A 137,555-nucleotide genomic window follows, 5' to 3' on the forward strand; every position below is an offset into this window, starting at 1 on the left:
TCAAAGCATTATATTAGTTCTGACAAAGCATGCTGTAAATGTTTGAACGTCTCTTTTACTACTCCCATATCCATTGTTGGAGAAAACACGTGGCGAAGCAGCCTTTAAAACTGACACCATGAAGAGAAAACACAGCAAAATGACAACTAATTAGAATAGTAGGTGGACTTCTCTAACCTTTTGCAAATTTATGAAATTGGCTAACGACAAGGTTGCGACATAGGCACCAGGACACTTTGAAGGAAGACAGTGGAGGAGATGTGCAGTTGACACAGAGCACATCAGTCAGGGTCTGGCTATGTTGTTTACATGATTCACAGGACTCGCTGCTCATCACGGCCTGTGGCACTCTGTCAGGAAAAGAGAGAAAGGATTGTAACTTTGGCCCTTTTGTTTAACAGCTCCCGAAGACAGAGGACACAGAAATTATTCTGAAGAGCAGGAGGCACACGGTGGAAAATGACCTTTAACTGCACTTCCTTAGCTGAATCTCATCCAATTAGAGCACTGTATATTTTCCCTAATAGCAGCTGATGAGGCAGGGCGTATGAGCGAGCACGCCCGACCGGCGTTGCTATGCAGCGAGATGGCTGCTTAGCACCAGAGGAGCGCTAGGGAATAAGTGAGCAGAGAGCTTTAATTTGATAGGGTTAGAATCCTGCAGGCTCCAGGGTCGTGGGTCACCAGGAGCTTGTCTCACACTGAATATGAAGAAATCAGAAGTAAATTGCTTACATCTGCTGCCAGTGGCTGTGAAGGCTGTGATTGGCTCCCAGAGGTGTGCACTATCTAACGCAGGCAGCGGAAGGGGGCCTTGGTGCAAAGAAGGCTTGTAATTGGAGTAATTCCGCATTAATAGATGTTAAAAATCCTCCAAGCAGCTGGTTTGAAAAGCAGTGCCTTCATGAAATGCAGCAGGATCAGGGGGGCGTTTTTCCTTTTTTTTTTTCTTTCTTTCTTTTTCTATCGTTCTTCCTCTTTAAATGTCTGCAATACATGGCAATCACAGCAGCCGGCTGTAAATGCTTTGTCTCCCTGATGAAGGCAATGATGGTTATGTCAGACACCGGGGCAGATAAATAAGGTAAACAAAAGTGCCATGTGAGAATTACTATCCATCAACATTGTCCACAGACTGGAATGGGAGGAAATAGCTTGTAATATTACTGCCAATGAATAATGTTATATCAGGTCAAAGTTTGAGGAGCTCCATATTGCTTCCTCCATGTTTCCATCTATAGATTCCATACTGGCTATCTAGTTGTTTGTCCTGTATTCATTGTGGTGACTGCTGAGCTTTTTCACCATGCTACAAATACTGTACATTTTCTCTTGTCAGTGTGACACTGTCTAGTGGATCATGTTTCTCATCACAGCCCCTACTTTGGGACTGTGTCCAACAGAAAATGGGACAGGCTGTGAATTATCACAAATGCTCTGGCAAATGACACTTCATTGGAAGGTCTTTGTCACCAATTATGTGTCTATTAAGAAACAGTCAATCAGTCAATGTGCAAATAGCTAACCCTCCAAGGGCTCAGCTATTGACAGGATGTTGTCAATAGTCCATCTGATATGATTTAGCTGTGGAAGAACTATGAGCTCACCACAGTAGCTTGACAATCCCGCCGACCGTTTGGAGGCTAACTTCCACTCCTGCTAGTTTATTGACCAACAATTATTTTAATGAGCCTTTTTAATGGAAATGTATTATTCACATTGGATTTGCTGAGCAGCTCACTGTGTGAGAACCTTTTGATTACAAGGTCCTCAGTACATCAAGTGTAGGTCATCTCTTCGCTTTGCAAAAATAAAAGTTTCCATCTCACATCCACAACATCACATTTTTGTGTTATGTAACACAAATGAGCCACTTTCTTCTTGTCTTGTGGCCTGCAGCATATTATGCAGCAGCCACATTTGACTAAACCAAAACACAAATTGGATGTCTGGCAGACTAATTTGATTTCCCCAAAACCCTGAAACTGAAACCCTGTTTGTTACCTCAAATGATGGACACTAATATTGTGTTTTCTGCTTGTAACTGCAGCTCGGCAGACTATCCCATCCCAATCAAAACAGTTACTTCCCAAATGTTATTACATTATGTTGCCATTTTCAGATAAATGACTGCAAAACAGATCTGCCTCACCATTGATGTCCATGCACAAACACATTACATTTACTGGCTTACTCTGGTTTCATAGAGTCCCAATGTCTCATTTAAGTAACTTATATACTTGAGATAATGTGCTACAGTATCATCACTGTGGATTAAAAAAACATCTCTTAACCACGTACAGCATTGGCACGGAAGCAGACAATGCAGAATCCATCAATCCGTCTCCTTACTGAAGGAAAAAGTTAATGTTGGCTGCTGCTTTCAGACACTCTTCCTGTCACAGACTGGCTGGATTGTCAGTAAGGAAATTATAAAATGAACGACAATTCTGTGACATTGCATTTGCGTTAACCAGCCGGCTGGTTACAGCAGCATTCACTCAAAGTCTGACACAGCCTGATGGATAATCAAACATAGCAGCTGAATATGGCCACAGGGCACACGCTGATACTATACCTCAAATACAGTTATTCCTTGCCATAAAATGCATGTGATTTGCCTCAGCTATTGCCATTAGGTAGATAAGTGCATCTTTTCAATTTCCCCTAAGCTCACAGGAGACTCTTTATGCTCAGGATAGATCAGACTGGCAGTGAGCGAGCTGAGGACCTGATAGTCCTCAACTATCCACCATAATTACCATGACAGACTCACTTAAGCTTCTCCTCCATCTAGCAGTATTACTGACATGGATAGATCTCCGGATTCTTGTTGTGCATAATGGTCATACACCGCCAGAAAAAGCAGCCAGGTTACGGCGTCCACAGTTTAGACCTTGTTCTTTTAATGAAAGGTGTCAGAGGAACGTAGGTGGACTGAATATATTCCACCGGGATGCTGTTTAAAAACTGACAGGGATTAGATTAATTAGTCATAGAGCGTATAGACAGACAAGTATATTGACATCTCTTTTTACTCACATTTTGCACACTCATTCAAAATAGATATTTACCCAAATGAGGAATTATCTTCAAAATAAACCTTTTTTTTTTTTTTTTTTTTTTAATATCCCCCTCCCTGAGGCGATTTCAAAATAAATTCTCTTTCCTTACATCTTATTTTTACACATCAGATTTTTCTCAACAAGCAGAAGACTCCAATACTGTGATTCCTTTGATTCCTTTTTTGGCACATTTGAATAATACTTCCATGTTTCTGATATGATTTGTGGGAGAAAAATAAACAGATAATCATTAAAAGCAGAGTAGTCTCCAGCTCATAAATCAGTGGTGGGTGTTCCAGCTGAGGTAGCTCAATAAGCTTTCCCTTAAACATTGGCCCATGGTAATGGGAATATCTGAGGGTCAATCGGGGTTAGGCAGTCTTCCTCAACAGGAAATGAGCTTTTGGTGGGCTGTGTTCCCAAGGTAATGAGCAATGTGTGTGTGTTTAATCTTAGCTAATATTGTTATAATAACTGGATAAATTATTAAAAACAAGCAAATGGTTACATTCTAAATACCACCAGTGCAACTTGAATTTGTTGCATTATTTTACTTTTAAAAGTACAGAAGAGGTTCCTTTACTGCGTAAATGTGAGCCTTGTGTGTGGGGCTAGATAGATATAAGATATCTTGGGTTAAAGGTCAATGCTACATTACTTACACAAACTCCTGCTCCTCTCGTAAACTTCCTCGTCACATTCCTGTATCTATCCCTCCTTTAATTCTCCGCACATACTGCATTAAATTTTACCCCCACAAGTGAGCCGTCAAATCTTTGTTCTTTTCTGCTGTAAGGTCATTATTGCCTCAAATCTGCCGTAGAGCAGCAGTAGTAAGGGGGGTACAAAATTCATGTCCTAATATGCAAATTAATTCATGAACGCTCCATATTGTATAACCACATGCATCTGGCATGATTGGGCAGTGTGGGACAAATTGTCCTCAGCCAAGGCATTTTGCTACTCAGCAAAAGCTAATGTTGAGGAGTGGAACCGTGTTCACAATTCCCATGATAAAGGTGAGCAGAGATAGAATAAATTGTGAAATTAGGAACTTCTGTGTGCACGACAGAAAAAAAAAAAATGAGAGAAAAAAAAGTCCACTATATAAATACAATACAGACTTACAAATGCACCAAATAAATACTTTATTCATGTGGAGCTAATTTCACCCCGCCATTTTGATCACGTCATTCCCTCTGGAAAATTGCAATTAAGTTTGGAGAGATAAAACATGCCAACTACTCTGCATTTCAAGGCTTGATTGGCCTATCAGCTAGTCAGTATGCCGCCATGGTTTTCATCACTGTTAATTGATCCTTTCTTTAATTAATCTGGAAAGGAAAGCCCATATCTCTATCCTGTCTGATCGTCCCCTCTGTCTGTCATAACACAATAAAGGCCCTATCCTACTGCTGCTAACTCTGCCTTAGCCTCTCCCTCTGGCTCTCGGCCAAATGGACTATTTATGGTGCACCTATCTAACGACAAGCCTGCTGTATGGAGTTCAATGGCCGGGTTCATTAACAGTGCTTTACCCGGCTACGTCTAATTTGCATGCAGTGACACCTTGCTTTTAATATGGATGTGAAGGTTAGTGGTAGGCCAAGCCACTTTCTCAACTACCATTGCTCTAAATATTGTTCTTCCAGCTCCCTGTACCCCCACTGTCACTAACACCGCCTCTGATTCAATTATACCCCCTCTTTTTTTCATGCTTAGTTCCTCTATGTATGTTAGCAAACCCCACTGCTGCATGGAATAAAACTCTTGGTAACAATTGCTATGTCTACAATACATAATAAACAAACTTATAACATTTTATAAACTTCTTGTAGCACTGTAAAATTATAGATAAGCTTTCATGAATATTCATAATGCTTTATAGTTATAATCATAGCATATGATAAGATATTTTATAATGACTTATAAGATCAAGTATCAATAATATTTCACCATTGCTTGTCACTTACAGATATTGTTTTGCAAGGACCATAGTGTTTTATAATTCTCATGGTTGTTATACATCACAATATTTTTTAATATGCATTATAATCACTATTGTAATGCATTATAATGTGATAATAGGGTTGGGGGTGAGGGTTCTAATCCTATATAAAATGCTTTATGATGTGCTATGATTATTGTATCAGTATGTATGAGTGCTTATAATCATATTTATACAGTTCTGTAAGAATATTATAATGTAATATAAATATGTTTATAATGCATTATAGAAATGTGCTTCACAGAAAAAAAACTTTGATTAATATAAAAGACTTTATTGATTTGTTTTGAGAAATATGTTGACAACCACAACCCTATATTGTAGCAAACAGCTCATAGAATAATATTAATACATATAACCCAATAGTTGAAATTTATGTTTTTTTAAAAAGTCATATTTAGAAGAAAAAGGAATTCTGTGTCTTGCTATCATTATAACTTTAAGAATTATTCTTTGCAAATACAAAAGGTTTCTATAGGTCATCGTTTGATGGGTGTGGTCTTCAGCCAGGAGGATACCTCAAGACTTTATTTTAAAAATATTTTCTTTATCCATAGAAAGAAGTCTCTGGCCTCTCTTTTGTGTATTTTAACAGTTGGCCTGTGATTGTGACAGCTCTACCTGCTGTAATGGTTGCCTCTAGGAGGTGTGAAACAAGGTCTTAACACTTGGCTTTTCACTATGAATGTGTGGTTCTTTCTGTACTCACAGTTAAAGTTACAATTGGACCATAAAGCGTTTTTCCCCAACAGACTGTAAAGAAATGGATGGGAGGCAGCTGAGAAATGAACATGTGAGTATCTGTTTCTGTCTAATTAAATCCGCAGAACAGCCTCAAGCCTTCCTCTGCCAAGACTGGATTCAGAGAACTTGCAGATACTGTAGCCGCCTTGTGTGGTAGCACACTGCCACCTATTGTTCAAAGCCCTCATGTCTTGCTCTGAAACCTTTGTCTGCCTTCTCTCTTGATTGCTGAAAAGACAAGTTAGCTGGTAACAGATAACTGATGATGGTGACATCAGTCGTCTTCTGGGATAAAACACTCTTTTAAGATCACATATCTCTTTTGAAGGCTTCTTTATTACTATTTGTACAACACATAGGCTACCTCTAATGGCACAAATCATCTGAGCAGGAGAGTAATGTAACCCTAGCTCTTATGTGTTATCATTGTGAAATGTGTTTTCTTAGTGTGGGATTCTGCAAAGGCCCATTTGTTGTTGTTGCTCTTGAGAACAAAGCAAAAGAAGAAGTGGCAGCTGGAGGAGCAATTTTTGTCCATCAAGGGCTATTGAGGGTTCAATTATTTATCTTGTGAAGTGTTCCAAGGATGTGGTCAGCTCATCAGGGTTATAATGCATGGAGTGAGAGGACATGTGCATGGAGTAAAGGGAGGAGGATGTTGTTGTAGTCTGAAAAAAGTCAGCTAAAGCTTGTTTCCAGATACCAGTACTCCCACGCTCTGTGCAGCTGATGAGGAAGTCTTTAGAAACGGACATTGTTCATATCTCCACTAGTGAGGAGGACAGAACCGTGAATGTTCAGCACTCGACAAAGTTAAACTGACAATAACAAGCAGAGACAGCAAAGAACGAGTTCATTCCTCTTTTAATAATATTTATTTATTGTAAGTGTACAAAGTGAAACTCAAGGTCAAGCCTGCTGGCCACTTGAGCGCTGCAAGCAGACAGTGTGTCCTTCGGAGAAAAAAAAATTCTGTGGGAGTTTTAATGATATTATTTGTGTACAGTATAAAAAGTGTAAAGAGTTTATGTTTGTAAGTTTGCTTTATCTTTTAAAGACATGTATTTGAATGAAAGAAAAGTTCAATTATATATATAATTCAACTTTCTATATATAAAATAACAACACTAAGAAATGAACAAATAAAACAATGTTTTATTTTATTTTACATATATTTCAAATAACGACAATTATATTTATTTGATTTGGGGGGAAAATACTCTCACATAATCAGTGAATTAAAAGAAAATTGTTTTATGGCAAAATGTGATTTTAAATATTTTGATTAATAATATGTTTCAGTTGTTGCATTTAATTTAATAAAATATAGTTTACTCACTCAAATCATTCCACCAGAAAAAGTCTAATATATTGATCTGAATTAAGGGTCTAAGGAAAGAGTATGTCTTATGCTTTCCTCTGAGGCAACTGTGTTATTTGTGATTTTAGGCTATATAAATAAAACCGACTTGACCGTGTAAACAGTAATGGCCATAGACCTAATGCTAACTCATAGAGCATCCTACATCGACAGCCCTGCAGCCCTGCAGTGTTTTAGCAAGTAGTCACAAAATAAACTGAAAATTGTTTGGCACTGTTATTTATATTACACACTGTATAGTCTATGGCTGAACAGTGAATGAATGAACAACTCTGGACACAGCACAAAAGGAAAACCCCTGCTAGCAGCCCCTAGAGGCCATCTTCCTTACACACTACATGACCAAAGTGTTTAAAACCAACCAACAAAGTTGTTGTTGAGAGAGTTGATTTGGCCAGCAAGACCACAGCGAATATATTTCTAGCCTTGGGTTACAACTACTGTATGCCAAATATTTATTCAAACACAGTTTGAGTGGCAGAAGAAATGCTGCACTCATCACGGGAGAATTTATCATCCACGATTAAAGCCAAGGAACCTTCGGCCATATTTCCTCAAGCAAAGATACATAACAACAGTTAATGGAGAAAGGTTGGCAGGGGAAGACGGAAAATGCATTATGTCCATAAAGAACGTCAAAGTCCTCTATGACATCATTGACTGTTTTTGGTCTATCTTGCTCTGTAGGAGGTACCAAGCATACCATAATAAACAGTACAGTATATATCATTAGTATCATGATTTGCATTATTTTTATGTTTTTATGTAGTGGGCTCATGTCCATTTGTGCTGAAAATGCTGGCACTATACTGTACCTCCATCTTTACCAGAGAGACTATTTCTGTGAGTTCTGATTTTGAAAAATTGCCTCTCAAAAAGACTTGAATTTAACTAGTGTTTCAAATGAGAAAAAGTTCTGATGTTCATTGGCCAGACTCACCAATGCACAAGACCTTCTGGCCCATTACATGAAGAGAAGACAAAAGCAGCTCCAACCCATCGAGCCCAAACCCCTACTATATTATTTTTCAACATTACAGCACTTGCATGATAACTTGAAAAAAAAAAAAGTCAAAATTTAGCCAAATGCATTTGAAAAAAGACAAAGTAGAAGCAGGCTGCAGACTGTTAAAGCAGCGTCTGAGGCGAAATCCATCACTAGTTTATCCTCCCAAAAAATGGATCACTTTCAGAATTCCTGCTAATGTCCATCCATTTCTCCCAGTCAAATGGACTCTGGAGAAGTGACTGATTTTACACTGAACTCAATAATCCAAAGCCTGCGCAGCTTAAGTCATGGAGCTCCACTGTGCGTATGTTAACACCATTAAATCACCTCAAATGTCTACATGATTCAATCTTTTTCACAGTGGACGACAACTGAATTGAATTTCCCCAAAGTGGCTGTCCATTTCCTGTCTGTGTGTGACGAGTGGCTATGGTTGCTGGGGAATTCAGACCTACTCTCCCATTCACTTAACTCCCATATCACATTTAGCACAAAGCGAGTGGCTGCCCATTTTAAAAAAATAAAAAATGTTACATGAGAATCAAAGGAAAATGTATGAGAGTTAAACTATACAATTCCTGGATTTCTTTCCTTTATGTAACAGTTATCCATTTTCAAGTGTGTACAAATACTCAAATACTGGATGGATATAGATATTCTTTTTCATTTGTACAAGGATATCTTTTATATGTCTCAACAGTAGACCATATTCACTGCCTAAATTTTGGCATTGCAGCCAGATGAGGCCCTGGCCTTGTACAAGCCTGTCAGTGGCACTCTATAGCACAGCGGCTCTTAGTGGCCGTGACTCCATGACCTGCTTTCCCGCTTCGTTGTGAATAGCTGCTGGCACCTCTCTCCAGCCTGTCTACTAGATGAGGAGCAAGTTTCAAGAGATACAAGGTTTTTTTTTAATAAACATTATATTTTGCCTTGATTATTCTATTATACTTTATGCTATGTCCACACGGTTCTGCACAGTTTGACAATGCCCTCCAGGTCAGGTATAAGAATAACAAAAAGAGTCTCCTTCAGTGTTCCTCAAATAATCTTTGTGTAGTTGTACTAGTCTCCATGCAAATGCTCAGCAGGAATTAAGATACACAGAGAAAAATTTAAAACAGTGTTTGGCATTGGAACTAAGGAGTTTATTTGGCGCTTTCTGCCTAACTACCTTTGTGGGGGGCAGACGCACTGAAAAATAAAAGAAATAAGACATTGTTGTGCTATATAACATCCATATTCCCAGTAGCTTTCATCAAAATAGAAAGACAATGTAGCACAGTTTTTATTTTAATGTAACAATTCCACTTCTAAAGTATGAGCTCTCTAATCAATTGTAAGATAAAACCTTCCACCAAGGGTGCAGCTGTAGATGGGCTGAGACAGACGATGTACTCGTAGGCTGGGGAACACTGATTCCCTCCGACAGACTGGCCATGTTTGCTACCTGCTTAATCCCCAGCATTTTAAAACTGTGTTTGGAATAAACGGACTAAAGGGAATAGAGCACCTAAGAGCTCAAGAAATGGAGAGCTCTGCAGGCTTGATTGGCAGGCCTTGTCAGTAAGTCTCTTCCAGTAAGAGGCACCTGCCTCAGTCCTAGTGGGATCCCTGCTCCAAAGTGAAGCGCAAAGGCATTGTCTTAATTATCCCCCTCCCCAACCCACCCACACCCCACACCCCACACCACATCTCAACTAGAAGAAGAAGAAGAAAAAAAAAACACAATTAACGGTAAGCGTTTAGGGGAGAGAGATTATTTACTGGGGCCCATCCAGTGGAGACAGACGCTCAGTGGTCCTGAGAGACAAGCATGTCCATCAGCTTGGGGAAGCCAAGCAATCCAATTAAAGTAGAGATCTTTCAGGCGGTCAGTGCTAACCAGTGGTGTTCATCATCCAATAATGACATTGCTTTAATATTTTTTTATTCATATCCTTTTATGGTGTGTTCACACCAAATGTGAAGCAATTTTCAATGCGCTGCAATTACATGCAAGACACGGACTTGCGTAATTCACACTGGGCGACGAAAGTTCACGTGTTTCACATATCTGCACTGGTAGGAATTTTTTTTAACCCAAATGAGAAATTCATGTCATGGTATGTCATGAAAACCTATCAGCTTTGAACATCTTCTGCATAGCATAGCCCTGGTCAATCCAAACTTGATTCAGAAAATAAGCATTTTAAACATTTTTTGCTTGACTGTCTTGTGGGCGGATCTAACAGTATATCAGCACACTTGTGATGTGTTTATTGCAATTAAATCACAGCAAAATCTTTTAATTTTGGGGTCATACCGCTGCACTGTAGTAGCGATGTAATCGAAGTAACTGGATTCCTGTTCCTGGAGAAAGTGGAGGAACTCCCCATCCCCAAAACTATCCCCATCATCCTCTGGATGATGGGGATAGTTTTCCAATGTATCTGGAACTTAGACAACAGGTACAAAGCAGAAATAGAGATTATTTTACCCATACTTGTTAATGGAAAGAAATAACAACATTTTGAGTAAATTGAAATATTTGAGTAAATAAACTCACATGATTAATGTGAGGTGAAAATATGCTTAGCATTTGGTGTAAACGCACAATAAGGGCTTATCCTTAGATGTAAATTATGCAAGATCATCAGCTGTGTGCATCAGGAACACCTTTAAATGGTCCAAAAACATTGATCACACCTATTACTACTTATTACTGTCACTAGCTCATGACATTAGGCGGTATAGAAGAACAGCTGTAGCAATGTCACGGTATGCATGTAGAAGAGAATGTAGCCTCTGCTGTGGGTATGTAGTGTACTGTTGGTATCACCAGTCGTTCACTATCTGCATGGAAGGTTCACCACTCTGCAATGAACAAGGAGATTCTTATTAAGACAACAGAAGATGTGACAGTAGGGAGATTCCAGTACTCTCTATAGTATGCAGACTTCACTTCAGACCCTCCAGGCTGAAGCAAAAAAAGATTGCTGCAATTCAAAGAACAGGACTTTACTTTGAGAGAGGCAAACCAAATGAGAGTCTGGGCCTTGGGTCCCCAGGTCAGCTAGCAGGTGGGAATGAGATGAAGCAGAGCGTGGGGGGAAAAAAACAGGATGGCAGAGTGGGGACGTCACATCTGGGCTGAATTAGGAAAGTAATACGGCGGGCCCAGAAAAGTGTTTGAGGATCTGGGAGGCAGATCTCCTTTCCTTAGGAACAGCAGGTTAGTATGTCAGCAGGGAGTCCAGATGAGAATGATTAGAGCTGGCCTTTGAGGAGCAGGTGCCTCCTCTACCTCTGCTGCTTATAGCACTGAATGGGCCGTCATTAATCTTACATTGTCATAAGGCATTTAAGCAGATGATACTTTATGAGCTTGTCAAATTCCACCTTGTATGTGGTTTGTTTCAAATGTTGAATTTTCTGCATATGGGCCATTATGGAGCAGCGCTTCATTACAGTCAACAAGCCTTGAAGTTGAAACTGGAATCTGCTGGTGATGGAAGAAAAAAGAAAACGGGGCCTCTTAATCATTCTAAGTGGATTACCTCACCTTTTACATGACATCATGGTTGAATTTTTTAACACATTATTTGACAATATCGCAAAAATAAAATCATGTGGCCAGCAGATTTAACATCCCCTGACCAGTTGCTGCCAACTATTAAAGTGGAGATACATCCTCTGACAAAACCCCGTAAGAAGCCAAGAGTAACAACAGTGTCTCCTTAATAGTCTCATAATTTCCCCTATGGCTCTATCATACTCACTGTCTCTCTATGCTCGCCCAGCCCGCCTGCTCTGTATAGCAGGGACAGACACATTTGAGAATTGATTCAGCGCTACATTAAGTAATCTAGTAATCATTTACACCAACTGTTTTTTGGAGAAACAGAAGCATATTAAACAGGCATTAATGTCACTATGAGGAGAATGGAGAGGTTTGGGTGCGATGTGAGAGCTATCTGACATGGACGGGCCCACGTTAGGGGTTTCGCTCTCAGTTACCTCCTCGAGCTGTACAATGAAGTGGAAGATCTTCTTTTTCACGCCACCGTTTCCACCCCATTTCTCTGCATTTCATTGTTATCCCTGTCTCCAAAACTATTCAGTCAGTCATGAGACCCAAAAGAGCGAAGCATGCATCTGCTCGCAGGCGAGTGGGAAGAGCAGCTGTGGACACAGACCACTGCATGAGAACTACAGTGTAGGTGTTTGTCAACATAAAAGGCTCTAGACAGACAGAGATGCTCTTTCACAATTTTAGATCTGCCGTGGAGCACTCTTTTGTTACTCATTCCAAATCATGATTGCATGCATTTTCACTACATTCAGCTCCACTCAAACATTGTGATACTGATACAAGTAGTGATGTAGGGGGACAGATTATAGGGCTGTTTAAGTTTGACAAGTTCTCCATAAAATATTTGTTGTCCATTTTCCATAAAAACACACCTTCCTGTATTGTGCATGAAACCTGAAGTGCTTTAATAAGAAGTGTATGGTCTGTAGCTGTGAGCTATCTTAAACCTTAAACCTTGGACAAAGACAAGGAGATGGAAAAGAAATCTGAGCCAAAGGCAGTCTAGTTTGAACAGCTTTATAGACTTGCCTCAAGTGCAACGTGCAGATTTTGGGGTGCAAAAGAATGGAAATGGTTATTCTCACCTGACAATGGTGTTCACTCAAAACAAAAAGGGTTGTGTTCTCGCAGAATGCTTCAAGTAAAAGTGATTTGAGGTGGTTGTTTTCATTCAGTGAAGCCTGCCGAGACAGAAAATCAACATTTAAATCTTAAGGGGTTAGAGCAATGTTTTCATGATTTACAAACATGAATAAAGAGAACATAAAAAGCAAAAATTAATATTAAAATAAAACAAAAATATATATCTGCGAAAACAATAGAATACTGCATTTAAAGTAAATATTTTTTAATGTTTCTTTGGGTCATTTTGGTGAGAAGAAGAAATAAACTTTGTAAAATTTCATCTTCTTCTGCAAGTCAAAACTTTGGTCTGTGTGAAGTGCATTCTCATCCTCTTGCGTAGGTTTAGAAAGGAGGTGTGGGTGGCTGCGGATCAGTAATGATTTACAAATAATAAGTAGAGGAATGAACAAATCAATAAATCAGTAGATCTCTGGATATTTGTGAGGCAACCTTATTTCTTTATTTATCTGGGTGTTTTATTTGTTTTCAGCTCTCCAAGGCAGGAGCAGGAATCCCAAATTATCCAGGGGGTTAGGGGGCGCAGTGCCCCTGAGCCCCGAGCCCCATAGCGGAGGTAACGTATTCAATGGCCTGGGGCGAGTGGAGGAGAAGAGCGGCCCTGCTGCATACTGATGGCAGGGAGAGAAGCCAGTAATTGGAGCTGCAGAGGAGAGGGGAGAGGAGGGCAAGCACTGGGAGATGATGGCTTTGTTTTCTCTCTTCCTGTCTGTGCCGCTCAAACTCCTCCCCCCAGACCTCTCTCTCCCTCACACTCACTAAGTAGAGATATGGAGAAATTGAATAGAGATACTTGCTAATTGGTCTCTTGCTGCTTGCTTAAAGGACCATAGACATTCTTTTTCATTTGCCTATTGAAACTAATAAACTATGTCTGTCTGTGTCTGCGTGTGTGCCTGTGAGTGTGTGTGTGTGTGTGTGTGTGTGTGTGTGTGTGTAGTGATTCAAGGAGCACTGTGTACTTCTAATGGAGAAAAGAGGAAGGTGTGAAGGACTGCTGTGACAGGGGTTTTAAGTACAGTTGTTATTGTTATCAAAAATGAAAAAGAAGCTGCTCGCTAAAATGAGCATGTCCTTAGAAAAATCTAAGTATTTATAATACCATATCAAAGCTTGACTAGATCATTTACTGCTTTATTTCTCTCTCTTGTCGTAAAACATATGCATTACGCCCATGAAAGCCAATTTAAACCCAGTGCTGCCTGATATGATGTAAATTGGTAAATACTATTTTAATCAGAGCACATCGCAGTTAATTAAGAAAATTACTTTGACAAACGGTTTGAAGCCAGTGTAAGAGCTCAAGCCAACATTGCAATCAGGCTCATTCCTTATGGTGGTGCTCCCTCATGTGGGTAAGGAATGCTGAGAAGGGTGTTACATACATTACAGAGCATCACTATCAAATCAGCCACCAGGAAGTGGTGTGGAAGTGAATCTGTAGCCTAAATACTTCCACAACTGGCATATTATCCCTGCGCTGTCCTCTGTTGACACAGTTAAATCCTATGAAATATACTGGCAAATGGCCTAAAAGAAGGAAGGTTGTGGTGGCATGTACGAGTCATCTCTGTTGGCCACTCTGCCCCTAACAGGTTGAAGCCCACGGGTCACTAGAAGGACATAAGCAAGTGCAGCTTTCATTTCCTGTCAAAGAGGAGCAGCGAGATGCTTTCCAAGGCATCAGTCGCAGGCTAATTGGGCCCCGGTGGGTGACACTGCAGCATCATAAATAAAACAAACACAGTTGTGGTGTTTCTGCCACTGGACTCTTTAAACCTTCATCACAGAGCAAGCGGTTCCGATGAAACACCCGGCCTAATTACTCTGGTACGGGGCTGTTATCTATTCTGCCTCGCTGTAATTGATCCTCTTTTTTCTGCATGCATTTATGTTTTTAATCAGAAATGAGAGCATGCATTGCCTGAGAGCTTGAAGACCTTGTAGGAGCCGATAATTAGCCGCTCTGGTTAATGGGCCTAACTGTGCTCGTGTGCTACATGACTCTCTGGTGTCATAATGTGGCAGAGCTTGGAGGAGACGGTGCTCAGGGGTGAAACACATGTGATTAGTCTCCTCACTTCACCACAGCCCTCTTCACACCTTAGCTTTGCAGTCAGCACCACAAACCTCTGGTGTAGAAAATTACATATCCTAAACCACACTCACTAATCAGATCAGCTCTTTGTGAACCTCTGACTGATCCATGACCAGTGTTAAGGTTTAATCGTTTTTTTTATTCTCTCGGAAGGAACAAAGATACTGAAGTAGTGTCAGTGTGTTTTCCAAGTATAAGGAGTAACACTTCAAGTGTACCAGATAAAAGAAATGTGGCCTCTTTAATATGTGTGCTAGATTTGTGTGTTTGTATAGCGGTATGTATGCTAATTCGGATAAATATACAACTTGCCCTTGGCCGTGAATTATAAATCGGGCTAATAATAATACACTTAGAGTCTCCTGCTTCTTTTAAATTCACATTGGATCAAAATACATCATCTCCCCAATTGTCATGTTGTGCATTCTTCATTCTGCTGGGTTTGCTGGAGATTTCACTTTGTTATTCAGCCAGTGGCTCCCTCGTTGGGAGCATATATCCATATTCATTCAGAACCTATAGAATGTGTCAAATAGAGGTGTCCTAATTGTGTCCTTGATGAAAGGCTATTAATATTGAACACTTTCACATTCACCCATGTGCCAGCGAGGAGGAAATGTGTTTTCCCCTTCTTTCAGCGAGACAAAAAGCAGATCTGTTCATATCTCTAATGATACCTGATTCCCCAGGGGTTAGTGGCGAGACTAGCTGTGGCTTTAGCAGATTCATCAAACAAAATATGGTGCTCTTTCCTCAGGAGGCTGAGAGTCACATTGCGTTATATCACTGTTAATTAGAATGAAATATGCAGTTCAATTATTCTTTGTATTGTTTCCTGATGCATGTGCTCGTACTAACTATAGAGCACTGATGTAACAGCAAATGTTAGAAAGCTTAACACTTTATTTCCTCTATTTTTTTTCAAAGCCATTTTTTTCCTACCCATTTTTCAACATAATAAAGTGAGCCCATAACTACTGCTTACAGCGACTATAAAAGCAAAGTATTTAATAGTTTGAAGGTTCTTGTAGTTCTCATAAGCAGTACTGTCATGACTGCAGCAGTAGCTGGCCTGATTGGCTGTGTGGCCGGGTGTCTGCTCCCATGTGACATTGTTTTTTGAGGCAGGCAGTAGCTGTCCTGTGGCCAGTGTCAGTACCCGACAACCTCTGATCCGGGAACAGCAACTGTCAGGCCTGCACCTGTAACACCAAGACCTTGTGCTCCCCCCACCCCATCCACAACGCAGGGTTGCGCTCAGACATGCTTTGCATCTCGCCGGCACTCATTGGCCCAAGCAATACTCCTGAGACTGGGCATGATCCCAGCTGTTGTCTTCATTTTAATGCACTCTGAATAATATTAAAGCAGAATCAGTTGAATTTATTAATGCAGCTTGCCCCTTAGAGAGATGCTTTTAAAGGCCAATGATTTAATTTCAGCTCTTAAAGGCCATCTTCTATTCTTGATGCTATAAAGAATTATGGCTTTTGCCATGTCTTAACACCAGTGTGTACTGTGGGCCACAAAATGAATTATTAGTAAACTGGAGCTACTGAAAACAGCTGCTATTAGCGACCATTTTTCTCTCTGTTGTTATCTCAGTCATATTTTCACCCCTATTCCCTGAGACAACATCAATCCTGGTTACCATGATTTATATATTCTATCATCGGGAGAGACTACAGCAATCTGTCGACTGGTTAAGTTACAACCAGGAACAAACAGCAAAAGCAGGTATTATTTTAAAAGCTCCCAATGCAGCGTCCTCGAGTAGATGTGCGCACATAGGCAAAACAATCTATCAGTAGCAAGCTCAGTCTGTTCTGTCATTTAGATTGTGTTTCCCTGGAGTGAAACCATGGCAAATTCTGCTCTTTATTGGTGTCAGAGTTCTGTCTGGAGGCAGAGCGTAACCTCTGCACCTTTAATTTAGGCCAGTTGGGACTTGGAGTGCAGCCACTGATCTCCATGACCTGCTTCTCAGGTGGTACAAGCAGACTAAATAACACATGCATAAGAGCTTTAACACATGTAAGTCAACTATGAGTCGTGCTTCTCTTACTTTGTCCTACTGTGCACATTATGTCTCTCAGATAGGAGGTCAGAGAACCTTAACAGCATTGCACATGTAACAATTACTAAGGAGGTGCTGGGAATAGTGGCTTATTCAAATGAGAAGGGTTTTTTGCTACGCATCTCCTTGTAAAGCAGCGCAGAACTGCGACAGAGAGAAAGGGCGCAGTGTTCTCTCTCTCTGCACTTGGTAGTTTGACGCCCGCTCCGGGGCTGAACATCAGAGGAGCGGCTGCTGAAAAAACAGGTTGTATGGGTCCTTGCACACAGCCTGCCTGTGGTGCTGCCTGAAGGACTGCCATGGAAACAAGGAGTGTGACAGGCTCTGGGGGGATCCGCCACAGCTGCAGGCACTTCCTTTTTGACAGCCTGATGAAGACATCACTGCCACACCATGCACAACAACAACAACTACTGGAGAAAAAATGTGATCAGACAATGTTAACTGCTGTGTGGCTCAAATGTTCATTAGCAAGCTTGTAAAACATCCAGGGATTTTCCCCACTGCATTCGGGGACCATATTGCACGGTGACTTCCTCTGCTGAGATTCGTCAGCATCCCAGGAGGAAATACATTGATGAATAATTCCTTAAATATGATTACATCTCTTTGAAGAGCAGCTTATGTGTGTTTGTGTGTGCGCAGGTAGCATGAGTGTGCACTGGTGCGTGCCGAGCCGAATCAACAATTGTTGTAACCCTGTCAGACTCTTCTGTATGATCCATTGACTATGAATGATACAGGGAACATCCAAGTCCATAACCTCAGTGCCACAGATCCAAAGATTTGACAGCTTGGAGGCAGGCAACCGTATTCCCATATGACCTCTCGTAATGTCATAGCAGCATTTGCCTCAATGATATATAAGCCCATGACACAAAATTATTTCAACTTAAAAATTGCTTTTCCCAAAAGTGAGGTTTTTTCTTCTAATTGTCAGCTTCTTCTTTTTTTTTACGTGTTCTGTCAGAGATTTAAAAGTCCTCGTGCTGCAATTTGGATGTTTGCTGGAAAGTCGATTAAAAGTACCCTGGGAGTATTGCTTAATTGGTTTCACCTCTTGGGGACACTTCATCGGGTCTTGCCAGTGATCTTGTTGTACCCTCCACCCCTCCCTCTCCAGCTCTGCCCTCCTCCCAGCACAGCCAAAACCAGCCCCCCAGCCCCAATGGAGCCAAGAATGTAGGAGGGTTTCAGCCAGTGTGTGGGATTTAGCTCGTCAGAAGCTCAGGGTCACCTCCACACCCTCTCACTTTGAAATGGACCCCTGGTGGCAGCTCCTGGGAGAGCCCAGTGATGTCTCTATCAGCCTGTCAAAAGAGATAGCCCGGGGCTCCACCAGGTCCCCCTGAGCCAATCAAACTCTTCACAAAGCACAGATGGATGCTCTTTCACCAGCGTGCTACTGCTGAGGAGGGGGGCACCCGGCCGCGATGCTCAGTCCCTCAGTTAGAACAAACTCCCAATGGTTGGGTCCAAACCTCAGTTCAGCCCAACTTCAGTTCTAACTGTGTATATTTTAAAAGAGAGTGCTTGCCATTTGTCTTCTATCAGAGAGACAGAAGGCAGGTAGAGGAGGAAACTCATTTTTTCATGCAGCCATGTATAAGCTGGTGAACTACCTCTTATGTAGATACTGAATCAGTGCAGTATGAATTATAAATATTTTGAAGGAACTTGCTTTTTCTCAGTAAGGCAGAAAAATGAGAATAATCAAAAAAAGCCTGAAATGTTTTGCAAAAATCAAAATGGCCAAAGGTTTCTATTATTTATTTTTTGTATGTAAACTAAATATGGATGAGAAAATTGATAGAGGATATACTACATCCCTCTTCTTGGAAAAAACTATTGTGGGGAGACAGATGGGAAAAATCACAGTATGTGTGTGTGTAACCATTAGATAGGCCAGGTGATTTTAGTGGAAATGTAAAGCACTAAGTGCTGAGGATGGAGAGAGTACTCTCTGTGAGATGAGCTCTTTCTCTCTCATCTGGACCCTGTTATTGTGAGAAGGCAACAAAGCAATGCATTAGGAAGCACACTGGAGCCACACAGCTTTGATGTGAGCTCGGTAACCAAGGCGCAGCGGTGGCCGGTGTGTGAGCTCTGTTCCAATGGCTGTGTTGTGTAATCAGATGTGTTTACTGTGTATTCAAGTAAAGAAGTGGTGTAATCCATCCTCACTAGAGTGCAGTTATTGAAAAAACACGGGCAAAAAACAAGAGCTCAAACTGATCAAGATTCTTTATTCAGGATTCTTGCAAATTTTCCATTTGATGATGCAGACAAGATACAGAGTAAAAATAAAAGTCTAAAATTAATCAGTCTAATATACAGTAATGTAAAAAGAATGTAGTTTATAAATATATATTTGTAGCTGAATTAATATTTAGAAAGCTGACAGCATTACATTATATACAGTTAATCCTTACCACAAAAAGAATAGTTACATTCACTCTGTGCTAAAATTTTAAATGCGCAACAACACATATTATTTTGATTAAAAAAATGTTTTACCATATACATGACCTTTTGACCTTCAATTATATTAACACATGGATGAAGAAAAAATATTGCCATTGTTTGTTTTCCATAAACTGTTAAGCTTGTATTTAACCTGAAGGCAAATTTCTTAGTTTCAGCAAAGTAAAGAAAAAGCAAAACAGAGGAGCTCTAAGGTAAGCCAAACCCGACGCTTTTCAATCCTTTTCTAAATTATATCCGAAGATGAAGGCTGAGCCTTACAGCGCTCTCTTTTCTTTACCTCCAGGCTTGTGATTGACAGCGCCATGTGCTGCCCTCCTAGCTGCTGCAGTTCACAGCCTCTGTCAGGGGGGTGGCAAACACACAAGCCAGAGAGCGGCTGGCTGCCCCTCAGCAGCAGGGGGCAGAGTTAGGGTGGTATGGTGGGGTGCATGGGGTCACAGGCTCTGCTGGCACTGGAGCATTGTTGTCAGGTGGACTGCGTCGTACCGTACTCAAAAGAAGACCAGCCTTTCATCTAGCGTGTCCGTGGAGCCTACCTTTTCTTCCGCGGCTGGTTCTGGCTGGTGGGCGCTCTCAGCGCGCTGTGCTGCACCTGTAAAAACAAACAGGAGTTTGGTCAGAGGCAGGTAATCCGAGCTCAGTGGAGCGCACGGTAATGGCTCCCCTGAGGAGAGCTGGTGCAGGGGAAAGCGAGGCGGGCTCGCCTGTAATGAATCATTTTTTAAACACAGGAGCAGAGGGGATTAATCACAGGGAGGAAGGATTTGAAGAGTCAAGGGTTCCGTACCAGTGTACGCCCCCCTCATTCTGCACCACAATCACAATATTAGAAACAGACATCAACTGTTGAGATGACCTGCCAGGCCAGTGAGGGAGTTGCAAACTGCATAATCACTCACTGTAAGTTATGTCCCCTAAAGAAAACTTTGCTAAAGCCTTAGAATAGTATAAAGTGAGTGTTGTTTAAGCTACAACATCAGTTGATGTGTAACTTTCTTTGCGGCTTTACAGACCCTTGGGGTGACTTTTATTTCTTCAGGGAAAAACAAGACCTGAGGTGTGACATCTGAACTGACAACGTGGTTGTTTTGTGCTGGTTACATGCGTAGAATTAAGCTCAAGATAGATCCACTCGTTTCAGTATTCCCAGAAATTGCTTGATGTTCAAATGGATTTACAAAATAAATGTATGTTGTAGAATCATGTTCTCTTTGACATACAAAAAATTAGATTCAACTGTCCGTATTTTTTCTTTGCCACCATAATCCAAAGAGTACTGATCATAGGGTAAACTGAAAAGGAGAAGAGCTGGAATTTGAAAAACTTGCTTTTGAAGCATGCTTGCTGAGCTCAAACAATACGGTGAATCTGTTGAATAAAGGTAAGAACTCTATGCTAATTAGCTGGTCTCCATTATTAGAATGGGAGATGGAATGTGGGAACAAAGTGACTGCCTCCTGCATCAGAACATGAAACTGTCCTCAGAACTGACAGATGCTTCTTATTTCGGGACAGACACAGTGTTGTCAGAAGTCCCCGTTTGAGGCACACTTTGTAGATGTGCACAGGCACTAATTGCCAAGTCACATTTGCAAGAAAGACAGGAGTCAATTTTCAGCCTTTGTGGTGTTTTTGTGTCCACACCTATCTGAGGATTGAAGTTCTAAGTCAACAAAAACAAAATATGTGGTCTATTGTTTTGGGTCTCCTGTGTATATGATGTTAAGGTTATTTTTCGCAGTACATAATGAAACGTACTTATGATGAATCTTAAGGGTGTTTTGTTTTTTTATGATTGGAGCTATTTTCAAGATGTAGTTTCTTTTTAAACCAGGCTAAAAAGTATTGTTTCCATGAGATTTGAAAGTGAGTCATTTTCAAAGCTCAAACATTGTATCCCAATGGGGAAGAAGACATACAAAGGATTCTGAATCAAAATGTATTCACCACCTTGTTTTGCCAACTCAGTCAGCCAAATCTCAAACAACACAGGCTCCCTCCAACATCACAGAGAAGTCAGCAATGGCTTGCTGCAGGAGGACATCAAGGGTGCAGCAGAGAAACAGACTGGGGTGAGAGTGTCTTTCCAGATCCAGACTGTCAGGATTTCTCGCTGAATTCAGTCTGGCGAGTTACCTGGGAGATGAAGGCACTGTGTGGCACTTCATTTCCTGGCCGAGCAAAATTCTCAGCGAGAGAACGGCGAGCACCCAGCACCACTTACAACACCCTGACAGCTCTCCTCAGCTCTGTGATGTAAATGCAAATGACATATCAGCCATGGCTAATATGTAATCACATATGGCACCCAGCAAGACGACTGGGGCTCACGACTACATTAATTGACTCTCCCACCCTGAAGTGACTGAGGCCACATCAGAGTTTCTGTGCTGACACAACAGCCAAAGACGTCAGGGGCCCTTTGCCGGCCCTCGGCCAATCACGAACTTTAATGTCACAGCGCTTCAATCAGACAGACAAAATTGCTAATAACGGACGAGGCTGCGGCAATATGGCTGAGGACGGATCTGAGCATCTCCTCACTCAGGCAATACGGTGACTACATGGAGCTGCACTGAGGAATAATTGGGCCAGAGCTGCTTTAAAGGCGAGAGTCCATTAATAATCAAACAAAGCCAGAGGATATATTTCTGCAACACTTGGGAATTCTGGTACAGCAAATAATGCAGACATCTTCAGGGAATTCCTCCCCTATCTGTATGTAAAATTGGACCCTTACCTTTTGAACATCAGAAGGCACCCTCTTGAGGAAATCCAGTATTTCATTATTGTCAATAGTATATGGGTTGCGCAGCTTCTTGGTAAATTTGTTAACGCCTGTGAAAACAAGAACACATTAATAAATAAAGGTGTCACACCAACAAGCATATTTTACAGTGTAAAAAATAAAAATAAGAGTTGTGTAACCCTACCCCTGTACTGTACAGTATATAGTCCCACTGGTGCATCAGCAACTGCATAACATGACGCTGTTTGAATTGATTCCTTTCAACCAAACTGAATTCAAGCAGTGGAGACATGGATTTAGGCTGTCACAATATCAGATTTTCCCTGTATGATTTTTATGGCTTAAAGAATTTGTGACCTTATTATTGTGATATATGATATATATATAGATAGGCCTGTTACAATAATAACAATAGTGACTCATCAAGCTCAGCAAAAATTATCATAGTCATGTCCATTTTTTGTACGATATTGACCGCAGAATGTTACCAACACTCACCAACATACAGCAAATCTTTCCCTACTTTCCCTAACTATAAGACTTTGGTGCAGTACATAAGTATTTTTTTCATAGTAATTGAGCCAAAATAAAAAATTAAAATGCATAACTAAAAAAAAATATTCAGAGCTTATGCTAACTACTGATTTGCTTGATTGTCAGTAAACTGCCCGTAAAGGAAAATTGTATTCATTTTTGTTTTGGTTGTGTGGTTTATTTTAATTAAAAAAAATTTTTTCTCCACATTCCAATTCCAATGCCTGAATATTCTCAAGAAATAAAAGTTTATCGCTTTTTGAAAGGGTGTGCATTTTTATGGTATTATAAATCATATAATGAATCAGACTTTTTATATATAGCACTTTTCATACAGTAAAATGAAACACAAAGTGCTTCACACTACACCTGCCCAGGCGGCCACCCTTAAAAAGTAGAAAATAACAACAGCATTACAAAAAAATAAACAAGGACTGAGGAAACAACATCATAAATCACATTCATTTACAGGTGAGGATTATTATATTATCATTATATCAGCTGCATAAAGTGGTACTACAATAACAATAATATTGTTTTTTTGTAACCATTTCATGTGAACTATGAACATGAAATCAATATTTCATTTTTCAAATATCACTGTTGTCAATACAGGTGTATCACAGCATTCCTATTATGAATAAAGCAATATGAAATCAATTAAAGCTGATGAATAATGATAACTCTAATTTGACAAAGAGACACATATTCATGACAACTTTTCCTCACTTTTGTTTGCTTCAGTGTGATCATTCTAGCATATCTATATTTACTTTGCACATGGCTGCATACCACAGAGAAAAATATATATCTCTGGGGTCTGGTAATGGGACCATTATATTCACAGCTTGGTACTGCCTGTACCTCAACATGCAGACAAAGAACCTAAGGACTTAAATATGTGCAAGCAACTTGAAAGGCTTGCCTTGCAACCACAGAGATGGGGGTTAACTGGGGAGGCAGAGGAGTGTCTCAGACTCTGTGTTTTTTGTTTGATATGATGGTTTTTTGGTATTGATTGTGTTGAAGGCAGTGTGGAAGTACAGTGGTTGTGGGCTTACAGCTGGAGGAGGAGAGCCTGTTAAGGGCAGCATATCTCCCTGACCACTGAGATGACTGTCTATTCTGTATGACTACAGCAGATAATGAGAGGCTAGACCAGGAGCCTACAGACTGCCCAAGGACATCATGTATTATATACAGCTTGCTACTCTACCTCTGCTTTGTTTTCACACAAACCTTAGGCCTCGCCTCTGCTGGGCTCTGCTACATCAGCCCACACTGAGCAGAGCAAACCTCTGCAGCTGTCTGATCTCTGTTCATCTGCAGAGGTGTAGGCATGGCAGAGTTCTTAAATTACTGCACTTCATTAAATCATAGATTTGCAGTTAGGAGTATTGAATAAGAGTTGTGGTTTGCAACAATGGTATGGGTGCAGAGTTTTAAACGATTTTGGCTGGATGTTTTGGTCACTATAATGAAACATATAGCAAGAAACGGATAATGGGAGTTTGTCAGCTTTAGTGAAGGTATTTGCCTAATGCAATTTTAGTTATGCAAACACTTTTTATTTTAATTTTTTACAATTTTATGAATTAAATATTGTTTTTAAATGCAGAACTTACCCCATATCAGCACAATATATCGCAGTGGCATAAAATATAATAGCGCTGTTGCCACAAACAGCACCAAGCAGGCCAGGCACGACAGGAAAGGAACAGACCAGTTGAAAATGCTGTGAAAGAATAATAAGATTAATGTGTAGTTCTGTAAAAAAAAAAATCTATTAATTAATCAAACAATTAAGATACATTGTAGGATAATAATAAAACGGTCAAATTACTTCTTGATTCGCTCTCCGATGTTTGCAATTTCCTCCAAAACGTTCTGGACAACCAGCACTACTTCCTGCACCATATGTATCTTATCCATCAAACCCTTTTTCCCGGATTCCTGAAAACGAAACAAAAAAAAATGCACAGACACTGATGAGGTACACTGTATGTCAATTGTTGGGCAGAGTAGACAAAGAGCAGTTTATCTCTGCTGTGCTATTATGTGTGATTTATCTATTGAATGGCCCATAATGAGCAAACACTGTACATCTTCAGACTATGCTTTTGAAGATGAGACAGACTCAGTGCTCAGAGGCTGTTATGTGGATGGCTGAGAGATTTCAGCTTTTGTCCGCCACACACAATAGAGCTGTTGCACAAGTGCAGCACAATCAAGACTCTCTGGTAGATGAAAAGTACACAAAATGGCCATCCGCAATCAGGCAGACTAGACGACCTAGACAAGAAGTGCAGGGGCCTCACAACTCAGGAAAGATTCCTTTCCAGCAGCCTGCACAGGACAAGCTTGAACATGTTTTTACAAATCTGTCAGGCCAGGCTTTCTAACCTACCTTAACACTTTCTCTGCATGAGAAAAATACTTCACCCCACTTGGATGTGTTCTCTCATTCACTCGCATGATTCTTGTCAACACTGCACATGAAGTATTATTTGCTTTTAATGCACCGATATAATAATGACTGAGTCTGGTGAAGCAGTAAGTCAACATGTGAGGGGGTTTGGAGGGTCTCAAAATGAAATAAATTTGATCCCATCAAGGCTGGAAATAACAACGAGTGTGAAGCCTTCCAGAGGCAGAGGAGTGACTTGAGATAACACAAGTAACACAAGCTAAAGAGGGCTGAGAAGCCTCACATCAAAAGGAGGAAATAATGACAGGAATGATGACAGAGGGCGGGAGAGGAAGAGTGAGAGGGAGAAGGGGAATAAGAGTGTTGGGGGAGGGCGCTCTGATGGACCCTAGCAGGAGGCTTGGGGATGTCTATATGTTTATGTTACAAGTCAGCCGAAGCCGCAGCCTGTGTGCATTGACAGGGTCCAGACAGAATGCCTTTATCAGAGCTTCATGAGGCAGCCCCTGGGAACACAGTGTCTGCCAGCACATAGAGACTCCCCACTGTCAGGCCCACTCTTCTCCACGAAAGGCGCAGGAAGAGAGCAATTCCCACACTAGCAGAGCCTCCCCCACTGGGCTCGGATCTGGACAGACACTGGAGGCTCAACGCAGTCCAAAAAAGGAAAAACTATCACAAATATGCTGCTTTCTTTGAGATTAACATCTCCTGGGCTCATCATGGGGAGAGAGGGCCTATCTGTGTTTATGCATCATGTTACTTCACTCCACTGCATTTGGGGGGGGGGGGGGGGGGCAAGCAAACCTTCATGCGTGTCCATTACTCCACATCAGGTGTTAATTGAGCTCTTTATCCTAAGTTTATTTTGAAAGCGGGGAACACTGTTAGAGTCTGCTAAAAGCCATTACAATCTGTGTCGGCGAGCTCCTGATGGACACAGAGAGCCACGCATTGAGAAATGATACCTCACTCGATATGGAGCCTCATCAGTTAGGCTCACATTCCTTTTCATATTTCCATTTAAACTTAAAAGCGACCCAATTACATGATTTAGAATTCAAATCTAATAAGAGACATGAAGCATTATTTAACAGCACTGGATACACATGCAAGGTACATTTAGCCAGAAATACAGCACCGGCATGGAAAAAAGAGAAACCATATTGGCTTTCATTTCTAAAAGGAAAAACAGACAAATAGATGTACTCTGAAGTATGCATCGAGAGGCAGGGCTCTCATGATTATCATTATTCATGTGCTTTAAGATTCTTGAAATCCTCCATCTCCTTAGCGACCAAAACTGAAGTCCTTCCTACATTAATCATTTGATGATATTCTTTATCTTTGTTCATCTCTCTTTTCAGCATGTACATGAGTGCAGAGAAAACAAAAATAAATAAAAGATCTCCTTCTGAAATGGAAAAGGATGGGTAAACTGGGGATGGACTAAATGAATCCTAAATGTCTACTGATTAGAAAACCTGTGTGAAATCATATTCTCATTTCAGATAAAATTGTAAAAGCTTCCTTTTAAGGTGCGGTAATGGAGAACCAATTTGATCTCCTGCACAAAGGTAAACATACTCTCACAGACATGTGGGGTGTTATCAAAGGCTGGAAAAAGCTAATTTAGCATCATTCTAATTAGAATAAACGGTGCCAAATTTGAATTCTCAGACTGAATATTTTTGCAGTGACTTTTTTGACAAAGATAAGAAGTGCATCTAAATGAAACACACCTGTGTTCCAGGCAAATTATCTCACATGCAGTTAAAATAAGCTAACAAACAACTTGCTGGGACAAAAGCTCTCAGAGGCTTTAATGTATTGCTGGGTCCGTGTGTGCTAGCTCTCGTGATGCACGCCACAGATGATGACATGGGCAGTCTGTCTGACTGGTGTGCTCAAGGAGACCCAGCGGTGACTGTGGACTATCGGGTGAGAAATGGAGTAACCCCCCAGCCCAGTCTAGCACCCCCACAACCACCTCCTCCCACTCCCCCACAACTCCCCTGGGCGAGACTCTGGGAGCAAGTCAACCCCAGACCAGCACTGCCAGCCGGGGGGCAGAGAAAGGGCTGTTTCATCTTCCCTTTTCATTTCTATTGGAGATCTATGGAGTTGTTTTGCCTCTCTGTTTCTTTATGTTATGATTAAATATTGTCTATCTGCACAATTGATACCTAAGGCCAAAGGGAAGTCACTTTGCCCACACATAATTTGTAAGCTGTCTCTTTCCCTGAGGACAGATTTGTTCACAGGCAGAGAATCTGTTCTGTATTATCCTGCTGTAACACTGCCTTGCCTTTCGTCTCTTTTTAACGTCATGCCTTCACATTCTTGCTACTCTGACTGAGGTTTAAATATTTCCTTCCTCAAGGGGGAAAAAGGGGGGATAAAAACATATTTGAGTGGTAATCATAACTTCTCAGAGGGAAAAGCCTTTATTCACATGTTAGAGGAAAGACTAGGGAAAAAAAGGAAAGGCTTTGAAGTCATCAAATTTAACACTGATCACTCTTTAACCCCAAATATTTCTAAAGACGACTTTGATAGGAGGTGTAAAGCTACACTGCTTGATCTAACTGCATGATATCACATTCAAGTGACAGCAAGACCATAACAAGACTTTCAAAAAAGCCACTTTAAATTAAAGCTGACAGCTTAAAACAAACATGGGTGACTGCTTAATTAGTAAATGAAAGGAGATATTTCATTTCCTCAGAGTGTGAAAGGGCTTAGGGAGGCTCATGGAAAACCTTTCAAAAAGCTTTAAGAGTTCAGACACACATGCAGCATATTGAGAGAATCTTAAACCTTTCTAAAGACACTGCCATTTCTTAAACTAAAAAAAGTCCACATTCGACTATTAAATGTTGAGGTTTCAAGGTAAAAGCAAATGTTATAATCATTCTGTAGAGCAATTATATTTAATTCAGAGCATAAAGGTAATCCTGTCCAATTTAACACGCATAAAAACACTGAGTTTTCGGTGTCACTGTTGTTTGTTTAAGCACCAGTTTGTCTGTTCCTAGCAGTGATAGCAAGTGCAGCTTCCCACTTGTGTGTGCAGACATATCATGCGAGTTTCATCTGTGAATTAGCCCATCCTTTCAGACAGGATTTGGTGGATGTGCCTGTGTTTTTTAAAAGAAGCTGGCTTTTTTCGTAGCCCCAGGTCATCACAACAGAATATATTGAGCGCATTATGGATATGAATCCTGGGCCTAGACACGCAGCGCAAGGGTCATTGCTTGGAGGCTTTGCGTTAGCTCCACACTTCATTGCCATAAAGCAATAATACACATCCCTGTTAACTCTTCCTTCTTTACAGAAAACAGTGGGATGAGCGTAATTGAATATTATGTGCTGTGGGGAAGTATAATTTTCAGGCTACTAAAAGATTTCCTGTTGTTTTGTTTTTCAAGAGACACTGGAGAGATGCATTAATAAACATTATCATTTATGATTTCTCACAAACGAACCCGTGAAAATGACTGATAACCTTTTGGGGCAAAGTATAAGTTTACTGCCGTGTTATTCTACTTTGTTCATTTGTTCTGGCAGTAAAAGGTCATTTGAAACACAACTATCCCATTTAGAAAATGATGATACAAGAAAAAAAAATCGTCTGATTTTTATCCCCAACAGCTGTGCTAAATCTAATTGACGGTGCTGTTTAAATTTGATTTATAGATTTTCAAAGGGCTGCAGAATCTCAGCGGAGTGCATTTGTAGAGTGACACTGAATACCCAGAGGAACAGAATAAAGATCTACATGCTACAACTGTTTCATAGATGTTGCCCTCATTTGGAATGCATGAAAATATTTCTATTCTTAGTTAAAAAAGAGCTTCTGACGAGGAACTGTCATTGTGACTATGCTAAAATACAGGCTAGAGCCTGAATAGCTCTTTGGTAAAATACTTTATATTTTCTAAGAAGCAAGCATTGATTTACAGAAGAATAATAGCTATTTCCTGGACCAGGAATTCGTATCCACCAGAGGTAATGCAGTTTGATTTAACCTTGGTTATTCAGAGAGGAATATTAGCAGGGTTCACACACATTATGCCCGTTAAAATGATTTTCAGACAAGCTTTTGAAGAATGTCAGTATATAATGAAGTGCGTTAAATAAGTGCATTTTCATGGTAAACCTTTAGATACATTTATTTGTGTTTATAGTGAAAACTGAGAAGCCATAATATTCCACCAAAGCATATTATCCCTTAAAATGTTAGAAAGAGACAAGATAAAATACCTTCTCGTCTTCCTCTTCGTCTTCACCCATGCTCATGTTCACCTAAGAGAAAATAAAGGGTAGAGGGTGATTTCAAACGAACGGGACATGTGGGCACTGGAGCATTTTTAACAAACACCTAGTAATGAAATTTTCTTTGAGTACATTCACCCCTATTGGGAGAGGCTTGTTTCCATAGAGACTGCATCACAGGGGTGACCTCACACAAAAGGAGAGGTGAAAGAGGGCCTTCCTCACAAGAGCACTGTCACACCAAAGCAATCTCATTTCTCCACAACGTAAGCACACAGAAAAACAGAAAGAGGAAAGAAAAAACACATTTAATTTGGATGCTGTTGCCTAGATCACTTTATATCAAGTCATCCCTGACCCCAATGTGGTGCACACTGTGACATTGCCTGGGAACAGAGCTGTGTCATTGCCGGCCAGAGGGTCACAGAGGGGTGGCAGTGTCTCAACACTGGATATGGGGGTGAGCCTGGGCTTTAACATTGCCCAGGGACGGCATCTCTGCCAGCAGCCATAAACACAATCACCGGACCGGGGATGTTGCTTTGGGGAGGGTGTGTGAGCAGGCCAGGCCCCTGGCTGGCCGGTGAGAAGGCTTACAACACAGTGAAATTGGGGGGCAGTCAGAAGTGTGAACAGCATTAACCTTCACAGACATGTGTAGGGCAAGCATTATTTCCATAACAGTAGATGGAGAGGACAGAGTGGTATGTTGTGGCTAGAACTATAGTCCTGCTTTTACAGATGTGATGAGACTAAACCAACAGACTATAGGCCATACATACATTTACACTGATTTGATTTTAGTGGCTTGGTGTTTTATTGGGCCTCAGTAGATAATGTGGAAACTAGTTTAACCAGCTATAAAACACAAGAAAGCTGCTACAACTGGCTGTGCTGCAAGGTTTATTTTATAGACCAGATCATGTAATATAGAGTCTACATGCAAGTTGTTAATTTACATTACTGTAAAACCCTAATTTGCCCAATATGTTCCAATAGGTTTTATTACACCAGGGTTGGGTTAACATATAGATTGAATTTGCACTGTCACAGCACGCATCTACAGATGTGCATGGATGAATACTGAAGAGTCCTGAATTCTCGTCACTCACCAGGTCCTGGTTAGAGCTGGCCTTGCCTGCAGAGAGCTGGAAGTAATGCCAGCCAATGAGCAGAAGCAGGAAGAGGGGCAGCATGAAGAGTTCCCAGTGCCACACCGTCACAAGGAAGATCTGAGGAGACAGGACATGACAGTATAACGCAAAGCCCATCACAGTATAGCAGGGTCCCAGCTTTCAAATCTCAGCAAGCCTTTTCCCAAAACAAAATATATAATGGATTTAACCACGTCCTAAATCTCATGAAAAGCACTACAGACTGTAAAGCCTCTGAGATTTACAGCCGATGGCAACAGATTTTACTCTTAGTGGTTTGAAAGTAACAGACATTCAGGGACAACTTTTAATATCTTGAAATCCTATTTATATACACCAATAACACTGTGCTGGCAGAGTGCCTTACTGCAGAACAGAAAGTATGACATGGATAGGCATGGTACGCTGTCTTTTAACTAGCACATCAAATCCTCTTAGATTCGGAGGCAGCGAAGCTCTCTGACGAGGCGCATATGGCAACTGGAGAAGCATTTGCAACATTTACCCCCTCCGTGGCGATGATACTGAGAAAAGCCAAGACCCCTGGTAGAAATAAGATGGATCACACTGAATGAGTAATCCCTCATAATTCTGTAAAGGAGTGGTGCTAAGCACGTTGCACAACACCCACTGCATTTCACAGCAGAGCACTAATTGGACGGCTGCATTTAAACCCATTTAGTGACAGCCTAATGAGTCTGTCTCCAACTGAAATTATCAGGAATGTGTGAGGAGGATCACACCAGCCGGTTGACAGGGATGAAATAAAAATGTCCCCCACAGCAAGTTGAATCTTAAAATCTATTATAGTGTGATTATGTGCCAATACATGCAGCATATGGCCCACTTTTATTTACCACAGACATCTTTCACAATGTGACTCTTTTTCCTCAATCTTTATATTCATCGTTTTCTATAATTAAGGCATAATTTCCAACAGTTACATTCATCCTACTTTCTTGACAAGTTTTATGTTTTTCTTTTACAAAGTTTAATGCAAAACATTGAGTATAACTGCTGAACTGAGCCCACACGATAGTTGCACTGTGCGGTCTAGGCTCAAAGAGCTGGAGGCTGCTTAGACTATGAACAATATGTTCGAGTTAAGCCCGAGACAGGATGTGAACCACTGGGGCCTTCAGGCCTCAGTAGCAGGCCTGTAAACAGCAGACTGCTCCTGTCATAGCAACCATACAGAGTCAGCGTACGTAGCTCTGGGGGCCAGTCTACCTACTGCCACACCAGGCCTAGGTTCAAATGGCCACCAGGGAAACGTGAACCATGAGTAATGCAGACAACACTGTGGCCCAAATGCCCTAGGCTTCACCACTGTACTGCTTATTATCCCTCAATACAACCTGGGAGATAGAGGGTGAGCCGAAGCGTCACGCAGAAACACAGCGGGATGACCAGGGTATAAAGAAATGAACAATATGTTTTTGTTATCATAAAAGCTCATTTAAATTACGGAAACAAACTAGAGCTAGTGGGGGATAAAAAAAAAAAAAGGTAAACAATGAATATGCATGATGTGCCGCGTTAGCTGCAGTACATCTCCTCTCTGTTATGAATAACCTACGTCATGTGTTGTCACCTCAGTTCCCATGAGGGGATTCTAAAGCGACGCTCCCCTCACCCCAGAGGAATTCAGCTGGCTGGTGGACAGGTAGCTTGTCATATTCCCAGTATTCTCATAAAAAAGGAAAAAGAAAAGGGGGGAAAATGTGCCTGGAAACTGACATGAGCCCAGCAGGAATGTTGAACCTCCTTGCCCTCCCTGCAAAAGCTGCTACATTAACCACTAAAGTCTAATTGCTTGGTCTCTGTCTTCCTGTGCAAGTCAACAGAGGGAGCCAATTCATTTCCGCCCAGGGAGCCGGCAGAGAGAATCTGTCACAGGTATTCATAATCGCCCACTAATGCAAATTTCTGCTCACCGCGTTCTGGCTCAGTGGACAAGATAAAAGCCTACAGAAATACAATGCCTTGTGTCTAAACTGAGTGCTTAAATGAGGGTATAAACCAAAACTGTCAGAAATATCTTCTCAATTCCTCCCTCATGGTATGTCAGCCCATGTGTTCAGGATTTACATGCTTTTCTAACACTAATAAAAACGGTGGAGAGAAACATCTGGGAAAACCTCTCAGATTCCTTCACTCAGGTGCACAGACTGAGACTTTGCCGTCAGACATCCTGCAGTAATGAGCAGAGGCAGGACTAAACCGTCCCCTTGTCTCCCCGCATTCTCCAGAGTTTCTGTGAAATGGAGACAGAACTAATTCCCCACTAAGTGGTTTATGTTTTATTAGCAAGCAGCTGAGTGATTAAAGGACATGTTGGACAAAGAGCAACCTTTCAGGCGTAAGTGTAAACTTGTATTTAAAATAATCCACATTTTAATTGCCACCAAAGAGGCTCCATTTCAGTCTTAAGGTCTTGGCTGCGTTTTTATTTTACTATCCGTCAACAAATTACGTCTGACAAGTAAAACCTTGAACTTTTTAAACACGACAATGCTAATATGTTGCGCAAGCCGTAAAACAGTCATTTATTTAACCAAAAGGGCCATAAAGCAACAAACAAAAGCAAGCGAAGTAATAATTAATGATATACCTGAGCGTTTAGGTTTACACACTGCAGAATTGGATAACGAACGACTTGTAATTGAACAAGTGTTAGTATGTATGTCTGGGAGGAGTGTCTCTAATGTAGGAAACCTCCCTTGACAAACACCATTTAGCTGAAAAATGTCTGTATGATTATGCACAGGGTGCCTGGGGAGAAAAAAAAGAATGAATTAATAAAACTATTAGCACACGGTGGAGTAGATGATGGAGATGCACTCTCCTTAGCCACCTGTAAGCGCTTGGAGAAGGGGGCAACCCTGGGCAGAGCAATTCTGCCAGCAGGGTTAAGAACGGCCTGACAGATTTGTTTTATAGTGCCATTAATATGATTCCACTAAATGCATTCTGCGCCTTCTCATGCAGATCCCCTGGCCAGCAGAATCCAGTACCTAATAATAAAGCACTCAGCGATTAAAAGTGTGAATAAAATAACTTAAAGCTGAGCAAGCATGGCAGCTCCCACCACCCACACTCTCCCAGGAGAGGGAGAAGGGATCGTAGCAGGAACAAAGGGACAAAGACACCCTCTATAAGAGTTTCTACCATCCTGTAAATTGATTAACAGAGGAGGGGGCTGCCCAGTCTACCAACCTAAACTGAATGGCAGACGCACCACCAGACTGCAAGGCTGCCAAATGCTCTTCTTATACACTACAGGCTATAAATATAGGCGTCACATCAGTATAACACACATAATACTGTTGATAAGCTAAATTAGTGTAATGTCACAGCACATGAGGCCATACAGTATCATTACTGTTGCTGTAAAAACACCTAACTAAGATGAAATGTTTCTTTTACGTTTTACATGTTAAAAATACCCTTATTTTTCAGACTATACCATCCAAAAACACAGAAGATTTAATCTTGGCTGCGTCTTCACTACTCTCTTCAGTTGCACTCCACTTGGAAAGCTAAACAAAGCGAGGAGAGCGCCAGCCAGCATTATGAGGGTCAGTCATGGGGGCTGTGGACGGATGCCAGATTACGTGAACATATACTGAAAGAGTTTAACAAGACTGACTACAGGCTGCAGGGTTTGTGTATGTGTGTTTCTGTGTGTGTAATGGACAGAAAAAGGCCTGAATCTGTGTGCGTGACTATGTGCAAATATGGGATATACAAAGATCAAGAAAATAAATTAAAATTATTATTTTAAAAACAAACAGGAACCTCTACAAAACCTTGAATTGTCTTTATAGATAGATAGAGATGGTCTTTTTTTCTGGGTGAAATCAAGGGCAGAAAAAATTAATCTGCATTTCTTTCTCAATTAAAATACAAAAAAAAGAGATTAATAATGAATCAAAGGCACAAGTAGCAGCACAGCTCACGCAGGTCTTTTTTTTTTCAGCCCGGCTGAAACAGAGTCTGGCTGAGGGCTTATGTTGGGGACAGGAGCGGCAGGCTTTAAAGTAGCTGTAAACGCAGAGCAATGAGACATGTAATTTGTGTTGAGCTTGGGCTAGTGTGGGGACAGGCTTTCAGGGGGTGTCGGAGGCAGAGGAAGCACAGATAAGATTTCTCTTCGGGGCAGGTAGAGTGTGTGGGCAGCAATGGTGCTCTGAGCTAACGCTGAATAAATATTTCACATACGCTCAGCTCAAGTCTTATCGACTGGGGAGAGAGACAGAGAAAGAGAGAGAGAGAGAGAGAGAGAGAGAGAGAGAGAGAGAAAGAGAGGGAGAGGAAGAGGGGAGAAAGAGAAAGAGATCGGCTACGTATGAGTGAGAGCAATGAAATGGGGAATCTCGTGTCCCTCTTCAGCGGGCTGGAATCAGTTCTGGAGTGTGATGCAATTCACAATTAAATTTTTATATCATATGCAGAATAGTGTATAGTAACATGGATATTTACTGTATTTAAGTTATTCAACTTAAGTGGTTCGTTTTCAACTTTCTATACAATTGATGCTATTATTATTAGGCATTTTTGTGTAATGTACAATAAACATTATAAACATACTTTAATGCTTTATTATCTGCTTATAGCACTGTATAATTATAGTTATGTGCACTAAAGAATCATCATGCTGTATAACAATCACCAGAGCAGATTATAAAATATTTCAAAATTACTTATAAAGTCAAGTATCATTATACTTTTTAAAAGCTGGTGACGGTTTGCAAGCCCATGTACAGTAATGCGTTATAGGGTCAGGATTATTTTAACCCCCTAATTATCTCATTATAATTCTTTATAACAGTGATTATAATGCATTAAAAATATTATGTATTATATTAACTATAACAATTGTAATACAAAATCTTATTTATAATACAAAACCTTGTTGGTAAGTGAACAGCAATCATAAAGCAGTATGATACTATGAAGTATTAAGATATTATAATAACTGAGCAGCACTGATGTAGTATAATACTTGATCTTATAATTTATTATAAAATGTTTAATGTTTTAAGATTTCTGCTGTAAAAAAAAAGTTATGAAAACTATATTATAAAGTGCGAGAAGGAGATTATAATGCATTAGAATGATGTTTAGAGAACGTATTTGTGTATTTTAATGTATTTATAAAAATGTATTATAGACATAAGCGTCATACAACCCTGAATTTAAAAATACCTGGACGCTTTTTGAAATGTGAATAAAAACAGAATTGCGGTTTTGGAATTGGGGTTGTAGAATGTGCAACCAAAAATCCAACAAAAGTAAACATTTTAGCAATGAAGCCATAACTCCATGTAAGCATAAATGAAAATTAAATGAAAAAGAAATTGTGTTATATGGTCCAATTTAACTTAATTCAGTGTTCATACATTTTTGAAACTTGTAAACAAAAAGGTAAACAGTGACAAACAAATGCCTCAGCGTGTGAGGCTGCATGCACAGCACAGCGCTGTAGTGATAGCAGCTCTTTATCAAAGCACTGAGGAAGAGCAGCAGTGCAAAGCAAAGCATTAGCATTTGCTCACAGGGCCAGCTCTGGCCGTTGTCTCCCCGCCTGTCTGACACATGCCAGGGCCAGAGTAGCGGCAGTGCGAGGCTGGAGCGGGGCAGTCAGCAGGGGCCCCGTGGTGCCTGTCAGTGGTGGCTACACTGACCCTGCACTCCGGCACTGGCCACTAGTGTTTAATCCGTGTCGGGAGCGTTAACACTGAGCGACCTCCTGGGTGACAGATCTGCCATGCGAGCCTTTTCCCCTGAGGAGGTGGGGAGGGAGTGGCACGGACTCTCTCTTCCTGTCAGCTCAGCTCACACGCACGTTAATGCGCCGGGGCCAAGACCAGCCCCAGAACAGCCACACACAGGGGCGGACAGGTCGCCGCCTCAGCTGCCTGGGGAGAAGTGTCCTCTGTGACTAGGAAGGTGGCAAGTATGTTAAAGGCAGTCATTATGATATGGCACACGCAACACAAAGCATACATGAAAACACGCATAATATAAAACTAAGTACAACAGATGCAAAGATAAAGCCTCTACACGTTTATTCAGTGCAATCAGCGATTATGAATCTGAGGACACTGTACCTGTTTGTACTTAAAGTTATTTCATGCTGTTTAAAAATGCTAAATAATAATAATGTCAGTTTAAATTAAATCAAATGTGTTCTCATAAGTGAAATCCATGTCCTAAAACATTTAAAAATAGGAACAATTTCACAGCTCTAGTGAAGTGAATATTAGCAGAGAGAGCTTATTAATCCCACTAATAAGGGGACATGTTTCAAGGTTACATACTGCATTCAGCCAACCTCCAGAGCTGTCAACTGACACATAGCCACTCAGGGCAGCTAAATAATAACACTGTGTTATATCAGGAAGCACTGCTGAGCAGTTTACAAGTTGTCATAGCCTATCATTTAATAATTAATAGATCTCAAACTACAAAACCATGAATACACACATTGCCATCACTGTCATCATTTTTTCTCTCCTACCAGACACATTCCCGCTACATAGTCTGTGAGAACTCCCACAGCCATGGAGATGGAGAGTGTAACCCCCATGAGACTGAAGAAACCCACTCCTTTAAGGCCTCCAACTTTTTCAAACAGAGAGAAAACAGATGCAGAGCAGAAACAAGGAGACAATTCACAGGCGTGCACAGTCCTCTCGCTGTTCTCACAAAAGCTTGGCCACACTGCAATGCAGTAAACCACAAACAGGCAGATCCAAGACTCACAAAGCATCTCATTTTCAGGGACAGTGTTAACAAGAACAATTATGACAACTCTGATTATAGCTTTGATCTCGGTCGGGCTGGTGTTCTGGTTAATGGCCCCGACTGCTGTGGGTCTACACAGGTGGTCCCCCGAGACCTCTGGAGCCAAATCTGACCCTGTCCTGCCCTCATCTGGGGAGACGATGATTCTATCAGCCCCCCCAAAAAAGTGCCTGGTGCAGCTGCCAAGTGTGTTTACAGCTGCATCGCATCAAACATTCATCAAATGCCATCTTTACAGTGTGTGATGTGAGGCAATCAGCATTTCACAGGCTGTCAAATGATGTCTAAAGCGGTTGCTACCTGGCAGTGACAAAAAGAAAACGGTTCAAATACTCACATAAGGTATACAGGTTTCTTTCTAGTCTAACTCCTGACAGATGAGGTACCTCATATATTAAAATATTAATTCGACTTAAATACTTAAAGCGGTCTAATGACAGCAAAGCTCAAAATCAGCTTTCAAGTGTAAATGATCCTTTTTCTTTTTTTTGACTTTCATCCATTTCATCTAAATCAAAATTGTTCTCAACTTTAAACTTCAGAAACAGATTAATTTGGCTGGCTAATACATGCTCATTTAGTTTTTTTTATTTAGTTTTTTTTTTTTTATTCTTTTTTTATGGAAGAAACTTGTGTCTCTCTGTGTAACGCACAGAATGGAGGATTTCACTCCAAGTTGTTCCCACGAATGGCTCCTGTTGGGAAAAGTAACTGATCTCCTTAGTGCCTCCATTCATGTTTCCAGCAGTGCTGTAGCTCCATCTACAGGTCCTATTTGTGTGTGCAGCAAAGAACTCTGGGTGACCCCTCTGCAGTCAGTGCTGATGTATAGCACATTCATCTCGCTCAGTCTTAGTGAAAAGCACATCTAAAGGCCGTTATTTTATGAAGATTTTAGCTGTCACATTTCCTCTCTCTCAGAGAAAAGAACATGCTGTTGTCAAACTCTTGAAAAGCGCAGATCCTAGGCTCATTACTGTAGCATAAACAAGAAGAGGAGAAAAAAATCCAAATTTCTTGTTTGTATTTCCGTTCACTGATGAAAATGTTTATGAGGATTTGCCAGAACTTTGTTTAAATGCGTGAGAAAGATTTTTTTCATTTTTTCTTACATTACCTAATTAGAGAGATTCTATTTTAAAACTGCTACACATTGGTGGAAAAACGAAGGCGACTTCAAACAGTATGGACTCTGCTGATGAGATTGCACAATCAAAACAAGTAACCTCCTGCACTCGCAAACAGTGACAATACTGCAAGTATTTCCGTCCCTCGCACAATAACAGCAGCACAAAACCAAGTAAACCATCAATCTGTAAATGCTAAATGTATATGTTCCTGGATGTGCAGCTTTCTGATTGCCACTCATAGGAAAAAGTTATCTTGATATGAACAAAGAAGAGTTCGCCAAAGAAAAACAAAAACTCAATCATTTTTCCCCCATTCCTATTCACTTAGTTAACGTGAACCAGAGCAGTGATCCCTCATGCAAAATTTGAATACCTTACACACCACACACCAACAACCACTTCATAATGCATACATGAATCTACATAAACAGGATACAAATGTAGACTACATGCTGTGTGGAGGTCAGAAAATTGGCCTGTGGGACTGAGTGATATAATGGCTAAGTATTCCTGGTAAAGCACTACGCGAGCATCCCGCAGTCCCAGTAGAAACCACAGCAGCGGTAATGCATTACAGGATGTATATGGTGTAAAAGGGTAGGACCGGTCTGCCTGCTTGATAAATAATGTATTGTAATGTATATTAAAGCTAGACCCACCACTGCAGCGTTTCCTACCGGCATACCCTGAGAAGTCCTGTGCTGCCTGCCACTGTGGAAAAGAGCAGACACTAGTGGTATAATTACGCACATCTGAGAGGCAAGCAGAGGCCATCTGTCAATGTCTGAATCAGTTACCTTATTACCACTGCCTAAAGATATAAAGATAGGAGTGGGAGCTGCTTTCATTAAGGCACATGGTGGCATGCTGGTTTAGACAGCTCCAAACACTAACTTAATTGCAAATGATGACTTGGAGGAGAAGGAGGAGTGGCTGTACAGTGGTTACCCTTGGAGTGGGCAGGGGCACTAGTGTGGATAGCAGCATGGCACGAGGCTTGTAATGACAGTCAGTCAAGACCTTGTTGTTGCCCTCGCTGACTGAGTTTTTCGGGTTACTATCAATTACATGCAATATTTACATGTGATTTGCATGTTCCACTGTACTTGTTACTTGTTGAGAATATAATAACTCATTGAAAAAAAAAAAAAAAGAACTTTTCACTCGTTGAACTCTCGGTCTGCTGACGAGTGGGTGATGAATACACTGTGGCAGACTCACTCTGTTTGGGCAATTCTCACCATGCACCTTTCGACACTCAGACTATTTGAAGCACACCTTGTCGCGTACTTTGACTACTCCGTGACTGTCTGCTTTTAAAAACATCAGCCGGTGTGCCGGTGTTAGTGTCTGAAAACAGAGCAATTGTTTCAAATAAAAAAGGACAAAGCAGCTACAGTCAATGTCACGAGAATTACCCTCCTCACTGGCAGGGAGCAGATAGAAGACACACAGCTGACAAAAATAAGATTGGGAAGCACTATACTGCAGCGACAATGACGATCCGGATGAAAATAGTGAGTGTGTGAGTCTTTTTCCTTCATTCTAAGATCTCTATTTTTGTGCTGCACTCCTAAACAGCAGGTGGAGTAGAAGTGGAAATGAAAGATTAGAGTGTGCCACCACACACTCCCATCGCCTGCGGAGGATCTAATTATAGGTGGAAGAAGATGGCCCCATCCCGCTGACCTGTCACCTGTCAGCCTGCCTATCCTCCTGCTCTCCTGCCCATATCCCTGCCTCTAAGTCTCTCGCTGTCTGCCTTCGTAGACCACACTCTTACCCAACTGTCTTCCTCTTTCTGTGCTCCAACTTTCTTTCCCAGATAGTAGCCTGCCTGCCTCCCACTCTATCCTTATAAAATCGCCCGCATTGTTCTCCGTCTTCCTGTCTGTGTGTCCGCCTGCCTGTCTGTGTGCCTTGCTGTTCTAAAGGCTGTGATACATTGAGCCTGGCCATTGCCTGGGGGGATTTGCACCTCAGGATCAGTGAGAAGGGCTTACAGAATACACCAGGTATGAATTGCATGTCATTCTGAGACAGAGCAGACAGAAGAAAGGCGGTGAAAGGAGAGTTCTTCACACACCCTGTCTGTGACCGCTTCCTCACCCTGACACGGCGCTGGCAGGGCTTTCATGGCAAGTGTACACTCTTAATCATGACATTACATGTGCTGTACTGAGGGGGATTCACAGGGTGATTTAAGATTATTTAAGCTTAGGACCTGAGATCACATACCCCTCATTAAAAACAGCTAAACAGAGACATTTAAACAAGGTTCAAATCTCGGAGGCAGACTGTCACTCCTCCACCCTAGGAAGCTGAGACTGTGATCCTCCTTACACCGTCCCTCGGGCTAGGAGTCTTTGCTAAGAAGTCAGATGTACAAACGCCCAAACCCCACCCCTTCAAATACACTCTAATGTCATCAGAACTGAAGGAAAGCCAAGTGGGGTTTGATTTAAAGGATAAAGAACATCCATCACATACGCAAGGGATAAAAACAGAAGGCAGCTATTGTTTTTCATGGGAAAAAGACTAGCAGAGAGAGAAAATGACTAAACCAAAGATTTTCCCCAACATCTAATTCACATAAAATGAAAGAGTTAAAACTGGGCTGCAGTGAAATGGGACAAAACTTGTTCGCCTCAAGGCTTAAAGAGAGTTCATTAACGTGAGGCAATGACTTACCAGAAAGGCTATTAGACTCCGTTGCGTGCTCTCCCATTGAAAACAGCTTTTAATGTACTGTAACGTGTACAGAACTGCTGTGCTGATTTTTCGAACCCGATATATATTCCGGGCAAGAACCTAATGGGGAATAATTGGAACAAATCACCGGTTAGTATCATTTGATACTGGACATAATGTTTATGACTTTGCAATGAGGTTCAATCAGCTTTATAATTCCTTATTTGCAACTTGTGAGGTAAGATGTTTAAAGCCAATTAAACAAATTACTTTGACTATGTCCGATCCAAACTGTGACCGCGTGTAGCTTTGTTGTGGCTACTTTATTATTAAGATGTGAGTGGAAAATACTGGCAAGCCTTTTTGTTCCATCTGCTAAATGCTGCTAAAAACACCAATAGAGATAACCTTTTTGGAGAACTTCACGTTTTCCTCCATTAATTTTGTCTCCTGCGGTTGGAAGGTTTTGATACCAGCTCTGACCTGGGACAAAAAACAAAACAAAATAAACACTAGTAGGTTATAATATGGTACATTATCACATGTCTTTCAAGCTTGAAGATATTTAGTTTGATCCTTACTTTGTTATAGATCACTTCCAGCACCAGTGTGATTGTTCCTTTAGATGTACTTCCCAAGTCGTCTTTCTTCAACAACAGACATATCTGCTGCCCATTCTGAACCTTTTAGAATGACAAAAAAAAAGTGAATTTTGATACAAATATGAAAAACCTGTCACAATAGTAATGTGGATGATCATGAACAAACTTACAGTCAGTAATGGAATGGCCACTTTGCCCAAAAAGTTTGGGGCTTTGTCTCCATTTTCATCAAGGAGAGTCAACTCTATTACATCGTGGATGTCCCTTATTGGGCTGTAACATAAGAATTAATGGTGTTCACATTAAAATATACAACACAGAATAAAACAAGTTTTTTTCCCAGACGTCTTACTTACAATGTAACTGCTTTGTTCCACTCCGGATTGAGGGTCTTGTAGATTGTGTGAGTTTGAAGTTTGCTGTTACCAAGCTCAACAACGCAAAAAGGATTGCTTTTTCCTGAAAATTACAAAAAAAAGAGTTAGGATTTAATGTGGTAAAAAAAAAAGCCCACGACCCTGAGGATAGAAAGCAGTGAATTACTGGAATAAATTACCATTGAGGTCTGTGGCAGGAAGATCATTTGCTTTTACAACTTTCACCTGAAGAAAGCCAACCTCCCCCACACACTTGTGCGAGTTCTTTAAGCTCTGAAAAAAAAAATTATTAAAAACATGGAATTCAAAACACATTTTGAGCATTGTTAATATTGGATATTGCAACCAAGTCTATTATTCATGCACACTAAGAAGATTGAATGAAATATATTTTCAAATTTTTATTGACAGCATTATAAAAGGCAGATGTTAAGACCAAAAAATATATCATATATCATAGATTGTGGTAAAATCAAACATTCAGCAGCTCCATGTAGCCCGAATGGGATGTTTCTTTGTGTCATAACCACATTTTCTCCCACTGCTACGATTCAACTTAGAGATTGGCAATCGAATCAGGCTCCTCAGATCGAATCGTTGAATATTTGGGTTCATCTCTAAAACCAACTATAACAAAATAGAACTTACAAATTTCTCCACCACTGCATCTCTCTCATCAGGCTTCTCCAAGGTAGCTGTTTCCATGTCAGAGATGGACACACCCCAGCAAGGTCTCAGGGTGACCAATAACACAAGCCTGCCCTTTCCTTGGTCCAGCACCTGAGTGTAGAGCTGCTTCTCATTAAGTGAAAGTCTCGATAGGTCAATCTCAAACCTGAGACACAAAAGGAAAATAGTTCCATTGAAACACATAAGGCCAACTTTTTCTGTGGAGCCAATGTGAGCAAAATTAACACTAGCCAGCAGGAAAATACTCACATCCCCCATGATTCCTCACCCTTCCTCCCTCTCTTGGAGTACACCTCTACCTGCAGAGGTTCCTGGTTATCTTCAAACTGATTGAAGTCAAACTGCTCTCTCCACTGGGGATTGGCCTGAATGCAAAGGTTCTGAGGGCAGTTAAGACAGATTCAGCACATGCAGTAACGTGGAATAACACACACAAACACACACTTTGATGCAATGTCAGGTTTAATGCATTATCAGACAGAGCAGCTCCTGCATGACAGGTGGATTAAGTCTTCATTCAGTCCAACCAGAACGAGGCAGAAAGAGGAGAGGAGAAAGAGAGGTGTGTTGTGTGTATGTGTTTCTATTTGTGTGTGCTTGTATGTGTACACCTCAGTAGCCACTCTGGGATTGTAAACACTGACAGCTTCCAATTAGAATCAGCTTTGTCCAACAAACAAACAAGCAGAGAGGAAAGCAGAGAGGTTTACAAAGAAATGACACGACAACACAAGACAAGTGCACCATAGAATCATCAGGGGGGAGGCCAACAAGTACAGGTAGATGAACAGGGCATGCTGGGTATGCAAATGAAGGCAATGAAGCCCAGCACCCGAAGCACAGGGAGAAGTGAGTGGCAGCCTTGCCCAGTCTAATGAGCTGCCTCTGCCATGGCCCAGTGAGCCAAGGTGGAGGTGAGTCACTGACAGGCACCTGCTGAGAGAAAGAAGCAGGGAAGTAAGAGATAGGGGCTGGGAAGAAAGACTTGAAGTATAAAGAGCAGACATTAAAAAGGCAGAAGAGCAAGAGAAAAGAGAAGTGGAAAAAGAGAAAGACTTTTAAAAAATAAGTCCAACCTTGCTCTTGTACTTCTGATCACCAAGGCGAAAGCGGACATAAATGTCCCCGTGGCCATGTTGCGGCAGGTCCTGTCCCTCCACCAAGGTGATACCGAGCATCCCAGTCCACATCTGGCTCTTCTGCTGATTCTTCTGCATCTCAGCTGGCCGAGGGGATGGTGAGGCCTGGTTCGGCTGCAGGGCAAAGACACAGACAGCTTCTTTTTTTTTTTTTAAAGCTTCATTCGTGTGGAAGCACTGTGCTCTCCCCTCTGTTTACCTGCTCCTGCCTCAGCCTGGCACCTCATCATGTTCACAGAGAGCATGAAAGTAGGACAAAGGTCCACACTATACAGCACATCTCTGTTGGAGCACATTAGCACATCTCTACTGACAGGTAAGCCACACCATGGAGGCTCCTGGAGAGCGAGGAAGAGAGGGACGTCAGCGAGCAGCCAGATGTCCCTGGCTGTGACAGTCCCACTCATCACTGGCTCCCAGACTGAGTGTGGGGAGGCAGGACACTTGGCATACTGCACAAGAGACAGCAGGCAGCAGTGAGTAATGATGCAAACCGCACAGCTCTCTCATCAGCAAATTATGCATACATGCAGCATGTATGGCCAGCATCAGAGTTTACTGCATGTTGGCAAATTCATCCAATATTTATTTAACCAGCAAAATAACAAATCATTTCTACTAAAGTGAATCTAGGAAACTAATATAGATGTTATGCATCTGAGGACTCTTTAGAAATCAAGGACAAACCCTGCAAATAATCCACTTCTCCTGCCGTGTGTCACAGAGGGAGTGAGAGAGAGAGGCCTTGATATGTTTCCATGTTAGAGTTCCCGTGAGGCCATGCGGTGATAGGCCAGGGCTGTAAAAACAAACAGCGGAGAGGTTGTGTAGGGCTGACTGTAATTAAAGAGCAGGACCGTAATCTGCTCTAGCCTCTTTGATTGCCCAGCTCCTTCGACTGCCCCGGCGACGCTGCTTCAAACAGCCCCACTACAACTCCCCTGCCACTCCGGCCCCTCCTCTTCACTACGGGGTCACAACCCACATTGCCACCCAATCCGGAGGGGATCAAAGCACATCTCAGGGACCTGAATTAACATGGAATACCACAGGCACAGCCCTATAAATATCAGCCCCTTCAAAAGAAGAGGAACAGAGGGAGTGGAGGAGCGATATAAAACAGGCCTCAGCCAAGTCATCCCAAGTGTTTATCTTGGACACATTTCTATCTCAGCGGCCAATAAAACAATTCCACTTAACTGTAAGTGGCCCCTAAAGAGAATCTATTCCTGGTCCTAAAAGGGCTGTGCGATTGCTTCCATATGGTGGGACAGCATGGGGACAAGCACGATGAGCTCAGACCCAGGTCCATTTGGCTGGTACCTCAGCACTGTCCATCCACAGCTGTGATATTACATCCTAACATCTGGGTTATTGCCCGCTATGCCTGGGAATTATCAGCATTGCCGATCTTAGGCATCCCACACTGGCAACATGCCTCGAACAGCAGAGCCCCCTCCCGCTTCTCCCATACGCCCCCCTCCTGTTTGAAACACTATCACACAGCAGAGTTTTACTTAGGCACTTGCCATTCCCTGTCTCTGTGGTGGTAACACAGAGGGAGAAAACGATGTTCTGAAAGAGGGGGAGTGGAGCTGTAAGAGCTGGGTATTCAGCACTTCCAGGATAGGTGTTAAATGCAATAAGATATTGTACGTTTGTCAAAAATGAAATGGGAAAAAAATGGCATTGTTACATTGTTAAATTAGCACTGTGATTTAGGCAGCAGAACATTGTGAAGAGTCCCATCACACATTTTTGTCTCCCTTTGAGTATCTTTAACCATCTGTAGTGGATAACCTACAATGTGTATGAAAATGGCTTCATTCCTTTGTCATCTAATTTCAAATTGAGATTGTCTACTGGACCATCAAGAGACTGAACAGTGGCAGATGTAGTGACTACATAGGTGTGAATATAAACCCACTCGCTGCAGTGTGAGTCCCAAACAGCAACCCTCCTATTTCACTCTGAATCTAATTACAGCTGCAATATATTGAAAACCACTTGAGAGGAGATGGAACTTTGTTTACTACAAAACCAAATACTGCTCTATAATATTCATCTAAGGGTTCTTTCATGACAACATATTCTGTCAATATTATTATTTTGGTCTTGATCAGAATGTAATATTGTACCATACTTTTTTTTCCACAGCAAAATGATACCACTGAAAATAATATGCATTGCAAAAAAGGTTCACTATAAAACCACAAAAGAAATAGGCTGTGCTGAAACCAAGGTTACACACAAAAGCCTGAGCCCTGAGCATACACCTCATTCTTTGTTGCACCATAGTACAGTGAGCTACTGCCCCCTAGTGCTTTAGATCAGGGTAACCGTGAGCACTACCATGTATATGACAAAGTTGAACTCTGGATATCATTCTGCACACAATTTGAAAATGACTAAATCCAGTTAAAAGGTAAATGTAAAGACATATTAGTCCATACCTTATTCTTCCTTGGTGGCCATCTCTATAGAAATAAAAAGCATCAATCAGTACAAACATTTTCAGCAAATTCAGCGAAGACTGGGAACAGAAGTGCTTCAAAAAAAACTTCTTGTCTCAGAAATACTCTTACAGGGCTTCTTTTGAGAGTAGCGTCTCTAAACATTAAGCAGATGTCAACAACAATAACTCCCATGTCATCTTCTTTACTTTTTGGATCATCCAGGCGCAGCTCCAATTCATAGGTTCTGTACAGAGACAGAAGGGGCATGAAGATTAAAACTGATGGCAACTTATGGGTATCCTTATGGTAATCTATTCTCTAAAATATAATATTAAAATATATCACCCACTTGTACAATTCAAGGTTATTCAGGGTAATGCTGCTGGAACCCATGAAGTCATCAGTGGTCCTATTTTTATCGTAGACCTGCAACAATAGAACAAAATTATTAACAGAAATCACATCCTCCGGTCCACAACCACTTTTGTATCTACTATTCAAACAAAAAATGCCTACCCGAACTTCCACGGGATGCTCTCTGTCTTGAAGAGGATGGGAGAAGGACTCGTTCCACCGTGGATTCAGGCTTTTATAAACTACTTTGCTTTTATAGAACTGTTTTCCTTCGAGTTTGAATTTTACATAAGGATCACTGGTCCCTAAAATGAAACAAAAAAGAGCAAATCAGCAAGATAATGTATGACAGGAGTTTTATAAAGTGTGCCCAGTGTATAAACAATTTAGTGAATAATTTTAATGCAAACTATATTTACTTTGTGTGGGACATTTTGCTACTTTAAAAAATGTACACTATGTATGAAAACACACACATGACCACACACACATACACACCCTTCCCCCATGCTGGTCGTGTGAGAGACTGAAATATGTGAGGAGGAGGTGCACCCCACACATGGCAAAAACAGAGGGATGTAGCTGTTTAATTGTGAAAGAGTAGAAACACTCGCCAGCATGAGGCAACCAAAAACCAAAATCTAGAAGCAACCAGTGTTAATCTCCCAAGCCTGTTAAGAAAGTCTGTCTGTGAGTGGGGTGGGGGTATGGGACTTCTTTGTTTCTGCAATTGCATGCAGATTGGCCAAAAAATGAAAGCCAGTCCCATGCCTTCATTTGTATAGGGGAATAAAGGGGTGCTTGAGAGAGCCTGCAGGGAGGCTTGAATCACATGACAAAGGCCCTGTGGGGATGGGCTGTCAGGCCTGTCAGCTCCCCACTCCAAATGAACATCTCGCAAAGGCAGGCAGGACCCACAGCAGCTCCACCCTGCCAGCCTGTGACAGGGAAACCTCCAGGCAACTTGACAGGAGGAGAATGTGGCAGCTAGCAAGGAGAAAAGCTCTGGCATGACTGAGAACGGTGACGATGGAAATTAATGGGAAAAAAGGGGAGAACAAAAACCAAGGAGTGGGGGCTGGTGGCGTGGGTCCTTTCAGAATATGTAATGACAATGTATGCCATTGGTGAGCCTTTGGCACGGTGTTGATTGTTGGGCAAACAGTGGAGAGACAGGGGGCATGTGGGGATTGCATCATCATGGTGCCATCTTGTCAGAGAAAGTAAGGTCTCAACTAGCAGGGAGTAGGGCACTGGGCTTGGAGGGTCTCCTGCCACCAGGCAGGGAAAAAAACTGTTAAGCATCAGTCCAAGAAGGAAGTCCTTTCACCATTCCCCCTGGAAGGGGATTTCCCCAACGCCAAAGGAGCTAAAGCTACACATGATGTTGGTTAAATCCTCAGGGGGTAAAAATGTTCAAATACATAAAATGAAGGTAACTTTAAAATACTGACACGTAACAATTTCCTGTTACAAAATTGTGAAATCAATCACAAATGACCAGTTTTCACTAATGTTTTTACTCTAAGTAAAACTAATTATAGAAGTCCCAAAAATTGCACACAAAAAAAGTAAATAGCCACCCTTATTAAGACCACACATGAATTTTCTCATGTTGTAGTTCCACTTCTGGACACCTGAGGTCACTACTTTCCCAAAGCACACTCTACTGGGCCACAGGGAGGGTGCAAGATGAGTGGAAATATGTATCACACAAGTCTCTCTATTTTTCACTCTCAGAGATCTATATCATTGTCAGCAAGGAATCTATTCACAAAAGTCCATGCAGGTATATAAGCCAAGTCATCCAAGTTTTTTAAAAGCAATAGTTCATGCTTGATTCTATACCTGGGTGTGATATTTATTAACTGCAGCTACAGGTAAATATACACTACTTTATGATAAGTACATTTATTAAATATCAAACTTTGACAATCCTATGGAAAATCAAAAGATTTCCAACATCAAACCTAAAGATATCATCAAAAATAATTAAAAGAAAAACTGTAAACTGTGTCATGTAACATTATCATTTGTGATTTACAATCTATATGTTCATGTTCAACTATGACTGAAAAATTATTAAAATTTCATTGTCAATTAAATTCAGCAAAGAATCCAACATCTACTGTTTAAATAAGATGTAATACCAGTGGTTTCATGTTCAGATCATGTGTTAATCATTGCTTTTTCCTTGTCCGTTTTGTCATACCGGTCTGACTGCATACTTAGCTAGAGTTTTTTTCCCTTTGTACATGCACTACTTGTAAAACTGCATCATCAACACAAGTAAACACATGCATTAACTGAACACGGCCCATCCTGCCTTCATACGCAATAACACATTTCCCATTCACAACCTTCCCCCGTCTGATTGGCTCATAAACACAGCAAGATTAAGAGATGTATAGACACTGTATGCTTGTGCAGTGTTTTATAGAGAGCTCACCCTTTAGCTGGAGCCAAAAGCCAACACACAAAGAACAGAATTCTTTTAAGACGTACAAGAAATCTGATCGGGCATTTCTTGATCTGCACTGATCTACCGGAGTGTTTCAAAAGAAAATCCCACCCTTAAAAGAACGGTTTGATGTCAGCTTATAAAGATGTAGCAATTATCCTCTGAAGATATAAGCGTGACAGCATCTTAGTCTAACAGGCTGTGAAAGGCCAAGACTTATGGATCACCTGCAGGTGTTTGACCTACCGGAGCGTTTGTCTCGGATGACCAGGTTCCTCCCCTGCTTAAGGTTGATGTTTAGGAGGTACTTCTGGCACACGAGAGGAACTTGGACGTCAGGCCCTGCTGTTGTAACCTGCTGTGAAGAACCATTCACATTAATACATTTCTCATACCAGATGATTGTCTTACTTCAATGTGCAGTCCAGGGAGTACTCACAGAGTTTTCCAGAGGATCTTGAATGTTTTCGTCAAAGAAATCAAATGCTTCACTGGACATCTACATGAAAAAAGGGTTGTAATGACATTTTATGAAACAACTAAATGGAAAACCGTACCCAACTGAGCTGAGATGTCTAGGTGTGTGTTCCGCGTTGTGTTTATCCATTTCAAGACATAATCCAAGTATGTGTGACAGCTATAGATAATGTAATTTAAGGGCGCAACAAGTCTCACTACGGTATGTAAATACTGCTAACAGCAATAAACAGTGTTTGAGAAAGTGAGATATTATCAGACACTTTGTGTCCTTTTTTTTAGAGCTCCCAAGGTACATTGTGTCTCCAACTGGTAACACAGGTTTTTGACTGTTATCTAAGAGGCATGTAGACAAAAGAGGCCACAATAGTTTTCATGTCAGCTGTACCCAAGGGCTATATAAAATCAAATCCCATGTGGTCACTTTACATTTAACACCAACGATCTGAGGATGCTTTTGATATGTAGCACCAGCAGACTGAATAGTTACTGTCACAATGGGTATATATAGAATACTATGTCTGTATGTCAGTGCTACAGGGATAAAGTGTAATAAAACCACAGGCCTAAGCTCAGGTTTAGAAAAGGAATGTCGGTTTCATGCCATTGACCATACTTGAAGCTGAGGACAACTCATAGAATAACAGCTGAAGCGTGTGAAAAACCAAACCACACTATTTGAAAGTGAAACACAAGCATGCAAATATGACCAATGCGAGAATATATTACATGTTATTGACTACAGAGCTAGAGCTTGCATACTTTTATGTAACTCCTATGGGATTAACACCTTCATTTAAATTTCTACAACAATAGGGGCTTTAAAAGTGACTGTATACGTACAGGATTGGATTAGTTTGGATTTTCATTGATGATTTATCACCGTAAAAGGAAATGACTTATTTGACACCTGAATACAAATTTAAAGTAGCAGGATTTTCTGTTTAATTATTAAAACGATTAAACAAGTAGTTAAATACATGAAACAGTTATGAAACTGACCTCTGCTGCTTCTTCCTCAGGGTGGGCTTCTTCTAGCAGAGCCTCTGTCAGGGAGTAGTCTCTCATCAAAAAGGGAGAGAAGGGTTCCCGGTCCAGTTCTTCCGAATCTGTTATGCACGGCATGTTGACATGCTCCTCATTTGGTGTACCACAGAGAGAGTCCAGAGAGACTCTATCTGCACTCTCCAAAGGAATACCCAGAGTATCTAATGTCAGAGACATCGTATCTGCAGAAGCATTTGCTCTGCTTGATGGCGGAGTTCCTTTTTCAGATGATGACTTTCTATACTCATATGATGGGGGCCTCTTTTCTGTGTAAGGGTTAATTTGGTCACCCATTGAGCTTGCTCTGGCCAGTATTGCAGCAACATCAGCTGAAGGTGCTCTTTCTGCCTGGATGTCTTCACCAGAGAGACTATCCTTCTCTCCGAGGTCTGGTCTTGGTGAACGTGCGTCGTTGTAAAAAACAGATCTTGGTGCAGGAATGGGCTCATATGTAAATTTAGGTACATTCCCCTTGGCTCTTTTATTTACTTGAGCATACAAGCATTCTTGACTCAAGTTCACTTTGTTCCGTATCATATCATCAGTTTCTTCGTAAAGGGTCCCCGGTGGTGCACTTGCTCTATACAGAGCAGCAGTTGTGCGATCTGTGGGAACTTTGAACCTAATTTCTGAGACTGAATCGGTCGCCTCAATTGAGCCACTTGCAATAGAGCCACTTGCAATAGAATCAGTATCGCTTTGACCAGGGGAGTGACCGAAAAAGATGGCATCGGAGGCAGAAGTCTCTAAGGCCCTCTCTGTAGGAAATTCTTCACCTGGCACAAACCTTAGATCTGGTACAGAAATACTGCGCCGATGGGCCAGGTTCCTTCCCTGCTTGGCAAGGGGCTTCTTCGGTAGCTTCTTCGGGTTGCCAATCTTTGCTTTTTTAAGGAAGTTATCAAAGAAGTTCTTTTTCTTGACTTCCATCTTGAATGATCCCTTTTCTGAAAAAAGGTGATATCAGTGTCCTTTGTGTCACATGTGTATGGGCCAACACAATACAACAAGGTGTCCTACCATACAGCAGAGTCAGCACAAGGAAATATATTATAAATACATAATAAACAAAAAAAATGTTGAAAATAATCAAACTATCATTTAAAGACATTTTCTGACTGTGTCCCACACTACATGTCCTGTCTTACACTTCGGCTAAAAATAATATTTTATAAAGTCACAACTGAATCTATTGAAACCATTATTGTGTCCTTACATAAGGTGAAGGTCAAGATGTAGTGACACAGGGGCAGATTAAGCGCTTCAGAGAGTTTGTTACCATACAAACAACATCACATCTGTCTCTATTGTTTGTCTGCCATTTTAATTAGTGTCACATCAGACTCCACCTTGTTCTGCCAATTTTCTGTCTCGATCTACTGAAATAAAACACAACAAATTCCTACCTGCTTTTAAATCAGCTAAACTACTTAACCTAAATGATTCCATATGGCATTACCCCCTTGATTATTCTACTATAGTTTAGACAACCAAGCATGATACTTTACCTGATCAGTCGATCTCCTCCGTACTGCTTGACAAAGCCACACACTGAATCACTCTCCAGTAATTTTCCAGAGAGGCAGCTCAACCATCCTAACTATGATGTCAAAGAGGAAATGTTTCAGGCAACAACCCATGCAGTTAGTGCCCTTTCCTGCTTCAAGACAACTTTTTAGGGCAGGTGATTGGTGGAGAGTCTAAACTGGGTGAAACTAGCTTTACCAGTCACACAAGGTGAGTTTCAACGACTGTGAGAATGCTTCAGTCAAGCATTGAGTCCTACCCAAGTTTTCTGTGATGGATGGACATACAGTATTACTTCAGTCATTCAGGGTCAGAAAAAAAAAATCTGGTGGCAAATAATGAGTATATAATACAGAGTTACAGGAGATAAAATGTGCCCTGAAGCATAGAGACTATGATAAAACAGTTCAGCTCATAGTACAGCAAGTTTAACAGCCTGTTTATGGACTGCCAGTCCGTCTGTTTGTTGTTGGTTTGAATAATTATTTGCATTTGTGATGCTATTTGTCTGTTTTAAGACTTGCATGCATAACATTTCCTCTAATATGCGTTCTCTTATAGCTCCAAGTATTTGAGAAAAATACTTAATTCCATAATCTATCCTAATTCTACAATACAACTGTCCTTCTTATCTGTCCAAAACGGTCCCAAAATACTGCTGATGGATTCTACAACATGACTGAGGCATATGAAATGTTGGCTATCTGTTCGTCTTATCTCATCTCTGATCTTCAGCACGAATCTGGCAGTCGGTGGCTGCCTTGTCATACCAAACTCCATTTCTTTCACACAGCCCCATATTTGTTTACAGTGGAACATGGTTTAGCCTAAGCTCGTCAAAAGTGAGCATTTGTGTTTGCAAAGTATAAACTATAGCTTTCTGTCCACACATCCAAGCTAATGCAACAGACCCACTGGTGTTCACTCTCTCGCTGCTTGTCTGTGCCTAACAGTGGAGACTATATGACAACAGATGTGTTTGAGTCTGGACTCAGTCTTGTTCAATATTTGCTGACGTCTTAAGGAGATCAGAACCACATGAAAGAACCCCAACTTGGCTCCCAGTTGAAAGGCAGGGCTGGGGATCTGAACAGGGCAAGCCCCTATGGCAGGTGGCCTGTCGCCCTCCTTCTCACACAACTCAAACAGCCCAAAACCCTGCTTGGTTACTCTACACATGCACACTGGACCTGTTCCAGGCTGCAGCACAGCTGGTCCGATGGACGGGAAGCCAAGAACATGCACTTTGGGACAAATATACTGAGTGATGCACATGCAAGCCTTCACACTGAAACAGCCATGAAAGATTGAGGTTGTCAACTCCACAGCTCACCTAAAACCTTTGTTTGTTTCAGTGTTTTATGCCATGCTACTCAATTTAATTTAGTTAAAAGTCCAGCATTCAAAACTTAACCCAGTTGTGCCTAATGATTATATTCAGTATTGTATGTAAAATGCATTTGTTTTGACTTGTGATAATTGGTGCACAAACAGGCCTATCTCGGCTCAGGGCCTACAGCTTTGAAAGGTTTAGATCACATTATAAGTCACACTTTTATCAAGAGTCAAAGTCAGATTTTTTTTTCTGAGAAATTAAAATAAACACCAACATTGTTTTTATTAAATGTTTTCCAAATATATTTCTTTACAATGCATATGTGCATACTGTATGTTGCTATTGACTCATAGACACCAAAATATTTCATTTTTGGGGGGAGCACATGGGACTACTTTTTTCCCATAAAATATAGGCTTATGGAAAATACTGCAAAAAACTGTAGGACAGTCCCTTGTGCCCAAAGATATATATTGAAGAGCTGATATCTAGCCATTTTCCATGGTTTTCTTGATAATGATTTTGGTTATCATAAAAAACTTATAACACTTATGAGCTATTTTTTGTTGTTATCATTATATTTGTCCAAACAAATATACAATTAGCTATACCAGACATTAAAATGAACAAGAAATTGAAGGAAACAAGGGTCAAATATTTATGACTGTAGGTTTAGCAGCCAGATATTGCACTTTTACACCAAAAGTGAAGTGCTTTAATTAGGACTACTTTGTTGGGAACATTCACGATGTTTTTAAGGTGAATTCAATGCACATTTGACCACGTTCTAACGGTACAGTTACACTTTACATTGACAACGTGAAATTGTTAAACTTATACTACTCATACACACGTTTTTCTTTCAAAATACCGATTAAATGGTTCAACCAACGGTTAGTCAAGTCAGGTACTAGCTAGGTTAGCTATCCGTTGTTCCGGCTCATGTTTTTATTCCTCCAGTTGCTGTGAAAGCTGTTAGCTTCAGTGGTTTACTAACTTACCTTTACCTAAGCTAACAAGATGTACCAGCAGGCCAGCAGCAACTATGGCAGCGACCTACAGTTCTGTGTCATGCATTGTATTACAGTGCCCCCTGCTGGCAAGACTATGGAATTACACCAGGTCGTCTTACAAAACTGTCCTCAAAATAAAATACCACAAGATTTTACTTGCACTTTGCTCAACAGTTTTTTCAGCGTTACCTCACCTATATGTCCTGATAATTAATTTTTAACTTTGACCTACTTGATAAAAATGTTGAACCCAAAAGAAACAAAGGAAAACATAAAATCTGATCTTGAAAATTATATTTCAATACACAGAATTTTAAATGTTGCAAATATGAATACAGGTTGCAAATATTACATATAACAGGTAAAATGAGGATAATATCTAGTTCAATATTTTATACTAAATATATTTGACATTATCTCTGGTTTTACTTGGCTGAATATAATCCAAAAAAATTCTGGCATGGAGTTTCAAGCCAGAACTTTAGAGGGAAGCTGATGGCAAGACTCAATGTTGCTTCATTATTATGTCTTCATGTCATGAAGAAGTAATGTGCTGGTGCTTTCATGGACTTTAGAGAGTTAATGTATTTGATCTCTATAAATGCATTCATATTATATGTGATCCCAAAATTAAATAAAACAATACAAATAAGCTCAAATACTAATTCAACAGCTGAAGGCTAACTTCAAATTTACAAATGTTCTGGCTTTAACAAAGTGCTGCTGCTACCAGTGGAGAACTTAGAAATATTAAAATGCTAAGGTTAAAGTGTTTCCATTTCATGGTTATTGATATTTTGTTACACCTGATTTGAGAAGGAAATATTGTTCTTTTATATTAAAATTACTAATTATATGATCGCCCATAAAGTTAGAATAAAATGTTTGTTTTTTTACCTCTTTCCATGAAAATTGATTGTGACAATGTGATTTATTAATGATAGATAAAGTATATATCAGTCTCTTCCAAACACATCACAATGAAAATGTAACAATTAACATCAATTAACAGAGGATTGTGTCTGAAAACAAAATTATTCTAACTTTATGGGCGATCGTGTAATTTGCAGATCCTGATTTTCGTTGAAAACATCTGAAACCATTTGAGATCAGCTACAATTTTAAAAAGCTACTTACATGTCAATGCATTAGTATAATAATCCACTAATATAATCTATATAATAATATTACACTCACAATGAGGACACTTACATTTTGATCATAAAATGTTAGTTTAAGTTTAAATGCAGGGTTTTCATTATAATGAAAGTACCACTACTTATATTTTGAAAGTACTCAGATCTCTTATCCGAGTACTTCTCTCACCACTGACTGCCATTAATCCAGCATGAGTAAAATCCTCATAGTAAATCAAGCAGCACTCTTTTTAAATAAACATTTCCAACCCGGTGATTTCATTGAAAGAGTAGGCCATGTCAGAGGATGTTCTTACATAATGTCAGTGGGATGAAGATTTTACAGCATTGTGCAGTTTGTATGACTGTGTAAAAGACAATGTTAATAGTCTCAGTGTACTCGCTGAGGCATGCAGTGAATGAAATGCATTTTCGAGGAAAAATTCAAAAGATGAATAGACATTGAGTTCAGATTGAGCATACACTGAGGTGTTTAATAAAGTTGACAGTTTCTACTGTTTGGGACTTCACAGGAGAACAAATTCTATGTAAGAGTTGTTTACTTCATTTTATACAGAATAAGAGAGATAACCTAAATTACACATTAAAAGCCAATATTTGTACTTTTGTGAAGAATACAAATTTTGTACAACAATATCTAGCATAGTATCTTAATTGTTTAATAAAAAGTTCACTTGAATATTTATTGTATGATGAAAATAAAATAACACATTCAAGGGAAAGAAAATGTAGATTAACTTAAAATCTCTTTCGATTTTGAAACAAATAATTTCATTATTGGCAACAAAGTCCAGCTTGTGCCGCCAAACGGTCTGAGCATTCAAACCGAAAACAGCTTCTTTAGTTAAGTGAACTATCAACTACAAACACTTACCAAACACGTAGTTCTGTTTATAAAAGCCATGAAGCAAAGCAGTGTACTCTTACACAGCAAAGTGAAGAAAGTCCTTTACAAAGGTTCATTGATTACCCTTTCCTTTCACATTCATCAGTTGTGCACAATTTGGACAAAAGAGCAAAGTGTATCACGGTGCATTCACTGTGCTTTTTCTTGTGTGGGTTTTTTCTGAGAAGAGGCAGGTCTGGTCAAGTTTGAGTGATAACTGCATTGTCTTTTTATTTTTTTAAACTGAGAGAAAATAAAACAATGGTATATATCATTTTTCTTTGGGATAAGGCATTTCCTAACTGTGCATATAGATAGACAAACTACAAAATTCCCTGATATGTTATTAAGTGCTAAAGTATGTGCTCAACTACGAGGTGGTGCTGCCAAGACGGGCAGACTATTTTGTTGTAGTCATTTATTATTGCTATTTTCACCTGCTGTGTTAAACTGGATTACATTATGGATTACTATACATTATGTAAAGTGTGTCTATATGAACGTGAAGAGATTGCCCCGGGGGTATCCAAATCAAACATTTAATAAAAAGTATTATATGTAACTTGTAGTCCAGCAACTTCCAGCTGTGGCACTTCAGGATAAGAGGCTAACAGTCAATCCTCAGATGCTCTTCTTCCTGATACTTTGTGGACTAGACGTGACCTGTAATGACATCATTTTCTGTGTATGTTGTGTGAATTGGGACTAAAGCTGCATAGATTATATTGAGAACTACCATGGAGCTAGTGATGGGGCGGAGAAACCTAAGAAACACACACAAGATGCGTCACGGTGAATGCAGCGTGATAACCTTGGCGTACAGCAAACTTCTCATACGAATGTGTGCAATCCAGCAGTGAGATTGAAGTCAATGACATTGCGTTGTTGTTATGATTTAGCTGCTGAATTATTTACTTCTGTGATGATGGAGAAGAAAACAAGTCACAGACCCCCTTTTTCCCCCCTCTGTCTCTGCACGGTGTGATAACGGCGGCGCGACACCTACATGACTTCAACGCCTTCAGATTTTCTGCCCCCTAACGTTCCTAGGCTTATAGTAGTCTTACTAATAATAGGGCATTGATATCAAATACAAATTCTGAGGCCAATTAAGGAAACACATGAATATTTTGTACATAATTATTACTGACTGCGATATTTACAACCACATATGAGCACAGGCATGATCAGTTTGTGTGAAGGTCAGCAGCCACTTCTACCACGTGTATGTCTTCTGCTTCAATTCAATGAACCAAGAACAGGATAGTGGAAAAAGGGCTTGAGAGATGGCATGTCTTTCAGTTGAGCTACATGCAATAACAATAGATTATTCTTTAGTGTGGGGCTGGGACCTTGGTTTTGAATGTTGGCAGTGTATTCAGCAGCTGCTGGCATACAACTACAATAGGAGGGAAAAAAATGTTTCCCCTAGCCTTGTGATCATCCTTCAAAAATTTGAAAATAGTGGAACTTCAACCTCACAGCATTGTTATTACAATATCTTCAGGACAAACAGTCATCACTAATAAAGAGAGAAAAACAATCTAAAACACATGGGTGGTTATGTTGATATTTCAATTTAGAAGAGATTACAGTAAAATGAACAAAATAGCAAATATTGACCAGTGAATGATCTACTTTTTAAGGGTCTACTCTTGTAAACTTGGCTGTAATCCACAAAAATATACTTTTCTTGAAAACGGTGATCGTACAGTACATTCTGTATGCACTCACACTCTGGTGATATATATTAAAGTCGCTATTTACACAACAAAAAGAAAATGTTTGGCTCAAATTATCAATTGTACAAACAGAACAGCAAATGTTCATGGCTTTAGATATCGATTCAAGATCTGGTTACACGACTTTACACTGTTTGCGATAAAGCACAATAAAAAATAAAACTATGATGAAAGAAATGGTGCATTTGAGTGAATTGTTAGGAAACCGTAGCAACTGTACAAAAACAACACAAAAGAACAGCTTTGGCTTATGTTACTGATGAACTGTTACACAAATGTGAACATGTTGATTTTCTCACCAGTTCAACTGGACAGGTTCGCATTATCTTAATTGCACATTTATATATCCTACTCTTTTAAATTATAAAATGAATAGTATGTCATTATTGCAATAAATTCTGTTGCTATTTTGTTTTGTTTTTACCTCAAACAGTATTGTTTCATTTATTCACTAAAAGTAGTCTCAACTGTTGCAATTACTTACTGTATGATCAAAATTCCTGTAATTAACTCTGTGTTGTCTGTATCTCCTGATCGACTGACTCAATAAATTACGAGGCCACTTGAGATAAAGGTCTTGTGTGGTTACAGCATGATTTTAAAAGATAGTTCTTGCAGTGAACATCATTATGTAAGGGTCCTCAGCCAGAAAGCAACATGACTTTCTCTGATTGTTTGCAACTTGCAAGCACAACAGCAATACAGCAACTACATGTAAGTGTCTGACTAGACCAGTGACTACAATAATCTACTGCCTATTGTTTAACAATTTTCTTTGAACATCTTTCTTCTGCAAACGTCATCTGAATTGCACCGAGTACCTGAAACCACCTGCTTGTGCATAAAATTCAGTCCAGCTTACTGAGAATTTTTTTTTATTTTACTGTATCAGTTTGAGAATTTACTTTAGATATGTCCTTATCGCATTTGCCACTCAGTCTTACAAATTGAAATGGAGTTGAATAATAGTATCATTAATGATAGCTCTAAGGACCCTTGCTCTTTCTTTTATCTCCATGTCTAACCCCTCCCCCTCTCTGACTGGCTGGTGACTGGAGGCTTAATCGGGGCTCTTTATGTCACCATGTGTCCATGCGCAAGCGCTTGACCGAGGGGCTCTCCCTGTCCTCAGAGCCAGCAGGGGGTCTGCCCAAACCCAGTGGGGAGTGGAAGTCTGGCCGGTGGTCCTCGCGATCGCTGCCGTCATACGAGCTACAGGATGAGCTGAGGCTGTCGGCAGGTGAACGTCCCAGAACTTCCTGTCGGCTGGACCCTTGCTGCGGCTGCTGAGGGGGGAAGCCAGATGGGGTGACACGCTCCCGTGGCGGCGAGATGGGCTCAGACTTGATGTTTATGCTCTGGCTGGTGTTGACGGAGAGGTTGGAGCCCTGAGGTAGGTGACCTCCACCACTGCAGAGAAGGCAAGCATGATATTTGTATTCAGTCTAAAAAATGAGACAACAAATGTGAGGTGCAGTTATGTGAGAAGCCAGGAATATTTAGATGTGTGATTCAGCATGATATCACAGAGCACAGTGGGTGTTGCTTTTATGTGAGGGCGTCTGGAGAGTGTGCCTTTGTTTGGAAGTGTGTTACTCACACCAAAGAATTAAGAGCTGCCTGGCCTAGTTGATGCTGTTGCCATGCCGACATGGAGCCCAGTGAGAGCCCAGGAGAGCTGAAGCCCTGTAGGGAAGAGATCTCTGCACTGCTCAGGGAGAACTCTGTAAAAACAAAAGCAGCCACACACAGTGAGAACTCATTTCAGCTTCAACACCATGTGCCAATGAGAAAGGAGCAAGAACCAACACTGTGTAGCATAAATAGTTGCGGCTGTTTTCAGTCTGAGGCCCGACTCACCAGTAGGGTTGTAGGAGGTGGGCATGCCCGAGTAGACCAGGCCCTGTGGGGGTAAACTGGGGGTGGTGACAGACACTACTGGAGTGGCCAGGGACTGGGTGGATTGAGAGCTGCTTATCCTCTGGGTGTTCTGCAAAACACAAAAAATAACAAAGAAAATACATTAGCCTAAAAATGTAACTCAAAAAACACCACCATTTAATACTTAGCAATTTTCTTAGCATTTAAGACTATTAATTTAGAGCCTTCATATTATACATTGGCATTTACCATACATATTATGTGTAAATGAGTGTAATAATAAAAACCTGCCACTAGGTGGGGGTGCAGCTTCACAAAAGTCAATACTGTGATCTTTCTTATTCATTGATCTCTGTATGTATAAATATGTCAAAGAAGAGCACAACAATAACACATGATGTACTTTCTATAGGGATTTTATGATATTCACCCAGATATAGTTCATTTAATTTATGCATATAACAAACTGCAAATATACTTAAAACATTTAAATTATTAAAAGATGTCAGTAATCACAATAAGTATATTTTTTAAGTAGGCAAATGTATTCATCACAAAAACCGACATGCGGCTACAGGCACAACAAATTATTAATCAGATTTACTACAATCTGCTTAATGAGTTTTTACATTGTTAGACATTAAAAAGAGCATTGTTTTTGGGATCGTGCAGGTGAGGAACGCCAGTGACGGGTGAGCCCCCTTCCACAGCATCTGTTGCCAACACACACACAGTGCAACAAATCAAAGGGAGTCTAGTGATCCAGTTTAACAATCAAATAAACGACTCTTAACTAAGAGGGTGCAAAAGGATAATCCCAGAGTGACGTATATTAAAGCTCCAGTGGTTTTTAGTGCAGTGACCGGCATGCAGTCCACACAAACACACACCTCCACAGCATGGTGTGGTCATGCAGCAAACTACGCTATGAGCCAAAGGCGCACACACTCCAAGTCCACTAATCAAATGCAGACACAGTTTAGAACAATACTGCAACAAATCCTCAGAGTACAATGTAATAAACATATGTGCAGCTGCCAGCGGTTACGTTTGAAGCAGCATTGCATCATGATCCAGTTGATGGCTTCCTTGAATTGTTCCAACACTCTCGAGCCAGATGACTTCACCAAACCCGAAGTATCTTACAGCATGATGTCATTTAAGATGATGTAATCTTCTCTTCCTTACTAAACATATAAATTATTTAGATTTTTACCCAACATCTTTAATTCTTAAACTTTTTAGATTGTGACTACAATATAATATCTTTTAAAAAAACATTAATTAGCGCTTAGCTTTCACTATCGTTCTCTTCCTCTCTCTCTCACACTCCTGGTGGTATATGACTAACATTGACGTGTTGGGAATGGAGGAGCCAATTTAACAGGCTGAGGCAATTTTCACAGGCCAAACCCAAAACATGCAGTGACAAAACATTTTTTTGAATGTATTATTGCTGGCAGGTCTAAGAGCCAATCTCCGGTTGAGCACTGCCTTTAGTCTTGCATGTGTGATTACCGGAAGCATGTTCCCATTTCAGCCATTTGCCCAGGCATTTGTCAAAACTCACCAAATCCATTTCCTCCTCCTCCGACTGCCCTCAACAGAAGAGAAGAAGAGAGGCAGAGTTACAGAAAAGAAGCAGAGCGGCTGCAAATCGCTCTGGAAAGTGCTGCCAGCTATCTAGATTTTACAGTAAAAGGGGCTTTAAGGAGTATAAAAGTGTGGATGACGTTTGCAGTCATTGTGAAATCACACATTTTATGTCTGTAGGCTGTTCTTATAATCATGAACCATTTTCTCCAAAGCATAGGCTCCAGATTAACTTCTCTTTGTCTTGAAAATGATGAAAAATAAAAGTCAAAACCTGGACAAATGCCAGTGATTGTTCTGAATATTGACTAACACTCATCTGATTCTGAATGCAACACTGAAATAATCTCCTAGTCATTAGAAATAACATATAAAGTTTCTTTACTTGTACCAACAATGACCGCGTAGTACTTAGCAGAGTATTTTAAATCCTCTCTGTGCTGAATGAGGGACCAGAGGCCCATCTTCCATCTTTCCTGTGCTGTGGGACATACTGCGACCAGGCCAGGGCTGTCTTAATACCCACACTCAATCAATAGCGGCAGAAAGACACGACAAGGGCGACAAGATATTATCTGGCTCACACCCTGGGCCCCTGATTAAGTCTTCATCTACACTCTGTCACACTGAGATGTGATTAATTTAATACCATTATGGCCTAATGACAGGCTGTCTGCAGACCTGCCACAGCCAGAGCCCTCCACAGCCTCTACCACTCAGAAAGAACCTACCTCACGCCACTGCCTAACCTGTTTCAGACCTCTTACAACACAACCTGTCCTGCTCTGCAGATTCCACATGCCGACATGGTAACACACTTGTTTAAAAGCCGCTCCAGGCAAGTTGGAGCTCTGCAAAAAGGAGGAGCATCCACAGTAACCCAAGGTTTATTTACCAAACACAATCATTTTCCTGGAGTGGCTCCTGTTGCTGACAACACCAGCAACACGCAAAGATGGAAAAAGTGTACTTGCCGGCTGCTGTCTGAAAATCCCACCCTTATAGTTTTGGGTTTTTTTAATGTTGATTTATGACCAGAGGAGTCTAGTTTAGCCTCAGGTGTTCGCTGTGGTCAGATCACTCAGCACCTTCATTATTATAATTAGAGAAAGCCTCTCATTTAAATGTGAATAATTGAGTGTGAGTTATGACACCTGGGCTGTAGATTCTTGGCTCTGCACACATGTTAATGGAGGTGAAAGAAGAAATCGCAGGACAAGAAGAACACTGCAGATAAACATAGTCCTTTGCATGCTACATTGATGTGATAATAGCATATTATTCAGTCATTATCATTAAAAATATTGGGACAATAAGTTATTGACTGATAAAGAGACATTTTAAATGGTTTTGTATGCGATGATTAAATTATAGTCGATAAATGATCAGCCAATACTAAGCTAAATTACTTTCACTCTGTTAGCAGACGCAGAATCTACACACTCCGGTACAGTAGGTGGCAGTATGCACCTTTTAAAGTTGGTTGCCAATAAATACGTATTAAGTATACATTAACATGTCTGATTAGAAAAATATGGTTATTGTTATAAGGCATTATGAATATTTATAAGCGTGTATAACCATAACGATACATTGCCAAAAACACATTATGAAGTACATATATATGTAATACGTATGTTTATAATGTAATATAGACATACCAAATGTTATATAAATGCAAAAGTATGTTTGTGATATTCAATTATCCTTCTTTGGTCGCTACATCTAAGTCTTATTATTATCAGGTGTGTATAAACTACTGGATATGAACTTCTTAAATTACCAAAATGTGAAATGATCAGTTGTCTTATCAGTACTAGCGATGAGAACAGGTAATTATCAGTATCAGCTGAAAAAAAAATCCATATTGTGCATCCCATAAAAAACGTTTGAGGAAAAATCCTGCCAAACATTCTCCTGTGAAAATCCATTTGACACTAAACAAAGCTCTGGTCCGCCCTGCAGCAGAGGTACTTAAAGGTCCTTTAGCTGGTGATGCTTGTGTGCAGTGGTGTGCTCTGTACTCACCAGTGGGGGCATCATCCCTTTGCTCGATGGAGGGATAACAACCCTTAGGTCTGGCTTGCGGCCTCCCATTCCCATGTTCCCTCCAGGGGGTGGTGGAGACTTGGTGGGCATGACTTTACCCAGGCCATTGCCGCTGGGTGTGCTGAGAACGCCTGGAGAGCCCCTGGGGTTAACAAAACCGTTCCCTGCAGAGGTACACAGTGACAGAAACACATCATCAAACCACGGACTGTGACTGACAACACTCGCGCTCATCAAGCAAACCTCTCACACAGCATTGTTTTCCAGCTTGCTGCAGCACGCAGCGTTAAGTGTTTCCAACCCTCTGGGAAGTTTTAATAGACTTGGATAATTATCCTGCACATTTACAAAAATAAAATGTCCATTTCAAAATTGATGAGCCTTTTATTTTTATTGTGAATGATTACATCAAAGTCAATTCTTTGCATCTTGGGATGAGGAGCAGTTCACTGACAAATGTACTGTGACTGCTTAAAAGAAATAGCTGAAGCCATTACAGTTGAATAAAAACAGGAAAAGATCTCTCAATGTTGTTTTTGCACTCTGCACACAAACAATAGCAAAGTGCGAGACTCCCCCTTACACATTCACACCTTGATGTTCATGTCATGTCACCATCATTAGTCATTTCCTTTTTTCTAAAATGCGATGAGTCCCCTCAACTTATTTTCGGAACTCCCATCAACCTCACTCCCACTCCCACTCGATCACTCGACAAATATTTCATGCAAAGGCTGAATATTATCAGTGGGCATAGACAGAAGAAATTCTCTTTATGACATACTTCAAGAAAGGAAAGGAAATCTTCAATATAGGTGTTACAGATTGTAACACGTCTGTATAGAATAGATTCATAGTATTTATAAAATACTGTTAAATGTCATATATAATTGTGAAATTATCAATAAAATAATAAATTCTGAAGCAAAACTACAATTTAAAAAGTTATCTCTGACACCTGCTAGGGAACTCAAAACTGTCTTCATCTCGTATTTTGATAACTGGCTAATTAAAAAAAAAAAAAAAATCGTTTCAGAAAATAATTATTTCTCTCATTTTTTGCCATCCTACAGTACCGTCTATTCAATTGCAAGCCACTGTGTGACTTGCCTGAACAAGGTCTGCAGTAGGATTCCGCAGATTCCACACAAATCCACTCTAATAAAAATGGAGCAAAGTGAATTGTTATGAAAAAAATAAGAGATCAAAAGCAATGTTTCAAGTGCATTTGAGTTTTAAATTGAAATTACATAACTTCAATTTATGTGCGTTGAAGTAAAAAAATATATTTTTACAATACATACATGCTGAAATCCTGAAAACAAGGGGAAGACAGAATGAATAGCGTCTAGCACTGCATCAACAGATCAGTAACACTTCAACAAGTTGCTGACTCCTCCATTGTGTTCAGTGTATCCCAGTGAAACACAAAGTGTGTGCACAATGAGTAGGCTCTTGCGTAGGAACATAATGGAACAATAGCCCCTCTGACTACAGATAAGGACAGCAACAATTCATGGTCAAATAAACAGTAATGAAGCCCACAATAGTATCTCACAGCTGAATCAACAGTATATACAAGCAGCTATCGCCGACACTTCTGGCTTTGATCATACAAGACTTGGCTGCTGCAAGAAAACAATGTTTACAGAATTAGCAGAGTAAATGTCCAAGGGCCTAAAAATAGCAAACCTGATTAAAAGCAGTGAAGATGTCATTCAGTCGGAATGAGATGTTAGTGCAAATAGACTTTTATGTAAAGGAATTGCTTGCAGTTTGGCAATATGGCAAGTTAAGACTCTGTGATAACAATCAGTGAGCTGTGATATTTATTTTAACGGAGTCTCTGTCCAACACATAAATATCTGTCATAGCAGGGAAGGCACAGGTAAAACTAATAACATTAAAGCCACACCAGTAAGCTGGCATGCACAACACCCTAGACCTGGTAAACATTAAGGTAATACAGCTGTCGCTTAGTGAGTTTCTATTTCTGTCTTGCCACACATTTGGCCCACTATACATGGGGTTATAAGACATCACTGTATATCAAATATCAAAAATATAGCAAGACATGATAACGATATATTGTACAAATAAATGCTATTAGTCTGAAGTTTGTCATGAAAAAGGGCTTTTTTCCTCATCTCTGTTTTTCTGCATCATTTACACAATGCCACTTTTACTGTTTAGAAAGTGAATCAAACAGCAGCATCTGTAGTCAGCCTGAATTTTTAATTGTACTTTTTAGTGTTTTTTTTTTAAATGTAATTCTAATAGAGTCAAGAATGCAATTATTAGTCAAAAAATCGATTAGTCATCGAGAGAAAAATAATGGCCCACTATTTGACAATCAATACATCGTTGTAGGAACATTTTTCACATAAATATGGCAGAAGTGTGGAGATTTCTTGCTTTTCTGTTTTATATCATATTAACTGAATATGAGCTTTGGACTAAAAAACCAAGGCATTTAAAGCAATCGCCTTGGACGTTGGGAGGCTGGGATGGACATTTTTCATTCTTTTGTGACATTTTATAGATGAAATGATTAAGTGATTAACAAAGAAAATAACTGGCAGATTAAATTATAATGAAAATAATCGTTAGTTGCAGCCTGGGACAAGAATAATGAACACCTCCTGTGCCCCTCCAGAGCACATGTCTAAAGCTTACGCAGCATTAATCCACTAAATTTCATTGTGCATAAAGCTGTTGCTCTTGTTATGATGTTATCAAATAAATTATGTTCATATTGAATTATACAACATGACTGAAATAAGAACGTCTCAGTCATTTTCTTTGTTCACTTCTATACCAACATATTATGCTGTGCTGTCATCAGCAGACTACACTGGACATGTTGCCAGTGCATCACAGGGCAAAGACAGACAGACACTCAGTGCTGTAGTCACTGGCTAATTTAGACTTGGATTAACCCACCTGACTTGCATATCTTTGGAATCTGCCTCTGATTATGACTTCAGATGTCTGATGATGAATAAATCCCCCAGTTCTTTCAAATAATTGCCAAGAAGGAAACACATGTCTGAACAAATTCTCAGACCACAAAGTTAATTTTGAGCCAAGGTAACAGCCACAAGTTAAGACCCACCCAGCCTTTGAGCCAGGACGTTTCAGTGGGCTTTTCTGATGTCTGCCCTCATTCCACATTCAGACTCCTCTAACGGCTTGGTTGTGCCAATAAATCCTCTCTGACTGAAACCTGCGCGTGTTGAAAGCTGTTTGGTTTCTGTTCATGGTGCTGAATTATTAACACGGTCTGGGAAGGGGGCATTACATAAGGCCTTGTGTTTACAACTGAAACATTCAGTTTTCATTTTAAGTCCAGGAAAAGAAAACACAGCGACTTATTGTGCCCAACATCCCACGTGCGTCAGGTTCAGGCCAAAGAGAAATGTCTTGATGAATGAGAAGAAATAATAGAAGTGAATCAAGGCCTCCGAAAACAGTTTTCTAATAATAGATGCCATACACAGTCCTATTGTTGTGTCTAAAAAAACTAAGACCGGGCAGGATGTGCAGAAGGGGATTTGTAAAGAATAAAGGCACATGGCATCCAGGTTAATAATGATTCTTGAGGGGTTTTTTGTACAGTATGGCTATGATTCATCATCGTCCTCCAAATATGAATACATGCTTCACATTCAATCAGCCTACAATAAATGAAAATAACTTTCTGAAACTCAAGATTGCATAAACACAAACTTGGTGCAACTACTTATTGCATTACTTGAAGTGACCTGCGGATGTGACCATGCTTTTGATTGTGTTTCAAGAGATTGCAATGTTCCACTGTTATTGGAGGTATGTGTACAGCTTGCAGACATATTGCTTAACAGAGATCATGCTCTTAAATCCTCCCCGTTCACCACAACTTTCATTCTTAATGCTCAACAGTCAAGGACCAGAGCTTGTAATTAGGTGTAATTGTATGAGCTGTTGAAAGAAACGATTTATTATAGAACTGCACACAGCAGTATAAAATGAGACTTAAAGAGATTGTTTTTTTTAATGGCGTAGTAGCTGTAGAGCCATTATCTGAACCAAAGACTAGACAAGAACAACAACAGATGGCTTATTTTAGAAAGAACAAGTGAAGTGTGTTTGCTAGAAAAAACAATAAAGTTCACTGTTTTTATCAATGCATGTGTGCTTGCAAGACAGGCTTTTTTTTTCCACAATCAGCTAATAAATAAATAATCCATACACAAAGTCAAGATCTCAAAATTAAAAAATCTGCACAACACAAGCAGGGACCCAAAGGTTGTGTGGGAAATAATTAACTTTTTCTATTTGCCTTTTATATATATATATTTAAAAATGAGTCTTCCGTCTGTGGTGATACCATCGAACACGTATCACACGTCTTCCATCTGGCCACTTTGAAAGGCTTCTCCTGCGGTCATAGCTGCTACTTGTGAAAAATCATAGCTATGTCAGGAATGGTCATCTGACGGCAGGGTTGGAGCGGTTTCTCCACCCTGTAGCCTCTGCTGTTCTACACACTTGGTACAAACAACAGCTGCAGCATGCTAACGATGTGCCAAACGCTGACGCCCGTGGGTAGGATCCTGACTATACCCCGACACCGTACCACGCCCAAAACTTAAAACGTACCCAGCATTAACCGATCCGAGGTGCTCTGCATACTTCAATCGATACCTAGCCAAATATCTCCTTATAAGCTTAATTTCTTGTGGTCGTCCATGAGCAATGAATATTACATAGTGAACTATTTTGTAACAACACACTGCATTTTGTCAGAAATGCTATTTGGAATACAGAGCGCTAAAGGGAAAGAGTTAAACTCCACCTGCCCTCGCCTCTCACACAGCACATTGCAGCCATGACAGGCTGTCCGGTCATTGTGTACTGAGGACTTAGTGGGATGTCATGGCCCGAATACCTAAAGGGTTATGCTGGTCTAGGCATCTTACAGACCCTCTCCAGCCTTATAAGGGCTGCCAGAGTAGTGGGGGGAAAACAGATGCACCTGTCAATAGAGGGAAGGAAACAGGATGAGGGAGGGCTACATAGAGGTGACAAGTTTAAAGGAAACGCTGCGTTTGTTTACCTGCCAAAGTCAGTTGGACAGCTAATTGCCTCGCCCTGGTTATACTCAGGTTGGTTTCAAGCACAAGCACCACACTGTGTGAATGCTGCTGAGCCATTTCCCATCGATCACACAAACATGCTATACATTTCCTCTGTTGAGAGGAGCAACACTTGTATTCCCTTCGCATGCAGTGAAAATATAGTTGGGCATAGGCGCTATCAGTCAATGATTGTGACAACTGCCTTGAACCAATCACAGATGGATACGCAACTATCCAGCTCGCGTGCTTAGCAGGAGGCCTATTGGGCAGAGCTACAGAGAGCTAATGAATCTCTCCGGGAGGACTTACCCGCTGGGCTGGAGCCCACACCACTTGGCACTGAAAGGTCTGTGGTATCCAGCATGCCACCTAATGAGATGCACAGAGTGATATGATTAACCATCTGCATCCTTCTGCAAGCTAGCAGAGCATGTGATGGAGATGCCAGACCAGACATGAAAATGTCATGTAGATCTATCTTCACAGCGCACGAAAGGGAGGCATATGCTCTCGCCAGGGTTCTCATAGTGGAGAGATATTCAATATATGATTAAAGAGCAACATCAAGCTGAGTTCAGCATGGTGGTTGTTATGTTTATAAAGTTGGAGGTGGTGAATGCTGAATTGCAATGTGAGGACACACCTGCAACAAGCTGTTATTCATTTTCTTGGAACGTTTACCAGTCAAATAAAAACTCAAATAGACCCTTGCAAAAGATACACTTAAATCAAGCACACACTGCAAGAATGCCTCATGAGCCTGGGAATGGTTTTAGCTTTTCAAGTATTCTGATCCAATATGAATCATAAAATATGACAATAAAAAAAAACACAGATAGACCAGTGAAGAAAGAGGAGTTACTGTGGAAAAAACCCATTAGGTAAACCCCCAGTGTATAGGTGGGTAGGTGTTAGCTAGATATTATATGTGGTTAATTTTGAATGAGGTATTTAGCACCTTGTTGTTCCTACCTTGATTGTATTCAGTGTAGCTAAATCTTGCAAGAGCCATCTGGACAGACTGAGTCAGACCAGTACTAGTGTAGACTGACATCATTCTTCTACAATGCTGATACAATAAAAGGTGTGATGATGAGCATTTCAGATGGTGTGAAAAATACATATCACAAAAACACCAGTTAAAGGTGTTAGGATGACATGACTGCTTGCCATAGGCCCCTTACATCCAGACAGACCCTCAGAGTCGGATGAGGAAATCGATACCAAACCCATGTCAATGCGCTAAGCATTAAGCTAAGCCAAGAAGTGATTAGCCTAACTAAGCATAAAGAGGAGAAGCAAAGAAGCAGCTAGCCTGGCTCAAACAAAAGTTAAAAAAAATTGGCTTGCAATAATTCTAATTCGCTGTGGTTTTACAGGGTTATATGCTAGAGTGTAACTATTTTTTTGGACGGGTGAAATAACTCCCGGTAGTTTAATCTTCACTGTGAAGTTGCCAGGCAGCCCAGCATTTCTCTCAGAGTCTGGACTGTTTTTTGGATGAACTACAGTAGTTCATCCAAAAAGCAGTTAAGAGAAGAACAGCATGTAAATCCCTCAAAGCCCACTTATTATCAATTTCTGTTATTACAAAGCAAAATATAATGTGTAAATGTTCCGGCTATTCTCATCCACTGTTTGTAAGTAGATCTATGAAAAAGAATGCATTGCCAAAACCTAACCACGTCACACTATTAAGAATGTGTTTAAAACAGCAACCATGTAAGTAAAACAGTCTGTAGGATATCAAATTATGTTCTTCATACATCATAGAAATTCTACAAACCCATTCATGAAAATACTAATGTTAATGTGTTAATGAGCTATGGGTAATAATAGTTATTTTTTCAAGCATTGGAGAGACCCAGGCTAGCTGTTTCCCCTTGCTTCTAGTTTTTATGCCATGCCAGGCTAATATCCCTCTGATTCACTGCCATCAGATCTCACCAGAATTGTCATATTCAATTTCTATTTAAAAAAACTGTGTGAGAATAATTAGAAAACGATATAATCGCATACAAATACACACAAAGGGGCTTTAATGAACTAAATAAATCCTGCTCTGAGTGGCCTGGATCGTCCTGTGTACACCACTTGGACCAATTAACTGGTTGTTGTCCACTAACCTGCACTGGTGGGCCTCTGGGGTCCTCCACTTGAGCCCACATTCCTGTGCAGAGAGGCCTGTGGAGGGGACAGCATCCCACTGTCACTCAGCGAGGCCGCGGCTGCTGCCAGGGCCTGGCTGCCCAGAGTCCCTCCTGGCTGGTACATGGCATTAGGATTGGATACAGGCACTGCCACATGCATGGAGAAGTTCTGCTGAGGCAATGCTGTGGGCTGCAAGAGGGAGACAAACACACACGGAGGTTTAAACACAAACACACTCAAAACCCAAGGTCTAATGATGAGTCTGATGGGTCAGTGGTTGTCATGGCATCATTAACAGAGAGCTACCCTTGAGGGACTGCTGTAATAAACAAGGACATACTGTACATTTTAAACTTGGCAGTTGCTTTATAACAAAATGTTTGAAGGAACATTTCTGCCCGACATGAGGGCTATTGTGTGACACAATATAACCATTAAACATGTTTATTCTCATTAACATGATACATAAAGAAACACATAAATCTTCAGTTCTAACGCAACACACAGAAAATACAGAAACAAACAAAAAAAACATGCATTCAGGTGATCACTTTGGCATTGCAGCAGTCAGCACTACAGACGTACTTTTGCCATTTGAAACACCATTGTACAATGTGTTTCTCAGCACGGCAGAGCGAGGCGGTGGGGATTCACAACTACAAGAATCGTGACTCACTTGCATTTACCTACAAAGTGCTGACTGTGCAAAGCGTAAGTGAGAATGACAGGTGGCAGTGAGAACATTTCATCATAGCATTATACAGTGTGCCAGTCGGTGTTATCATTAGTTTGTTAATGGCAAAGTGGTGCTCTTCATGTCAGGAACATAGAGAAAACGAATGCTTAGTAAGCACTATGTTCTTGCACAATTTTAATATTGTCACGCATGATAAGATCACAAAAGATTTGTGGTACTTTAGAGAGTGTGCTACTTGATGAAGGAGAGGGAAGATGCTAAATGATAGTGTAGTGTTAGTGTGCTCTGGGAACACTTTAATGCTGGAGCTGTTCAGGAGTAAGAGATATTTTATGCTAAAATGAATAAAGAGAGAGGTAAAAGAAAGATTTGAAAGGAGAAATTGTAAATGTTACATTATCGAGGAACTGTGAAAAAATATAGTTATGTTATGAGATAAAAATCAGGCTTGTGATGAATAAAAAATCTGTTTTAAATCACAGAACCTGCAGATCTTTATGATAAACACTCACGATATGTGAGTAAGTATTTACTGTACATTTGTGATGTGTTTTGAAAGCAACTGCTGTTTGATTTATGATAGCATGACCATGATACTAGGGTGTAATCTTTCCAGCAGAAGCATGCAACATTTCACCTGTTCACATGAAATGTGATCTTATCAGGGTGTGCCAAAATATCAGTTGCAGAACAAATCAACATAAGAAACAAATGCACACCCAGTGAAGGGGGCATTAATCTTAAGCTAGAGTAGTTCTGAAAGAAGTTGACAGAGGTTCTGGTGGGGAGTGGGGGGTAACAAAAAGAGGAAAAAGTTAAATGAAAAAAGAGTGAAAATCCTTTGTGCCACAAAGCCAAGCAAAAACGTTGCATTTACAGTACTTACGATTTTATGATTTCTCATCATATTATCAAACTCCTCATTAATTTTTTTATACTTTTCTTCTGTGTGAGGAGTGAGGACATATGACGCATCAGGGTCCGGGCTATCACAACCTCTGTGTTCTTTCTTGTTTAGCGCCTGTAGTGAACATCAACATAAAGACAGGAATCAACACAAAACAGCAGGGGACAAAGGAAGTACTTACACCACAGCGCTTGTACATTAAATCACTCTCTTCGTTTAGTTTGCCGAAATGGTCGTCCATGAGGGGGCTGTGCCCAAAACAGTCATCAGGATCAGGACTAGCACAGTCATTATGGCCTTTGTTTCTCAATTTCTGAAAGGAAATTGCACAATTGAAGAGAAACAATATAGTAGTAGTGCCTTTGCTGCTTGTTACACATTTCTAATGAAAAATATAAATCAAAAGTACAAAAATCTATTATGATTATCTTTCAATTTCTTTCTTTTGTTGCAATACAAAGTGAACAGCTGCTACACAAATGCTAGGCTAAACTGCAGTTCAATACAGGGCTGTGCACCAAGGGGAAACTGAAATGTCACTCTATATCCTTTCACCCTTCAGAAGTGTTCAGAGAAACAAAATATTGTCCTCTTCCCTTTTCCTCTCTTTCTCTCTCCTTCTACCCCCTCCTCCCTGCCCCCATTCCTCTTTCTGTTCTTCCTTCTCTTGCTGCAAGTGTGTGTTTGCATTTTTCATTATGTTTCAGTTATCATAAGCCACCCAGCTGGAAGAAACCCCTGCATAAGAAGATCCCACAGCAGAGCACTTTAAGGCTGTCCCAGTCTGTAATTCAGTACGGTTGTCACTCGTGGGATCTTATCACAGTTAATGCATGTGGGGAATAAAATGGATTATCAAATGTGGTCAAAGATGCTTATTTGAGCATGAAATTGAGCAATTATTGTAAAAGCAAAGCGCTCATAAATACATAGGGTGGTGTGTTATGGTGTTATAAAGAGCCTATTCTAACTTCAAGAAAAAAAATCGTGTCATACAGTTAAACAAATAAACACAACGCTGTGCTCTTTTGCTCACTTTCATACAGGCTGTTCTCTGCTCCTCATTACAGCTCTGAATAGCGGTGTTAACAAGACTTGCTGACAGTAAGTGACAGCATGCGTTATCAAGGCAGTGTACATCAGAACATGATTTATGTGTGGCTCTCAAGGTTCCTCTATCAGACTACTGCAGGTCCACAGCAGAGCCCTGCCCTGTCTGTGGGCTGCCTCGCAGGCCTCGTGTCTACAGGAAGGTCGCTGACTCCTGTGGATGCAGGGGTCAGAGTTTGAGCCAGAGAAGAGGAACCTACACACACTAATGAGACCTTCCTTTCTGGTTCTGGTCCCCATCAACCAAGAAAGTGGAAAATGTGTGTGTGTGAAAGAGAGAGGAAGACAGACTATATGAGTAGGAGGGTGTGTGGTGTGTGCATGCAGCAAGGGGGGAGGGGGGAGGGGGGGTTCTACAGCTGCTACATCCTCTGACATCAATGTGACAGTACGTTTAGGTCTGAACAGACAATGTGGCTAACCCAGCGCTTCTCACCACAACCTCAGTGTAAGTTACATTTCCTAAAACTTGTGCCACGGCTTTATGAGAGTCCTGCATAATATCATTGCTCATTAAAACCAGATGATGCTAAATCCCTCGCCGCTCACTCCCATCTCCATGCATTCACATGCATACAGTTTCTGAGGGATGTAAATTTTAAGGCACAAAAACAATGTTAATCTGCACAAATGTGAGGCTATGCACAGAAATGAGGAAGTTCAGAAAAGCACCCACATATCTTCAGAAATAAGTGTCCACAATGCCCAGAGGAGAGCGAGAGAGAGAGAGATAAGTCCTCTGGATAATGAATGGCCAGCACTGTACCACAGATGCATTACTGTTTGGTGCGGTACAGAGCAGTGGCATTCTTCTCATTCTAAGAAAACGCCTTGCTGGTTCATTTCCTGTTTACTGAACGAACCCTCTTTAGTTAGGGTCCTGAAAGGCCTGTGTTTACTGGGGTTAAACTATGCACTTTCTCCACCAGTGAGCCAAAGATCTGATCTCAAGCTGCAAATTTAGGTTCCAACCTGCTCATTATGGGAATATCTTGGTTGGACTGGTCGGGCACGACTGCGGGAGATGGGCAGGGCTGCTCTACTTTCACAACAAGCCTGGCCAGCCTTCGGTACGCCGCACCCACTGGCCCAAGCCATTTAGGGAGGGGTTACAGAAGCACAGTGGGTGAGCGGGAACCAGATACCAGCAGACAAGAGCAGGCAGCAATCAGATCAGTTCCATGATACATTATAGGAATGACTACAATACATATTATCTTTAAAAAGTTGCAGAGAGGGTCCTGTGTGTGGAAAACATTTGGTGTACGACTGTCTATGTGGCGTTTTAATGCATAGAACACTGAAGGCCTTGAAAAGCATGGTGGTAATTCTTTGTTAAATGACTTGGCATGTTTTGGGTGTCCCACAGACGCTGCCCACAGCTCCCAGTAAATGGATCACTAAATCAGCACATGGCCAAACAGGTGTCCCTCTTCCAAACACCTGTCAAGACCTGGCTCCCCACGCTGGCCAATCAGAGGCAGCCGCGCAGAGATATGGCCGTAGAAGGGACCACATGGAGCCCTGAAGGCTACCTGACCCCAGATCAACTCTGCTCTTAAAAGTTCATGCTGCAGACTGCTCCAGAGATGACAGTGTTCTGACCTAGAATAGGGGGCCAGACGATGAAGATGCACAAAGACAAATATTTTTGCATAATGAGTAGTTTGATAAAAAATCAGTTACAAAATGCTGCTCAAATGTTGAATCAATAGTTGGGGTTTGTTCTTTGGAAAGTAAAGTTGGCTAGATGTGAATACAGCTGAGGTTTAGATTTTCAACAGCATTTTCTAAAGAAAGATATGGGCTGTTTGTTGCAACAGGGGGGCTGGAGAGAGTATGGACAAGGGAACTTGTGTAAACCATTCACAAGGTCCTGAGAGGCTCACAAAGATGAGTGGGAACAAGGCCAGCTGCTATTTTCTCACAGCAGTCCAAACCTGTATTGATAGAAATTTGGCTCTTCAAATAAAAATGAGACTCTGAGTGGCTGACGTCAAACCAACTGGGCACCATTGTCGGTGTGTGCATGTGTCTGTTGGTTTGCTTGTGTGATACTTGAACTTCTTTAAAAAAAAAAAAATTTCCATTGCAGGAGGCCTTCAGGCTTCCTTATCCTGAAGAAAAACATCTATCCGTCATCTCCACCTGAGCCCTGACTAGTAACCTAGTTGTAACCATGGGGAACATTCAGCACAGTAATTGCCTCTCCAGATTTGCAGTATGTTGAGTGCAGAAGGCTATAGTGCTGTGAAAGCAAACCATGCATACCCCTTTGGTTTGATATAAATGGCAACTCTTTTGTTTGTAATTCTGCTCAGTGGGTACCTTAAGAACTGAAATATAAAATATAAAAAAAATGTGCAGCTCAATTCTGGACCTTACATTTACTTTCAAGCTTTATATTAACATTTTTGTATTGCAAAATTGAAGCAAACACTACAGTATTCCACAGATTAAAAATAAAACTCAAACCATTGCATAAGACACCTACATCACCTGTTTCTTGAGAAGTACTTTCAGAGAAATGGGCCCAAGCATCATACTCCACTGCTGCAAGTCTTGGAAAACAATTTCACTCTGATGTTCTCCCTCTCTTGTGTCAAGAGAGCTTTCTGCATTTAACTTATTCATGTACTGTACAGTACTGTACCTGAATAGAAGGCAGGGTGAAAGGAGAAAGATAGTGGTTCGGTATAAAAGCCAATATTCAAAATTGTGGGGGAGATGGCTGAAAGGAAGGCATGAAGAGGCTGTTTCTTCAATTGTGCCTGAATCACAGCAGCGCTCACTATTTTTCACTAGAGCACCACCTGACCTATGCCTGGTGCACCACTGCTCTGATTACAGGCCCCTCAACAGCAGGACAGTTTGTCAGGTAATGGCGAAACAGCAGGAAATTACACAAAATGTTCCAAAAGTGGAGTGCAACATGAATGTTTAATGCATGTTGTGTTTATTCCAGCATTCCCTCGAGTATTTAGAGGCTATATTTTAACCAGTTGTTGTGCAGTGCCTCCCCTCACCTCATTTCAGCTGGGTCTTGCATCCTCTCACCCTTCAGTGCTGTGAATTAGTCCTTGTGCCCGCCGCTACACTAAGCAAGGTAGCGTGCTAATCCTCATGACATCACCATTGTGTCCAGGCCGTTCCATCTAATGTGCTTATCAAAGGGCTTCTTTGAGTGTGAACGCACTAGGAAATCAGCATGGGGAGGCGGCTGATAGGAAGGCTTTTATCTGCGAAGGAATATTTCTGGTCTTATATAACATCTTCAGAGACTTCCACTACCATCATGTTCCCTTTCCCCTGTGGTGCTGTAGTCTTCACTTTAGGGGAATAAAAGCCTCTTTTGGTTGGTCTTTAGGCGCTGTATGCCAGGGTCCAGCGCTAAGTTACTGTGATGTAGTCAGCCTTCTTCTCTCTCCATTTACCACCACATATTTGGAGTTGGGAGTTAAGGGCTATTAGATAAGGAGACCTCTGTAATTCCCAGACATATCTTGTTTAATCTCATGACCATTACACATTACTGACTGATATGAGGATATGAGGCTGGATTCATGTCCTTCCTGTGGCTCACTCCATTGTCTGGTTACACAGTGGACAGGAAGAGCAGTGGGAGGGGGCAACTCGACCGTCTGCATTTGATTTTGATATTGTTGTTTTGTAGCTGTATATACATAATAATATTCAATCCCACCTGACCACTACAATGGCAATGGACGGACCACAATGAACTGTGAGCTCAAAGCCAGACTATTATATATAGAGCGATATTAAAGGGGAAGGTCAGATTTTTTGAAGTGGGGGTTGTATGAGGTATTTGTTTATAGTCGGTGTGTAAAGTAGAGTAGACATCGGTAAGCCAAAGCCCAGTTTGGAGAAGCAAGCAGGAGCAATGGCAATGTACCACTGTGAACGGGGCAGCCTCAAAATGTATTTTAGACTCTCAAAAAGGTAGTTCATGTGTGCACTATACTTTGAATATTTTCACTGTGTTACCTTGCCGTCAGACAGCCCAGTTAAGTTTACGCTAGGAGAAACAGAAGCCAATCTATGTTCCCCTCAAAGCCACCAGACTCTATTGACAAAAACAATAATTTTACCTCATAGAACATCGGAGTTGCTGGTCTATGCTGCCTAGTGGTTTGTGTTATTTAGTGACTTTGATGAATCCCAACTAACAATTTAAAAAACACCAAAGTCACACAAAAACATAAACAAACTAACTGATGATGCAGCGGCAGACCAGCAACCCCTGTGTTCTGTGCAGAAAATATACTGTTTTTGTCAATTGAGTCCGGTGGCTTTGACAAGAGTATATATAAGAGCTCCAGTTCCCGCCATGCAGACTTAAACAAGGCTGTCTGGTGGCAAGGTAAGACAGTGAAAAATATTTTAAATACAGTGTTAACTTATTTCTAAACCAGCAATAGATATGTACATGAACAAACTGATCATATTCTATATTGTGTACTGCAAATCATTACCTGCAGTCAACTTGACTTCCAATTAAAAACAGCCCATCCATTTTATTGAATAAGAGTGAAGTGCTGTGCAGAAAGCAGTCCCTTCAGAGCTTTCTGCTCTGAGACTGTGGTGAATGACTGATGTGACAAAGCTATTAGCCGCCACAGTCAGAGGGAACAGTCTCAATCAGCGGACTGCATATTTTCAGTATAGACAAGAGGGAATTAAACTACAAATTGAGGATAAAGGCAAACCAATGTCATCATTATCTACAGATTAAAAAGAATGAGAACACACTCTCTGTTCACACTCCACAAAAAGAAAAGGTAGCACACATTAAAAACTGATCAGAATGAATCAAAATCCAGACAAAAAATATTAACATACAGATTATTGAAAATCTTTCTAACCGTTTTTACTCCCTGTCTCTCTGTCTCCTGCTCTCTCTCTCTGGTCATTGAGTGGATCATTAGCTGTCAGGGCCCTTGAAACCATACCCCCAACCCTGAACTCCCATTCCTGCTCGCCTCTAAAATATTCATAAGGACAATTAGGAGTTCCGATAAGGCGAGTACGGAGGGCTGGGGGGCGTGCGGCAGAGAGGGCAGGATGTGCCAGCAGGACGTCTGTTCTGCAACACTCTATACCCAGACCACAGACCTGTCCTCATCAATCTGAGACACAGCAGCCTCCCTCTTTGCCCCCAGTCAGGCCAGGCAGTCAGGGGAAGGTGGCACGGTGCCAGCTAACCCCCAGCTCCCCCACCCCCCAATCCCAGCAGGCTTTGCTCTGTCCTCGCCCCTGGGCAGGAGGGGTTGGCCGCACAGCACGCACAGTGGGAGGAGGGGGGCACAAGGGCAAGCTGATTGTTGCACGAGCTAACTCACAGAAGCCGCTGTGCACGAAAGCAAGGTCTCATTACAACCGCTCAGCCCGCAAGGTCATTGAAGAACACAGAGGGTGGACTCAGTGTTGGTGGTTCCAATGATCTTTAACATAACTAGTATCACTGTTGCTCTGTAACTAGATCAAACCAAATTAGGTCAGCGAAAAGCCTGACCTATTTCATGTGGTTCACAGTTTATGACAGGTATGCGGTTTGAGCTCAATTCGTGAAACAATATTTAATGCATCGTTGTGCCATGCCATGCCATTTGATTGAAGTATTATGTATATGAAAAAATTAAAGGGGACCTATTATGCTCATTTTCAGGTTCATACTTAATTACACCAGAACATGTTTAAACGCTTTAATGTCCAAAAATTACTTGATTTTTCTTACACTAGCCATGGCTGCTGCACCTCTATTCACCCTCTGTCTGAGATGCTCCGTTGCAGCACCTGTCTCTTTAAGCCCCCTCCTGAAAAAGCCCAAATTTAATTTGAATGTGTAAAATAACCACTAAAAACCTGTTAACCCAAAAGTATATTCAATCAATTTTGTTGCAGCAAAAATATGATCTTAAATTGGGGGATATGATAATATGTATTGTATCGCCAGATTTTTACCAATTTACAGCCCTCATGTACAGAAGCAGTCATTTCTTGGGCCATTTAAAAAATAGATAAAAATAACCAAACTATCCTATCTTTAGTAGTTTGTCAAACAAAACTAAGCACCAAGAAACTCATGCTTGATATTTCACTAATACATTAGTGAAATATCAAGCATTAAGAAACCATTCATGAATAAGATTTTAGGGGAAAACAGTAGTATAAAATGTGTGAAGTAGCTTAAAAATGAGTCATATTTGTTTCTCTCTCTTGAGTAAAATGTAGTGTTGTTTAGTTTTGAAAGAGAGTATATCTAATTTCAGACCTCAGAGTATTAACTCATTAGCGTCAGTGTGTTTAGAAGAAGGCTCTGTGGCCTGTGGTGTTCCGTTGTTGTGTCTTCTTCCATTATATGTTCTCTCAGGGACCCTCAATTGAAATGAGACATATGCAACGTAGTTGAGAGGGTTGAAAAAATCTCTGACGTCAATGAAGTACAACATGTGCTAAAAGCAAAAATCTCGCAGCTGTAACCTGGTAACAGGCATCGCACACCAGAGACATAATAAACACTGAGATGAAATACTAGATTAATTTAAAACGCACAGAAAATCATTCTTTGATAATAGAGTTGAGCCATTCAGCAATTCAAAGGATAACTGTTGAATAGACCTACTGTACAGAACACTGTCCCATATAAAGAGCAGGGATAGAGCTCATGATGGCAAGTTTAATTCCAATAATCAAACCACATTTTCAAAAATCAAAGGCCATTACTCTGCCATCATGTAACAATTACTGTGTGTCCCATAGCACAGGACACATATTACAGAACAGTATGTGATACACTCGCATGAACATTACCACAACTGTTTCATTACACTCAGAAAACTACAAAAGAGGACTGGTGACCCTTTTTCACTAAAAGCCCAGAGGAAAAGGAGTCCTTGTCCTACAAAAAAGGGCACTTTGAAACCCAGCATGTTGCTCGAAACAGAACCATTAATACAGCTTCATTCACTGTGGCAAGAGAAGACTTTTCAGACAACTCTCACCACTCTACTTCATAAGAGATATCAATAATAAGATGTCAGGCTGCATGTCAAAAGGAGAGTAATGGCAAATTAAATAAACTGGAGGATTTACACAACACCATTACTGGTAACAATTCATACTACATATTCACCATTAACTTATTGGCATGCATATTAATAGCTTTATTAGCACTTTATTAGTCATTATAGAGGACTTACTCTTACTCTTAAACTTATTCTGCACTAGTAGGGTCCAAAACAATCTCAATTACCTTTTTCTAACTCAGAATAGCCAATTCTAAACTGAGCTTTTTCTCATAACCAATTCACTCGTTTACTCAAAAATAATATTCTTTAATAAGTGCTTTATAGTGACTTATAAAGAGCTAATATGCTTCTAATATGCATGCTATTAGCAACTAGTTAATGGTGAATATGTGTAATTTAGTATAAGGGCTGCACATTTAATCAGAATTTTATCAAAATGGCAATATGGACTAGTGCAATATACAAACAGCAGAAAGTTGCAATATTTGTGAAAGGCAAAATTTTGTCCAAATACCGTTCTGCAGTAAGTATTGTGGTTCTGTTAGGTGTCCTGGCCTACAAATTGTATTCTACAGATTTAGTGAGGATATCTTTGTTTGGTAGAACAAAAAGATAATTCCCTTGCAATGTCAGTCAAAATAATCACAATTAGATATTTTTTCCAAACTGTGCAGCCATACCTCTACATGGTATAAAGTGTTACCCTTGTGGCTAACAAAGATATCTCTGTTTTCCCTATAACATTTGTGAGATATTTATTTTTAACTTGTCCTACTGCACTAGTCTGGAAATAGACACTATGGACAGCCAGTGTGTTTGTTTTGACTAGCAACATGACTTAACTCTGGGGCTGACCTGGCCTGAGACACAGGCCCAGAGGTTAAGTGACTGCTCTCAGGTATACAAAACACTGTGCACACGGGAAATAGGAAGTCGCTCATGTGTTTATAGGAGCGAGGCGGTAATAGGATTTCAGAAACACAAATTAATGGCTGCCCATGCTGCTACTTTACCACCCTCTCCAGAGACAACAGATTGACTGACAGTAGTTATGTGGCAACAAACAGAAGACACTTAAGAAAAAAAAAGATTAATTAGAAAGCAGAATCTATATATCCATTAATTTAAATAAAGTACACATACTTAAAGTTCAGCAATACCACCATACAGTACTTAATATAATCTGTAATACTATGTGTGACCTACAGTTCACATAAAATATAGAAAATAATTTTAATATCACTCCAATAAATCACTGGAGCCCAAAAGTGCACATATTTTTTTCTCTCATATTAAAAATGGGCTGGCAGAAAATTTCACATATATTGAAAAGCCCTGAAAAATCAACATCAACCCAATAAGTCTATGTCAACAGCAATGACATTTGATTTAGCTTAAAAAGGATTTCTCATCAGTGCTGCTGTGAGCTCTATGCTGAAATATCAAAAAGGAGAATATAGTAATATGATGAGAAAGACTGAAGTAGATAAATAATGGCAAGTTTGAGGTGGATATTAAGTGTAATCCAGACTTGATGGTGAAGTCACTGAAGCAATATATTTAATGAATGAAAACTTTTGAAATAGCTGGATTTGTCCCAAATAGCCAACATGATCCAGACACCATCCACACTGGAGAACAGAGCAGCTTTTCAAAGATTCCCAATTTAATATTTGATTGGAAAAAAAAAAAAAAAAAAGCTCTTAATTTAGATTTTGTTGTTACATTTAAACAGCTGCTCTCTCTTTCTGCGCCACTGCAAACATAAATGATAAATAATAGTAGATAATCATATGCAAAGAACGAGCAAGTCAGACAATCAGAAATCATGGATGTTTACAACTAGAATAACGACTTGTCACGAGTGCAATCTTCCTTAGATACAAAATGTTTAATTAACTTCTATCTTGCTAGAAATGACAGCTCACTAGTTTGTAGAGAAAAATAAGAAATAAAACACGGAACACTAGCACGCTAAACAGGAACAGAGTTAGTTCATTGGAAAAAAATACATACAGCATTTCTTTCTGTGGTTGGAGAAAATAGTGCCGACCAGGGCAGTGCATCAGGTTTACAGTCAGAGGTCAGAAGTCAAGGGAGGAAGGAAGAGAAAACCTAAACACAGATGCTCAAAACTCTGTTACACTGTTATTCTCTTATATGCATGTGGACAAGTAGACAGAGATCCTGCTCATGAAGATAAACACAAAATAAGGTGGCCCCAACAACAGGTACTGAGTTTGGTGAGTTTGCAAAGGAAATTATGTCGTTTCTGTTTCTGTCAACACCAACGTCAGTTTGTTGAGATTAAACATGGATATCAGAAAATAGCATCAGAACTACAAAAACACCACAGAGACAAAAAACTACTAATGTCTGCATACATGGAACCAAGACAAATGAGCCTCAGTACTACATGCAACCACATTAACACTGCCAACTTTACTGGTGGCACATATACTCATCCAAACCAATGCTTCAACCAAATAACAATATAGACAACAAACTCAGAACAAATGTTAAATACAATTTTTTTTAAATCTCTCTCTCTTATTCAAATAAAACATGTTAAAAAAGTTCACAAACAAGCACTAAATTCTATGCTCTGCAACACTGCCACTAACTGCTCAACCTAATCAGATTATCTGAACTATGAACAATGACGATACACCACCATCAAAACATATTAAAACTGTCCCATTCAACTATGTTTTTATGTAATTACCAACGTTAATGTGTCCATCAATATAGACTAATAACTGCAATTGACTGTTATTAATTACTGTTCATCTAATATACTGCAACTTGTGTTATATTAGTTTATATGTTTTCCCAACACTACTTTAATGAATTGTATAAGGGATGGCCTTTTAAATCATCCTAATACAACTTTAAATTGTTATTATCTTAAGGTTTTATTGTGTCTTGCAGCCTATTCACTACAAATTGAACTGTATTTATACGTCACATTACAGCTAACCATTTCCCACAGCATGCTGTAGGATTTGAGTATTATGAAGATAATTTAATTATGCATTTAGTATCGTACAGTGACCTATGATCCTCTATTCTGGTGGCATTGTGGCATCATACAGCTTCTGACTTTCAGTTTCACGGTGCTACAGTCTGCAAGTCAGTAAAAATGAAGAGAAAACAAAAATCTGGTGCACAGATGTGTCAAGGTACTTTTTTTCCTTTGCAAATCGTGTTCTTCTGTTTAATTTTTTCAGAGTCATTGGCAAGTTTGCCTGTGAGAACCTGGATATTCACATGTATGTACTCTGAGGATTGACTGAATAATTAATTATCTTGGATTTGAAGCAGGCACATCTGAGAAACACAGGGCTATAAACATGTATATTTAGTGTGGTGAATTTGTGGCTGCAAACTGTTAGTGCTACAATTTTGACTCTGGTCACCTTATAATCAGTAATGAAGAATGAATGAATAAATATGGTCTCATTGTTATGTCATGTTTACCATTTGCATTTTTTGTTATATTGCCTTCATAGCTATACAAACAATACCATTACCACCGTAATATTCTCTATTGCATTAGAACATGGCATTAGTGACAGTTTCCCTGTGTGCCAGCCGGAGCCTCATTTGACCGTCCTGTTATGTTTCTGTGCCACAATTATAAATACACACTGAGGACAGTCTGCCTCTGCTACTCAGAGTAGTCTCACCAGTGTGCTTTGATATTCAAGGATTTATGCTTACTGTTAAAACAAACACAAACAAGCTGCGCACCACACTATCCTCGACAGACTTCAGAGTTGAAAGAGTACTGATCTACTAAATATTTGCATGGCTGAAGCTCATTTCTCGCAGGAATATTTAATCAGAAAATCTGCTGATGGAGAATCAGATGCATTATTTAAAATGCAAATTGTGTTTTTGTTCATGTAAAGTTGATATATCACAATGGGAATGCCAACACAAAACAAACCAAAAGAAGCCATTATTACACATTCAGAGCCACTTAACCTATTAGAAATTAAAGCTGGGTCCATTTCTGGTTTTGATAGTCAAGTCTAATGTGTAAGCTTAAACTGGTTTGATTTTATGCAAAACAACTTGACCAGCATTTGTCATCATGACACATATTACACATTATGGAAAATTAAAACGCAGTCTGCACCTTTGGCAATGGCATCATGGTGCTAAATCCAACTTGTATTGCATTCGCAATATGTAATATGACAATGTGATTAACATAACAATATATTTGTTTATAAATGGACTAACTGTGCCACTAGTGTCTGACAAGGTGCAATTTACAGTAAAGCTGAAGCCAGCAACATGAAGGAGAACAAACCAAAGGCGGGTTAAAAGGCTGCTACTGAGCCAATGTGGCAAAATGTGGCTTTAAAGCAGATCAAAGAGGGTTGTGTCTACATTTTAACCCCAGATTTCCGAAAAATCACAAGATGACTGAGGTTAGGCATTGACCTCAAATGGTTAGACATACTTTGTTATTAAACGAATATCACAAGAGTTTTGAACATTTAGGGTTACCATCTTGACACGACAACCAACGTGTTTAGCTTTTCTCCCTGCTTCTTCTTATTTGGTGTTTATTGGTGGTTGGTAAACCAGCGTAGAGGTACACTGATTCATGAGTTCATGGTCTCTTTCAGTCTCATTATGTTTCACTTTGGTGTGGCTGATGAACTAAGTGTGATACCTTGTCCTTAAATTAAGCAGTTGATATAAAACTGGTTTGAAATTTTTACACTGGCCCTGCCTATTAACTTTTTTGACCAGTTAGTTGCAGTAATATATGTATATGTCTCTGTTTTAATCTGAAGAAAATCAATTCCTGATATCTAACCTGCCTCTTTGACCACTGGATATACATATCTTTGTCAAAACAGTAAAACAACAATAAAATTACTTTTTTACTTATCACTGTCTATTTTTAAGAAATGTGTGTTAAAATGAGAGCCCTCTTTGAGCAAACTAAAATACCATATTCTCTTAGTCTAATCTAATAAAGCATCTAAATTTTTCCTTTTTGGACAGTTTTTTGTTCATTCTTTCTTCTCATGCTCTTTCATCTCTCCTCCTACCCCCACCCCGACCATTCCCAAGCCTCCGTTTCCAGTGAGCCACCAGCAGGAGGATAATTGATCAATCATGCTAATTGAAGAGTCTGGACAGCTAGCCCACCATAGCAGATGTGCCAATTTGCATTCATTAAGATAGAAATGAGTCTTAATCACTGCTCAGCCTTTGATTGACAACATAAACATCCCCTGTCTGAAACTCCTGGTGATCATTCAGCCAAAAGCACCGTAAGGGTTCATTCTATTACTGGCAATACAATGTTTTCTTGCGTTGGTCTTTGAAAATGCACTTAATGCATTGATCGTCCCCATTTTTAAAAAAAAAAGGAAAGCTAATAATAATACAGAATATGGCACATGATGACAAATTCCTCGATTGTGTAGCGTAAGGCACTGTAAAATCTGCAGGGCGGTCATGCAATTCAGAAACAAAATAGATTCAGGTGAAAACACACAGCTTGACATTCAGTAATGGTCAAAATTTACATATCTTATTGAATGATTAATACAGCTCCTTTTATAACAACAGCTGATATAGACTGTGCGATAAAACCTAATGGAAATTACCTGATCATTTTTATGCTCATTTCCTCTCACTGTAGTGGTTGTGTGAGAGGGGGCCTTCCTTCATAAATAGAGTGAGAATTGTCTATTTCTCCCAAGTCACACTAACAATGGCCGCCCCTCTTTATTATAAGGGAAGATAAGCAGAATTTCCCTATGAATGATCTTGGGTTGTTTACTCTCACAAATCATCAGGGTAAAAGGCATAGTGAAAAGTCAGCGCTTTGCATATGGTGCAGTCCAGTTATTGACAATTACAAGGCATTGGTATTTCACAAAAATTGCATTCTCAAATTGGGTTAAAGCCTATTCACTGCCTTGATTTTATAAGATTACAATTAAGTGTTGACTTAATGCCTGCAAACCTCATTAATCCTAATCTATACTATGTACCTTAATTGTGTTGAATTGCTCAAAGAGAGGACAGATACATGCTAAATGATTCCTGTGAAGTTACTATCCGATTTCAAGGTTTCCCCTGCAGACACAGTGATCTTTCTGTGTGCTGGGGAACGGTGTGAGGTTATAGTGGAGCACGAGCAAAATCTCATTAGCTCCACTAGCGGAGAGGGGAGGAAGAGTAAATATTATTAGATTAATCTAATGACTAACAGCAGCATTTGGATTTGTGGCATAAACAGAATTCAATAAGAAACACAATAGGAACAACACCATGAAACCCTCAGCCATGAATACTCTGCTTGGTTCACAATAACACAACCATATTAAATAACACATTTATTTCTAAGAAGAAATTAATTGATGTTGATGAGTCTGATATTGAGACGAGTGTGTTAGCCTTCTGCATAAAATAATAAATATACAGTAAATGTTACAATCAAAAGACTACATTTTACTCTGAATGGGATCCAGTTAACCTTCAGTTTAAATGGTTCATTTATGTACCAGGTAACCAAAAGTGGGTGCTGTGATTCTTTATTATATGATATTTTTTTCCCATTGTAAATACGAACATCTAACAAGAACGCAGAACAATGACATTCCACCTTAACCCTCTGAACCCTCTGAACCCCTGGCAGTTTAGGGCTTATTTTGCTCCTGCCACATTTTTTTTCACTGCAATATATGAGTCCTTTCAAATGTCTAAATATCTGGTCAAATGTCAATATCTCTTCTTGCAGCCTATCTTGTCCTCTCCTCTCTGCTCTGTGTAAACCAGCAATTTAGTCGAAGTTTCACTAAATTCTTGTCATGTGATTGCCCGTCTCAGCCGACTAATTAATGGCTTCCCAGTTATGCTAATGGTTTATTTATTTTTGCAACATTTTAAATGAGACATGTAGAATAAAGTTATTAGATAAAATCTAACTATTTTATGCTTAGATTAGATTATTTTTACTGATGGAGGCATCCATCGGAACCATTGAAAATTTGACAATTTAACAATTATTTCTATTTTCACAGATTCTGGCTGTGACAAATGGTGTAATTTTTGTGATTTTTAAAACAAAACATGCCTTTCATGGTTCAGGAGGCTAATACTGTTTAGAAAAATCTAAAAAAAAAATTACAAACAGGTGAATGCACAAAACAAGAGATTTCATACAACAGTTCACCTGTCGCCTGGAGTGTTGGCAAGGTTAAGACCGCCAACACATACAGACACAAACAAACACACATACCAACACACACCTAGAACAAAAATCGGAGCCTACTGCTCTGCTTTGGACTGCGAGCCAAGTTTGAGACAAAGTCCATAGCCCTCCACTGGGTTATCAAACTGTGGCCCAGGCATGCATCCATCTGTGGAAAACATGGAGACTGTTCTCCCACACTGCACAGCTCAGCCTTTATCTACAGATGGTACTACTGAGCAGGAATGTGACCTTTGATTTAGTTTCTCACACGGAACGAGCGGGAGAGGGATTTTCTGGCCTCCCATACAGGACAAATGAGCACATGATTGTTTGCACGGCAAAGATTGGTTTAACACAATTTAAAAATTTAGATAAGTGTCCAGTGTAAGTGTCCTCATGTGAGGCCCATTGCATTAGATGAATGGGGGAGGGGTGGATTCTTATCGACAATACAAAGACATCAGCTTGTCCATGTAGTGTACAAGGATCTGTGCAGCTGTAGAGAAGTGGAAAGGCTGACAGACAAAAGCGTGAAAGAAAACAGCTCAGATTAGGATTTTTCCTTAAAAATTAACAAATCATACATTTAACAGATTATCAACCACCTCTGACGCTGGCTCTCTGGCCAAGTGAATAGTGGGGTTGTTTGGTGATGCTGTGAAGTGGACGGGGTGGGTTACTTCTGCTCTGCTTCCTCACTTCTGAACCTTGACCACGTAGCCAGCAGGCAGAGGGAGATTTGTGCATATCTGTAAAGATGCTGGCCGAGTGAGCGGGGACAACAGTGGCTTGTTCTCGCCTTTTGTGCAGCAGGGCAGCTTCCTTGAGAGTAGCCAGAAGGGCTAAGTGGGAAATCAGCATGGGACCACTGGTGCTACATTATGCACAATGTACATTCCAATTATACCATGCTGTCAAAATAAACATTCACTGGTAAACCAGATATATGTGGCATAAAGGGGAACCATAATGATTCAATCAAGTATAAGAAGTTGTTGGGTTTGCGCGTTTAAAATAAGACAGCTTCCAGAGTCACAGTGAAAACAAGTCTGTGGTCACTGTTACGTAAGTAAGGAATGTATCCATGTATTTTTTATGCAGGTGAGTCCCAGCTCTGCTCTGAGGGCCCCTGATGGAGGAGTGACTGCATGAGTCTACTGGATGCCAGAGCACTCTTCTGCAGCTCTGCCAAGCAGGTAATTCACAAGCAGCAGCGGCATGAATAAAAGATAATGGGCCACAGCTGACTCCTTTATGCTGCATGTAATTTCACTAATTCCTCCAAGTGAAAGTCTTTTCCAAAGCTAGGATTCTTGAAATTTTTCAATCTCACCCATCTTAAACCCTTAATGCTTCTTAATTGGCCATCAGTATTACAAATGCTGTATGTTTTAGTGGGCAGGTGGCAGTAAAAACAGAAGAGCATTGCGATGAAGCAGTCTGCATTGTCTAATAAAAAGTATCTCAGTGCAAAAAAAGCTAATCTAAGTGTATTTCAAAGATAAAAGTGAACGGGCAAGTATATATTAGCCGTATCAGGATTTTTTTCAATAGGCATTACCATACATTGTATATGCTTTCAATTAGTCAGAATGAAGACACCAGCCTCTTAAATCAGATCTTGAATAAGCTGAGAAACCACACATGTGCCAATGAAAGATGTTTGGAACAGGATGTATCCCTAATCATTCTCATTTACTTTGGCTTTTACTCTTTTGGCTGACAGTTTTTGTATGCTGGCATAACAAGTGGCTTACTCTTCCGCTAGTCGCAGGCCGGGCATGCGGGAGCTGCCAGGAAACCCAAGTGCTTGTTGAGTTTTATAGAGCAGTATGGAATGCACTAAACACTGTATTTTCACTGCAGCAATAGCCAATCTGGTGGTCTGTGATGAGGAGTAGCCAGAGAACTGAGCCCTACAGGTACAGTATCTATGGGAAACAGGGTCAGAAATGGTGGTCAGTGGCTACTGTGTGCATGCATGTGAAGAGATAGGTTTTCCACGTCAGTTGATGGGCACAAGAGAAGTTGAACTTATCAGGGAGTGCAGACCTCCTGTGCCCTATCTGAATGTTGACTAAAAGGAAACTGTTACTTGTTCCTCTCTCTTGTCTAAAACATTACCCTTGGAGCATTTACAGAGCTTATAAGCCTACAGTCAGAAAACAAATCTATTTCATAGCATGAATCCACAACTAGAATATAGAATTCTATGAATTTAGCATAAATCTGATAAAAGCTTTTGTACAACAAATCATAAAGAAGAGATAATAGAAAAAGGTATTATGTGAAGTTTTTTCCCCACAAAGTAAGAAGGAGGCACTCACTCACCTCTACAATGTCAGAGTTGGTTCTGCTCTCATGGGGCTCGTTGTACTCTGTGTATTTCAGCAACACTTTGTCCATGTCTGTGCTGGCATACTGGAACAGTTTGTTAGAGCTGTTGAAAATGATGAGGGCGATCTCACAGTCGCATAGTACGCTCAGCTCATAGGCCTTTTTCATCAGGCCAAACTTCCTCTTTGTGAAGGTAACCTGAGGAGCACACAGAAAACAAAACCATCCATTACAGAGGAAAAGTGTTTCTCTAAATTAAAAAGGAGATCAGTGAACAAAACAGAAATTTGTACATGCAATGTGAACAATTTGGGTTTCCTTTGATAAAATAAGGTAGTAGTTTATTTCACCAACTCTATGTTTATTGGACAATTGTCAGTTGTGGAAGAAGTATTCACATCTTTCACTCAACTAAAAGTAGCAAAACAACTGAGAAAATTGCAAATAAAAGTTCTTCATTCGTATTTTCAGACTTTAAGCAAAAATGAAATACTTCACTCGAAAGTTGAATAGAAGTAAGTAAAAAGTAGCATAAAATGTAAATTATAGCAGCAAATAATCACCTATTATTTTGACAATTGAGTAATTGTTAAAGTGTTTTTTCATGCAAAAACGGTGGACAATGCTATTTTTAGCCCGTCACATATGAAGAACCCCCGCTTTTCTCTGTTTTATATCATATTTACTCATTATTGTTGGATTTTGGTCTGACATCATCTTGGACTCTAAGAAACGGTGGTGAGTATTTTACTCTATTTCCCGATATTTTGTCATCCAAACGATAAATCAATTAATCCAGAAAATAACTGGCTTGATTATGAAAATGACTGCAGCCCTAATAGAAATAAGTGTAACCCAATAAAGAGTTCTGCTAAATTTTAAAAGGTATGCACTGTAGATTAGCCAGGGAAATAACAGTATTAACAGGCTCATTATATTACAACAATGTTACTGTAACCAAGGTGACAGATAACAAGATCATTCCTCCTTTAGGAATGATTGCAATGACATAGTACAAGTCTGAAATGTCTAGTTATCAGGACAGAGGTCAGGGTTAGAGGCACGAGTCAGCGAGCTGAGTCAGAGCTTTGGCAACAACAGGGGTCCATACATTACTGTAGCCCCTGACTCCATATACGGAAAGCTATCTCTGTAGTGCAGCATAAGCCTTGTAACATGAGCCCTCAGATGGGACTTCGGGTCATACATCACGCCAATGGTAACGCAACCCTCTCTGCAAAGTGACTTTATGTCCTGTATCTCTGCAGCTCTTTCTCTGTGGTCGCTTCAGACCCACACACACATGTCATTATGTTACACCACCTCGTTACAGTACGCTACAGTCATTTCTCAAGCTAAAAACACAGTTAACAAGGAGGGAGGATGGAAATGCAGTTGTTTTCTCCTTTGGCTTTGTAATGGTTGTCTGCAGAAAATAGTTTTAAACTGTGTATGTTTGAAATCTGGCTTCGGATTTGTGTTTTTCTTTCTTGTATGTGTCTTGTCAAATATGCGTTATACAACATGGCTAGTGAATATGCTAGTGATAGCTGAGCTTGGAGTCACAGAGGAGTGCATGTGTCTGTATTCTCCATCAGTTTCACTGACCTACTAAGAGAGGAGTTGAGCAGATGAGCTGGCTTTGTTCAACTTTAATTGGTCACAGCTTGAGGCTATACCCTCATTTTAACTGGTATAATGCAGTATAATCCTATGTGTTGCATAGTGTCTATGTAACTCTCAGGCAGGGGGGTCACTCCAACTGTGATAAATGAATTTCAAATCTTCCACACTACAGGTAATTACACAGGACCATTATTCCCACTCTAGACATGGAGGAGCCCGTCTTCGTGTCGCTTTCAATTCAATGCACCGAGCTCATATGACAAACCAAAAACTAAAATGACATTTCTTGAAATGACAAGGTTTAAATACAAGCTGCATCAAATGACATGTTTCCTTGCAGACTGTAGACACATTAAGCCTTTCAGTGAGTTTGGTGGAACAGAAACAACAGTGTGGTTTTGTCATTCAGACAATTTTCTCAAGGTGGATCACTGCATGGATGGCAGCAGATAAGGGGGTATGACGTGAACAAGGGATGGGCGATTTGACGGTAGAAATGTGTCCACTGATAGAGATTTGGCAACACCGTTTCCACCAAGTGATCATGTGATTCAGCAAACCAGCTGCCTGGTAAGTTCACTTGATTTGGGGAGACATGGAGGAGAAAGAAGTGGCAGATAAAGAGCAAAAGGAGGCAACCTGTCGACCCTAAAAACCACAACAGTTATTGTTCTGAGGACTTTTGTTTTAAACTCAAGTGTTTTATCATGTGAAACAGTTGTTGTGTTTGTATGGAAGTTCAAATAAAAGGAAAAAAATAATAAAATGTGATGAAGTACAGTACAACCTAATTCTTAATTGAATTCACAGAACAATTATTGATTTTTGATATATACATATAAATATATATATATTATGATGAAAGAAGATTCCGCACAGATTGCCCAACCTTAATGTGACCAGTATCAGGTCTGTTTCTACCCACTTAGAGCACCTGCAGTTATAACCAGCTGATACTGGTCTCTTCTGACTAAACACTGGGGCTTCTCATCCGCTCGTTTTCCCTGCTTACATATTTGTTTGTTCACCTAACCAACTGGAAAGCAGGGACTGTCATGTGGGGGGAAATGATTAACAAATTGTATGCTCTTTAGCAGATGAATGCGGCTGTTAAGCCATGGAGATGTCACCTTTCAGCAGGAAGCCCAGGGTGAGACGCTGAGCGAGGACTTTGTTCCACCTGGATGCATGGCAGAGTGCTGAGTGCAGGGCTGCTGACCCAGGCACCGCTTCATTTCAACCTCAGCAGCAGCACTGAGACTTGGTTCTCGCCCCAGCCCCAAACACAGTACCTCTACAAAAGCCAGCTGCTGCTAACAGTGTCATTAAAGGTGACGACCACATTACTCTTCTGGGCTCGCACAGTTAACTTTAATAGGGAAAGAAGGAGGGTATTTTGTAGAGTTTTGCCCTATTTTTCACGTTTTCTTAGCATATGTCCAGCTTATTTTGATAAGTCATGACACAAAACAGCTGTGAGCATAAATACCAACATACACAAATATAACCTCCATCCACCCACATCTTCTCTGGGGTGACTGGTGAGACAGTGGAAAACCACAGACATCCTTGAGGTCAAGTGGGAGGTTCACTGGCGGAGCTTTCCGATGGTTCACCAAGTCAAAGACACCCACAAAGACACTCAATGTGGTTTTAAAAATGTGAGTCGCTCCTATAGTAAGACACATGTAGTCTAGCTCCTTGACTAATTCATGTAATTTACAATGACAGGATTAGCGTCAGTGTTGTAACGCTGTGCTCTACCACTGTACCAGCACATCTTACACATTTTCTGAGGAATCAAATGTCAGGGCAAAAGAGAAGGGAGGCCACATTTAAACTTCCAATAAACTGGAGTGATTCCAACTTTCTCTGCTTTTGATAAGGTCATTACAACAGCTCACACAATACCAAACAAAATTGGTGACTATACTAGCAAATCCTGACCTTTTAAGAAGCTCTCAGCCTGTCAAGATGGGGTGGTAATTCTGCTTTCATAACACACTTTCTGTATATTTAACTTCTTCCCAAGTGTCCCATCACCATAACCTGCTTCTACTGAGCTTTAATTAAGCTTGGTAATTTCTGCACATATGATTTACATGAGTTTAATGTGCAAGCTATAGGATCTAAAAGTTTTTTTAAGGTGCACTATGTACAATGTTTCTGTGAGAATCCACAAATCATATCGGTCAAAATCACAGAGTGGGAAGTCAGAAGCTAGCCCTCTATTTCAGCGGTGGCTCATTTGCAGAGACTTCCCTAGAAGTTTATAGTCAGTGATAAATACCTTGCTAAAATTTGGCACAGCTGCCTGGGATAGCAGCTAGAATGGGGTGGGCTAAGGGATGGGTTTTTTTTACAATAACTAGCAAGTGTATCTATCTATGCGTGACAATTCCTTAAACAAATGCATTCAAAATCTACATCACAAGCATATCTGCCTGTCACCCATGCTTTTACTGCTGCATTCAGTTTTTGTTTCATTGTTTTCATCCTCCACAAGACAGACTCTACCACAGAAAACGGTTTAGTATATAACAGCATATGCTACAACAGACCCCGACACACATCCACACAGAGTTGATGTGTCAATCAAAAGGTCTATCAATGTCTGTCCTCAGGCAGAGGTGCCAAGATGACAAACAAGACATCTGGGACTCAGAGTGCAGCTGTGACTGGGACATGGCAGGAGATGCCTGAGTCACTAACACCTTCAGAGGGGTGACGAGCTAGAGGCCTTATTAGAACCTCATGTCACCTCTGACAGCCCCCATGGCAGACATGAGAGCGGGCTTGAGAGTCAGAGAGGTCTGGCACCAGCTGGCAGAGTGACCCAGGCCCTGTGGCTGCTGCCCTGGCTACGCAGTGCCAGAGTGTACGGGCCTGGGAGACAGGCCAGGGCCACCACGACTGTCTGCCTGGATCAGCTCTCACTGGTAGAGAGGACAGCCCCAGGATCCCCATGTGGACAACTGAGGGTGCAGAGGCCTCGTCTATTGGGTGGGAGTGACCTTGAAACCTACAGTAACTGTGACTGATCCTGTTTAGTGGAGAGGATGACATGCTAGTTAACTAAGAGGTTACCTAGAAATATATAATCATTAATCAAAAAGATCCAGTTTTAAGACAATTGGGATTTTTCATTTATTAAAAAACTGTAATTGTCATAAGAGATAGTGTGTTGTGTTGATTTGAGTGATGCATTATAACTTGCATCCTTAACAGCAAAAATACAATCACCATCACCTGACTTCATGTTTTGCTGCTTCAGCACAGTTTAATGGCAGCTACATATCATCTTGAACAATGATAATATATGCGCTGACTGTCACGTTTAACAGTGTTCCTCTGTTCTGTCCCTGGTCCATCAGCAAGCTCTTTAGCTGTCAAAAAAATAATGACAACCAGCTCAGAACTTCAGGAATGGGTGAAGGCTGAAAAATGGGAGGTATGCACTGTGTTGCTCCCTGGAGAGAAAGTGTGTGTGAGAGAGAGAGAGAGAGAGAGAGAGAGAGAGAGAGAGAGAGAGAGAGAGAGAGAGAGAGAGAGAGAGAGAGACTAACTGACTGTGCCTACAGGCATCTGAAGTGCCAGAGAACAATCCAAAATGAGCCACAGCAAGGGCAGGCAACCCTCCACCCAGCAGCAAAATCATCAAACTTTTAATGACTTGGGCAATTACCCCCAGTGAGCCTGCTTAATGGCATCCATAGGACGTCACTAGACACTTCTCACTAGGCTACACCAGCCTCTTCCCTACACTAACTTACAACACTAATGTGTATCCACCCTTCTCCGCCATCACCCCCCCTGTAGTTTCATGCACACCATGACAGCTGCTCTAAGAAGTAGGTGAAAGACCCTGAAAGTGCTCATTGAGTGCCAGTGGCTCTGCTATTTTGTGCAGTTCATGAGTTCCAAAACCCGCCAAGTCAAAACAACAGATACTCCTCTCCTTTTAAGGGCATTATTTCACTGGTCGATATGATTCCTCTAAGATTGTCGAAAATATAAATACTTTGATATTTTTCAGATACAACATGTTTAAAACAATAAAAATCTTTCTTAAATATACACCGCATACTATCGAAAACACCAAAGCTATTTTTTTTTTAAAACAGATCTAAAAAAAAAAACAATTAGAAAGAAAATCGACTGGATGTGTTTTGCGAGTTTTTCTGTTACTTTAGCTGTACTATGGAAAGAACTATCAAGTGTCATTCTCTGGAGTTTAAAATTCTTTATTTTATTACTTTATATTGTGGCAACCTCATATGGTACTGTATGTCTGGGTATGATGATAAAGAAAAAGATTTATGAATGTTAGATAATAGTGTATATTAAATGCATCTGTGATTCAAACTGTAATAATTGCTGTGAATACTGTAGATGAGGAGAATCAACTAGGGCGGTGCTTTTGTACGGTTGTTATCCAGCATTCATTTGCAATCAGCGTGTGAGTGTGGCTGATGACTGTGCCACTGTGCTGTAGGACCATCACTTATGCAGGGAATGGCTCAGGAGCTGGCTCTTCACCATCCTACAGTATGCATGACAGGACCTCTGTTGCCTTCATGTTTCATTCTGTGAACCTCTGCAAATCCACACAGCAGAGACACACACTTTTGTGTGCTTACACATGATGTATGCAACAACAGGGCAATATTTTAATTATCTTATCTTACTTGTCATTTATGCACAATGCACTTCATTGCTCTGAATTGTGAAAATGTGTTGTCATTATACACGATAGGTAATGGCTTTAAGCAAATATCAGCTAAGTTCACTGCCTGTCTCAACTCTGCACTCACAATTCCTGATAGATTGTGCAATTACAGACCTTCTCAGCCTTTGCCACACTCTGTGTTATAAATCCTGAAAGGTTAACAGCCCTCCTAAAGCACTACACTGATAATGCAAGGAGCCCCCGTTGTCCCCACACAACATCTCGTACAGCAATACTATCTAATTAGCCCACTTAAGGACTTCTTTCATTTTAATGCTAAGAGTATGGATAGCTAGCAGCAGAGCGGCGTAGATAAAGATTCAAATTGTCTCCCGACAATGGGGACCATATGCTAATGGCTATTCCCCCTTGGTTAGGAGCACGCCCCAGGGAGATGGCACTGTGCGCTTCATGGCCCACGGAAAAAAAAGAGAGAGAGAGATACACACACATACATCACTTTATACCAAAGCTTTATTTTAGCACGGCGGCCTATTGTCACGGCAGATTCTCTGCTGAGCCAGCTAAAACCAACTAAATGCAAGCTGAAATGCCTGCATTCTGCTGATAAACTTTCTCACAAATTATACAGTGAGACATTTAAAATCTGATGCAAACACTCGACTTTTGGAGACACATTAATAATAAGCAATGTCTCTCTCTGCAGCTCCTTTTCTGTGAAACAATACAGCTAAATTTCTCTCCTCACTTGCTTCACACATGCATTATAAAGAAAGGATCCTCTGAAGGGTTAACTTTCTCACCTAGCTAACAGTTGACAACCAGTTTTTTTATGTAGTTTCCTCTGTTTCTTTTTTCCCCCTTCATGTCACAGGTCATTGCATATAGTGTAGATACCAGCAATGAGCCAGGGGTGATTCCTCCTCTGCTTGGATCCAACCCAGAGCCAGGTGTTATACTGATAATTGGCCCACAGTGTGGATTTTTGTTTTGCACTTGGCTGAACTGCGAGCCTCACAGTAACAGACAGAGTACCGATTGGTTAGAACCATATCATGTTGATACCCTCAGGAGAGGAAGTACCGCTGTAGCTCTGTTACATTTCTGTGTGCACAGCAAAAAGTTGTTCCACCTGTGAAGGAATGCAAATTATATTTTGAGGGGGTGTTAACTAGATGCATTCTATTTTGCTATGGGAAACCTACGCATCTTTATTAATTGGTGTAATTCGTCAAAAACTGCGCTCACGCTTGCTCAACTTAGCTCTTAAATCAAAGAGAGCGTAGCTAAAAAAAAGAAATGGGCCCAGCCTGCTATAGATATCCGAGCCTGTTATTCTTGTTCCAAACAGACCTAAACTGTTTTGTACAGTGTTTTGCTGTTTAGGAGTTTATATTTAACGTGAGCAGACAGAGTGAATTCCAGCTCTCTCCCTCTCTGCGGCTAGCTGGGACCAGTGTAGCCGAGGCAGAGAAGGGTGCTGTGTGTCCTGCTGACCCAACCCTGCAAATGAGAGGGTGCTGTGGTGCAGTGGCTGCTCCTAATTACTACCAAACAGCTGCAAACACATAGGGCTACAGCGAAGGGGCCCAGCCATACTGCCAGACCAGGGGACAAGCCCTACAGTGTGGGCAGGCCACAGGCGGCCCCACTGTGCTCCTCGCTACCCTCAGTTCACTCCCACGCCATGAGGCCCCCGCTACAGCCCAGCGCTCCTGCTGCCTCATCAACTTCTCCGGCTAAAATTGCAGGGTGGCAGGGGAATCATGTCTGTAAATACGACCGCACTGACAAAGAAATGTCATGGTCCCTGTTCAGCTGGCTGGGACTTTGGGGAGGGAGGTATGTCTGTTTAGATCCATGCACACCATGACAGCTGCTGAACTCTGGTCCAAGGCAGGAAGGTTAATAGAAGAGGACTGTAACCTTCAAACAGGTAGAGGTAGAGCAGATTTAAAGAATGATGCAGTAGCATCTTGTAAAATAAGTTATGAATGTAAACCGTATTTGAACTTTAAAAAAATGCTCCAGATAAAGAGACAGACAGATGGATAAATAGATTGATAGAAAATTGTGACACTCACCTGCCTGTTCCTCTCATCCATGATCCTGGTGATCTGTATCTTCTTCCGCCCCATGGCTGCGTCCTTTCCGGTCTCCCTGACACCTCAACAATATCAGAAAAACAACACGATTTCTTCTCGCACTCTCCTAGCACATTGTGCAACAGTCTCTCTTCTTGTATACACTCTTTCTTCTGTCTTCGCAATGTGCTCTTCGACAGACCGCACCACAATCTGTGAGAGGACAGAAAGAGAAAGACAGAGAAAGGGGGAGGGGGGGCAGCAGAAAGTTAATTTGACACTCAACAATGTATCTTCAAAGCAGTGGAGGGCTCTGCTTTCTGTTCTCAAGCACATTCAGAAAGTATGAGATGCACATGGTGTAGCGATATCTCCTCTGCTGTTGCACTTGAACCACAGCTGAAGTCAATGAAAGACTGCTTCATACTTTAAGGACAGCAGCTATGCAAGGCTCACTGACTAGGTGTATTGAACTATATATTGTAAATTAAATACGTACATTCAGACAATGGCAACAAGAGCCACAGATGACAAATTAAAATACTTTTACCACTGGTTTGAAACCATTAATGACGGGTGATTTAATCATTCTAAAGGCTATATTTGAACCTGATATGAAAATAAGTTTTTCATTGTGGGCCGCACCACCTAATTAAATGAATGTAAAATCAATGTAGAGAGTCGTCATCAGTGGACTTCTTAAGCAAGTTTGGTCCTTAAGCTTTTTTGGTATTGATTATTCATGATCTGCTCAAGCTTTCCCAACTTTCATCCTTTTTGTTGTTGTTGAAGAAACATAAAAAATTACTTGGTAGAGGACCATCAAACCCTTCACCAAATACAGGCACCTAAGTCATTCCCAGACCTAGGAAAAACACTGAATACACGTATTTGCTTTTTGGAGAGTTCGATAAGAAGATTGATACATATAGTAGTAGCTTAGCCTAGCTTAGCATAAAGCTCTCTCCAACTGTAACAGAATCAGTTTACCTTGATTTCCAGTCTCTAAGTTAAGCCAACTATCTGTTAGTTATAGAATAATGTTTTACTTTGAGTATTACAACTATGTCTATATCATTTGACGTCGTTTTACAAATCTATGTTCACCTCAGTAGAAAGAGATTGTCAACCCCTGCCTCCACAAACAGAACAGCAGCACTTCCATGCTCTTCCTGAGCTGACCCACCCTGATGCCAGCTTTGCTCTTAAGATGATTAAGAGGGCACCCAGGCTGGGGTTGACAGTAGCTGAAATCTCCTGGGTTGGAGGAGAAGCCATGGGGGGTGAGGAAGGTGGGGGTTATATTCCCACATGAGCTTGTAACCTGGCCAGTGGTTCGGATCGCACTGTTCCCCAGGGAACATCTAACTCTCTCCTGTCTCTGCTCCTCTGCAAGAAGAGATATAGCCCCCTCCCCGGTGGCGCATCCATCACTTTCACCGAGCAAATAGAAAATGTCTGAACAACTACATTTCCCCTATGAGAACAAATGTAGAAAGGTTAACAACTCAAGCCATTAGATGCAGTCAGCAGTTGTGAGTTGAGGAAGCCAGGGGCCGAATTGGCAGTGAAAACGAAAATGACCGGTTCCAGTGGCACACAGTCATTATGGGTTACAGATGGACTGGCATTATGGTGTCTGGCTGTCTGAATCGGGGCTCCACTGTAGGCAAACTTGACTGAGATCACCTCGCTAACTACCCACGCATGGCTGTCTGAGCCAGGAAAGTAACCGCCTGAACCCTCACAAAGAATTTCCCCAAACCACATCACAACAGACCAGTGAGAATGACGATGTTCCTTCACCATTTCATACACACACACCATGACTGAGCGATGTTCGAACAAGAAGGTAATCGGGGGTGTTCATCTCCCCCAAAGACAAACCTGAGCTGCCCTGAAAGCCTAACTAGCGAAAGGTGCAAAAATCTTGCATTGGGTTTTTAATATTGAAAGCTTGAATTTGCTGGAATTGGAGGCATATTGGTGAATTTACAGTTTTAAAAAAGTTAATATAATGACTAAATAGGGTAAAGGATATTCATTACATGAGATTACATAAGTGTAATCATGAGTTCAAAGCAATTTGCCAAGCAGGCAAGTGATGAACTTGACAGACAACTGACACTGTGGTGTATTTTATCTGCATGGAAGTGATATTTTTCTCAAACTGTGTTTGTGATCTGTATTGATTAAGAGTGTATAGAGTATTTGCTTTTTAGCTGTTCATAGATAAAGTTTTATTTGTTGCCTTTGCATTTTGATGCCCTAGTTTATATAGTAACAGCTAATATTGGCTTATCACAGACATATCGGTAACAGCAAATCCATTTTTCATATTTTCTAAATTTGCCGACATGAAATCCTTTTTTTTATTTTTTTGATTATTTTTTGGGCATTTTACATGCTTTATTGAAAGCGAGAGACAGATAGAAAGGGGGTGACAGAGGGGAGGACATGCGGATTCGAACCCGGCTCCACCGCAGCGAGGACTGTAGCCTCTATACATGGGGCGCCTGTGTAACCCACTACGCTACGGACCACCCCTGAAATCCTTTTTTTTTACAGAACTCACGAAACAGAAAACAATGCTTGGGGTAATTAAGAGATGGTGTCATATGGCTTTTTATTTTATTTTCGGCTTTTCTCAGTTTTATTTCTATAAATTAAAGTTGACAGTGTTATACATGACATGTAGATTGTATAATAATAAATATTATTTTTTAGTTATTTGTTTGTTTGAGAAAGAAGCCTCCTCAGATACCATTTTGATAAGCAGTGATTTTTTTTTTCTATTTGAAAAAATTGATATCTGTTTCAAAAATGTAATATTGGTTGGGCTCTAGTTTACAGCATTCTTCAGTTTTATTTGTGCAGCTATGTGTGAATTCAAAGTTGGTTTGGAGGAGTTTATCTCAGTTGTACTAATCTGAAATCATCTGTTGAGGCTGGTCTGAATCAGCCACAGCCAGTTCTGTTTGTGAAGGTGTTGATCAATGTAACCTGAGTGTGATTCTGTACATCTGAGAGAATCGAGACACTCTCACACATACACAAGTGTGTCCTTTCCTCTCTTTATGCAGAGGAGCTGTCACAGCAGGACAGTTCAAGTCTAGAGGCATAATAGACTGTGTCATGACATTCTCCTACACAGATACGAAATGACAAGCTGAGAGGGCCTTCAGACTGCAGGTGTGCCGTCCTCCCAACGTAGTGTCCACATTCATCAAAAGTTAGTCGAAAGCTAAAACATCTTACTGACAAAATCTCCTTTTTAGGATTTGAATGATCTCTCTATGTAATGTTGTGGTTGGTCATGTCACAACATACTTCATGTTATTTAAAAAAAACACAATTTTAATTTGCAGAACTAAGTGGGAAGTTTTCAGCTGGCCCCACTACCCAGATAGACATGTCAGAAGATGGTCAGATTGCAAAAGAGAACAATGTCTGCACTGTAGCAGACTGCATGTTGGTGCGTGACACTCTGACTTCTCTTGAGTGTTAGGAGGGGACAGAGTATCCGTTTATGGCCTGCATCATGTGCTCTTTGTGTGTTTGTGTGTTTGTGTGCGAGTATGTGTGTAAGAAACAGAGACGAAGAGATAAACATAAAAAGAGAAAAGGAAAGGGGTAAGAATGAAGCTGGAAGCAGGGGCATGGCAACACAAGGCTATGAGGACACCTCAATAATATGTACAGTGGGGCTGGGTAATTGTAAAAAGTACCAATACCAGTACATAACGGCCTAAAGTGATACAAATACCAATAGAGTACTTCATTTGATTACTTTTTTTGTACTTCATTCAATTACCATCATGTGAATGGATGCACCAGTTGGGAGGCAATGTTTAACCACTGCAAAACTATATCAAAACTCTCACACAACTCATGCAGTTTAATTCAAGTCCCATTTATCCAGTCGTATGCTCACTACTTCGTAAACATATGCATTTTTGCCAAAATGAGCAGCGCCCCCAATTCTTCAAGGATTTCCTCCATTTTTGGATTCTTTATTCAACATAGAGGTCTACAGCATAGATATAACACAGGGTGAGTAATTGATATACTAAAGATCATTTTGGGATGAAGTATTCTTTTATTGTGAAGGCATTGGTCAGCCATTTCTGTAAAACTTACATGGTTAGGTAACACTTAAATATATTTACTCCTTACAATTTATCCAGCAGTACATTTAGACATTTTCTGGCCTCTTTGTGGAAGGTTGTTTTGCATTTTTGCATGATGGATCGAATATATTTTATTACCTGTTTAACAAAGCTCAAGACAACAAGCACAGACATGACAGATTCAGAAACAGGTTTTTTTTTTTTTTAAAGACCTACGTTGTCTAACAGGTCAGTTTTGGTGTGGGCGCACCATGTAATTATACTAAGGGGAGTCTTTTCGGTGTGGATGCGTAGAGGACAGCAAGTTCAGCATCCGATCTTAAGATCTCTGCTCACAGCACCTAAGAGCTATTTATAAGGTCTGTACCTATTCAAAACACCAGTATTCCTATAGCACAAACTGTGTGTGTTCCATCTGCTAGGCAAAACTTGATGGTCTGTCTGTCGTTATGAGGTTTATGGTTTGTAATATTGCAATTTCATAAAGCTTCAGATCTGAATTGTAGTCAGGGGAGAAATCTGTGCCTCCCTACTTTGCGCACACAAAGCAGCTCATCTTTTAACAGCATCTCATCACAAACTCTTTTAGAAGACCTTGATATGATACACATGGTCCACTTTGATATAAACCAGTCCAGCCCTTGTGAAAGTTGCTTACCAAACATTTGTAACACATAAATCAATGTGCAGGGAATATGTTGCCATAGGAACGACCACATCAGCTCGACAGAATGTCAATATGACATGTCTAACAGAACGAGTCCATGCCTTACTGTACCTCCAGTTAAGTACACATGCACGCTGTATCTATAAAAGTAACTAAGCATCACAATCATTTCTGACCAGAGCCAATTTGATCCTCCACAACGAGGTGTGAGACTGGTCAAGTGACAGGTGGGCCAGTCTGCATCCTCATCCCTTAAGACAGACCACTGAGACACTGGGAGGCTTGGTGACAGGCCTGGCCCTTTCACAATCAATAAAACATGCTCAATTCCCAGTGTAATTACTGGATCCAGCATGTCCTCCTCCCTCTCTGCTTGTAAGCCTGTGTTCACTCCACACTAAGTTGAGGCATTACTCCCTCAACTGTTGTCCTATATAAAAAGTACCATAAAATTACATGGTAGATTTATGTTGCACAAAATGAGGCCAGTGTTATTCTGCATGTTTGTAATATAATATAACTGTTAAACTTAAAACTGAAACAGTTCATGTATTCATACTGGTTAGGGGGTCACGGTTCACCACATAGCTGCACGCAGAATACAAGCTATGTAGATTGATGCAACTGAGGTTAAACAAGGTGTGAAGGAGACTTAAAAGAGTAAAAGTCATAGGGTGAAATGGCATCAAATAATTGGGTACAACACATTGCCGGCAGTAAATTCTGGTCTGTACTTGCCGAAATACTCAATAAGTGGCACACGATCATAAAACACTGGTTCTGTCGGGCTGAGCTCACCCAAAGAGTATCTTAGCAGAAACCTCCCTTTTAATTCCGCGCTGTCTGCTGTAAGCCTCCAACATAACAGCCCCAGTTACACTCTGTCTGTGTTGTACCCCAATGATATGACGCCATTTAACCCTTGTTGGCGTCCCAGTCAGTCACACTATGCCGAGCACAAATGAAACTCTGGAGGTGGAAGTGAGAGAGTTGTGTATCAGACGAGGACGGTGTGTTTGCATTGCTCCACCGTTGTAGGGTCTGTGAATGGAAACACATCAAGCATGTTAACACGTATCTGAAGGCATCACTCAGAAGTGATGAACACTGGGATGATGAATGTTTGGGTGCTTTAATTGTTTAAATATAGCCAAGGTGGAACTAATTAAAACACAGGTTCTAATGAACATGTTTTATTTTTCCTTTTATGTATTCTTCTAATTTCATAGCATAGGAGATGTTTGTCAGTTTGATAGCCTGTTGACTTGTAGGAAAGTGTTTGTTCAGTGTTCATACAGTGTAAAACTGAAATGTTCCTTATTTTATAATGAAAATAATTTACAACAGTTGCCAGAGGGCCAAATGTTACCTCAGTACCCAGCTAGAGGATTATATCTTTGACACTTTCACTACTCTCTGTTCAAAGTGAAGGAAAAGAGACGTATCCTTTTCTTCCCGGCTGTACTGAACCGTGTCTCCTTAACCAGTGTATGGAGCGAACCATGACTTTTGTGTACTGTTACACCCCTAACACCAATAATAGAAAATCTTTTCAAGTCTACGCCTCAAATGAATATATTAAATGTATTTTGGAGAATTTATCTTATCTGACTTGTGTTAAAGAAGCGCCCACTCTGTGCTGCAAGCATCACTTCTTTGAAGTGATGGACAGCAGCCAAAGTCTTGAGCATAGCCGTGACAGTTGTGCTTCCTGTGCAAGGCAGCGTAGCCTCGGTATCCTACCACAGGCCGTGGGCAGACAAGACTCAACTTCCTGCCCCTCCACTTCCTGTTATTCAGGACCCTTCTACATGCCCTCTGCGGGGGAGTCAGAGGGAGCCGGTAGGAGATGGAGAGGAGGAAGAAAGGGAGGGACCACCTTGGGGACACCCTTCCCCTCTGATCCTTCCCCTTATTACCGTCCTGACTGTGAGTCTGAGACTAAACAACAACAGAAGCTCATCTCCTGTGGCTTCACTCTGTGTGCTTATTATGTTTACTGGAAGGATCATTACACAGGCTGGACGACGTGCACACGCCGCTCTCAGCCACTCACTTTACAATTAGTAGGCAGAGACCTTTCCTTGTTATCCAAACACTCCACCAGGTTACATAAGAATGAATCACAGCTTTCACAACACTAGTAAATATACATTGAAACAACAGGATTATGACAGAAGTACATTTCTGATAGGATGCAACAGCCTCACGCAGTAATCTGATGTGCTTTTGATACGGGGATTCTGTGAAATAATCCATGACAACGTTCTTAAGTGTATCGAACTCAAAGTGTCAAGACTGTGGCTCGGTTGTGATTAGCTTCTGGCTTCTGGCAGACTGCAGACATAAAGCAAAGCAGCCTAAATCCACAGTTTTACCGATTTGTTTCAATGGCGCCTTGACACCAGCGCAGTAGGAAATGAACATCCACCTCTTTGTTCTCGCTTTCATCAGGAGGTGCTGTACCTGTAAATGGGGCTGTTGGCCTGAGGGGAGTGGAGGCAAGCCAGCCCTCTCACGCTCTCTCCCTCTTCCCTTTTGTGAGAGCACGCTTATCTCCCTCTCCAGCAGTGAAAGGCAGGATTGTGGCCCCAGCAGCATCACTAGTGTTAATGTCTCCTGATGCTAATCTGACACACGGCTGATCCCTCAACAACCACTTTCTCCATCCCCTTTTCAACCCTCCCCCTTCTTTCTTTCTTTTTCTTTCTTGCACTCTTCTCATAATTTCTTGCTTTCTTTTTTTCTTTCTTTGAACTCATGTTATACATTCGCTCACCTCAGTTTCCTAGGCAACTAATGAGATATAATTAATAAGAGCTATCGCAAGGGCATGCGAACAAAAAAGTGAAAAAGGAGGCTTTGAGAAATGAAGAGAAAGGTGGGGCAGTCTGCAAAACATGGACTTTCTGCAGCACTTCCCCTTCCTCTGTAAAGCATTGCTTGGGGTGACAATTCTCATACCGGAGAATGATTTAAATAACATTTAAAGGAGAGGGTAAAATGATTATGATATGACTACCCTGAAGGTGTTGAAAGAAAATCTAACACGTATCGTTAGCACAAAAGAAAAACCTGCAGGCCAAAATGTTCAGATTGTAAAATTAAGACTGGCAAATGTTTCATGAATTGCTCAGAGATTTAAAGCAAAGCCATGAAAGAAGAAGGCCGGCAAGCATCTTTTCTGTCTTATTTAATTAGGCAAAATGTGTCCTCTGTATATTAAATCTGTCTGAACCTAACTCAATAGAGATAAATATAAAAATGCATTGTTAAAAAGCAGACAGTGACCCGCTCAGTCAGGACAGTCACAAAGACAGCAGTGAGAGCATGCACTGAAATGGCAGCCAAGCAGACATCGAGTGGTTAATCTGCCCTGATGACTGCTAGCTCAGTCCAACTCTCCAATGACCCAGCTGTAATCCCACATTGGATCGATGCAAGTTCAAACAATCCTCCATGCTGCTAGCACCTTGCTCGAGCTGGGGGATGGTGCTGTAAGACAGGGACCAGGAGACGGAAAGCTACTTATCACCTCCAAAATGACATCAAAAGGAAAGAAAACCCCACAGGATGAACCTGCTCTCACTGAGAAAATGTTTCACTTTGGGCTGCACCGACTGAATGGAAATGATGTAGCTCTTCAGATAAATACCGGACATGTATCCAATCTAAAAAAGTCTGAATGCCGATGAGTGGATATAACAACCAATAACCAAAGGACATCATGTGCTGACAGCATTTACCAGACAGACATCCTCCATCTCACTCTCACAGTACTGTCAGGAGGACTACACAAGGTGACTTTGACTAAGTGCCTTGGGGTTTCATGAGAAAACGCCATTGACATTACATTAATTTCGTGTCTCTTTTTTAACTGACTTAGTGCCACAGAGCCCTGGATACCAGGGAAAAAAATGAAACAGACATTTTTGCTGTAGCTTCGAGGGAGCGAGGATCGAGAGGCCAGGAAGACAACAGTGACAAATAGGTGACAAGATCAGCTACCAACTTTATCCTCACTTTAAGAGTTGTTAAACAGAGGGAGGAGACATTCGCTCAGCAGAGCAGGATAAACGTTAGTCAGAAACTTTCCACTGCGCTTCACGTGTGTGTTTGGGTTTGATAGCAGGTGTGTGTATGAAAGAGAGACAGAAAGAAAACAAGAGAAGAAGGGAGGGAGAGTCAGACAGAGAGAGGACGGTATGACTGTGTTAACTATGTGGAAAGATGTAAGGGAAACAAGACTAAAAGAAGCACCCCGCGCCCATCCCATCCCACCTCAGTGGTAGTGTGCGGCAGCGGCGTTGTAACATAATTACTGCTGGGACACTTCTATTCCCAATGATCCATTTGCGTCAGTCAGGTTCTCGAGCCCAGCCAATGAATGGATTCTCAGTTTCTCAAGGATAAAGAGATGACCCTCTCCTAACAGTTATATCCATTTCATGTAGAAAAGCTACTCTCCTCCTCAAGGTAAATCCCTTGATGCATATTTGAGTGAAACTTTCATGAACAAAGAACCTGATGATAACTTCCTTGATGCAAAGAATAGGGTGATGAATTATGTCTCATTAAAAATGAATGTGCTTGACAACGGAGAAATCATAGACATTACGGTACAGCATCTATATTGTCCTACTAGCCCCAGTTTGTGCCTCTAGTATTACAGTTACATCTGAGTCACAACATATCGTCAGGGTTTCTGAAAAATAATTACACAGACAGGAAACTTTGAAAAACCTAAAGGATTGTTTAACAACACTTAATGCCATTTTGAAAGTATTTCTTCAATACTTAAAAAAATACTATTTACACCCCATAGTCTGTGGTAGGTTATGGTAAAAAGAGCAAAGACGTATGTGTTTTCCTGCTCCGCAAATTAGGAAATACAGTAGCAGCTTCAGAAAATGGTTAAAGTAAGGCTGGACGATATGGCCAACAATGTATATCCTAATATAGTAGGTTATTTCACATCTCGATAAATATATATATCAATATAGTTTGTTAAACAGGCTATATGAAATAAACACATGGTAAAGCCTATTTTCTGTCCGGATACTTACTTCAAAATTACGTAAATATTGTCAAAGCTCAGTTTGGCCCTGGCGTTTCAACGTTGACATTTTTGTATAGTTTTGACTACATATATATCATCATATCACCCAGCCCTGGATTCAAACTTTTTTTTTAATGTGCAGCAAACTGATTTTTTATCAGATGCATGCGAGTCTTTGAGGATTCCGAAAATACCTTCAGAAAAACTAAAAGTGTTATTAAAAGACCTTCATTTTTCAGATATCGCTGGGTATTTATTTCCCCGAAAACTTGATGCTTGGATGCTTAGCTGTGTGACTTTAATGTAATGGTGATAGATGAGAGACAAAATCTGTGGCTAGTGTCTTGCTAGACTTTTAAACTGTTGACGCTGCAGTGTTTCTCTTAGTAGCACAGAGTAAAGCACCATTGTAACTTGTGAAACTCCTCTATTAGGTTAACCTCCTGACCCTTAGAAATAATTTCTAATCAGCCAATCTACAGTAAGTCATGCTATATGTGTAAAATGCAATTGACAGACTAATAGCTAACTACTCACTTCATATTAACACCATCAGTTTAACAAACTATATCTGTGAGCGAAAGCCCTCCATCACCAACATTCCTTATGACAGTGTGTCAGTTTAACAAGTCAGTGTCTTGACACGGCACAGCATCAGTATTCAGCACTCTTTATAACTCCTACTGAGTTACATGTTCAACATCTGAATGTCACTTTTCACTATTTTATGACTTTTTGGTTTTGTGGGAAAACTTGAAGTACACTGGTGTAGAAAATATCTAACAGAAAATCTTGGAGCTGTTTCTGTTTGTCTAACACTTGCACAAATAAAACTAATGCATGCCCGGTCTTAGAGGTTTATAAATTTGCATTGCATTACAGTGCGGTGCTGTGGTCTGATGTGGTGCGATGGCATGTGTCCATTTGCATGGTTGTCTATCATCAGATGGACTCCTCACCGGGGGAACAATAGTAATGCCAACACCACAGGGAGCGATATCCCCCTCCTCCCAGGAACCCTGTGAGCTGTGTTAAGTGCCATGGCAGCCTTTTGATGTTGCACAGACCGCAATTCAGAAATGGTAAACAGCGAAGATGAACCAAGATCTTCCTCCAGGGGGAATCCACAGTGTAAGGATATTAGGGACGTCATGCATAATGTGTCTCAGCAGCAGCACATTTACCCGATCTCAACATGTCTTTGGAAACACTGTGAATCCAGATTAGACATTGAGATTCCAGATATTCAACTCTCCCCCAGTGTTTGATGATCAGCAGGAAGATTTTACTGAATAAATAGTGAGCGCTGCAGAAAGACAACAGTTTTTGGGACACATATAGATGTAGTCCATATTGTTAAGGATTATAGTTACTGTCTGGCTTCAGAGAACAGTCAGCTTTTAAAAGAAAAAAAAAGAAATTAAACAGCTCAGAATAAATATTTGATTTTCTCTCCCCATTTTTATCTTCCACTCGATACCTCTTTCCCACAGTGTTCCGTTACATAAAAGGTTTATGCAATCTGAGCAGTGAGGATGGCCATGAGTCATAACAACAGTGAAAGGGGCTAGCTAAAGTAGCATTGATTTTTTTTCCCCCTTACAACTTCATGTTATAGAATTAGTCTGTTAATGATCTCACATGGGCCTGTTATTCACACATTTCATTAAAATTTAAAAGATTTCAAATAAAGCAACTAGTCATCCATTTCTGAAAAGTGTGTGTGTGTACAGGGTGACACACACAAACTGGAAAGTATATCAAATTTTGGTTTGTGAATATTTGTCATGGGTTTCATGTTATTAGCTGTCACACTGAAAGACATTTTTCATTTTCATTAATGGAAGAGTCTGCTTTGTGCATGATGTGTTTTAACAGTAAACTGTGGTTTCAATAGCAGTATCACTGTCTATCTCTGAAAGGCCTATTTTCATATTTTCAAGGCATATTATAATTTCATTATCTGATACAAGTGTGAAAACTGAAAAACTCTTGTCTTTCTCAATTTGAAAATCTATTGACATCAATGAACAGCATTCACTGAGCAAATAATCTAAGGGGCATTTCTGCAGCTGTAGCCCACAGTTTCTCCCAAATCAGATGATGTGCGCTAGCTGTCACATGAACACTGTGTGCAAACAGTGTGATAGAGAGAGGGAGTCAGACAGAGAAAAGGAAAGAGAGAAGGAGACCACAGGCCCTTCTGCTGCTCGCCTCTCCAGGAATCTTTTAAGTCAAACTGTTTGCTGATAGCCTCTAGTCCTGAGGCCCAAGGCCAGCGCCTGGTGATGGATGCCCCCCCACCTCATCCTCAACCCTTATACACGTTGTGAACACCCCTGGCACTTGGACCAGCGACAGAGGCTGAGAAACAAAATCAAGAACAACACAGTCTGACATGAATACAGGCTGGCAACAGCTCACTGGTGGAAACACTACACCATTTTCAACTGCATTTACAGCCCACAGCACACAGATGGAAAGTGGACTGGGAGAAAGGGAGAGGACAGACGGGCAGACGCACAAACAGCGGGCAGACTCAACACCTCACACACAATCACAGTCACACTCAAGAGCTGGGATCTAGAGACCAGAGATGCAATGACAATACTTTATGAATGCCCTTGATTTTAAAACATTACTTTTATCTGAATTAAAATAGTACAATAGTAATAAAAGTGCAAATATTTAAAAATTGTGTCCACTTAAAAAGTATGGAGTTGTAATGTTTACCCTTAAGGATGCCATCTGAACTGTACAATCCTAGAGATTAGGAATGCGTGATATATACTGAGCCAAAGAGTTATCCGCCATGCAGTATTCTGATAATTAAAAGACAAATTCTTTCATTGATTTGCAGTGCAGCATCTACACCCTTTAATTTAGTAGGTATGTCAGATAATCTGAAATTTAGTAGTTAATACTAATACCAGTGAAATTAATGATTTTCGATACAATGGTAAAAAAAACAAAAGAAAAACAAGATAATGAATCTAATTTTATTCTTCATGAATGCCAGAGATGGTATAAAATACTAGGGATACTTTACTAGAAAACAGTCTTTAAGTGTACCTAAAATGTGCAATTTCAAAAATACATTCCTATAATCCTGAATCTGCACACACAACATAAACACAACAAACTGTACCTCAGTCTAATACATAACAGTTTAGAAACTGGTGCCCTAGCTTAAAAAGAACATGCATGAGATGTAGCAGTGTTCATGCTGCTCAAGCTAAGCCCTAACAGCAGAGAGGAAGACAACTTTGAACTACAAGTCAGAGCCCTGCGGTGGGCCGGAGCAGCTTCCAGAGAGCGGAGGGGGTCTGGGTCACTTCCCTTCCCTGTTCATATGCAGGCTGATGTATGCTGCAGAATAATGGGAGGAATCACATCCCCCCCAGCTGTCCTGGTTCACATGACTTCTCAGACAAACAGAAAAACAACTATATCGTGGGGCAGACCTCCTTCCTGCAGCTCAGGAGGCCACAAGGCTGGTCCAGTAGCTGCGGGGGGTCAGACTCTTCCTTCCAGCAGCTACTGGACTTTTATTCATTGCGCTCACTGCAGGAGCTGTGACACCCAGGTCTCACAGCTGTATTTACTACATCAGCCATTGATAAAGACTTTTCTATGGACTTCTTGCTATCTCGGGCAACATAATAGTAGGCTAGATTAAATGTCTCAAATTGCCTATTTTAGAACTCAGTAACAACAGTGTAAACAGCTTCATCACACAGAGCTTACCAGACTTTGAAGAAAGTTTACTTTGCACACAATTCAATTGTTTGTCTGTTCATGATGCTTCTACTTAATCGACTCCATACAAAGCCAAAGAAGTTAAATCTCCAGTGAGAGATGCTTTTTAAGATCTACAGTAGAACATCAGGAATTCAATACAGTGGGGTATATTAGCAATCATGGGAGATCTTTTGATCTAGTAAATTAGATTATAATGTATTCCTTTGATTTATGTTTTTTTCAGAGTCTCATTAAAATTCAGTTAAAACGCAACTCAGCAAAGAGATGTCTTTCTTAACTTCCTTTTCAACTATCAGTTTTGCTCTTTACATGTTTCAACTTAATATCACCACAGTATTGAGAAGCAACACAGTCACTCACTATTATTACATCTCTGTGCAGGCAAATGCCGGTTTCATGTACACAACAATAAGAAAACAAGCTAAAAAAACAGTGACTAACCAAACCACAGGACACTCAGGTTTGGGTTATATACTGTGTAAGTGTGGCCCACTCATTTTTGAGATGATGCACAGAGCGAAGCTGTGGTTTTTTTCTTGCACTCCAGAAAGCCAAGAAGGATGAAGCATCTTAGAAAGGTGCTAAATGACTCGACTTCTCGAAGTCATCACCTTTGCCCCACCGCATGCTTCTACAGTCTGCCCTCCCAAACCACATAGTGTGCATGTGCTATTCTTTCTGCTTATTAGAATATGTTGCCTGTCACAAGTTAAGGGAATACTTCAACCGCAAAATTAACCTTTGTATATCTCACATCGTGTTACCCTGAATTCTTAAAGAAAATTGTGCTTTTCTCTCACAGTAAATGGAGAATCTGAAAACAGAGAAAGTCCTTGATGATTTTTTAGTAAATTAGGGATTTAATAAAAGCAAAACTTTTCTTTTCATGTGAATACCAGGTGAGAAATGGATACATAAACGGTAATTTTGCAGGTACACTACTCCTATTACACAGAATCCAGCAATTGATGGAGTGCAGAAGACATAATGTATAGTGCTTTACAAATAGAGGCAGAGGCAGTTATTATAAAATACAAGAAACCAATGTGTTATTTCAGGACACTACTGTGGCTGCAGTGGCTATGTTACACCATGTGTTTGTGTGTTTGTATTCAGAGTCACAGTCATTGACCAGTATGGCCGTGGAGTGAAAGACAGACGAGGATCATAGTGGCGAAAGCAGATCAACAGCAGATTTAGAGCGCGGCTCTGCTTGAGGATCTTCCTGCTGCTTCTCCTGTGTGGTCCGGGTTGAAGAGGTGAGACCTCGAGTCAGGCCTCGTTTGGAAGAGCAGGAGAGACAGGAAAAGACGGCGCGGCCTTAAGCTGCTCTGCCCCGCTCAGCAGCACATGTGCTGAGTGAGCCAAACGAGGTGGCTTACTACCAGAGGTCTCAGTCAAGGGCAGGACAGTTGAAAGGTCACTGCTAGCTGTCTTGCTATACAAACAGGGCCTCAGTGAGTAATACATTCACCCTCTGAGCTTACCTCGGGCTATTAAAGGGCCTAAACAATCGTGGAGATTATCAGGGGTTTCTTTTGGTTTTATTAGGGAATCATTTAGTTGGTTCATGTATTATTTAATAGATATTTTTAAAGTTTAAAACCTATTTAGATACACAGTGTCCTTCGTATGAGTGCGTACAGTCTCTACAGTTTTAAAATTTCAGTTGACTCAGTGATATTTTAAAACTGTATAGAAGTGTTTGCACTCTTTCATTAACTAGTAATGAAACCGTCTCAATTTAACACCAATGCCTCTGTATGAACTGCATAAGCAATCAAGACCATCACTGAAAAGATTGGGTATTTTAATTCAGTTATTCTTAATCCCCCAACTCACCGCAAAACCTGATGAAATTATTTACAGCACGCAGACCGAAAGAGCCCATTTTCCCAGGCCCAATTTCAGAGTGAGCAGTTAAACTGTAAAAAGTAAACTGGAGGAGATTTTTCTTTACATTTTTTTTCTGACGTTATATTTTGTGGTGGTGGTTTTATGGTTGATATTGGGGCAGTCTCAGCAAAGAGGGTAAAAAAATAATTAACTGAGGAACAAAAAGAAACTAAAAGGGACAGTGGTGCTTGTGAGAGCATGGGCGAAAAACATGATTCAACCTTGGTTAGTCGTTCAACAGATGGAGAATCATAGGATTCGAAAGGACTCAAAACCGATCCTAAATTGCCCCTCTTCCTCCTACGCAGGTATGTCATTGACAGTATGTATTTGTGAAATACTTTGCGAGATTTGGTTTTACATCAATATATGAATTATGTTGGTGGCTAAAACAAAATTAAATTTGTTCCACCATCAACATATTAGTTATTTTCATACATAGCACAAATAGATTAATTGCCTCACTGCTATTTACCCTTCAAACAGCTGCGTTAAAAAAAAAGAAAAATATATATTTTTTAAAAGTTATGTCTTTCTTTCACTCGCCTCTAAAACAAAAGCATGCACACAAAATTAAAGTTCCCTGTAGCTGCTGTAATGTTTAAATGAAAATAGTTCTAAATCAACCACTTCATGTAAAACGGTAAACAGTATTGATGTTGTTTGACACCCAGTGCTAGTACACACCCAGAACAACGGCTCATGATCACAGCACATGAAGATCTTGTCTAGTATGGTTAACACATGCACCACACACACACACACACAAACACACACACAGACAGTGGATGAACTGAACCCAGGACCCCTTAACATTGAGGTACCAATGAAAACCACAGTGTCAGTGACCTATATAACATTAACAAAACCCAGATATAAAAAACTTTTTAAAAACATGTTTGTTACATGTTTATCACGTGTCCCCTGACTTGAAATTAAAGTTTTCTACTTTAAAAAAATAGTTTAGGTCTGATTATTGGTTTTCTGTACACCAAGGGCCAGCTATTTGTTGACCAATGTCTTTTCTTTTTAGTCTACAGGGGACAGTCTACAGTGAACTGTGGTCTAAAACATTATCTGCCAGGCTCAAGATTCTGCATCCGACCTCCAGGTCTCACAGGAAAACGCTGGAATCTCCATATTGATGATAGAGCTCCTATAAACAATGAATCATGTTACTAAGATGCTTTTGTTTGGTCAAAGAGAACACTGAATAGCTGACTGATCCACTGGACTGAGTATTAGCATGCTACTATTTGGGAGTGATTTTTTTTAACTTTAAAAAATACTTTTTAACTTAATTACACAATGAGAAATGAAAGACAATTGTTGGATTAGGGGGAAAAGTGTCACCTCAATACATTTGCCTGCAATTATACAAACTTTCTGATGTTTCAATACCCTATTTTAGCCAATTTAATCAACCAAACCAACCAAAACACTTTTTTTATGTTAACACTCTTCAACAGAAGTCAACAGAACTACAGTCTCACTTCAAGATAACTATAGATGCCGAGATATATAATTTAAATCAAGCCGAAAGATTGAAAAAAATACATTCACAATCATGTCGAAAATCAAAAATATAGAAAACAATCTCAACACAGCGATAACATCCATAATCACTGTAAAGTTAGAGCTAAATTTGCAGTATAAAAGAACATCTTGGCTTACCAAACACTCAAAGAAACACTATCCTCTTTATTGGACCAAGAATGTTCAGCTTCTATCTCTTATTTTTCACTCAATACATCCTTGGCTTTCAGCTTTCTGGTGTTTTTGTCCTCCTTGGAAAATGTCCTGGGAGGAGGAGAGTGGAGGAGAAAGACTTTCACTCAGTGATTCAGAGGCATCGTGTAAACGCCAGCATTCTCTTTCTGACAACCAGCGTTAATTGCAGATCCGACTCGCCCACACACTCCACATTTCTCCTGGAAGGAGAAGCTGAGACACTGAGATTGAAGTGGGATGAGGAGTGCAGTAAAAGATGCTGCAGCTGCCCGTTCCTCACACCGTCACCACCTCTCATTTCTCCCTTTCCACTGAGAACTTGAGCTCAGACGCTAACACGCACTTACTCACATTTACAGAGACATGCAGGGGCACACAAACATAACATGTAACAAGGCTAAAACATTTAATAAACAGTGGTAGTCATCGTGGAATATCATCCATCTATTTTACTTCATCGCCATATCGTTGATTAAATGATACAGGGTGGGCTCTATTAGACATTTATTAAACCTTGCTGTACGTGTTGCCGTAATGCCAAAGGTTGAACATTTGGGGTCCCTGAGGTTAGAGCAACAGTGCACCACATGCATGCGAGAGACATTTGTGCCTTCACAGACATCATATTCATTCCTTTGACTAATACACGACATAAATTGTTAAAATGATATTCATTTCAGCAGCACTGAAAGAATCCCTCATCCACACATTAGACATAAGAGCTCACGTGATGTGGATCATGAGCAACAAGGCCCATTACTGGCGAGGCCCGGGGCAGCACAGAAGCTAATGACTGCAGATTGAAGGGTGCTTTACTGCTTTGCTTTAGAAATCACTGGCAACCAGCTGGTATGGTAATGTAAATGCCGTCAGAACAGCGGTAACATTAAATGGGCAGTGAAAAATACAAGTACGCTTTAATACTGCTGCAACAACTCTGAAGAATTACTTTAACAATAAAATTTGACATTGGTTTGCCCTGGTAGTGGAGGGATATACTTTAAGTAGTGAAATATTTACTACTGGGGTTAAGGCAAAGCAATCATTATTAAATGTAAACAGTACACCGAACACACGGCTTCTATGGATGCTGATACATGCCAATCTACAAAAATATGCTGGATTGTATCTATGCAATGACACAAAATACACTTTACAAGTTGTAACATGTCAGTCAGCCAAACACTTTCCAAAAATTCAATTTTTTATAAAAAAAAAAATTGTATAAATTGAGCACAAATTCAGGTTATGCCGCTGTTTGTTTGTTTTTTCCTGCTACAACTGAAAAAAATCTACACCTTCTGTACAATATTAATGAGACGTACATGTTGTAGGCATACACTAGGAAACATTTGAGAAGGTCAGGTTACTGTTGGCCATTGCCCACTCTGGCGAGAGGTTAAGGTCACAAGAGTCCCACAGATTGAAAGAATCACCGGACAGCAAAGATCCTCTCACACAAGCTCTAACACCAAACCTTATCTGAAATTCACTGCGCACCGTCCCATAGCCTGTCAGATTAAATCATAAAAAAGTTGAATATTAAAGAAGTCTATCAAGACAACATAAACCTCCAAAACATGTCACATTAATTCACCTGACTGAGTATATTTCAGCTGAGATTAACTCAGCGTTAACCCCCTTCGTCTCTTAAATAAAGTATTCACTGAGTGGTTGCCTTTATAATCAGGAATATCATATCAGATATAAGGATATGATTTAATGTTTATGATATTTAAACTGCCAAACTAATAAATTAGCCGAGGCTTGATATCAGGCACCTACTTGTGTATGGCAACTACTGTAGTCTCCTTTTGTAAAATTAAGTATGTTGCCGATATACAAACATGTATGGCAATGAGCAAGTGTGGTGTTGTCACCCTGCACCAGCTGACCAGCACCATCTAGATTTCAATGCCACTAATGTCAAGCAATTATCACCACTGTCAAGGTTTAAAGCCATAAAGGAGAATCAAAATATATTTAAAAATAATGTACAGTGCATTGTGAGTTAAAGTAGGTTGTAGAGGATTAGATGGGTTTTTTAAGAAGTTGTTGAAACAATTGGCTGTAAACTCAACATCAGACCTCACCTTCTCTTATTCACTGTGTGAACTATAGCCTGCTGTTGTTGTGATGGCTCAACGGTGTTATTATACGCGCATTGATTACTATTTTGCTCAAACGATGCGCCTGTTTTACAAAGTACAGTTTGACATTTCACACTTTCGATCCCGGGATTAACTGCGAAGGAGTTTTAGCACTCATAATTCACACACGGAGCATCTTGAAGAAGCTAGAGTGAGCCTTATCGCCGGTGTATTACTGTTGACATTAAATCCTACAAAAGTTTCTCGCAATTGACTGATATCAACAGCGCGCGCGCGTCTGACTGCACCCTTTAAACACACACTTTGACGTTTTTACGGTATTAAAAACATCACGTACAATTCAACATGACTGCTTTTAAGTGGCACAACACTGCTTTTATGTTGTGTACATGCTATTTTAGAGCGTACCCCGGAGAAGACAGAAATAAAGACTGATAGATAGATACACAGTTAACGTCTCCGTCTCCCAAATCCTCTCTACGTCTCCCTCTTGCGCTTTTCTACTCTCACTCACTGTAGCTACAGTACCGCTGCCACACTCCGCAACACTGTTTCTATTTCCGTTACTCACCTTTACTCCCAAGTCAGTCGCCGTGTATAGACACTCTATATCGGTGGCTCCGGTGGATAAACGTAATTTCAGTTCACATTTACACGCTGACTGCTATTTTAGGGGGAGCTGACAAACTCAGAAAAAGCCAGTCTCCCTCTTGTCAGCGAAAGACTCCTCCCCTTATCTGACGAACTGCCTCCCTCCCTCCCTCCCTCTCTCTCTCCCTCCCTCTCTCTCTCTTTCTCACACAAACACACACACACACACGCACACACCGAGCCGTCAAAACATTAGAATAAGTAGTAAAAGTCCCCCTTTATTCTGTGAAGTTTAAAAACACAAATAAAGTGATAAAGTGATTAATCGGAGCATGTATTGTGCCACAACGAGCCGGTAATACATCATAATGTTGATTGTGTCAAGTCATAAATCATTATAAAACCACAACTTTGTTCCAAACAGCCCTGAGGATGAGTCAGTCTCCAGTTCCAAAAACTTTGCAGAACAAATAGGGAAAAAATAAGAAGAATGACTAACAAAAACAAAACTGTCTGAATCAAAGACAATAATTACTGAAGCACAGTCTGTTTTCTTCAAGACTGCCTTTACATTTGGAAAACTACTTTACCAAATTACTCAGCAAGGCTTCATCACATTAGGTACATTTGACGTCATATCTCTAAGACAACAGCAATGGAATTTGGTTTAAAGGGCACTTCTCGCAGCCAATGGGAGTCTGCAGCGTCTGTCGAACAGCCAATTAGAGGAGGAGGGCGGGACCTGGTCGAATGTCAAATGAGCATGTCACGTGTACGTGCAGGATCAGAGGAGGTGTGGTGCCTGGCTGTTTTTACTGGCGTCTGGAAGCAGGTGCGATTGAAATTGAGCACAATTATCATCTACTGTTTCAATTATGTATTTATTAAGAATGGGACGCACGTATGGTTAGGTTTAGATAGAGTAACTACATGCACATGGGCACATCTTATGAAGAGATCTAGCAGTTTAAAGCTTTGACAAGTAAATAGTGCTTGTTACTCTCAAGTGTTGGGAATAACTTAGTGCATTTAAGTGCTTTTTACTCGAGTATTTTCCATTTCGTGCTACTTTTTACTTAAACTCCACTACATTTTATAAAAAACATGTTTACTTTTATTTGAGGCTGATATTTATTGCAGATTAACATTTTACATATACATATAAAATCATATATAAAATCTACAAAGGCATATTACATTTTACATTGTATTCATTTTGTACAAATCTAGTAATACATTCGTAATAATAATCTAATAATTTGACAATAATGTGTTGCCTTTATAATGATTATTTTAAGTATACAATGCAGATCATTCTTATTATTTCTCAATTAAAAATCTAAATGCAGGACATTTAATGACACTGAAGTAAATTATCAGACACCTCTGCTTCAACACCTTGCATGTCAGGTTTCCTGATATTACATGGGACTCAGAGGAGTTACACATTGCTCAAAAGTTTCACACATTAGGCTGCTCATTATCTCATAATAAAGACATGTCATGCTGCCTTTGAATGACTGCTTCTTTATCATATGACTCCATCTTTTAGGTCACAGGACTTCATAGACACATTGCTGATTACTTCAAGTGCCATTTGAAATTTTAAACTGTGAAAAGTAACCGGACAAACTCACTTTAAGTTTAAATACCTGCATATATTTCTGTGTTTTAGAAGTAGCAGTCAAAGCAATCCTGTGTCTCTACAAACAGAACTAGTGATTTGATGGCACAATTGCTTCAGCTGAATAGTAAACAGTGCATGATTATTTGGACATCCTCCTCTAATGGCATCCTGTTGTATTATACCACTGCATGCTCACTAATGAAGGGAGGGGGTTTTCACAAAGCATGGCTCCTGCTGTATGTAGCTCATTTGTATTAGTCTAGTATAGCCTGGTCCCTAGTGTATTGTGCTACCTTTTTCACCAGTTAGTCCCAGTCCCAAGGGAAAAGGCTGTGACTAGTCTTCCTCATCCCTCCTGTTTCCTCAGGGCTCTAGGCCAAGGAGTCACAACTGTCCTTAATGGCTTTTAATACAACAGCTCCTACATGCCTATCCAAGCCTCAGTATATAAGTTAAATTCACATTTCACAATTAAATTTTGTCTGCATGATCCAGCTCTTGGCTCTTGGCCATACACCGGTTCAGGTTAAATGAGGGCGTGCTTTATGGCCATGTGTGGCTATGTGGGCTGACTCTTCCTGCAGTTTGCTCGAGCCTTGGTCCACTTTTGCTTTACTGTGCAAACTCAGGCTGTAAAAGAGAAATCACCACTTGCCAGGCTTTAACAGGCCAGCAGACATGTGAGTGTCACTTTGTCCATTATAATCTCCGTTATATGAGGATAACTGCATGTTATACATAAAATAGTATATTGCACGCCAATTCAGTATGAAAGAAAATACAACTTGTAGACTTCTGAACCAGAAAGGCACTGTTATTGTTCTTATGGTGACCACAGTGATGCTTGATTTGTAGTGGTCCCTTTTGTTTCTCCCACCCACACCACTCTATAATATAGCATTATAAGACTGCAGCTGAATTGTAGGGCAAGGGACTACTTTTTATTTGTGTGTTGGATAGCTTTTGAATGACCTCTTTTTATGCCACAGCAAAAAGAAAAACAAGTCCTAGGCACACAAAATAGGATTTTTTAAATTAACAACCTAAGTCACTTAAGACATACTAAGACATTTTAAAATAATCTTAAGAATAATTAGCATTATTAGTACTATTTTCAAATGTCTCTGCGTTTTCTCCTATTGAAAATCCTTGTACTGTAAATTTGTTTATTTATAGCTTTTTTACATTGGAGTTTGTACAGTTTTAACTGTGGTATTAAAAAAAGAATCAATATTTTTTTACAAGCTTATATTTCTTGCTCTCTTTTCTATTGTTAACAATGTAATCACCACTACCAAATGAGAGTTTTAGAATGTTTTCATTGAGAATATATTTTTTTAATCATATCTGTAATCCATATGGTAATTATGCTGATACAGTTATGACACATTAATTTCCTTTATTATGTGGGTGGCTCAAATTGGTTCTCAAAAGTGATTATATGGTACAAAATGAACTGACACAAAACGTACCACATGATAACTTCCTTTCCGGACATGTGTCGCTGCCCAAACCGCCCATGCATAGGTATATTTACCTAAAAGTTCAGACAGTGACTCTGTGTTATACTTGTATAGAACTGGCTCCTAAAAACTCAGATGCACCCATTCACCTTTTCTGTTATCTATAGATCAAGACATTAATGCTGCTGCCACATCATGAGACTGTAGTATTCTAACAGCTCAGCAAGATTTGCAAATGTTATAGTCTTCTTAAAGTATTTAGTCCAAAATTGAAAGCCTATTAGCCATGATGCATAATTTGAATGTGGTATAACTTGAAAACAATTTCAATAAAACCAACTGACAGTTGTTCTTTGTATCATCTCACACCTGCATGTTATTCGGATCTTTCTTCCTCTGTATTGGGAGTACCGATAGTCACGACGAAATGAATTAGACAGAAGCCATCCCCAGCTGTTTTCTTGGAGTGTTTTCAATCAGTAAAGTTTCTGCTGTGCAGTGGTTCTCAGTGAGTTCAGGCTGATGCCAACTGACAACAGTGTGGATCCAAATTGCTCTCAGCATCTCCTTTAGCAGCACTTTTGTGTCGACATAAAACCCTCCCATCTTCCCAAAGTGATGCCAGCAACAAAAAACAGTGATGTTAGCGAAAATACAAGCAACACTGAGGTAGTGATTTACATCAGCTCATTAAGTTTCACCTCATCATGTTGCCACATTATATGCTGTAAAAGAATTTCACACAATAGCGGTTGTTTTAGAATCACTATAGAAAACTGAGACAATGTTGAAATGACATTAGTGTTAATTGGCATCACATTTCCATCATGTGTAAGGAGTCAAGACCTGTCCTGACACCTGTGTCTCACCTGTTTGTCGTTGTTGCACAAACACCTTCACAGAACCTGCTGTTCCAATCTCCACTGTTCCCCCCTACAAGTTTTGGCTTTCTTTATCTCTTCCTTTTCTTTCTGTCTACAACACTTCCTCTTCTTTCTGCTGCCTTTGTCTCACTCTGCCCATTGATTTACCTCAAAGCCAGACCAGCTGGCTTTGAATGCTTCCCTCAGAGCCTTAAGAGGCCCGTCTTCACACGCTGTTCCTCCTCTTGTCCCTTGGTCTCTCTGCCGGCAGAGAGCAAGGGGGGCATCGGTTTGAAAGGTAGGACCCCAGATGGACATAGACATGTCGGGCATGCGTTATGTGACGGGGCTTGGCTCAGGGCTCTCTGGACCAGCCACAGCTGTCAGTCATAACTCCAGAAAGATTTTTTCTGCCTCCCTCAGAAGGCGGGGAGGAGTGCAAAAATGTATTTTCCTACAAAATAGTGAACTGTTTTAGAGAGCTTATAATTTATGTATGATTCTTCTTGATTCATAGTAAAATAAGTCAACATTTTTTCATGGAGATTATAAACATACTTTACAAACTTTATAGTAGTTTGCCTTCTTAAAATATGGGCAAATTGTATTCTGTATGACATAGTAAGTAATGCATTTCAACAAGTTGCAGGGACATGCCAAATAACGGTTTGTTCCAGCACGGCTTTGATGCGCGACAGCTGGCATTTCCAACATTGCACCAGACCACAAATAGACCCAGACACTCTTTCTCTCCAATTAAAAAAGGGACTAAAACATGCGTCTCATGCAGCAAGCTTTATTAGGCTATATAAGTCAGGTTTGATCTACAATATGATAGTGAGGAAAGAAATAGATGTTTATTTTGTAAATGAGAAAAGCACAAACAGATCACTGAGTCACACAATTTTCTGAGACAGCAATCTGACCACCGAGCTCTGAAATAACATTTAATTATCTGAAGCTCATTAAAACAGCCTTTCTGAAAAGCCCTCAGCACCCCTCACCAATCCCTGGTCCTCCACTCGCTGCACATCCAGTCATGGGACAAACACTGCCAACAAATGCCAGACTGCGGTTTCAGTGACTTTTCAGATAACGACTCTGAAATATAAAGTTACCCATTACATACTGTGCAGTGTGACTTCCTTACATAACCACCAGTTGGGTCCATTAAACAAATCTGCAAGAAGTTGTTTTAATAAACTAAATTGAACGTAGAAAATTATTAAAAATATAGAAGGGTTATTACAGTAAAGTACTTAAAATGTGTTGAATGATTTAATTGATGGCTTCAAAGTGCTAAAACTCTCCACACACAGAGATTTTAATCATATTGATGGCACAAAACTCTTCCAACAAAGTCGTATGTGAGGAGACCGCAGCGATGTGTTAGATAATCAAGATCAAGATCTAAAAATACACCATGTCTCACAGTTTGGATCTCTTCTCTCATTACCCACTGTAATTAAAAGTAACCAAGGCCTGCCGGCTCCAAATAGCATAGAATAGCACACAACTGTTAATGTGAGGGAATGACACTTGAAATGAAAACCCTCCTGATATCAGTTTGCTGAGGAAAGTGGAGCAGATAACACAGAGCTATGAGATCTCCATTGAATGTGGGTCAGTAGAGAAGTGTCCACTTAGGTTTTTGTGGTCAACTGCAGTTCTTTTGCAAACCAGCACAATGCAGTTTGAGTGTATTTGTTATACAGGTTTAATGATAGGCACGACTTCGCAAGTGTTCTGTGATGTTTTTCATCTTGTTTATATCTCTCTTCTGTACAACTTTGACACTCTGCAGTAGGTTTTGCGGAGCGTCTGCACTCTTCCTGAGGCAGAGAACGACAGCATACAAAGGTCTTTATGATGAGCTGATGATCTCTCTTGAGATTACCAGTCTCTTGGGTTTCTTAAAGTATTCTTCTCTGTTTATCTCACAGCTGAATGCTTATCAACTGCAAGGTGGAGTAGTTTGCTTGATGGGTCTGCTTTTTTTCTTCTTCCTGCAGATGTACAGAGATCCAGATAATAACACAAGCTCCTTAATTATCTGCAATATTCACATGAGCCTATAGCTCCATTTATAAAAATGTACTCTCCATCGTACTGAGCTCATTAAAAATTGAACAAGGTCAGGAATGAAACTGCTCTTACCATTACTCATTTTGTCCCTAATTTCAAGTATTATTTAATTAATCACCTGAAATGACTCAAATAATTCACAATGTCATAAGTTGCTGGGAGATATTAGCAGCTTTCATACATATAAACATACATTTCTTTGTGAGCTAGATGGAACAAGACAATTTCTCTAATTACAGCCATCTGTAAGTGAATGTAAAAAAGAAAAATAACATTCATGATGAATTTACTGGCTTTTAGAGGATCCAACTTTGATGTTCTGTGAGGCTTAACGATCATTATGTACTTAAGAATTTCACTGTTGGCTAATTTCACAAATTTTCTGACTTGATGATTGCATCATAAGCAAAAAACCTTGTTGCATGCGTGTGTGTACGTGTGAGTTTCTGACATCGCCAAAGCCAGTTAGCAGGTGCCATCACTTCTCATTCCCACCATTTACAGTGTAAAGACATGTTGAGGACGAGCAGGATCAAGGGAGACTGCCAGAGGGAATGTGTGGGAGAGACCACTCTATAATTTCTGCCTTTCAGCCAGTTCTTCTTGGCATTTTAGCTATGATTCCACATCAAGCTAATGCTACTGTAATTCAGTTTGTCAGACTGTATAGCAAGAAAGCTAAAGATATCTGAACATACTGTCACTGTTTACCTGTAGGCAGATTTTAGAGAACACACAGTGTTCTTCACTCTGCTCCAAATGCAGTTTTTTTTTTCATTAGACCTTTTTTACTGATAGGTGGCACACTAATGAGGCCTGAAATAAAGTGTGCAGTAGGTCCACATTTCCCCCCCAGAAAAAGCATATTAGAAAATATATTCCCCACACTAACTTTTGTTTCTGCTATCATATTTTCTGCTTCTACACTGATGCCTTTGAACATAAGCAAAATATTACATGCATATTCCCTCACAATGCTCCATTACTGCACGGTTGATTTCTAAAGCCTATCTCACAATTGTAGGTAGTAGGTGCCCAGTTCTCACTAAGCATTATGACTCATACCAGCACATAGAGCAGCTATCCAACTCTAATCCACAAGAGATAATTTGGTATTCATGTTTTACAAATGTGCTTGAGAAAAATCCCTAAATCTTTTTGGCAAGTGCAGTCGAGAAAGTCGTGCAAGCATGTCATCCGCCATGAAAAGGCAGCGGGATGGTTGAGTAAAGCGGGGCTTTGTCTCCTGAATTCAGCCTGAAAGACACTGCCATCATCAGCTTTCTTTGTTGCAGACTTTGTCTTTCCAGTATTTTACTGGTTTCTCAAAGGTAAATAGAGGCTTGACTGCATGGGGCACATGCAGTTTTCCTACAACAGGTAATAAATTTGCGTGTCAGGCCTGCGCGTCACAGATTAAACATGCTTTGTTTGGGATGATTTATGGGTGCGATGTCGTGCTGGGTGCACTTGGCTGTGAGGAGCTGAGGGTTTGATGGTGGTGAGGGGGTAGCAGGTGGGGCGGTGGGTTGGTGAGTGTCAGATTTGTCTTACAGGAAGACTGATCTGTAGCTGCTCCGAGGGTGCCCACTGCAACACACACCTCTGTCATTAATCACACACAGCCTCGGAGTACAGAGTGCTTTGTCTTCTCCTCCTCTCACTCCAGTGCTGCAAGCTGTCATCATCCTGAGAAAAGCTTTCTTCAGAACAACTATCAAGAAGTAAGAGAAACTGCTGGTGCCTTTCTGAAACTAAAGGGTATATATGTATTCCGGCAGAGAAAGATATACAGTTGCAACACTAAAACAGGATGCCTTACTCATTTTCCTCTTCACAGTATGGCAACTGTTGCATGCCAGTATCTCTACCAGCCACTGAAGGAAAGAAGCTATAAAACCAAAGATCCCGTGTATGAGTAGTTACATCAATATGTTGTGGTCTTTGTCTAGACACTGCCTGACTATAATGTCGGCACTATTCTTGTATGCTTCCTCCTTCAGAGAAGGTTACCTGGATATACAGGATTAAGATCATTCACTACCCTTACAAAGAAACAGCTGATTCAGCAAGCAGCGCAGCTAAAAGCATGTTGACTTATAATCCAAATACAGCTGACCGCTGATGCCCCACTTTCTACTCATCTCACACACTCACTACTTTTATTCTGGGCTTGAGTTGGAGGTAATTAATCACTGCAGTAGTGTTAAATTAGAGATCATATTCCAGAGTTATTAGGTGATTCCTGACATATAACTGAACATCGAGGAAAAAGCACTGTCACTGCGTTACATTACGTACATCTGGCTGATCTGTTAGCACAAAGCAACATACGTTCGGTTTTGGGGATGCTACTGTTAAAGCTTTGCAACTTACCAATTACTTCACATTGGAAGAAGTTGAACTAAAGCAAAGCTACAAAATTTAGTTTGGTGAAGTTTTTAAAACTATTTTGTATAAAATTGTTTAATTGACAATGTACATGTGATACAAAATTATGACAAAATATAATACTAAAAAGTAAAATCAGCAAAAAAAATTCCCTCAATTGAGTTTATAGAAAGAAGTGCCCACTTGTTCTCAGGTAATCCAAAATATATAATATATATACAACATTACAACCAATATTAAAACTAAGTAATTATCGCCTATCGTAATTAAGAGTCACCAATTAACCTTACCTGCTTGTCTGTTGACTCAGGGAGGAAGCTGTAAAACCCAGAGAAAACCAACGCTGACACGGGAGAACATGCAAACTCAACACACACGGGGGGAAAAACAAAACCCTTTTGCTAACCACAGCACTATCATGCCATAAAATAAAACAAAATACCTCACTATTCATGGGAAAGAGTAATGAATGTCAACGTTGATTTAATGTCCATCAGTCAGAGACCTGCCTTCCAGAAACTAGAGTTCAAGTGAGAAGGATTACTCAGTAAGTCAGGTAACTTCTTAAAGGCATTCAACAACTTATTTGAACATCTGAATTCCTATAATCAGCTGACTTACTTATGACTATTCGACACCTGATATAGTCCAGTTTATTTGGACAAAATCAGATTCCAAAAATAAAAACTATGGCTAAATATTTTTCTCAAGGGGAGCTGACAATCCAGTTTCCTGGAATACCTTGGAGAAGGGTTACAGTAGAGAAGCAATGTTAAAATACAATTTTAAAAAGTATTCCTTTCATTTTATGTCCCAATATTGTTTGCAGCTTTCACAGCTAGATACACAAAAAAATGGCACTAAAAAGTACCAGCAGTCTCCTGCAAAATTTAGATAAACTATTAGATTATTGCATATACTATTCAACCACACTGCATATGATATGTGCATTTTGCCTCCATGGGGCCAATTGAAAAGTGCAGCCCTTCAAAAGAACAACTAGATGTGTGTTAGTCGTGAGTGAGATGTAAAATATAGCTGCACATTCTCCATGATGCTCACAGTTTGATGTCTTATAGCTAAAGTCTATGACCCCTTATCCAAAACAAAAACCTCCTTTGTTTTCATAGACATAATAGGAATAATTAGCAAAAGTGTTGCAGGAAGAAATTAGTTTTTATGAGACCAGAGAGGTGAAAAAAAGCCAACACACAAAGGAGATATAACTTGTTATGGTACACTGTAATGGAAAGGTTATAGAAAGAGCAAGAATAGTTCAGGCAAAAAGGACAAAGGGTAAGGAGGAGTCAATAATTTAGTCTGTGGTTAAAAAATTCAAGTTCTAAAAAAGTGAATATTCATAAAACCAGCTAATTATACAGTATGTACAGTTCTGATCTAAAGCTTCTGAGATCTGCATGTAACTGTTTCCTCTTTTCTCAGTGCATTTTAATTTATTCTCTGCTCACTGAAACTGTGAAATTTTCACGTCAAAATCTATATTTTGCTCACACTGAAATATGGGATAAAATTTGCCATCCACCCTAGGCATCTCATAAACAGTTAATTTCTGAACATATCCCTAGGTGGTCAGGAAGGGGAATAACGATCTGTCAAAATAGAGCCCAGGTCCACAAAGTGTGCTTTCAGTGTGGAGGGCCAGATATGTGAAGTATATAATTGCATGCACTGTTTAACATTTATTACATTCAGTACACCATTGCGGTTTGTTTATCGTAACATACCAGGCAAACAGAGTTAATGTGTGCCTAAGCAAATATTTGCAGCACTATATCAAATTCAGCTACCAAATTAAGGATATCAGAGAGGCCAAATAGGGTCGTGTGTGAAATAACAGAGTTGTTAGGCCATCCGCTGTTCTATACACAGATTGCCCTATCACACGAGTTGTTGAAGTGTTTGCACACAGAGCTTTGCCGCCTGCGGGCTTATATATCACACTGTGCCTTATTAAGAGCTTTAACAAAATCTGGCTTTCACTAGCCCCCCTTAGTTACCACTGTGAGGGCAGCAGTCTTCAGGACCTCGGTTTGTACACAGCTCCGTCTAAACGCCTAGTCCCCCTAAACAGATTGGGGAAGTGTACATGTGCTCGACAGATAAAGGCGAGCATGGAGATATTATGGCTGCGCTGTATAAACCCATAGCAAAAAGGGTCTAAAGTGATATGCTTCTTCCTGTTATTGGTATAGGAGATCAGGCACACTCATTTTTATAGGATGTCATGGCTTGATGTGATTCAATTTGTTTGTTTTTCAGCATATTTAGATGTGCACCTCAAAATCCTTCACAATATTCTAATAAAATTCAGAAAGTGACTTGTATTGAAAACATTTCCCTCGCTTTCAAATGTCATTTATAACTAAATTTTACAGTAACAAGTTCTGATAACCATGAAGAGAGCATCGTAATGGTCTCATGGCACAAGTTCAGCTGTCAGACAGCAAAGCCATTTACTTTTATGCAAAAGTAATGAGCAGTGGTCCAAGAGAGTGAACCACTGACCCATGAATTGATTATCTGCAGCTGCACACTGACCCGCTGAAATGACTTCACTGTAATCGTTGAAAGTTATGATGTATTCAGGGTGTAGCCTAGCTGTGTCCTATTCCTCCAGTCACTAAAATAGAGGACTCCATTTTATTATAGCATGCTGGGAATTCCCCTCCATTTCCTCATGCTCTTGACCTCCCACTCTCCATTGTATGTGCGAGGAGAGGGTCTGGGGCCGGAGTAGCCTGTGCAGCTCTGCCAGGCTGACAGATCGGCTCGTCGTGCCCTCTGCTGCTCCGTCTGCACTGCGGCTCCATTGTTCTGCCCTCTCAGGCCGAGCCGGGGGCAACTCCTCACCATTGTGTCTGACAGACCTGCAACCTGATACCATGGCAGCAGCAGGCGCCTGCCTCTGTCCCGGTGGAACACTGATGCAGAATGTATATGTGTGTGTGTGTGTGTGTGTGTGTGTGTGTGCGTGTGTGTGTGTGCGTTAAGTTTTTTTAATCGAATTCACAGACAAATAATGTGTAAAACATTTGTGGTTGTAACTTAACATTGTTGGTTATGTTACTTTTATGTAATTGGTTACACATTACTAGTAGCCCTCTTAAAATGTAATAAGTAATGTATCTATTTTAATCATTTGTCAAAGTAATGCATTTTTTTTTTTTTTTTTGTACATTTGTTTGCTTTTGGATTACTTTTTAATTGTTTTAAGATGGGCAATAATTGATGTGTAAATTAATTAATTACATAAATTATTCGTTTCCTTGGTATTTCAATCTTGACAGCATTTCACTGCTGGTAAACAAGCTTTACACTGTACAGTATAATTTTAGAGCTCTTTTCTGATTTCAGAAGGAAAATATTTTAATTTCCAGCATAGTCACAGTGGCCTGAGGTGGAGCAGGTCACCACTAAAATCTGATTGGCTGCCCCATTATTTTTGACTTATGATTGGCTGTCAGCCCAGTCAGAGGCGGGCCTTTATGTGTATTTATATGAATTTTGTTATTAAGGACTTAAACTATAAAGTATGGGAGCTTGAAATCACATTAGTATGATGCTACTATGATATTGTGATTGCTCTATTGATGTTTAATCACAATTTTAAACACAGGAATGGAAGAAACTAAAAGATACTGTAATGTTTAAATACTATTCTGATGTGTATGTGCGCAGGCTCATACTTCATGGCAGAATAAGTCACTGCTACCACTGACTTCCAGCACCAACTTGGCCTGGCGGTCGCATGGCAGGTCAGACTCAAATTGATTAGAGCAATGAACATTTGATGATTGGCACATGGCCGCCAGTATAAATTTGAAAAGAGAACCAATCAAAAACAATGCTCAACATTTTTACCCGCGATGGTACAGGCCTTTTATCCCAAAGGCATTGCTGACCTTCGTAGCTGGGGTATATGCCTGCATGACAAAAAAAATGTAGAGCAACAAAAAAAAAAGTTTAAATTCTCTAATATTTTTACTGTTAACAATGTATTTCATACATTTCATACAGGGTAAATAATATTTTTCATATGTTATTTTAATTATTACCTGTTATTTATTTACACTATTTTTCACAGTATCTGTAACCTATTAAAGTTTCTCACAAGAAAATGCATATAGAGTGTTGTAAATATGTTATTTGTGGCTTTTAACAATCAGTACCATGCAAATAGTCCATAACATGACCCAGGCAGCATAGGCAGTGGAATAAACCTGGGATTACACTGTAGTAGGTAGTATGTCTACAAAGGCCCAATGCTCCCATTTAGTAGCAAACTATACACTCGCAGTCACATCTTTACTGCAACAAGAGGAAGACTGACATCTTATCTCACCTCCACAGAGAAATGGAAAAACTGAGCCTGAAGAAGCCTATAGTGCAGACACAACACAACAGCCTATACACATCAAAGCAAGCCCCAACCAAGCTGAGCATGCCGTTGTGTGTCACTGAGGAATATTCCTCTTTTTATGTAACACACAGATGATTAAAGAGTTCAACACAGCAAGCAGACTAATGACTCCACTGGGTTGCAGGGGAACTCAGGAGAGGAGAAGGCAGGGCCTCTGGAGAATACTTGCTGAAACAGGGATAGGTTCTAAAATATACAAATTTATTCATCAGAAAGCAGTCTTTTTATGTCATCGATGTGTGCGTATGTGAGTGTGTGCAGGTGGCAGGGAGTGAATGTGAGCGAGGAAGGCGGAGGGGGAGAGAAAGAGAGATGAGAGGGGAGAAGAGAAAGCTAGTCTGATAGTATCAGCCCTCTGTGAGCTGAAAAACATCAAGCAACCGGTAACAACCACCATGAAAAAAAACTGCAAACCCTGCCATAATGTTGCCTTCACTTTCTGCATCTTCTCCTCTAATAGTATAATGGATACTTTAAATATCATTAATAAGTTATCTTTTGCAACATTTAGCAGGTCAGAATTAACACATTCCTGTCTCTGCTGAGTTTCTATTGTAGCTTCTTTTCCCTTAGTCTATCGGACATGGTCATGGATGCTTGTATGTACATGCAGTATCAGATTTCTTTTTTTCCGGTGGATAAATGGACACCACTGCGTCCCTTGTGAGAGGTGACAAAGTGATGAATGGTTGCGCTGTCTCCGGGACAAAGTGCAGGAATTATTGTCAGTCACTATAGGAGGAGGAATTAATGACCACTACCTCTTGGCAAAGGGTAATCATATGAGATTAAGAAAAAAAAAGCTATCTTCAGACATACAAGGTGCAACATTTGACCCTGTAATCAGGTGCGCGAGGATAAAACTTACATATCAGCAGCTACTCTGCTAGGGCTTACGTCTTAATAAAACACTGAGAAACAGGGTTTCAGAACACTGCATATTCATTGAGCAAAGATTGTGTAAACAGCCCTTAAAAACACTCAAAACTCAAGTGTAGTCTCTGTTAGCCCGGGTAGAAAAATACAGCTCAATTTTAGGGTAATTACCTTTCCTTGAGTACATTTTATGCTACTTTAAACTTCTACTACATCTTGGATATAAGTACTGTACTATACACTGCACTACATTTATTTATAGCTTTATACTTTGCAGATTGCAATTATTAATGCAAAATATAAGTATAAAAGATGATGTATGTAGTGTAGTGTGTGTATGCAGAGATCAAACAGCACACCGGTATATAAATTAAATAAACTCATCTACACATTGCAGCTGCAAAATTAAATTAACAAACACATTTATGTATCAATTAAAAATAATAATACAGCGCATATGATTCTGAAATGGGCTTTGCATTATGATTACTTCATCGTATATATTTTGATACTAATTACCTTTCCTTAAGTACAAATTTCAATGATTTTTAATTTTTCTACAGAGTGTGATATTATAATATGCTCAATATATCCTATACTCATATTCACATACAGTTTAATATTATCATTATTTTATGCTTTTATGCACTCTATCTTCCAATATTAAGAACATTATGGAAAGAATATAAATAAATTCAGTGTCTAATTCACGTGATGCTATAACTACCATTACTCACTAAATCAGAACTCTTCAGAGTTTGCAGCCATCAATGGTCCAAACACACGAGTCAGTGCTAAAGTATACTGTATTGTTGAGTTTGAGCTCAAGAAATTTTTGATAATGAATATATCTTATTTGTCTGAGGTCACAAACTAGCACTGGTGCTACCAACAAGGTCATTGTGTTTATTCTTCAAACCCCGGAGGTCCCGTGTTCATCTGGGTTAATAGGGTTCCCTCCCACTCTCCAGAGATCAGGCATTGTTATAGAAAGACATTGTTTAAAGTGGCGAATAATAGTGTTTTTATCATTACGTTATGAGGCAGTGGTACAACTGAATACAGATGTGTCCTGGTACCTCACAGAGAACATCGAAATTAAAATTCAATTGTGTTTATTAGTTAAACTTGGGCTCCATAGTGCCCTGATGGCACTGTTTGTATACATGTACGTACCGGTATGTGTTTTCTAACACTCACCAAATAGGAGCAAACTTAAACTTAAAGGAATCATTTCTGGATTTGTAAGTTAAATACTATACGTATGTCATTGCCAAATCATGAAGCTGGTTTTCCACTTCATGATGAACTGCATCAGAGTTTTTTTTAATCCAAACACGACTATGCAATTACAATAATTGTATATTTATCAAAACTACTACTAATAATACATTTTAAATGTTTAAAAAAGTGCTTTTTTGATTTTCTAGTTTAGAATGTAATGCTGTTGTGATGCTCCCTGTGTGTTTCTCTCTGTCCCTCATTGATTTTCTATACCTGCTTATCCTGTTGAGGGTCGTGGGAGGATGGAGCCTGTCCCAGCACGCTGAACGAAAGGGAAAGCATATATTGGACAGACTGTCAACCACAGGGCTCCTGTACTTGGCTTGTCTTTTTAATCCCTACTTTGCTGAAATGTATTGATATAACATAGCTGTTTTTTCATTAGCACCTTGCAGTCAATACCTATTTGTCTTTTGTTTTTAATCATGTAGTGTGAATGTGAATAAAGAGGGTTTTTTTGGTGAGGCTTGAATTTTGGGGGGATTCCATTCCCTCTTTTGTTGACATAACTCTGAGGCTGTTGCAAACCATTGTGCTCGCAGAGGAAACATATTCCGTTCTTAGATTGAGGTGCTATTTTTACAGGTAGCCAATGGACTTGTAAAGAGAGGGTGATAAGCTGAATACGCCTTAACAAAAACACATTTGTAAACTCAAACAACTTAGAAAATGCCACCAATTACGTGGGATTGTAAAAAAAAAAAATAAAAGTAATGGAAATATAGTCGCACATGGCAAATTACAGCACTAAGATTGTCATCATTTTTATGTAACTACAATTCAGTAATTGAATACATAAGAACATGTATTAATCATACAATAAATTTTCTATTCAGCATAACTAAAACCACAAGGTAAACCAAATAAAGGATCTTAGATAACCTGTTTTTAAAGCAAATATTTTCTACTTGTGTATTTAAGAATTCATCCCATCTGATTCCATTTAAACCTTTTTTCATTCAATCTAGGGATTGTTTAATTCCAGTTTTACATCCACAAGAGCTTTGCTACCCCTTCTCCTTAGTTCAAGGCCTCTTTTGGAAATAGAACATAATACCCAGAACATACATCCTTTTAGTGGAAAAGATCTTCATCCCTGGATATGGCATTGAAATAGTAAATGCAAATCCACTCAAATGGTTACTCCTCATGAGCACGATCCAGCAGGGATGACAACATAAACAATGGTGCAGATAGTTGTTCAAACCAGCTGCACATTGCTATTGTTAGGATTAGCATGGTAATCTCAGGGCTGGAAAAGCTCACTGCAGAGACACCTGATCAGCCAGGGTGGATAAGTATTTGTCCTTTTTTCATTTCAGACAATTATTACAAGCACTGTAGCTCCATATTATAATGGACATGCAGGCTGATATTGCCTAATGTTGAAAAGAGAGAATATATTATAAGAGAAGTGTTAGCAAAAGAATGAGAGAGACAATGAAGAGACGGACTATAACCAAGCAAAGAAATGGAGGAAGGAAAATTAAGGACGAGGAAAAACGCAAAACGAGAGCTCATGTTTGTCTGGATGGGCAGAAGGCCTGCAGAGCTTGGCAGGAGCCCTGCTTCTGACAGCAGCTGTGGCCTCAGTTTTATATCTTAAGGTGGTGCCTTGACTCTGCACCAGTCTTTCTATCTCCAGCTCTCATGTTTTCAATCAGAGGGGACCATAAATTATTGTCAGCAGTAATCACAGCTGTCCACTGTGGGCCTGCTGAGGGGTCCCAGCCTGTCCTGGTGCATCACGTCAAACTGGATCATGGCACCTCTGATATGGGCAGTGGGGAGGCCCTGCAAGCGAGGTAAGACACAGCACAAAAGTTTAAAAGAGGTTCTGTTTATCCAAGTGAAAATGATCTGCCAGATAAGAAGATCAGAGTCTGACTTAAAGGAATAATGCACCTGAAAATGGCAATTCAGATACATCAGTTTCAACAGCTTCACACTCTCAACCCATCAAATACAGACACTAGTGGCCATATGCTTTAAAATATGACACTATGGGTCCCGTCTAGTGTCAGTTATCGACATGCAGGGACAGCATGTCAGTTTCCACTCATTACATACAAATTGGCTTTTCAAAATAAACTTCTGTGGTCACAGGAAATGTTAGGTGTAGGCACCAAAACTACCTGGTTATGGTTATGGTTATGAAAAAAGAACAGAATTTGGGTTAAAAAACAACTACTTGGGTAATTAACTGGAAGAAGTTACATAGGTAATGAAAGTGAGGTATCTACATATGCAAGTTAATCTTCAGGTTAACTTAAATTGCCAAAAGTGACTTTCAGTTTCACATATACCGTTGTCCTGGGTCAAAGTCCAGGGTTTGTTTGTTTAAGGTGCCCACTCCAAATCCAAATTTGAGTTGCTCTGATCATCTAATAATGACATGGATGGGTGTTCATTGGAGCAACTAGCAAGCTCGGTGAGTCTCGTACCAATGCTAAATGGGGCCTTGTGTGTCCGAATTTGTCAAGTTGAGAGTGAGAATAGGCTGTAGGTTTCTATGGACGCTAAATCATAGTTCTGCCATTAGTCTTAAACTTTTTATAGCTCCTTTAAATATTCCCAAATCCTGCTCTTTATCATTTGATGTACATAAATATCAACCCACTTGCCAGAATAAATGTTGGCATTTTATCACAGCATCACCTTGCATCATCACCGGACCAAATAAAAAATGTTTCAGCTCAATCTATCTGTGTTTTGCAGAAATGTAAAATGCCAACACTGTTTGCTGGTGACTGGGCTGATGAAATACAGTTAATTATAAGGTACAGTATCCCTGTTACTGTAAGCTCAGTAGTTTAGGAGAAAGCTCAGATGGATCTTCTTGTGTTTATTCTTTCTTTGGTGAAGTTTTGATGACAAGGGGGCGAGTTGTTAACTGCTGAATATTAAATTTCTGGTGAACAATTCCTTTTAGTCTGTAACGTTGGAAAGCAATGCACAATGACAGACTGTACATCTGTGATCAAACACTATCATTAATTGTTGCACTCTTTAAAAAAAGATGTGGTTTCATTTCATTCTAATCCTGAATGAAATGGGAGAATGCCTGTTAGATTTTTCACTAAATGCTGGCACAGCTCTCCTCCCTAAAGTCGTAAAACAGACAAAGTGGGTTTCCCCTCTTTCTTCTGTCCGCAAAATTCATCTGGCTCCTTTGGCAAGCTGCCCGGGTAATCGTGGCACGGTCTGTGTTTTTCACGACAGCACTGTTATTTTGCTGTGAAAACTCTCAGCATGGGGTGGCACACCCACCTCTGGCAAGACACTGCTGTCAGAGCTGATCAGCAGAGAGCAGCCTTCCCTTTCAATTAGCCTTGTCTGTCTAAGAACAGGGCCAGGAGCACCAGCACACAGCCACACAGGCACCCAGTGAAGGAACAGCAAGGAGAGCAGGTGGGAGGAGAG

General features: G+C 40.2%; 2 protein-coding genes across 3 annotated transcripts; both read right to left on the bottom strand.

Moving 5' to 3' along the window:
• Positions 1-19,325: 19,325 nt before the first annotated feature.
• Positions 19,326-53,619, bottom strand: mctp2a (multiple C2 domains, transmembrane 2a). Its single transcript, XM_059336040.1, has 22 exons — positions 50,922-53,619; positions 49,882-49,941; positions 49,689-49,800; positions 47,144-47,286; positions 46,977-47,053; positions 46,757-46,871; positions 46,625-46,648; positions 44,109-44,285; positions 43,282-43,412; positions 42,991-43,177; positions 42,522-42,615; positions 42,322-42,424; positions 42,136-42,238; positions 41,945-42,046; positions 41,772-41,846; positions 41,364-41,483; positions 30,688-30,807; positions 29,564-29,605; positions 24,713-24,822; positions 24,495-24,604; positions 22,327-22,424; positions 19,326-20,178 (listed from the first exon to the last, which is right to left on the bottom strand). The coding sequence occupies exons 1-22, from the start codon at positions 51,894-51,896 to the stop codon at positions 20,119-20,121; spliced, it is 3,138 nt and encodes a 1,045-aa protein (XP_059192023.1). The 5' UTR covers positions 51,897-53,619; the 3' UTR covers positions 19,326-20,118.
• Positions 53,620-56,445: 2,826 nt separating this feature from the next.
• On the bottom strand, positions 56,446-119,220 carry mef2aa (myocyte enhancer factor 2aa). 2 transcript variants are annotated; one of them, XM_059334781.1, is made up of 10 exons: positions 119,083-119,190; positions 116,344-116,469; positions 99,156-99,368; positions 90,750-90,953; positions 73,207-73,338; positions 71,397-71,610; positions 64,130-64,314; positions 60,488-60,617; positions 60,228-60,351; positions 56,446-60,037 (listed from the first exon to the last, which is right to left on the bottom strand). In XM_059334781.1, exons 3-10 carry the CDS (start codon positions 99,207-99,209, stop codon positions 59,707-59,709), a joined length of 1,374 nt encoding a protein of 457 aa, XP_059190764.1. In that variant the 5' UTR covers positions 99,210-99,368; positions 116,344-116,469; positions 119,083-119,190; the 3' UTR covers positions 56,446-59,706. The 2 variants fall into 2 exon arrangements, with proteins under 2 accessions (XP_059190764.1, XP_059190763.1); XM_059334780.1 differs by lacking the exon at positions 116,344-116,469 and having other exon boundaries at positions 119,083-119,220.
• Between the last annotated feature and the right edge of the window lie 18,335 nt (positions 119,221-137,555).

The sequence above is a fragment of the Centropristis striata genome, chromosome 6 (assembly GCF_030273125.1).
Source record: "Centropristis striata isolate RG_2023a ecotype Rhode Island chromosome 6, C.striata_1.0, whole genome shotgun sequence".
Classification (NCBI taxonomy): Eukaryota; Metazoa; Chordata; class Actinopteri; order Perciformes; family Serranidae; genus Centropristis; species Centropristis striata.

Excerpts from the sequence above, each read along its gene's own strand:
- mctp2a (XM_059336040.1), bottom strand. The coding sequence starts at position 51,896 with ATGGAAGTCAAGAAAAAGAACTTCTTTGATAACTTCCTTAAAAAAGCA. Across the intron at positions 42,047-42,135 it reads TGGCCATTCCATTACTGACT|GTTCAGAATGGGCAGCAGAT; the intron begins GTAAGTTTGTTC and ends TCATTCTAAAAG. Across the intron at positions 22,425-24,494 it reads ATATATTGTGCTGATATGGG|GCGTTAACAAATTTACCAAG; the intron begins GTAAGTTCTGCA and ends TTGTTTTCACAG.
- mef2aa (XM_059334780.1), bottom strand. The coding sequence starts at position 99,209 with ATGGGGCGGAAGAAGATACAGATCACCAGGATCATGGATGAGAGGAAC. Across the intron at positions 90,954-99,155 it reads TGGATGAGAGGAACAGGCAG|GTTACCTTCACAAAGAGGAA; the intron begins GTGAGTGTCACA and ends TGTGCTCCTCAG. Across the intron at positions 64,315-71,396 it reads CCAGAGGCCCACCAGTGCAG|GGAACGGTTTTGTTAACCCC; the intron begins GTTAGTGGACAA and ends GTACCTCTGCAG.